We start from the raw sequence: 144179 nt of genomic DNA, 5'->3' as shown, positions 1-144179 counted from the left end.
ATTCTTAAGTTCAACAGCAGCTGAAGATGCCAATTCTTTTGCATATGCAGCTTCCTCACTTAATTTATGGTTCTGACTGATCAAGTCACAATGTTCCTCAGTAATTTTCAGATGCTCGAATTTCAGCTTTTCGATTTCAGCTTCCTGCCAAAGTACATCAGCAAAGTTGGTTGACTTAAATGTCAACAAGGCAAGCATAAAACACAAATAGTTGCTTATAGCCATCTAAAGAACATGCATACTATTTCTATCAACTAGAAATTCACAAAGGATGTAGCAGAAACCATTAATATTCTATGTTGCAGAGTATGACAAATTGTACAGGTAGGTATACTGCACAAGGGTCTCGAATACACAAAGTGAAAGAACAGGATTAGTAAAAGAACCTTGGACTGAAGTTTAGATTTCAAATCAATAGCCTCCTGCTGTGCACAATCAGTCTCCTGCTCAGGGGATATATCCACTTTTGCTGAGAGTTGTTGCTCAAGACGAAAAACTTTTTCTTGTAAATCATTTATTTCCGCATTCTGCAATTAGTACAACTTTTTGGATCAAACTTTTGTCATCTTGAAGAATTTAAATTGAAAATAGAAGTGGGGAGAGAGAGGACCTTCTGCTGTAGCTGCTCCTGGAGAACACGATTATCAGCTGACTTTAACTGTCCCAAAAAAGCACAAACAATTGTTAAAACACCATTTCCAGGTATTTGAGTTTGATGGAATCACAGTAGAAGTTCAAGAAGATTACCTCTAACTCAAAAGCCTTCTCACCGCACTGAGCAGTTAGTTTTGTAATAGTCTGTTTTCACAAAACCAAACGCGTTAGTATTGAAGAGAAAAATTGCAGGAACCACTAAGAGGGGCATCCATATGCTGGACATATCACCTGCTGCATATCCACCATGGATGCATTAGCAACTGATGCCTCACCACTTTCCATGATTTGTTTTTCCAGGGCTCGCATATGTCTTCTCTTTTGCTGGATTTCACGCTCTAAATTCTCTATCTGTTATAAGGGCAGCTCCAACAGTGTTAAAACAACTAGCTCATAGAATTTTTTTATTCATTAAAAAGAGAGAGAATGATAAGGTAGCTCTTCAAGAAGAGCTAAGCTCACACACTTTTCTATGATTCATGTGTCCATGCTCACACGTTTTTCTATACTAGCATGTCAGGTTACTCCATTTTTATCTTTTTTTAAGTTCATATGAGCTAGCAAGTTGGCTCTATTACTGAAGGTGTCCTAAGAACATATGCGAATATTATGAGCAACAGTTCAACACATGTTAAAATGGAGTGCAGAACCCAGTTATGTTGAATGTTATATTTTGCCTGCCATGAAATTGAACACAAAAGGCTTATTCTCATGCATGTCAGGAATGCATATAGCACTGTTAATCACTGGTTCCTCTTCAAATGGAATGAGATTGATACTGAGCAGAAGGTACATGAAAAAAAATACTGAAGTGTAAGGGGAATACTTGGTCCTTTGTCCCTTCAGGATCATCTATGGACTGTTCGATTAGTCTTTTCAGCGAACTGGTACCAAATGCGACCTCCCCAGCGAGCATCTTAATTTGCTCAATCAGTAGATCCATATGATCTGATGCCGTGAATCCCGCCTGATATTCCAAGCAAAACAAGTTTTAACAAATAATAATTTATGAATTAGCATGCTCCCTGTATAATAAGATCCACTTTTTAACATGCATTGTTCTGTCCATTAATTGTCTTTCATAAAACCATATTCAGTAGGAAGTCACAACAAAATTTTAGAGGCTACTGAGTATAGCACTACAACAATAGAGAACACCTTACAAAAGGAAACAAATATTGCAAATTTAGCAGAATGGGCAGGTTATATACCTGCATTGAATCTGCTGCAGAACCAGTTACTGAAGAATGTTCACCACTGCCAGATCTTAATTGATTGATCTCATCTAAGGAGTCTGGTAAGGGGTTTTTTGTGGTGCCCTCATTTTGGACAAGTGTAGAACTATCTTGTGAAGTGCTTAACTTCTGAAAATACAGATAATTCATATTTCCAAATGAAACAGAAGCATGAAGGAAGAATATATACAAATGTGTAATGGTAGGGCAATTGATACTTACATCTTGCTCGCTGACAGAATTGTGCCGCTGATGACCATCTGTCAAGGCAGGAATATTGTTTTTGGTGGAAACAAGTATCAACTTGGTCAAGCGTTGTATCCTGCTCATTAGAGCAGCTTTCGCTTCCTCTTCCTCCTCCAGACGAGACTGCATCTTGACCTGACCCTCCTCCAACTATAAAGATAAAAGAAAGAAAAGTACTTTTCAAGCAGTTATCAACTTACCAACGCAAAAAATAATCTACAGTCAATTTTCAAGGAGCACATAACAACCTAATTACAGCTTTATTCTGCAGTTATAACAAACAAACAGAACATACCTGCTGACGTAAACTCATAATTTCTTCGTGGCTGGCACCACCAATCATTCCTCTCCTTAGCTGATCGAGTTCTTGCTTTAGAGAGGATATTTCTTTCTGATACTTCTTGATCAATGATTTCTCATCAATTATCTGGGCAGTCAAGATCATTATGTCTTTAATTTCATTTTCTAGAATAGTGGTACAGGAAATCAGTTTTCTATGCCTAACTATTTACCCGATTGCGAGAGGCGTAAATTTCAACACGTTTTGCTCTGCTTGCAAATTTCAATGTATTATGGGTTTCTTCCATGTTACTTGATGCTGGGGTAATTGTGCAAATTAGCTGCATAAGAAAAAGTAATTGTATCAGCTGACTACTTCGGAAGGTTTCAGTGCTTCACTTCAATGCCCGAACAGAACAACGGAATGAGTTCCAAAAGGAATGACTCCCAGAGAAGCAGTTGTAAAAGTTAATACTTACTGAGACATGACCATGGCCACTTAATGATGATTGTAGCAGACGGGTCAACTTAGAATCACGATAGGGTATATGTGTTGCCCTCCCTTCGCTGAGCTTGCCAATGACCTTTGAACCAAAAGAAATGAAGCTGCAAATGAGCACTTGTGTCCGACAATAGAATCAAGCTAATCTCACCACATATTATACCAGCTATTTTCCATCCTAAGCTCAGCTTCAATTTTGATACAAGTAATAATTAATTATACAATGGCCAATGTCTTCAAAGCTGCTGATAATAACTGGGAAACCAGCCATTGTCACAGGTGATTGTCAATGAGAACTTACTGTTCCAAGAGTTAAAAGGCTCTTGTTAATGTATGATCCTTCCCTTCTTCTTAACCCTGTAGTCTCTGTCTTCGAGCTCTCAGAGCCAGCTAGATCAATCAAATTCTAGAAAATGAAAAATGTGTAAAAATGATATTAGAAATCCAGGGGAAACTGGAAAGCGGAAACAGAATGTTTCTTAGGACCAGAACAACGTACGAGCTGTGAATACATGACCCCATCATACTCATCACCACCGGCGCTGCTTTCAATCATCTAAAGAAGAACACAGATATGCTATGGGTCAGATAAAGAAATACAGCATATCACAGATGTGGGGTTTTTTTTTCTCAAACACGCAGGAGAGCGACATATCTTTGTATTAAGAAAAAGGGTGAGAGAAATATATCACAAATGTGGTAAATAAATATGACACGGTGAATCCTGGAACTCAGGAGTATTTGTGGCATAAGAAAAAAAAACAAATGCGAAACATTTGCAGAACTTCAGTAATCACTAAATGCTGAAATAAATTATGAACTCACCAATGTGAAAATAGTATGACTTCGGCTGCTAAATAAGTTGAAGTTGTTAGAGCCAACATGCCGATGTTCTGTCATGTAACATAGTATTAGTTATGGTGTAAAAAACGAGGTCATGCCACTTTGTTGTACAACTGAAATTATGTCCAATGTTTCAGGAAAAGAAAACAGCATTCCAATAGTTAACATCAATGAAGCTCTGGATACTAAAATAACTAGGTAACCAAATGAATAACAGCATGGAAAAGGATAAGTCATGGATGGTCAATTTAGTATAGTGGTACTTGAGAACCTTAGAAATCATAGTATAAATAGGTATTATTTCAGTATATACTTCCACAAAATCAATAAGATTTTAGGTTTTCAAAGTACAATAATTCTTTTTTTTTCCAAGAAGTTTCACATTGTGTTTGAGAATAGTGGGAGTACTAGACATAGTTGAGAATATTCAGACAAAGAGTCTATTAGCATATCAGTAAAGGATACTGTGCATTTGCATGAGTAGCTAGAACTTCGATTGGTAACATGGTATTTAAACAAAACCTAAGATTGTAAGGCAAGGACAAAGAACTTATAAGAGAAGAAAATCATATGGTTCACAACCAGACTAAAAATTTAGAGAAAGCAGAATAACCTAAAAGTGTGTATCTCACTGAAACATGTTTCTGGAGTCTAACCAAACCAATTAGTTGACAGGTTGATAGAAATGTTGAAGAAGCCGTAAATAAAGATGATACAGGAACTAAAAAACTATTTTATGAGATACTAATACACTGTACTTACTGTCACCTCTAACAGCCACAGCAAGAAAAAAAACTCGACCTGCGGAGGGTAAGACAGCCCCAGGGCATTGGATTAAGAAGAAGACCTCACGCAGGTCAAGAAAACCTCTAAACCCCTGGCCCACTCATACACAGCGGCACCATAGCCCATGTGAGTATGTGACAACGACAGCGTGGGACAAACACAACGACCACGACCGGGGCTAGACCTTAGACCTGTGCTTTGGCGTAGGACAAATGAGGGGATTTTTTTAATCCTAACCTTAAAATTCGCTCCCACAGGGAGTCGAACCCAGGACCTGAGGAGCACTACTCAAGCTACCTAACCAACTCCCCTGAAATCATTCGCTAGTAACATACTAGAAACTGAGAAAGATAATGCAATCACCTTCACCCGCTGCAATAAAAGAAAGAGCGTGTCCTGGAGACAGAACTACTTCTTCTTTTATTCCTTCTACATAGGTTCCCTAGAGAGAGAAAAAGGAAGCAATCAGATAAGCTCATAAACAAAATCGTAACTACAATTGATAAAGCTATGAGCTTTCTTTGCATACACTAAAGGGAGCAATGTAAATCAACAAAAAAACAACATAGGAAGGTTACATATGAAAGACATTTTATGATATAATTCAGAAAAATAATATAATATCAAGCTAATCACTCTCAGAACCAAATAGCACTCAACTATAAACAATATCCATTTTGACTTCACAGATCACAAATTTGTACCAATGGAAGGTAACAAACTGCATCAGATAATAATTCTGATTAAAACACTAAGATTATTTTATCTAAGAACAACTCGGATCAGTTTTGATATTTTGCAAGTTTGCAACTAAAACACTCAGTTAAAACTATTTGACAATTCACTATATCAGTATATCATGAGAATGCAACAAAAGATTCTAGAGATTAACCTGTGCATCCTCCCGCACACGCAAATTTTGGCCAGTAGGATCAAGTAGATCATTTATCACCTGCATTTAGATATCCAGATTGAATCTATCCATATGGTACAAGCTGAAAGGGCATAAGATTACAGGTACCCTTGCAATAGAATATGGCATCAATATTTTGCTTAGTCCTCAGAGACTCAGTTGTAACTAATATGACCATAAAACAAATGCTTGGCCAGTATTTGTACAGCACAACCGCAGAACAAATATAAATTGCGCATAGCTCCCTTCGCAACAAAAAATTGCGCATAGCTCAAAATTTTGTAACCAACCAAACAAAAGGGATATATGACTAAGTGGAAGTGTATTCTGGATAGAACTATCAAAAAAGGACCCTTTTGTCAAGAACCAGGCCAATCGAGATTTCAAGATAAGAACAGATATGGTGAGTTGAACAAAAGGTCGTTGACTAATCAAATAAAGTAAGACCAAAGGTATGCCTTGCAAGAAATTTATGAAAATGATTTTTTTTTCTTTCAAACTGGCACAAGTAGAAGTAGCATACCTCATTATAGATTTCAAGGTACGACACACGGAGCAAAAATTCTCTTCCAGGACTCTGTTTATCAAGATAGTAAAAACAAAGGTTGCAGTCAAGTAATAGCCAGAGTAGATGATGTGATACAGGGTAGAATTGAGCACATGGTACATTTCAGAAAACATTAAGATTTACAAGAAAATAGGATTTTTAAGAACGTATGTTATTGAGTCTGCTCATATGAAACTTTGTAACCACAACTTTCTGGGATACATCAATCTTCCTACTCAGCCTGTCACAACCCTTAACCAAATAAATTAGGAGTTTTCCCGCCTCTTGTTGAATAAAAACTAACCAGAGATCATCTCTTGTATAAAGCCAACTAGAAGTTCCCATGCAGCTAATCTGAAGAAAGGACCAGCACTCAAGTAAACAGGACAAGACATAAAGCTCTAGTTTCTTGGGCAATAAAGAAACACTTCCAAGTTGCATAAACACACTACACGCCTTGCTTGGGTTATACACAGTGTTCTAGCTTCTAAATGATACCATTCAGTATTATGGATATACACACAGGAATACACAAGCAATGAAGAAGACACCAGTGCAGATTTTGGAGGTATTCTTGTGTCAAAGTGTCCGTCCATTTAAACATTTACAGGAAACATGCTCATTTGAAATAAAGGCATTATGACTTCTGAGTTAGGAAAATAATCATAAAGGATTACTAAGTATTATTCAACTAAAGTATTTACTGCCATACATCTTGGATCATGCCGAAGACATCCTTGATGGCTAGTGGGATTATTCCAGGACAATTCTGGTCACCCTGAAAAAAGATTAGGAAAACAAAGGGATCAGAAAAATAATGCTGCCTTCAAAAATCAGACAACTATATATTTACCAACATTATTCATGAAAATGAATATGTCAAAGTCGCATTCAGAAACCATATTTGCTATTGCTTGCAGTAGCAATTGTAGAAAATATCTTGAAAGTTGCAATGTGCTATAGAGAGGATTCAGGAGTCTGGATCCCAGCAGGAAACATGGACATACAAACTACATGCTCGTATAGTTATGGCTTTCTGCTTTCCTATGAAACTAGCATGGTAATTCTTTCAACAGATTTTGAATATGAGAACTTACATGCATTGTGTGGGTCTTCCCACTACTTGTTACGCCATAGGCAAAAACTGTCCCTACAAGTTGGTACAAAGTTGCATTTAGAAATGGCGCAGATGCATTGATAAGTTAACAACTCATTATACAAGGTAAACATTAATTCATAACAAATGCTGGTAAGAGTAAAATGAATAGTTAGGAAGAAAATGTGCACCATTAGTTCATAATGATAAGAGTAAAATTACATGTTTACATGTGAACATAGAATTCCCACAATATATGATACAGTATGGTATAAGTAAACGAAAAATCACGATAAGAAGTGCTTTCAGATTAATAAGGCATGGCAGCATACCATAAACTTAAGATGATCTAAATAAGACAAAATTAGCATACCATTTATGCCCTCCATAGCACCTTTTACAACAGGCCGGGCTGCAACATCATAGACAGCCTCAGTGGTTGTCGAAGGCCCAAAAACTCTATCTGAAAAAATAAGTAAATAGTTAAGTAGGCATTAATTACCAAGCGTCACCAAGTTGATATAGCAGATGAACACAACACGGACTATATGACAATTAATATGCATGTCGAAGTTAAATACTGGATTCAGTCAGATTAATTGACTGCGATTAGGAACATAAATTATAATGGGCTAAAAAACATCAGTGCAAATGTTTAGTAACAGCTATAGGGCATAACCATTGGCTTATCAAAAATAAATGCTGCTACCATTTTTTTTCTCCTCTGTTCAGCTCATGCATCAACTTTCCATCTGTGACGATTGCACTTGAGCCTCAGCTCACTCAGCACCTCATACCTATCCATCGTCTCCTGTTCATGTTACGGGATAATCAAAAGGGCCATAGAAGGACCGCATAAAGCCTTGTTGATTCTACCAAGTTTTACTGCATCTTGCCATCAGATCACAGTTTTTTTTGCAAATGGCACATCTGTAGCACCTTCGGACTCAGTGTTCAATGCTTATAATGCCCAGCAGGTGATCATACCTAAAGACTATTGCAAATATCTCTGTATACTTCCTCAGAGAAATATTTCCATACTTGCAAACTCAGTGGTAACTTGAAAGTCTGAACAGAAACCGTGATGCAGCAAGCCAGCAATCAGTGTCTCGGAATTTCGATAAACTACAGAAATCTGATGTACCCACTTTGGCACAGCCACATCTCGGGGTCATGGGCTCATGCCCACACACTCCAGTAATGGCATCCACTGGAAGGATCTGACCAACCCTATGCTGAGCTATGTGTAACAGTGAATAATGGCATCCACTGGATGCATTGTCTGGTTGTCGCACTGACTCATTTCATGCTGACCTGACATTGGACAAAGTCCTAGTAGACCATGATAACAACTTGCATGCATCTCATCTGTGAACACAACTTTCAAACATTTAAGAATCCAAAACAAATTGGGCTGGCCGCAGCTGAACCAATACTGCCAACATGAAGTTTGCTTGATCATCTCAGGCAGTCAGAATAACAAAACTCATGGGATGCTGTATAACTAACCAATGAAAAACCGGCAGAAAGCACACCTCTACAATATGCTTGAAAGGACATGGAATGGTGCAAACCTCATAACAGTGACTGTTTTATTAACTACAGACTTCCACAGTACAGGCGCTGTTTATTAACTACAGACTTCCACAGAAACGGGTGCTTTCCAAAATTGCAGACCAGGACCTAAATTTTGGTTTCATCGTGAAGCCCAATCAAAGGCCACGTGTACTAATTTCAGCTGTGCATTAATTGTTCGAATCCATAATAATTAATTTCGGAAACCCCAAATCAAAAAATGCTCAAGGATGAAATTCCAATGGCTAAATTATCCAAATCCCCAATCCCGCCACCTGCATTACCCAATTGCACGAAGGCGGAACTGAATGAAGGCTACTCACCATAAGCATAAGCCGTTGCCGGGTTGTACTCGCACCGCACAAGCCGATCCCCATCTGGATACCACGAGATCTCGTCGCCGCGCTGGAACTCGCGCTCGCTGCAGCCACACCAAATCCAGCTCAAAACCAGTTCAAGCACTCCCACAACCCTACTCACAGCCCCTCGCGAGCAGATCCGCGCATTCCTTCCGAGATCCCCACCTGAGCGGTCGGAAGCGGATGGTGACGGAGATGCTGTCGCCGGATCGGGAGGTGTCCTCGATGACGAGCTCGTCCGCGCTCGGGAACGGCACTGGCGCGAGCGCGGGCGCGGGCGCTACAGATGAGCTGCGCCGGCCGGGGGTGGTGGACCTCGTGCTGCCCCCGCCCCCGCCGCCGTAGAAGCTGGAGCTGACGGAGGACGGGGACGAGCGCGGAATGAGGCGGCCGGAGCTGAAGTACGAGCTCGAGGAGGAGGAGGACGCGGTGGGCGGGCGGCGGTGCCCCGCGGAGAACGGCGAGCTGCTCCGCCGCGAGGACGACGTCGACGGCCGCGACGACATCGCGCACGGATCTCGCCGAAGCTTCGCGCCCCCGTGAGGCGAGCGCCGCGCTGTCCTCTGCTGCTGCTGCACTGCAGGAAGGGGAAGGTATCGGGAGGTCAGAGGCTTCACATGGCCTGCTCCAAAAGAGGCGAGCGGACACGGCGTCGCGGGATTTTAAAGCGAGACCGAGACGACAGGAGGTGGGAGGCGACACTGCGCCTGCGCTATAGCCTCTGCTCCTTCTGCTGCCGTAGTGCCGTAGGCAGAAGGGGGTTGCGCGGAGCCGGGGACCGCCACGTCCACGTGGCGGCCTCAGTCACACTGACGTCTGAGCCCCGCTCCGTTGTGGGAGGGCCGGTGGGCTCGATAATTTGAACTGGAGGGACGGGTGGGGAAGTGCGCGTGGTGGGCGGGAATAACTGCGGCGTCAACTTGCAGGCGGGCTGCTTGCCGTAAAGTTTATTAGCGGACCTGTGGCTTGCCATAAAACTACGGATATTGCGGACAAGTGTTCTGCGAACACAACAAATTTATATGCAAAATTCGCAAGACGTATAGTACAGTGCCTCATGCAATCTTAATGAGAACAATGTCGATATCAAGCCACTGCCGTATGAGAACATAAATTCAACTGGAACCAAATTAATGCTTGAGCGCTGATTTCCTTCACCTTCAGTTGGTCTTTTCTTTGTCGTTTTGTAGAAAGCTAGAGCTTCCAAAGCTAAATTGTTCCATATGGAACTTAATTACTTAAAGATTGACCCAATCAGAAAGATCAACAATAGCACACCATTTGATTGTCATTTTCAGTAATCTAATATTTGCAGGATGTATTGCTTATAGAGGGCCAGCGGCATATACAAATATAGAGATGATTAGCTGAAAACAACATCTCGGTCAATAGCTCACACATCAGAAATCAAGAGCCCTATAGCACACCTGGACGAAGCATGACACTAGGTTTATAATAACAGAAACTGAAGTACGATAACAATCGAAATTATCCTTACCATTGTATCATCTTCTCGATAGTGATTGCTCTACCCAATTGGGAAAATATAAGGCATGGAAGCAGAAGGGAAAACACAAGCTGCAGCAAACAGTGAAAATGTTATATCTATAATTTGATAAAGTGAGAAAACATATGAGCACAATGAGATCCCCAACTACTCCACATATTCCTACTTTGAACAAATCCAGCTACACTTGTCCATTACACAACCTTCCATTAGCTAGCTTTGATTACAAGAGAAGAGACAAAGCTCACCCCATTGAGAAGCTTGCGGCCGTTGGGCTGGAGAATGTTGACGTGCTTGGAGGCCATGAGGAACCCCATGAAGCAGACAGTGAACACCTTGGCGATGGGCGGTACGGCATACTTGAGCATGCTCAGCACCGACGTCCCCTCAGTCCCTTCTTGCGCCGCCGTGGCCAGCACCTCCAGCTGTGACCTCTCCATCATGGCTTGACCCAGACCTGACTACTGAAGCCTTCTTTTCCTTGCCTCAGGATCCAGTGACCCACGCAACCAGGACTCTGCCATTATTTAAGCATGACTTAGAAGGCAAAACATATAGAGGCAACATCAGGAAAACTCTGGAACTGCTTTTGGCGCTGGTTGTTCAGGGCCACCCAACTGGAAGAGAGGAACGCGCAGAGCCCAACTCACTGGATTCGCGTAACACAATACGGCAGGCAGCTTCCCCCGAAGCGGGAAGCTTAGCAATAACAAACTTCTTGTTCGACAAAAACAGACGCATCGACAAACCAATCAATTCGGGAAGAGAAATTATGACTAACTAGATTCCAAACAATAGGCGAGCGCGGCCAGTGCGGTGGCTTGAGCGAACAAACTTCTAGTTCGGCATTTCCATCTGCGCAAGGGCCAGGACGAGCCGGAAGGGAGAGCTGAGGACAGCAGGCGAGCGCGGCCAGCGCGGTGGCTCGAGCGAGTGCGGGCGAGCGTGGACAGCGGGCAAGCGCGGCCAGCGAGCGAGCACGGCGGCACGGCCAAGCGTAGCCAGCTCAGCCAGCAGGCGAGCACGGCCGCACGCCTGAGCGCAGCCTGCCGGTGGCACAGCCGGGGCGGAGGCACGGCGACGGCGCGGGCGCGCGACCTGCATGAACGGTGAGCGCAGCCTGCGGCGGTGCGGCCAGCGCGTACGGCGAGCGTGGCCGGCGCGGCTTGAACAGGAGGGCCGGTAGGTTCAGAACGAGCTGGCAGAGAGAGCAGAGGAGGGTGTTGCGGGTCTTGCGGGTTGCTGCGAGGCCTCTCGCTCGCCTAACAGGCTTGGAGGGTTGGAAGTGTTGGCCCACGAAAAAATTGCAGCCGGTCCACAACAGCCACGAAGCCTAGTTTTGCGGGGCAAACGGGCGGGTTACGTTAACAACCCGCCCCGCCTGCAACTTGACTGCGACGTGTCTGGTTTCTTGCGGAAAATTTTAAATTTGCGTTGGCTTTAGTTAGGGCTTATCAGTTAGTTAATAGTGTTTTTCTTTCATAATAAATCTGCATCAGTCAGGCTTATCAGCCTAGAAATCAACCAGCGAACAGGCGGAAGGAAACGTGGGGTCCATTGGGCAGAGAAGCAGCTGGGGCGGCGGTTAAAAAAAAGAAAAGGTGGAGAGGGGTGAACACGAGCGTTGGCAAGTGTGGCAACGACAGTCTGGCACGGCACCCTACGCCTTTTCAGGAGACGCAAGCGATCAGCGATCTGCCGCTACGGTGACATGGTGTGGTTGTGGCACCACTAGCCACTAGGCACCAGCCGTGGCCGCTCCCGGCGCTGTGGTGTGGCTAGGGAGCGATATCAAGCTGGCTTCGCTCGGAAAGCTTGGCTCATTTTTCAGCTGGAGCCGGCTCAAGTAGCTCGTGAGCTCAAATTAGACAGCAAGCGAATGTACCAAACAAATTTCTAGGACTCAAGATTACATAGAGATTGAACAATAATCAAGCACGAATCAAACAGTAATAGGCTATGAATCTCCAAATCTAATCGTAATTGAACAAACAATTGAATCCAACTGTCCAAGTATACCATAAATCAATAGCGTCACACAAACATATCACAAATCAAATCAGCAAAAAATCAAATCACGCACAGCGAGGTTAGACCGCTAGGCCCTCTTGCGCGTTGAGGTACAGAGGTAGTGCTGACGCGGCCTCTTCATCAACTCTCACCTCGATGCTTGGCATCTCCAATGGTGGCGCACGCGGTGAAAGGATCAAGATGCCCAAGAGAGGGGCGAATTGGGCTAATTTTAAATTTTTCTTGTAATAATCAAATCCTACGAATAGTCCAATTAACCCCTTGTGCCTAGAAAAGTGTTTCTGTCAAACTAACGTACAAAGGACTTGCAACCTATGTTCCAAACTTACTCTAGCATGGCAATTTTATGAATGTAAAGACAAGTATTGAATTGCTCAAAGTAAATGCTCAAAGTAAAGAGAGAGAAGAACGCGGCGATATTTTGCCGAGGTATCGGAGAGTCGCCACTCCCCACTAGTCCTCGTTGGAGCACCCGCGCAAGGGTGTAGCTCCCCTTTGATCCGTGCAAGGATCAAGTGCTCTCTACAGGTTGATTCTTCGACACTCCGTCGCGGCGAATCATCCAAAGCCGCTCACAACTTGAGTTAGATCACCCACAAGCTCCGCCGAGTGATCATCAAGCTCCCAATCACCACCAAGCCATCTAGGTGATGGCGATCACCAAGAGTAACAAACACGAACTCTCACTTGACCACGTAAAGCCTAATGAGAAGATGGATGGACACTTGACTACTCTTGATTCACTAATAAAGCTACTCTCTTGGATTCTCAAATCTCAATCACCTCACTAGGACCTTGCTCTTCTTGGCACTCACAAACGTGTTTCTCAGCTGTTGGAATGAGCAAAAGTAACTCCACACATGAGTGGAGCTTCTATTTATAAGGCAGCCTGAAAAACGAACCGTTATGAGCTTCTGCAGGGTGACCGGACGCTTCGGTCGTGTTGACCGGATGCTCTGGTCAGTTCAACCTGTGAACCAGTGAAAAAGTGTTGACTGGACGCTGGCAGGGTCCGGTCACCACTGACTAGACGCATCTGATCGCATTAAACCCTTACTGGAACCTTACTGGACTCGACCGGACGCTGAACCTCCAGGGTCCGGTCAGTACTGACCGGACACGTCCGGTCACAGATTCCCTTCTCTGGAACCTTACTAGAGTCGACCGGACACTGGACTTCAGCGTCCGGTCAGATGACCTCTCTAGCGTCCGGTTGCACCGAACGCCATCTATTGATCAAATGAACTGACCGGACCCTACGGCCAGCGTCCGGTAAGTATTTGACCCTCCATTCACTTCTAACTCTCGATCATATGTGAATGAAGTTTGCTCCAATAGATTTTAGGCATTTGTAGGCGCTACCTAGAGCTAGTTTTAACAAGTGTGCACCACACCTAACTCACTAGACTCAACTAGGTCAAGCTACCCGTCCATACCCCCCTTAATAGTACAGCCAAAGGAAAAACAAAGTCCTAAACTACTCTAAGTGTCTCTCCAACTCTAATCGACACTTAGAACTAGTCATCCTTAACCTTGTCGTCCATCCTTTGAAAACCAAAACGATTTCCATCGTAGGGGCATGACAACTTTGATTGCCCAATCGATCTCCATTACCATGACCTAACTTAATTGCATCTGCAAAACACACGTTAGTCATAGTAATCTTGTATTGTCATTAATCACCGAAACCCAACTAGGGGCCTAGATGCTTTCAATCTCCCCCTTTTTGGTGATTGATGACAATACCACCTCGAGTATGTGAAAGAGTGAGGTTTATGACGGGCTTGGTTCATATAAGCTTTTGTCGATAAGAACAAAAGTGTTAGTCAAGCTTATATGACCCAAGCCAACACAATGTACTCAAAGGATATGAATTAATACATGAGTACAAGTAACAAAGCTCATTTGCATCGGAGTATAAACGTGGAAGCAAAGGCAAATGAGCATAACACAAGTGATATGACATATAAATAATGTAAAGTAGCGAGCACACATGTCATATATCACAATCACGTAGATAGCACTATCACATAGATATAATAGTATGCATGAAAGTAACACACGAATGCATAATAGTAATAGTGTATCACACAGATAAAACTCCAAATATATATAATCAGCTAATACTAGATAACTAGCTTAGCGAGCACACATGTCATATATCACAATCACATAGATAGCACTATCACATAGATATAATAGTATGCATGAAAGTAACACACGAATGCATAATAGTAATAGTGTATCACACAGATAAAACTCCAAATGTATATAATCAGCTAATACTAGATAACTAGCTCCCCCTAAAACTCGCTCCCCCTGAGTCTACATACTCGAACCCTCTCCCCCTTTGGCGTCAAACACCAAAACATAAGGGTCGGTCGGCGGGGCTACAGCGGATGAGTCGGGCGCTGAAGTACGTGGAGCAAGCTGGAACTGGGCACCATCATCATCTGACCCTGAACTCTGAACAGACTGACCCTCTATAGCAGAAAGTGTCGCTGAAGCGGTCTGGGTCTGAGCTGGGCAGGTGCTGCCTATGAAGCTGCTAGTACATCTGTCGTAGGATCTGAAGAGGCAACAGACGAGGGGAGCCTATGAGTAGTCACTGCGACTGGGGCTGCTGTAGAAGGACCGGCGGTATGCATATGAGGCGGTGTAGGCATGCCGGTCAACTCGCTAAAGGATGCTCCAAGACTCCTGGAGACTGACATGTCAGGCATAAATAGCGAGGGTGACTGCTCCGGTGAGAAGCCCGTGTGATATGGAGTGAACTGCGGGGCAACCACCGGTGAGGATGACCACTGGGACACCTGAACTATGGGTGAAGCAAATGGAGCTAGAGGCAGTCCCTGACTCTGAAGCCCACTGGGCTGTACAGCTAGAGTCGTCATGGTGGAGGTAGGCTGAGCAAGCTGGGGCGAAGGCTGTGGTAGTGGGGCCCTAAGTGCTGTCACTACATGCTGCATAAAGCCCATAAGCTGCTGCTGCATGAGTATCTGCTGCTGATGCATCTGTTGCTACTGCTACTGGAGGAGCTGCTGCTGCCTCTGGAACTTATCCTAACGAGCCTGGAACTGTGCAAAGTTGGCAGCAGTCTCCTATGCCTGTCGTGCCTGATCCTGCTGCATCCTCTCAAGAATGGCAATCAATGTGGGGTCCGTCTGTGGTGCTGGTGGAGCTGAGCTAGAACTATCGGCCTCTACATCATGTCTGCGTGGAGGCATCTGAGGAATCGATAGATAGTCATCATCCGAACTATCACTGGACTCGGTCATCCCCTGTTGTGCCTCAAGCTCCTCCTCCTCTATAGCGGCTATGCCTCTAATGATCTCATCCTGCTGATCTGCTGACTCTGGAACATCTGGACAATGACTGGGCTGAGCGGGTGCCTGTGGAGTGCTGTGCTTGATCCTCTGTGCCATGTTATATGCGGGAAACTCTATGGTGGCACCCTTGTACTCTGCAACCATCTCAGGAGTCCTGACCTACACACACTTGAGCATCAAGAATGTGACCCAATGTGCATAAGGAATCTGTCTGTGACCCTTGAAGCCCTCAGCAATAGTATCCTCCATCTCTGATAGAAGGAGGTCCCAAATGTCAAACACGATCTGCTGCATCAGGGCATTAAGGAGCCAGAGCTGTAGGCGAGTCAGACCCTCTCGGTATCCCAACCTGGGAAGTAGTGTCCTCCTGATAATGGCCTCTAGCACACGAGCTGTAGGAGTCAGGTCACTAGGGTTCCTGCTCAACCCCTCACCAAAGGGCTCCTTGAAGAAATGTCGCACCAGATCTGTAGGGGGCACCAACCCTCCATGAGGACGCCTGGGAGGCTCCTGCTGTCCATAACATACCTCATGCAATTTGATAGGCTGGTCCTGTAGTCTTAGTATCTCTCGAGCCCTAAAACTCATCACCCTGTAATCTCTGCCGTTGAATACAAAGTGAATGAAGTTGTGATGCGGATCAACGTAGAGTGAAGCATAAAACTGCCGAACCCAAGATGGTACATATACTCCTGTCCGGCCAATCAGATCTATGAGCCCCAGTAAATATGACAAGTAGGGGTGGATGTGCTCTCCAGCTGCTGCCATAATAGACTCTAAATTGCAGACTCTCTGAGATCGGAACACTGCCCCACTATTGAGATAAGCATTATAGAAATCCTCCTGGAGCGGCATGTAGAACCCCTCTGCTGCTCTCTCATCCCTCCTCGGAGGAAATCACACATCGAACTCAACAAACCTTAGCTAGTGAACCTGTCTGGTTGTGGTGGCCCTCAAGTCGAGGTGTACCACTGGAGGAGGACCCTGTGGTCTGGGTGGTGGGCGTGAACCCCTGCGCTGTGTAGCTGACCTTGGGTGAACTGTAGCACTGGTACGACTAGAGCGACATAGCTAGGGTGCCGGCTTGGTCTCCTCGGCCTGCTGACTGTGGGGGTATTAACCCCTATACCCTTACGGCTAAGATTGGGCCGGCCCGGATCAGTGGGTCCGGTCCACCAAAAGACGACGCATGGCTCGGCCAGCCTGTTCGGAGTCCCACTCAAGGAGTCAAGACAGATTTGGCGATCAAGTAAGATCTTGGTCGGTTAGAATATGAATCCTTATCCGGTCACCTATGGCAATTGTAACTGACTAGGATTAGTTTCCAGATCTGTAACCCTGCCCCCGGACTATATAAGGCAGGTAAGGGACCCCTCTAAAAAACATCTCTCTCATTAACATACAGCAATACAATCAGACGCAGGACGTAGGTATTACGCCTTCTCGGCGGCCGAACCTGGATAAAACCTTATGTCTGTCTTGCGTCACCGTTTTGTTTGTGGCTTGCGCATCTGTCTGCCGACAATCTACTACCTTGGGCATATCCCTAGGTAGACTGCCGACCATATTTCGTCGACAGTGGCGCACCAGGTAGGGGGTGTGCGTACTGCTCTCTAAGCAAACAAGATGGTCATCATCTCCGGCTCCATGGCTACACCGAACGGGCTCACGTTCACCATCGGCCAGATCACCTGGACCACCGGCTCCGACAACTTCATCGCCATGACCACGGAGGAAGCGCAGATTCAATCTGCGTCGACCACTGCTCCACCTGCATCGGCTATGGCTTTGACCACAGTGGATACAGCTCCGACCACAGTGGATACGGCTCCGACCACGGTGGATACAGCTCCAACCACAATGTATCTAGCTCCGACCACGGTACATCTGGCTCCGACCATGCCTGCATCATTTTCAGCCACGCCGACAACCCATCGTCTACTTCCCCACTACAAAGGGAAGCAGATCGACAACACCGACCTGCTCGACTCCATCGATCGGGTCGGCACCAAACTCGCTGAAACCCTAGCTCTGGTAAGTACAATTCAAAGTCAACCTAATGAGCAGGTAACCGCTCCCCACAATAGATCTACCCGACTAGTTCGGGCCAGTCATCCTGCACGACTTGGTACAGATCTCATGGTCATATCTACTCCTGAAGGGTGCTCCACTCGTCGCCGGCCAGCCTCCGCGATGGGTCTCCGGCTCTCCGAGTACGAAGCCTCGATGAAGAACTACTAGGCCCAGCCCTACGGCCTACGAAACGCTACCTCCAACTACGCGTATAACATACAACGCTGCTTGGATCTATGTTTTGTACATCAGCCTCGGCCGAGGCCAAGCAACTTCGTCAACATGATCTGGATTGAGGATTATCAAGAAGGATCCGTCCACATGGTCCAAGAGGGTGACTCCAGCTCCTCGTCTGGCATCGCATCTAATGCCTCCATCCACACCGAGCTCCAGCATCACGATGATGAAGGCGTCGAATATGATCTGGATATCCCAGACCATGCCCCAGGGTTCCCACAATTCCCGTCTTTCCCGCCAAGGCATGGGGATTTGATCAATGTTGTCAGCAATGACGAACCGCCAGCAGTTGGCGAAACAGAACAAGAAAGGATTGCATGCGAGGCACGCAATATTGACCGGTTTAATCACTGACAAATCAAAGCTAAAGCAGAAGAGGAGGCACAACGCATAAGGGTCTAGCCACGTGACCTCAACAATGCTTTCGACAGGGTGGAGGACAAACAGGTCTTCAAGACTCCAAGCGCCAATGTAGCCGTCGCCATGGCGATAATGCAATGGCTACCCAACACCCCTGAAACCCAGGCAGTTCACGATGATATACAAGCTTATCTGACGGCTGCTATGGCTCAGACCGCAGAAATGGTGAATCAAGCCCGGGCTCCATCCATTTCAGTCGAATCAAGCCACAGCCGCCAATACTCAAGTCGCTCACAGCCACCCAACCAACGTGACTCGCGCAACAACGACCCATCAGACAACCGTTAAGGCTGAAACGGTGGTCATGATGGTGGTCGGGACGACAACCACCGTTGGGAGGACAACCGCCGTGACGTTCGGGATGACAACCGCCGAGATAACCGCGATAATCACCGCAGTCACCATGGTCGCAGGGTTAATTAGGATGGCAACCGGGATCGCCGTGATGGCAATAACGATCTCCGTCGCTACCTCGGGGAACGCGATCTACGCGATCGCATCAACCAGAGAGCCAATGATCGAGCATCCCACGAAAGTTATTGCCGTATGGAATATGACACTGCCCATGGCCCGCCGGGTTTGAAGCAGTTTACTCCGCACCTTCGCCAAGTCATATGGCCCAAGAACTTCAAGCTCAAGAAACTTCAGAAGTACGACGACAAGGAGAACCCCGAATTGTGGGTCATGCTCTACGAAACTGCGTGCAGATCAGCCATGGCTGACGAGCACATTATGTCTAACTACTTCCCAGTCGCTGTTGGCCATGCAGGTCACCAATGGCTGGTCAACTTGTCGGTGAACTACTTTGATTCTTGGCAAGAGCTCAAGCAAGCCTTCATCGACAACTTCATTGCTACTTGCGAACAACCCGGCAACAAATATGATCTGCAATGGATTCGAGATCGAAAAGATGAGCCACTACACGAGTATGTCTGGTGTTTCTCGGAGATGCGCATCAAGGTCCCATCAATCTCCGACAACGAGGCAATTGAGGCTTTCATCACTGGCCTTCGCTTCCATGATGCCCTAAGGGACAAGCTCCTCTGCAAGAGACCTGAATCGGTCACAGCACTCCTGGCCACCGCTAAGAAATATGCAGACACCGACAACGCTAAAAAGATAATTATTGAAGAAGCAGCAAGGGTTCCACGCTCTGACCACCCCCACACTATGATGACTACCACGGCAACCATGGTCGGAACGACAATTTTGACCGCCGCAACCAGTGCAATGACTCCCACGACCACCATGACCAACGTAATCAGCGGCGTAACCGCCATGACGATTATAGGGGCAAGCGTGCTCGGGAAGACGACGGTGAGGTCAACACCGTTAAAAAAGGTGGCGGACGTCGTAACTACAAAGACGACTACGCCAAAGCATTGAAAGGGCCTTGCTAGCTCCATCCTAAGTCAAACCATACCATGGAGAATTGCCGCATTCTCAAGTCTATCTACACGCGTCAATAGGCTCTGGATACATCTGACAAGCCTAACGACGTAGGGGAAAAGCGCAACGAGGATAACGACGATGAAGACGCAGATCCTCGTCACAAGTACGTCAAGCCAACTGATTGTGTGCACACCATCATCGGAGGCAAAGTGTCCATCAAGACCAAACGAGAACACAAGTTGCTCGCCCACGCTTGCTTGAACGTGGACAACACCGACAACCTCCTCACCGATCTATGGCTCCCTCCGTGGTCTCACCACAAAATCTCCTTCAGCAGAAAGGACCAATGGGCCGCAATACCTGAGCCAGGACATTTTTCCCTAGTCCTCGATCCTTGTATCAACAAGGTTCAGTTCGATAGAGTACTGGTCGACGGCGGCAGCTCCATCAATATACTGTTCAAGAACAGTCTGCCCTCCCTAAAGATAGCCTAGGCGGACCTCAAGCCGTACGAGGCACAGTTCTGGGGCGTTCTCCCTAGACAGAGCTCTACACCTCTCGGGCAGATCACGCTACCTATGCAATTTGGGACCCCGGACCACTTCTGCACTGACTACGTCAACTTCGTGGTCGCTGACTTTGACGGCACCTACCATGCTATTCTTGGTCGACCGTCGCTCACCAAGTTCATGGCCATACCTCATTACAGGTATCTGGTGCTCAAGATGCCTACCGAGAAAGGAGTTCTAACCCTCCGAGGCAACATGTATGCAGCTTATACCTGCGAGGACGACAATTTCAAAATAGTAGAGGCTCACGACCTCTCTATTCGCATGGCCGAGACCATGCTTGATGCCAAGAAGACCTCGGCCGACCACCTGGAGATCCCAGAGCTCGAGGCTCCACGCAAGAACATCAAGTCCAAGGAGCACAAGGTGATCCAGCTGGTCGACGGTGATCCTAGCAAAACAGCCCTTATCGGGGCCAACCTGGATCCCAAATAGGAAGACGCGCTCATCAGGTTCTTGAGGAGCAACGTGGATGTGTTCGCATGGAAACCTGCTGACATGCCCGGTGTACCTCGGAACTTGATCGAGCACTCCTTGAATGTCAACGGCAAGGCCAAACCTATCAAGCAGAAGCTACGATGGTTCACTCGCAACAAAAAGGAGGCGATCAGGGTAGAAGTTACGTGGCTTTTGGCAGCCGGATTTATTAAAGAAGTGTATCATCTGGAGTGGTTAGCCAACCCGGTTCTTGTACGCAAAAAGAATAATGAATGGAGAATGTGCGTTGATTACACTGATCTCAACAAACACTGCCCTAAGGACCCCTTCGGCTTACCTCACATAGACGAGGTCATAGATTCAACCACCGGTTGCGAGCTGCTTTCCTTTCTCGATTGCTACTCTGGTTATCACCAGATCGCTCTCAAAAAGGACGACCAGATCAAGACATCTTTTATCACGCCTTTCGGCGCCTACTGCTACATGACCATGTCGTTCGGGCTCAAGAACGTCGGGGCTACCTACCAACACGCTATACAGGCCTGCCTCAAAGACGAGATAAGAGACGACCTCGTCGAGGCTTATGTTGATGATATAGTTGTCAAAACCAAGGAAGCACATACCCTTGTTGACAACCTGGAACGCACCTTTGCAGCCCTTAACACATTCCAATGGAAATTAAACCCAAAAAAGTGCATCTTTGGTGTTCCTTCTAGCATACTACTTGGCAATGTCGTCAGTCACGATGGCATATGCCCTAACCCAGAGAAAGTTAAAGCTGTCTTGGACATGAAGCCGCCCAAAAAGGTGAAGGATGTTCAGAAACTTACTGAATGCATGGCCGCCCTCAGCCGTTTCATATCAAGATTAGGCGAAAAAGGATTACCGTTCTTTAAACTGCTCAAAGCATCTAAAAAGTTTGAGTGGTCGAAGGAAGCAGACGCTGCCTTCACACAGCTGAAACAATACCTTACGTCGCCTTCGGACCTCACTGCTCCCAGAGAAGACAAAACACTCCTGCTTTACATTGCGGCTACTAATCGAGTGGTCTCCATGGCCATGGTGGTCGAGCGCGATGAGCCCGGTCATGTCTACAAGGTACAGCGACCAATCTATTTCATCAGTGAAGTACTCAATGTGTCCAAGACTAGGTACCCATAGATTCAAAAGTTGATCTACGCCATACTGATAACATCCCGAAAGTTGAAACATTACTTCGACGGATATCATGTGGTGGTCATGACTGAGTACCCTCTGCGAGACATCATTAGCAACAAGGATGCGAACGGGCGCATCGTTAAATGGGCAATGGAGCTATGCCCCTTCTCCTTCGAATTTGCAAGCCGCACTACAATCAAGTCTCAGGCACTCGTCGATTTCATCGTTGAGTGGACAGACTTAAGCACGCCTGCCTCCCCGGGGTCTGACGAGTATTGGACGATGTACTTCGATGGCTCTCTCAACATTGACGGTGCGGGAGCAGGAGTCCTTTTCGTGTCACCATCCAAGGAGCAGCTCCGGTACGTCCTTAGGATTTATTTGAAGCATGCCTACATGGTTTGCGCATTGCGGTCGAGCTCAGTGTTAAATGTCTCTATGTCTATGGAGACTCGGCTCTGGTCATCAACCAACTCAACAAGGACTGGGACACGACCAGCGAAAAGATAGATGCATACTGTAAATCGATCAGAAAGCTGGAAGGCAGGTTCTATGGCATCGAGTACATACACGTGGTCCGGGACAAAATTCAAGCAGCGGATGCGCTGTCAAAATTAGGATCATCCTGAGCCAAAGTCCCACATGGCGTATTCATCCAAGACCTGCTCATGCCTTCCATCGAAGAGGAAGATTCCATGGTCGACAAGCCTCCGAACCAGCAATTGGTGGCTACGGTTCCGGCGTCGAGCACCACCGAGCCGCCACCGACCACTCTAATGTGTCACTTCAAATTTTACGGTTATTCTAACTTAGCCAGTAAAAGTCGACCACCATTCCTTCTATAGTTTTCGGAGCAGGCCCTATCTCCGATTCCTCCCAACGCGTGCATGGGATCCGCTCTCTACGCTATGGGTGATCGGCAGGTCCCCCCTAGTTTGACTTGTCCACGTCTACGTGTGCACAGGTCATGCACCTCACACTCCGACCACATGGCAAACTAGGGCCACACAAACTTTTTGGGATGACGTGTCGAGTAAAATGGTATAACTAAACAGAACGTTAACATGTTCTCACTTAGTTACACCAAAATGAGTTTCAAGCTTAAATACGTTTTATACAACGCAAACAAGCTTATGATGACATACAGTTATGTTATTACAAGCTTGCCTAAAGAGGCCCAAGTTTACAATAACACAACTACGTCCTTCTTCTATAGCTCTAGCCTATTCTATTGGCTGGTCGGGACACGCGGCACCCGCTGCTCGCTGCTTCCGATATCCTACTCGAGTCTCGAGGACTCTTGTACTGGTCGAGCTGAAGGGGATGGCCCCGCCAATGCCTGGCTAGTTGAGACCACAGGTTTTGTCGGTTGGCTCGCAACTGATGGCGTTTCTAGCTGACTTGTCGATGGCGTACCCTGTACAGGTGCTGTCCTACCTCCACACAGGTTAATGTCGCCAATTGTCTTTGACGACAGGTCTAGCTGGGTCATCCGAACCTCCTCAGCCTTGTCTAGGTCTACCTCCTTTGGGTACCCAGCCTCCAAGCGCTTGAGATCGATCAAGGGGTAGTGGGCACGCACCATGCTTAGCACATGTGCACCTATGTACTCACCCGCCTCCTTCACGAACTCTTTGAACCATCCCCATGCCTTTCGGCATCTCTCGACCAGTCTGAGCTGCGGCGTCCTTGGCACTTCCTCTATAAGCGCTGGGTCGATAAGGTCGAGGATGGGCAAAATGCTAGTTGCCACCTCCTAGCACCGGTTCTTCCATGTGTCCCGATCCTCAGTGATCTCTAGGCATCGCGCCTTCTAGCCGTCACGATCTTTCATCATGGCTTCCAGATGCTTCTTGGCATTGACTTTTAAAACTATAACACGCACAAGACATTAAAATGTTACGCCACGATAGGATAAGGCCGGCAACAGAGTGAGCAAGGTGGTCTGGAACACTTACTTTTCAGTTCCTCCTTCATCTTGGTTGTGCGGTCCTAGAGTTGCAACTGGTCGTGCGCCAGTTTCTTGTTGTCTTCCTTCCGGTGACCATACTCTACGGCCACAAGGCTATTCTCCTCTTGGAGATGAACTACTTCAGCTTCTAAGCCTACACTACAGTCGTTACTACCAACTATGCAACAACACGTGTCATGCATTTGTTGTGATAAAATGACAACTTACTTGTTTTTTCCTACTCTTTGTTACTGAGCTGGACGACCAGGTTCTGGTTCTGTGCCTCTTGCTCCGTCCTCTCCTGGTCTTTCAAGTTGGTGGCGCAAGCGTTCCACCTTGGCCGCCAGTTCTCTATTGCTTGCTGTGATTCCCTCGATCTGGTCGAAGCGCTTTTTCTGGTACCTTGCGGTCTTCATCAAGTCCTGCATGCAAAAAAAGCTAAGTTAGACAATTCGACTGGATAGCAGGATCAAGTGGTTAAGCCAAACATACCTGGACTTCTGTTACCAGATGTTTTGCTGCTCATTCACCTTTCATGGTCTCTTTGACCTCTGGGATTTCCTCATGCATAACCCACTGGTCGTTCCGCCAGCGTGACACATATACATGTTGTCGCTTGTCTTGGGGATGACCCAGGACCTTTTCTACTTCGTCCTCTTCGGCCTCTTGTTCAGGTAGCGGCGCTTGTCTGGAGTTGGTAGTCTCTGCGACCACTATGGCTTTCCCACGAGCTGTAGCATCAGCAAGCATGCTCTAGGCCACCTCCGACTGCTGCTCCTCAGCTTGGTCTGATTCCCTTGGCGCCGAAGTATCCCCCTCAGCAGGGTTAGTGCTTGGAGCACTTGTGCTTGGCTCGGCTCTCTTCTCAACCAGCTGCTCGGGGACTGTCGTCTGGCCGCTCATCTACTGAGGCATCGATGGATTTTCTTCTACAGGTTCTACCATAGCCGGCTGCTGGGCAGTTCTCTCCGCCATTGCTAGCGAAGCCATGCCGCACCCGGCTAGCTGATCGGGATTTTCGGTGGATGCCGACCTAATATATCAGAGATAAGTTCAAAAGACAATAGTATCCAATACAAATTGTAAGCTTACATCAAGGTTGCAAGTACTTACAGCTTGGAAGCACGGAATGACGTGGCGAAGGAGCGTCTCTTCGACCGTGCTTGCTCCACGTGCTCGGCAGGTGCCATCGGGTCTTTTTCCATGACCAGTACCGGCGTCGGGGCTTGGTGCTCGACCCCTTTGCCGCTTGTCCTCTGCATTGCAGTGGTCGATGATGCTATCCCCGCTGGCATGGAGGAGCCACCCTGCTCCGTCGACTCCAGTTGTCTCCTCCTCTTTCAAGGGACGAGTCGGAAGATGTCTGCATCCTCTGTTTCATCATCTGACAGTGGGAAGATGGCCTAACGATGTTTGCTGGCCATCGGCCGTTTGCCAGTAGCCCTGGCCATTGCCTCCTCCCCAACCCCAAGTATGGCCTAGTCGACATCTTTGGCCCTGGCACTGGTCTAGGCGGTTGGGCCAGCAACTTGTAGCCAATCCACACCAGGGGGTGGAGACACGAACACTGCTGCCCTATCATGACCATTACTCTAGGAAACATAAAGGCGACAACACAGTCAATTTTCGTTACAACATAACTCTACAGGTACAAGGCAGCATAATTTACCTTTGGGGGAGGTCAGGCCAGCTTGAAGGCGTGCTCGATGTCGCTTAACCTAACATAATTCAGATCAGCTAAGTTGAATAGCTCTCCAATCCTGGCTTTGATTTCTATCTTGTCAAGCGCCTCTTTCCTGGTCCTCATTGGATCTACGCTACCCTGGTATTCGTAGCCTGGATGTACCCTCCTCTGGTAGGGCTAGATCCTTCAGCTAATGAAGTTCCCGACCATGCTTGGACCATCCAATTTCCCCCACGGGATCATCCCAAGCAGTTCTGCGATCTGTTCCAAGTGCTCGGGCTTCTCCGACCAGCTGTTCTTCTTCTCCGGAATGAACCCCACGTCACACAGGGTGATCGTGTTTGGCTCTTCGTGGATGTAGAACCACTTCTTATACTAGTCATCCAGCGACGTGTTCCAAGGGCAGTGCAAGTACTGGGCCTTCATTCCGTCACGTAGATTGAGGTATATGCCTCCGGCTATCTTCGAGCCGCCACTTCCTTTCTTCCACAGACAAAACAGATGGCGAAAGAGGTCGAAATGGGGCTAGAAGCCACCATATGCTTCACAAAGATGGACGAAGGTGGAGACAAGAAGAATTGAGTTGGGATGCAGATTGCAAATCCCAATCTCGTAATACAAACAGAGCCCTTGAAGGAAAGGGTGCACTGGAACCCAAAACCCCGCTTGAAGAAATCCTCGAAAACCACAATCTCACCTGGTTGTGGATCGGGGTAGCTTTCTCCTTCCGACGCGTGGCATCCTGCGAGTGCCTTGTTGTGGAGCACTCCCATGGTGACGAGGTCTTCGATCGTCTGTTCATTGCTCCTTGACTTCCACCACTCCTTCGCCATTACTCCGGCTTTCTTCTGGGCGTCTCTCTTCGCCATTAATCTGTCCTTGCTAAAGGGGTGGATACGGTGGAGGGGTGATTGGTGATGATTTCGGAGGTGTAGGGTTTGGCAAGAGGAAGAAGAAGGCTATGGCGGTGAATGATAATGGGGATTGGTAAAAAGTAACTTACCAGTTCTATATTATAAATAACCAAGAGTTCCATCGTTTCGTCCGCCCAAGATTCTTGAGAGACGTGCGCATGTGCCGCAGACGGTTGTTTTCATAACCTCGAGATCTACGCTAATAAACGCGCCCCTTCCTTATCAGTGTACGCGCCTCTTCATTGCTAGTGTGAGAGGGCCCACACTGATGCACCTCTTTACAGGTGCCAAGCGACTATTTGCTAGAAAGGGCAAGAAGACAGTATGACATGCTATACATGTCTACTTTTTTGACCATACATGTACGATTGGACTTGACAGAATAAGAAGATAAATAAATACACCAAATAATAGTACAAGCGGCGTTCGTTTTTTCGCTGCATGTCTTATGCTCAAGGATGGTCCAGACCACTGCCATGCTCGGGGACTACCCAGACCACTGCCGTGCTCGGGGACTGCCCAGACCACTGCCGTGCTCGGGGACTGCTACGACCACTGCCGTGCTCGGGGACTGCCCAGACCACTGCCGTGCTCGGGGACTGCTACGACCACTACCGTGCTCGGGGATTGCTCCGACCACTAATGTGCTCGGGGACTGTCTCGACCACTACTCGGAGACCGCTCTCCTCAGCTACATGTGATTTGTACTCACATATAGTTGAGAGACATTTATTTAGACCTTGCTACAAGGCTCATACTTCGCCTTCCAGTAAGCTCAGGGACTACATCGGTACGATGCACCTGCCGGTGCATCTCGTATCGCCTGTACGACGATTGGATTCTTAACTCTAGTGGAAATTCTTTTTAGACCCTAGCACCACGTGCCTACGTCACCTACTACCAGGCTCGAAGACTAAGTGGGCACACTTCACCTTGCGGTGAATGTGTTTATTTAATCGACCCTAATGCTTTGACTGATTAAACGGATTACTATCGTGCTCGGGAACTGTCCCAACCACTGCTCAGAGATCGTTCTCCTCGGCTACATGTGATTTGTACTTATATACAGTTGAGTGACATTTATTTAGACCTTGCTACAAGGCTCATACTTCGCCTTTCAGCAAGCCTAGGGACTACATCGGTACGATGCACCTGCCGGTGCATCTTGTATCGCCTGTACGATGATTGGGTTCTCAACTTAACTGGGAATTCTTTTTAGACCCTGGCACCACATGCCTACGTCACCTACTACCAGGCTTGGGGACTAAGTGGGCACACTTCACCTTGCGGTGAATGTGTTTGTTTTTCAACCCCTACGCCTCTGATGATCAAGGATGCTACGCTTCAAGATTCACTTACATTTCTTTTCAGAAATACAAGTGGGCACCATACATTCTTTGGACAACCTACTTCTTCGGCGACAACGGTGGTCAGAAATGTCAAGGACTCAAGCTTTACTATTCAGAGAAGGTTAAAATGGCATGTCGCAGCATAATACATGGTGCTCAGGGACTAGCTGTGGGGGTATTAACCCCTATACCCTTACGGCTAAGATTGGGCCGGCCCGGATCAGTGGGTCCGGTCCACCAAAAGATGACGCGTGGCCCGGCCAACCTGTTCGGAGTCTCACGCAAGGAGTCAAGATAGATTTGGTGATCAAGCAAGATCTTGGTCGGTTAGAATAGGAATCCTTATCCGGTCACCTATGGTAATTGTAACTGACTAGGATTAGTTTCCAGATCTGTAACCCTGCCCCTGGACTATATAAGGCAGGCAGGGGACCCCTCTAAAAAACATCTCTCTCATTGACATACAGCAATACAATCAGACGTAGGATGTAGGTATTACGCCTTCTTAGCGGCCGAATCTGGATAAAACCTCATGTTTGTCTTGCGTCATTGTCTTGTTTGTGGCTTGCGTATCAGTCTACCGACAATCTACTACCTTGGGCATACCCCTAGGTAGACTGCTGACCATATTTCGTCGACACTAACCCTCCTAAGTCTTCTGAGCTGGCTGAGGCTCTACTGGTGGGGGCTGCTATTGTGGCTCCTGCTGAGACTCCCCCTGACGCTGAGGCTCCTCAATAGCTAGACGACGACCTACCATCATGACAGTCCCAGGTGGACTACCATGAAGTCGCTTAATCTCCCTCAGTCTGCCCTGAGCATCGGGTGTCAGCTGATCTACTATGACAACTCCACTACAGGCACCACCTCTCTCAGCACGCTCTGCGGCCTCAGTGACTGCAGCTACTCTCGCTGTCTCTACATCGGGGTACTTGCACTTCTTGGATGTCACTTGCTTTGTTGCTTTGCCTTTCGGTCCTGCAGGCTTGTGAGGTGGGGGCCTCTGGTCATCATCACCTAGGCCACCACCAACGTTCTTAGTGCGAGCCATCTGATCTGACAAGAGGATGAACTGCCGCTGATGAAGATCAACTGTCAAACTAACACTCCCGAGGCTTGGCCTCGATCCTTACTCGCGAGCTTGGCTCTGAGTTGACTGCCAACTGCCACAAGAACCTCAATGGCACCGACTCGCTGCATGATAGAATAGATGGATATACAAATAAATACAATATATCTAATAGATACGAAAGACCTAGGAAGCAAGCAATGTAGGTGCGAGATTGAGATGACGGGCATGCTACCTGACGAACCGGCGATCCAGAAAAGGAAAAGATGTCACGCGGGGGAAACCTCGGACCCGGCTGGATCTAGGGTTGCAAAGAACGGTGAATGGATTGACTACCCTGGATGATTTGAAATTAGTGCATAGCCATGGATCTAGGTCACAAGCAAGGTAAATTCAACATAGGGATTAGGCCTTACCAAGCAATTTGAGGAGGCAAGAGCTAGGGCACTGGAAACAGCCTTGATGGCGCTTGGTGCCTAGGGAGCCGACAGTGGCGCTGGCACGGAGGGTGTGCGGCGGCTTGGATGCGCGGAGAGGCTCGGTGGCTGACGGAGCCGGGCGCATAGTCGCGGGAGGTGGGAGGCGCGCGGCTGCGGTTGCGGGAGGCCTGCGGATGTGTTGGCGCGAGGAGCTCGGCACGGGGCTGCGGCGGTGCGGCGAGCTAGACGACGGCGTTGGCACGAGAGGCACGTGACAAGCTGGCAGCGGCTCGGGCTAGGGCAAGGTGACTATGGTGATTAGGGTTAGGCGCTGCTGGCTGAGATCGAAGATACGGATGGTTAAAAGGAGATCCCACGTGTAACGAAGAAGGAAACAGGGAAAGAGTTCGGAAACCGCACGTTCTCCATTGACCGGACGCTCCGGTGGTAGCGACCGGACGCTACCACCCAGCGTCCGGTCGATTCTAGAGAGGTCCAATTCCTCTGGAATCACGACCGGACGTGTCCGGTGGTCCATGACCGGACGTAGGCAGGGTCTAGTCAGCTCAGCCTGATTTTCCTTCAAACGACCGGACGCTGGATCCCTTCCTGACTGGATGCACAAACGCAGCATCCGGTCACTCCTTCAGCAGCAGTTCACCTCCTATGAACTGACTGGACGCTGGACAGCAACGTCTGGTGCACCTTTTCTAGTAAATCTTCAAAGTTCCTTCGCGCTGCCTGTTCCCAATCGAGTCCCAACTTGAATAAGATCCAAATAAACACCAATTGGGACTGATGTGAGTGACCTCTCTCAAACCCTCATATTTTTCAAAATATTTTGCCTTAGGCTATAATTCTTTTTAAGAAAATAGGCAATAAGAGGGCAAATGGAACAAAACGACAAAACAACATCCATGAATATACAATACTATGTAAGTAAATCTAGTTGCTTGTCAAGTTTGATCCAAGGTTAAGCTTCTTCACACGCTTTTCGGCGGTCATCTTAACCATGTTAGACAAGCCCTATATGCATTGCCAAAAAATTAGACATGTTGAATATTACAATGAATGCAAGGGACAACACAAGCTCAATTTTTAGTGAAGTTACTAAAATCAAGCACATTGAGCTCATTCCGCAATCTACAAAATGTAGACTCATCTAGCGGTTTAGTGAAGATATCCGCTAATTGATCTTCGGTTCTTACACCTTCTAGTGATATATCATTTTTAGCAACATGATCTCTTAGAAAGTGATGATGGATATCTATGTGCTTGGTGTGAGAGTGTTGAACCGGATTATTTGCAAGTTTTACCGCACTTTCATTGTCGCACAAAAGAGGTACCTTTTCTAGAACTACACCATAGTCTAGCAAAGTTTGTTTCATGTATAATATTTATGCACAACAAGCACCCGTGGCAATGTATTCTGCTTCGGCGGTGGACAAAGCCACACTATTTTGTTTCTTGGAGGACCAAGACACAAGTGATCTACCAAGCAAATGGCACCCTTCGGATGTGCTTTTTCTATCAACTTTGCAACCGGCATAATCCGAATCGGAATAGCCAACTAACTCAAATATAGCTCCTTTGGAATACCAAAAACCAATGCTTGGTGTGTGCTTAAGATACCTAAGGATTCTTTTTACAGCAATTAGATGTGTTTCCTTAGGACTAGCTTGAAATCTAGCACACATACACACACTAAACATGATGTCGGGCCTAGATGCGGTTAAATATAACAAGCTACCAATCATAGAACGGTAGAGAGTTTGATCAACCGGGTTACCTCCCTCATCTAGGTTGAGATGTCCATTGGTAGGCATTGGTGTCTTGATTAGCTTACATTCATCCATCTTGAATCTCTTGAGAAGATCTTTTGTGTATTTCTCTTGAGAGATGAAGATGCCTTCTTTCATTTGCTTGACTTGAAAACCAAGAAAGAATGTAAGCTCACCAATCATGGACATCTCGAACTCCTTCGACATCAATTCACCAAATTCTTTGCATGAGTCTTCATTTGATGATCCAAAGATGATATCATCAACATATACTTGACAAATGAAGATATGCCCATCAAGCTTCTTGGTGAATAGTGTGGTGTCGACCTTCCCAATGATGAAGCCCTTCTCAATGAGGAAGTCCCAAAGGCGCTCATACCAAGCTCTTGGGGCTTGCTTAAGCCCATATAGTGCCTTGGACAACCTATAAACATGATTAGGATATCTAGGGTCTTCAAACCCGGGAGGTTGATCAACATAGACTAATTCATTAATAAAGCCATTTAAAAATACACTTTTCACATCCATTTGATATAGTTTCATTTCATGAAGTGATGCATATGCTAAAAGGATACGGATGGCTTCTAATCTTGCAACCGGTGCAAGGGTCTCTCCAAAATCCAAACATTCAACTTGAGAGAACCCCTTTGCAACTAGTCTTGCCTTGTTCCTCACAACAACACCTTGATCATCTTGCTTGTTGCGGAACATCCACTTTGTTCCAATGACTCTTGCACCTTTTGGTTGCTCTTCAAGAGTCCAAACTTCATTGCGAGTGAAGTTATTCAACTCTTCATGCATGGCATTGATCCAATCTAGATCTTTAAGAGCTTCTTCTACCTTGGTAGGCTCATAGCAAGAGACAAAAGAGTGATGAGCAATAAATGAAGTAAGTTTTTGTGATCGAGTCATTACACCCTTTGATGGACTCCCTATGATAAGATCTTGTGGATGATCTTGTAGGAGAGGTGTATTTCTTCTATTGACCACTTGGGGAGGAGGTTGTGGAGCATCAACATCTTATGCTTGAACCACCATTTGCTCATGGGAGATATGAGTATCTTCATTTTCTACTCTCCCATCTTTTTCACCATCTTGTGGTACACTTGATGAAGAAGGTTGATCAATGATTTATACATCATCTTCATCATCTTTTGGCTTGATGTCTCTCACCGGAATATTCTTCATAATCTTCCTCAATGGTTCATCACCTACATCATCAAGATTCTCATGTGCTCCTTGGGAGCCATTAGATTCATCAAATTCCATATCATATGTTTCTTCAACCAAGCCGGTGGCATGATTAAATACTCTATATGCTTTGGACTTCGATGAGTAACCAACAAGAAAACCAATATCACAACATCTTTGGAACTTCCCTAGGTGTTGCCGCTTCTTATAGATGTAGCATTTGCAACCAAATACCCTAAAGAAGGAGACGTCCGGCTTCTTCCCATTGAGCAACTCATAAGGTGTCTTGCCAAGGAACTTTTGAAGGAATAGGCGGTTGGATGCATAGCATGCGGTGTTGATTGCTTCCGCCCATAGAGCTTCGGGGGTGTTGTACTCATCTAGCATTGTCCTTGCAAGAGTGATCAAAGTCTGGTTCTTCCTCTCAACTACACCATTTTGTTGAGGAGTATAAGTTGTGGAGACTTCATGCTTGATCCCAACTTCATCACAATAGGCTTCAATATTTGTGTTGTCAAATTCTTTCCCATTGTCACTTCTAATCTTTTTGAGCTTCACTTCAAATTCATTTTGAGCTCTCTTGGCAAACTTCTTGAAGCAAGATGCAACTTTAGATTTGTCATGAAGGAAGAATACCCATGTATACCTTGAATAGTCATCTGCAATTACAAGACAATAGAGATCCCCTCCCAAACTCTTGTATGTTGTTGGTCCAAATAAATCCATGTGTAGGAGTTCTAGCACTCTTGTGGTTGACATGAAAGCTTTGGTTGGATGAGTATTTGCAACTTGCTTGCCGGCTTGACATGCACTACAAAGCTTGTCCTTCTCAAACTTCACATCCTTCAACCCTCTCACCAAATCATTCTTCATGAGCTTCTTGAGTGAGCTCATCCCAATATGAGCAAGTCTTCTATGCCATAGCCACCTAAGTGTTGTTTTGGTGAATAGGCAAGTCTTCAAATTTGCATCTTCGGAGGTGAAGTCCACTAGATATAAGTTGTTGTATCTAAATCCATTGATTATCACTTGATTGTCATCTACCTTGGATACAACAACCTCCTTCTCGGTGAACAAGCATTGGAAGCCAAGATCACACAATTGTCCAACGGATAGCAAGTTGAAGCTCAATGAAGCAACATATAGCACATTAGAGATGGAATGGTCATTTGATATTGCCACTTTGCCCAATCCTTTAACCTTGCCCTTTGAATTATCTCCAAATGTTATTTTCTCATGTCCATCTACCTCTTCATCTAGTGAGGTGAACATACGAGGATCACCGGTCATATGTTGAGTGCAACCACTATCAATAACCCAATGACTTTCACCGGTCTTGTAGTTCACCTACACACATGAGATTCAAACTTTAGGAATCCAAACTTGTTGAGGGCCCTTCACCTTCTCAACAAGTGACTTAGCCACCCAAATCTTCTTAGGCCTATTCTTGTTAGGGGGACCTAAGAACATGACTTTCATCTTTCCACTAGAATCTTTTCTAAGCATGTAGTGAGCATTGAAAGCAAAGGGTCTAGCATGCTTGGACAAGGGTTGTGGTGGTGGAGTTTGACACTTATGAGCAAAGTGGCCTTCTTGTCCACACTCAAAACATCTCTTTGACTTTGGCTTTGGCTTTGATTGTTATTGTTGAGCTTGAGCCTTCTTCTCTACACTTGCTACATATCCAATGCCACTTCTATCCATCTTCATGACAGTGTTCATAAGTAGCTCACTTTGGAGGTGCTTGCCTCTAGCAAACTTGCTCAACCCAATCTTGAGATGCTCTTTCTCCAACTTGAGCTTCTTATTTTCTTCCTTTAGAGCATCATCTTTCTTCTCTTCCTTGAGCTTCTTATTTTCTTCTTTGAGCTTCTCATTCTCAAGGATCAACTCTTTGTCATGATCAAGAGTTTCTAGCACAATGATGTTGTGGCTTTTCATCTCTTCAAGATCTTTCATGAGCTTCTCATTATCACTCTTGAGCTTGACATACTCATCAAAGTCATTGCACTCAACCACTTGCTTGCATTTGCTACTAGATCCATGCTCAATGCTCTCAACAATTAAATCATCACATGAAGTAGCTATATCAATCTTGACAACATGGTTAGTAGCATCATGTGGCTCATTTGGTAAAAATTCTTGAGCAATGACAAGAGTATCATGATTAATCTTAAGAGTAGTGTATTCATCTTTTAGCTTGTTGTGACTAGTGATGAGCTCATTGTGCACCCACTCAAGTTTATCATGTTTATCCTTAAGCTCTTTCTTAGAAGATTTGAGCTCCTTGAGTTTGGATGATATAGCATCATTAGTTTCTCTAAGCTCATCATTAGCCTTTTCCAATGTATCACACTTAGCTAAGAGTGAATCATTTTTAGCATCAAGTTTTTTATTTGTAGCTCTACTCTTTCTAATGATCTTAGTGTATTTTCTTAGTATTTTGACAAGATCATCATATGTAGGTGAATCATCATCATCGCTATCGCTATCATCATCACTAGCTTGCTCATCATCACTACTATCATCACTCTTAGTTACCTTGTGTTCACCCTTGGCCATAAGGCATAGGTGTGTAGAGGATGATGGCGATGGTGGTGGTGAAGATGCAAGATCAATAGCAATGGCGGCCACCTTCTCATTGTCACTATCATCATCGGATGATCCACTTGATGAATCAATGTCCGTGAGCCAATCACCGACAATGTAGGCCTTTCCACTCTTCTTCTTCTTGTGGAAGTCCCTCTTCTTGCCATCTCTCTTCTTGTATGGTTTGTTCTTTTTCTTCTCATCTTCATCTTCATTGCTTGAGTCATCTTTCTTGCCCTTGTTCTTATTCTTGAACTTGTCTTTCTTGGGCTTCGTGCATTGATGAGCTAGATGGCCAAGTTTGCCACAATTGTAGCAATCCATCTCGGAGATTGGCTTTCTTCTTGAGCTAGTGAAGAACTTCTTCTTCTTGCCGTCAAACTTGATGCCACTCTTGTTTAGCTTCTTTAGCATCTTGGCGGTCTTCTTCACCATGAGAGCAAGACTTTCTTCATCACTTGAGCTCTCATACTCAAGTCTTGCTTTGCCCTTATCTTGGCTAGCTTTGAATGCTAAGTCCTTCTCTTTCTTCTTTGTAGAGGATGAGCCATCTTGCGGCATGATGTGCATGTACATCTCATGAGCATTGATCTTTCCCAAGATTTGTATCAGTGTAGCGGCAGAAAGATCACCTTGATGTAGCATGGTCACAATGTGCCCATATTTGTCAATAGGAAGGACACTCAAGATCTTTCTCACAACATCAGATGGTGACATTTGAGTAAGTCCAAGCCCATTGACTTCCTCTACAAGAACATTTAAACGAGAATACATCTCATTAGCACTTTCTTTGGGAAGCATCTCAAAAGAATTTAGCTTTTTAATCACAAGATGATAGCGTTCCTCACGCTCACTCTTGGTTCCCTCATGGAGCGCACAAACGTCCAACCATAGTGCATGGGCGTCTTTGTGGTTCCTTACACGGTTAAACACATCTTTGCAAAGGCCTCTAAAGATGGTGTTTCGAGCCTTTGCATTCCATTTTTCATAGTTAACCTCATCGCCTTGTAGGTTAGTAGCATCCCAAGGTTTTGGGAAGCCTTGAGAGGCGACTCTAAGAATACCAACGTCTAGAGCTTCTAAGTACGCCTCCATGCGGATTTTCCAATATGGAAAGTCATCTCCCTCAAAGATAGGAGGAGGTCCATCCCTGTGAGACATCTTGCTCTAAACGGTTAAGCTTAAAAACATGAGCATGAGGCTCTGATACCAATTGAAAGGATCAAGATGCCTAAGAGGGGGGTGAATTGGGCTAATTTTAAATTTTCTTGCAATAATCAAATCCTACGAATAGCCCAATTAACCCCTTGTGCCTAGAAAAGTGTTTCTATCAAACTAACGCACAAAGGACTTGCAACCTATGTTCCAAACTTACTCTAGCATGGCAATTCAATGAATGTAAAGACAAGTATTGAATTGCTCAAAGTAAATACTCAAAGTAAATGCTCAAAATAAAGAGAGAGAAGAACACGGCGATGTTTTGCCGAGGTATCGGAGAGTCGCCACTCCCCACTAGTCCTCGTTGGAGCACCCGCGTAAGGGTGTAGCTCCCCCTTGATCCATGCAAGGATCAAGTGCTCTCTACGGGTTGATTCTTCGACACTCCATCGCGGCGAATCACCCAAAGCCGCTCACAACTTGAGTTGGATCACCCACAAGCTCTGCCGGGTGATCACCAAGCTCCCAATCACCACTAAGCTGTCTAGGTGATGGCGATCACCAAGAGTAATAAGCACGAACTCTCACTTGACCACGCGAAGCCTAATGAGAAGATGGATGCACACTTGACTACTCTTGATTCACTAATGAGGCTACTCTCTTGGATTCTCAAATCTCAATCACCTCACTAGGACCTTGCTCTTCTTGGCACTCACAAATGTGTTTCTCAGCTATTGGAATGAGCAAAAGTAACTCCACATATGAGTGGAGCTTCTATTTATAAGGCAGCCTGAAAAACGAACCGTTATGAGCTTCTGCGGGGTGACCGGACGCTCCGGTCGTGTTGATTGGATGCTCCGGTCAGTTCAACCCGTGAACCAGTGAAAAAGTGTTGACTGGACGCTGGCAGGGTCCGGTCACCACTGACCGGACGCGTCCGGTCGCATTAAATCCTTACTGGAACCTTACTAGACTCGACCGGACGCTGAACCCCCAGGGTCCGGTCAATACTGACCGGACGTGTCCGGTCACAGATTCCCTTCTCTGGAACCTTACTAGAGTCGACCGGATACTGGACTTCAGCGTCCGGTCAGATGACCTCTCCAGCGTCCGGTTGCACCGAACGCCATCTGTTGATCAAATGAACTGACCGGACCCTACGGCCAGCGTCCGGTCGCACCGGAGCCAGCGTCCGATCAGTATTTGACCCTCCATTCACTTCCAACTCTCGATCATATATGAATGAAGTTTGCTCCAATGGATCTTAGGCATTCATAGGAGCTACCTAGAGCTAGTTTTAACAAGTGTGCACCACACCTAACTCACTAGACTCAACTAGGTCAAGCTACCCGTCCATACCCCCCTTAATAGTACGGCCAAAGGAAAAACAAAGTCCTAAACTACTCTAAGTGTCTCTCCAACTCCAATCAATACTTAAAACTAGTCATCCTTAACCTTGTCGTCTATCCTTTGAAAACCGAAACGATTTCCATCGTAGGGGCATGACAACTTTGATTGCCCAATCGATCTCCATTACCATGACCTAACTTAATTGCATCTGCAAAACACACGTTAGTCATAGTAATCTTGTATTGTCATTAATCACCGAAACCCAACTAGGGGCCTAGATGCTTTCACGCGGTAAGGCCATGGAAGGCACATGGGAGGGAAAGCTACGCCATGGATCTACATATGGTGTTGGAAGGTAGTCAAGCTAGCATACTAGTGTGTCATGCACACGATAAAAAGGGGTTGTTGTGATGTTGGGAGGTAGCGGATAGGGATGGTCTATTCGATCTTTTAGAACTGTCATGTAATGAATGCAATCGTGTGTGATGAACATTCCATTTGTGTGAGGATGTTACTGTTAGTGTGATATGCATGTTTTCTTGGTGCAATGTTTACCTTTCATTTGTTGAGTGAATATCATGTCATATTGCATCGTGTATTATTTGCTGACACACACTTGCACCCCACAGATGCAAGGATATTTTGGGGAGGCTTTCATGTTTTAATATGTGCAAGTGGCATTTGAGGCCATTTCATGAATTTCATTCATATGCACATATTAAGGGGGGCCTCACATATATCATTGAACCCAAAATCTAAATTTTAGATATCATTTGTAAGCTTTAATCGGGGTTGTCATCAATTGCCTAAAAGGGGGAGATTGACAGTGTATCTAGACCCTAAGTGGGTTTTGGTGGATTGAATGACAACACGATTAGGGACTAATGTATTTCATGAGATTTGCAGGTATTTAGTCTCAGGTGTGATTAGGCTCATATCGAGAAAGCAAATTATATAACTAATAAATGGGTCTAATATTATTATTGATAAAAATGCATGAATTGGCAAGCGTGTGTCAAGCATAAACGAGACACATGAGAACTGCAGATGGAATGGTCTCGCTCTTTGAAGCTTGTTTGTTCTATTCAAGATGAAGAATGGTTGTCATATTGATGAAGACAACAATTCAAATGGAATGGTATTCAATGTGTGCTTAAGGTTGATTCAAAGCAAGATATGACTTGATGACTTGATTGGGTAAAGATAGCAAGGAAATGGTTTCCAGGTACTAAGCAAGGGTGAAGGGCAAGCGACGGCTTGATGGCCGAAGAACCAAGTTAAGGTGAAAAAGAGAGTACTTGCATTGAGTCGATGTACTAATCGAGCTATGCATAGTCATGTTGATGTGGAGGAAAGAGGTCACTTTGGATTTAGTAAGGTTGTGCTCGACCTTTCCTCTGAAAAAGAGAAAATATCATCTTACTGGAGTGAAGAAAGAGGTCACTTTGGACCGGCTAGAGTAGACCTTGGTTGGGTCACTCATGATTTCCACAACCAGAGACGTACAGCTTATTTAGAGGCCCGAACTTTGGTCCAACAACCCCCTGCGTCTCTTTTGTTTGGTTTGCCTTAATCTCATATCTACATTGCATATGTTTCACGTTTACAGTGAGCTTCTTCTTGTGGCTACATAGTTATGCTTGTTTGTGGGTGTTCAATTGAGCAGGTTACTGAACTCCCAAAAGCACCACCACGCACCTTGGGTTTGAGAGGGGAAGGGTAGAAAGCCAAAGAGGCAGCTAACTATATTTGTTGCAGTTTCACTGAGAAACTGGCTAAGCCGGTTTTGCAGTGTACTTAGTAGTAATGTCGAGAAACCGGCTAAGCTGTTTTTGCAGCAATGTCCATTTTGATCTATGTTTTGTAGGATAATTTTTATAAAAGCCTATTCATCCCCCCTCTAGACATCATTCGTGCCCTTTTAAATATGTATACATGACTATATGATAATTGTGAATATGTACTATGCTTTAGTGGCGTGGTTTGCCTGTTGTTGTGGGCATGGACGACCCATTGGGTACCCATGACCCGAACAGGCATGGGTCTACACACATAAATAAGCCGGTGGTGGGTCATGTGTGTTTTTTAGCAACCAGATTTTATGTTCAGGAGCATAAATTTGGATTGGCAAAACTCAACAAGTTTGTGCGCATTGTCATCTCTTGGTGTGGCACTACCAGCTTTTGCTTTGTTTAAATTTAATATATTAGTATGACTTTGTTTTATTTGGATTCGTGTGTTGACGTGTACTAGTAGGAGATTTGAAAGGTGGATTTCAATCTTGGGATAATAGGACAATGGGACAATGAAAGGAGCCTGTGCTTTGTGACCTGCGCTAGCTTTTAAGCCGGTGATGAAGATATCAGCAGCCTGTTCGTTTCGGCCGAAACGACCGTGAATTATAAGCTAGAAGTACTGCTGGCTGGTTTGGTGTGAGAGAAAAATACTGTTCTGACTTATAATCCACGATCGTTTACGACCAAACGAAGTTTTGCTAACGTGCACTTGAACCAGGATGTTTTGCGTTTTTTCCTAGTTCCTAGTTTGTTCTATATTCTCTTGAAATTAGCACCACTAACCTATCTTGGAGCTCACTTAGAACCATTGCTTTTGAGTGACACGTTGTAGATTTATTTAAGTGACCGATGTCATTAGTACTTAAAAACTATAATCTACGAACTAAAAATCTTATTTAATAAAATATAAAAGGAGAGTTAATAAACAAGATAGTACAATAAGCATAAGAGTTACAACTAACTTAAAAATTAAAAGTTTGCAGGAACTAATAAGATATAAAATTAAAAATCAAAATCTAGATTCATGAAGTCTCGACTCTCGAAACATGTGTTGCAGAAATACTCACCACAACTGTTAAAGTTTTTTTTGCGAATTACACTGTACAACACAGACACTCACAACGCATGCACAGTCACCCATATGAACGCACGTACGCAAACCCTACCCCTATGAGCATCTTTGAAGACTGGGCCGGCATTGAAGGTATACATAGGTGCCATGCAAAAAGGAAAAAAAAACTATGAATATGATGAAAAACACATATCGCCCTGTTTGCTTTACTTATAAGCCGTACTTTTTCAGCCGACGAACAGTAGTTTTCTCTTACAATAAATCAGCCAACAATACTTTCAGCCATGGCTTATCAGCCAAGCGAACATGACATATATCAATGAGACAATGATTGATAAGTTCGTCGTAACTAGATAGAGGTTAGAGAGTATTTCTATAATTTCTTTATTACTTGTAGCTATTTAAATATGATCATCTTGTGCTTATATCTTCAACCCGTGTGGGAGCACGGGTTAATGGACTGGTTCCCATTAAATCAAGGTCCAGTTTAGTTCCAGAAAATTTTGCTAAATTTTTCAAGATTCCCCGTCACATCGAATCTTTGGACGCATGCATGAAGCATTAAATATAAATAAAAAATAAAACTAATTACACAGTTTAGACGAAATTCACGAGACGAATCTTTTAAGCCTAATTAGACTATGATTGGACACTAATTGCTAAATAACAACGAAAAGTGCTACAGTGTATTTTGCAAAAAAAATTGCCATCTAAACAGGCCCCAACTGTAAAATTAAATCTTGAGTGAATTCCAGTGCAAGCATATACACGGAACGGGATGAAACAGGCATTAGAACTCGACACACAACGTGGTGGTTGGCGAGTCGTCCTAATGCCAAGACTCAAGCTCTGTCTTTAGTCATAATAATGCTCAGAACCCGACATGGCCATATATCTGACATGTGGGCTACACGCGATGATGCCATTGTGCCAATCAGACGTGTGGACGTGTGGCCATTTCCTCACAGCCTCCTGCTAGCTGTTATCACCTCACCTCACATTCTCACCCAACAAAAACTGTAAGGGTCACGTGTGCCCCCAGAATTCACTGTAAACAACTGAATAGGACAATGTGCAGACATGGAGCTGAATTATGATAGTAGCGTAATTCTTGGCGCTATGATTTCCACACTAGCGATGAAAAATTGGGGAAAGAATAATGGATCTTGGGCACACGGTGCCAACCACTGGTTGGTCAAACTCTGCAATCCTCTACCGCTGAAAAAAAAAAAACTGCTGCAGCCTCTGATGGAGAGTTCCTTCCATATAATCCACCTGCGTCACCCCATTTAAGTAACCTCCAGTAGCACACTAATTTAACCTGGTAGGTAAGGACCTACGCAATATTGAATTAAGCAGTAGACCAGCACAACTGCATATCACCAAATCATATGGGGCTGCTGATGAGCTCGCTGCCAACTAGGCCAACAGTAGCATCCAAATTTTTTTCAAACTGACACTGGAACAAAACCAGCAGAGTAATGACATACTAATCAGCAAGTTTTGTTTAACCACCCTGCAAGGGCGGAAGCATGCGGCAGTTTTGTCTCTGCACCCACTGAAAATTCCCGTCCACTGATAGAGGCATGTTTGTAGGGCGTCTGTAGCTAGACTTGCAAGCCACATGTGCCCATCATGCCATAAAATATATGCTGCTGCAGATTAGGAGAATCAGCCAATGTGTCATCTTCTCTTCTTCTGTAAAAATTCAAAATGGACTGGACAGAGGCAACCGTCAAAAGGGATTAAACAAAGGAAAGGCATGGGTTGCTGTAAATAAAACTAGATTATCTCAAGAACACTGTTCCATGTAGGAATGAGATTCTTCGCTAGCGTTTGTTTGGCACTGGGCTTGGGTATCCATCACTTTCAGAGAGGCTAGGAGAAGAACATGGGGAAAAAATAATTGAGTGCAGCGCAAGACACGTGGTGGGCCTTTGAGACCTTGGCTTGGAACCAGGTAGCGAGCGACGTGCTCTGGCCTCTATTGCATGGGGCAGGGCCCACGGGCCCTGGGGCCCAGTTGAGACCAGTGGAACAGAGATGAGCTGAAGAAAAACCATGCCTTTACCGCGTGCAAGCAAGTACAACGTTAATAGGTGCAAAGGGCCTGTTTGGCAGATATTCCGGGAAAAGTGAATCTAAGATCTAGGATTCACCTTAGATGTATATATACGTGAAATACACATACATGGCTGCTATATGGCTGGATCTAGTGGCTGGGCTTGTGCCTGGTGGGCCCGATGAAGTGATAAATTAGTGATCAATCATCTATGTAATCTTTATTTAGTAAGGTATTTTAAGTGAAATGCTTTATTTTTTTATTTCCATTTCATTTGCTGATCACAAAGTAATTAATATATATCTTTATAATTTTCTAGTGAGCTCATGCATAGTTACACTATACATGTTTAACTAATTGATCTTTATGATTCCGCCACACCTAAAAATTACTCATGTGTCCGCCACTATCTGAGATCCACCGTGGATCTACACAAAACTGTTTGACTAATGCAGCAGCTTCAGATCCACGCAAATGCATTTTAGTTGGAATTGACTGTTTTGCCCTTGGGATAGGGCTCATCTGTCAATGTCTAAAGATGCTTCTTCCCAGACCCACCCATCAGCTCTTTCTTCTCCTTCCTACAGTTCAAAGCAGAGCAGAGCACACTGCCATGGTGTGGATGGGGGCAGCGGGCGGGGGAGTTGCACGCATGGCTGGGGGCTCGCCGGATCCTGATGGATGGCAGCTGGCGAAGGGGCGCACAGGACACGGAGAGGCTGGAGAGGACACAGAGCTCGCCATGAACGCAGGCCTCGAGGGGCATGCTGAGCGGCCAGCCTCGTAGGCGCGCGGCCGGCCAGGGAGCTCGCCCGGCACGGCGAGGGGCGCGCGCAACCATCGGCATCGGTGGCGCGGTCGGCCTCGCGGCCATGGGGGCGGGGCGTGACTGGCCGGGGGAGGTGCGTGGCCGGCCGGGGCGACGGGGCTGACGGGGAGGCGCGCGGGGGAGGTGCTCCTCGGCCATGGCCGGCCGGTGGAGAGAGAGGCTGAGGGCGGGGAAGAAGAGAAGCGTCGGAGGAGGGTTGCTACAGTACCTCCAAATAACCGTGAGTCATTTATTTAATTAGATTGGATGGTTGCGATTACATATTACATCTTAGGAGGTAATATTTAAAATATATTTATTTATTTTATAAAACAGACTAAACAAGGAAATTTTTGGATTACAAAATCTTTTTTTACATCTAATTGATACATACACGATTCGTTAGGTATGGCAAATCTTTTTATTTGGAAACTTTAATTTAGGCATGACATATTCGAGGCTTGCATGTAACATGTATTCATGTACCGTAAATGTGATTAACGTGACATGTTTGTACAGTTTGACCACTTTGTAGGTACGTTAACATAACACATATGCATGTGATGTTAACATATGCACTTATATATAGCTTTGACACCTGATACAACGACGTTGTTTAATTTTTTTATCCAAATCTCATGAACGCGTACAAATCTAAGTCCTATGTATACATGAACTCATGATAAAATATTGATGGAGGATATACTTGTACATGTACATGTACGCGTACATAAATCCATAATACGATGTTGGCAGCCAAAGAACATACGTGCATGTACGAATGTGGCTGAACGTAAATGTTTTTGAGATACCCCGCAAAAAAAAAGTAAAATTTTTTGAGATGGATGAAAGTTCTTCAACGTGAGGACAACCAAAAAAAAAAGGAAAGCGATGAAACAAAAATGGAATCAGGCTTCCGTGCCTCCTGGTGTGCGTGAATAAAGGAGGGTTGCTTCCGTTTCTCAAGGGACTATGGATTTGGAGGGATGTTTTCTTCTTTTCCTAAGTTACTTATTTATTTAACTTATTCATAAAATCCAATTAAATCAATGGCTCAGATTGATTTGAGATATTACCTCCTTATAGGTAAAGTTTGTACCGTAGCATTACCCATCGGAGGAAGAAAGAAGGACGGAAAAAAATAGATTAAACCGGTATTGTGTAACCAGTGGTATAGGTGGATAATTTTCTCTAACTTCACTAAACTTGATTTGGTAGAGCACCCATGAGGAACTCCACCATTTTGGTGGATCCGATCTGTTTCGCAATTTTTTAGTGGAGTGGAGTGGAGCTGAAAATGGTGTACCTTGCTGCGGTCATAATGCGTGCTTACATGATTGGTAACTTATTCTTCTGTGCCTGTGACTGTACGTAGGTACTCGTGTTGTTTTATATTGCAGTAAAATTATGTCGAGACTTGCCCATCGAGTATCAATGATCTGTTCAGTGGGCACACACATTTTATTGCACTTTGTAACTGCCTCGCTCTCTTGGTCCCGCCGTTAACTGTCTTGTACTCTCTGCTGGAGTCAGTGCTAACCTGCTTCACCGCCCTCTTTGCCGCTCGTCGCTCACGCTCGCGGTGTCAGCGTTGCCTTATTGCGGCGGCGCCATGACCGCCGACAGCCCTGAGAACGCTAGCTAACTAGTGGAATGCGCGCGCCCCCACGCGCGAGAGCAAAGGGGTCTAGTTGGGTTTTTTCATGGACCTATGGCCCCGTTCGTTTGGAGGAATTTTGGAAAAATCTAGAGAAATCTGGATGGATCTAGAGAAATTTATGAAAGGAAAACACTGTTCTGAATGAAAAAGAAGCGGATCAAACCAGGTTTAAAGGCACGCGAACGGGCCTGACTATGCTAGAGTGACACAGGGAACTTTAGAATAGAACCGCAAATGTCTATGTATGGCCTACTGGTCTAGAGTACTACATAATATGAATTGAGCACAGTCTAAAACTATCAATCTGTAAATATTTGTCATATACAGTCTGTGAACTGGAATTGGAAAATAGCAGCAAACAAAGGGAGGTATATGATACATGGCCTGCTTAATATTGCTACGTGGACCCAAGAGCAATGGACGGTAAAATAGAATAAAATAGGACGAGAAATGTAGCTGAAAGAGTACTTCCTATAGATTTATCTTAGGCATGTTTTATCTAAAAAGAATGCATTGTTTTCACCGGTCCAGACAAATTTTAGTAAATACAATAGCTTAACATATAGAAAAAATTACATGTGCTTTTGGATTGGCAATGCTTGATAGAATCTTTTTTCCTCGATCAACAGGCAGGGTATCCTACATAGAGGAAAACAACAACAGACCAGCATATATGAGAGGAAGCACATAAATCGATCAGCAACAGACCACCAAATGGACATATGTAGCGGCAGCTGGTGCGAGCTTCTAAAGCAGCAGAAGGTTATAGATAACCTTTTTTGTTTTGAGCTAAGGGTTGTAAGTAAAATTGATTAAAGACGTGGCTTTGGCTTACCTGTTGGGCAATAGCTTTGACCTTCGAATAATTTCATGCATGGTGCATCTGTATGTTGCCCTGATGATATTTAGCTAGAGCTAAAAATCTGAGATGAGCTAAATGGGAGGGCGCCGCGGTCGCCGCGCACATCGACTGTAACTGACTGCTGGTTAGCGCACCAAAACATTAGTTCGAGCAATTTTCACTTATAATTCAGCATAGGAATCTAGAAGAAAATAGCTATATGAATGCATGTGTAAATAAAATAAGACATATATGAAGGTTTCAGGAGGTACATTAGATCAAAATAAAAAGATTATACAGAGGGCTATGCGACATCTATCTGTGTTAGCATTATGGGTGTTTTGTGTGAATGGCCAAATGGTTTATTTAATCTGTGAAGCAAACAATAAAGACTGGACAATCATATGTCTTTCTTCAATCATGGGTATTCTGGTAAATAGTTATAGAAGAACGAAAAGAGTAACACATTTCATATCTTGGCCGAAGTCACAAATTCGTAAGCAAGTCATGAAAATGCAGAGAATTATATGGTAATTCATAAACATTTGAAGTCCCAACGGTTAATCATGGGTATATACTTAAGAGAAACGAAACAATCTGACCACAAGATGCAAAACATTGCATTCAAAATATTCTGATTTTTATTGGCAGGTTAACCAGTGGCTCACTATTTTGGCAAACCTGTTGCATAAGACAGTACTTGTTCGACGTCTTCATTGTTTATGAATGATGTCTACGTTGTACATTATTCTTTCTAACATTACCAGCCGGAGATATTAGTGCCTGCAGTATTAGGCTCTCAGTTAATAATATGGTGCTCGAGGATTTTGTGGCTTGCCAAAAGTGCTCTATAAATATTAAGAATGATTTAGAAGCATTAAAATATGTCCATATATTTTGAAGCTGATCTTGTAAGACCCAAGGAAATATAGGACTATTTCACAGTTATGAAGCTCTTAACCTATCAGAAAGCCTTGTCTGCGTCACAAGACATGTATAATATGAGAGCATTATCTTATATATATTGACTGAAATAAGAAAGAAGCACTATGTTTTTAAATTTTGCAAAAAAACTGGAATGAAGAAACATTGTTGGCTTCGTACGTTTTCTACATCATCACTAATCCACAAGCAGATCATATATGGCAAGATGCAACACCTGATTACTCGATGAGGTGTCTACTGGGCAGTGCATCCACGTATACATTTCATCAAAAATCTTGAAGGCACTCGCCCAAATATTCAGGGTAGAGAAGGCACTGCTAATGAATTAACACAGTAATGGACGCACTCAACATGTGCTTTGATTAGGTTTGAATCATAAACTATATGTGACCTTTATTGAAATGAACAAAGTATGAATTGAAAAGCACAGAGAAGAAAAACCATCTTACAAAATACATGCTCTCCCTATACATAAAACAAGAATACATAGTTATTCTAAGAGTAAGCTAACAATGGCACCATGTCGGGTAAAAACAAAAAATGAGTAGGTAATCTAAGAGGAAACTAACAATGGCACAGACAATAGTATTAAACATATATTTCAGGAGATATGAAGTCACTAACCAATCCTAGGAGCCCCTGGGGCGCGAAGCATCCACAGAAATTCAGATCGAGATAATCAAATTGAGACCTATAAAAACCAACAACTATAAGCAATCTGATGCCAGACACACATAAGCAGATACCACATAGAAAATCTAAAAGAATAAGAACATAGAGCAATCGAAAGAAAGGACCAAGTCACCTCGGATTTTGCTAGGCTGCACGAACAAATTTCTAGAAAGAACCCTTGTCTTCCTTGATCACCTTGCATAATATAAGCATCAGCAACCAGCAAAGGAAAATAGGAAACCTGCAAATTCTCATGAACATAGAAACTAAGAGAAGCACTGAAGCACAGACAACAGGTTCTGGAGACGAACGACGCAACACAGATGCGAGGGCCGGTCGAAGCTTATATCAATCTCTGAAAGATAAACTTTTTCACAGCATACGGTAAAATGTTAAAAGCAACAAGGTTCATGGTTTTGGATGTAGCTGTAGCCTACTAAACAAATATCAAGCATTAGAGTAATTACCGAAGGTATGCCATATATGATATGTCCAGCAGCAATGCCAAAAACTAGGAGACCTCTCAATGAGAGAGACGAAGGCAAATGAAAAATTATCGAAACAAAGATAGAACTATAAGGGAATCTTCGATAGCTTTCTGATTAGCATAAAATCTCAGCCATAACCAGTTCAGTGCAAAGATCAAATCTAGATGATCGACAGACACCGGTGCCAAGGGCTGTAAAAACAGAAGGGTAATAAAATGAAAAAAAAACAATAATGAATAGGGTAACAAGAGGCCTCTAAATAGGACAAATTCAGTGCAAAGATCGAAGTGGAGCTGATCACATGTATGGAGCATTTTTAAATTCACCGCAATGGCAATAATATATGTACTGAAAAATCACTATCATAAGCAAGTGGATTTGCAAGCAAGTGTATGTACTAAAAAATCAGAAGCATAACCAATTCAGTACAAAGATCGAATGCAGCTGATCGACAGGACCTTAGGTCCAGATGTTCCAAACCTGCAAGAAAGAGGATTTGCAAGAAAGTGAATAGAGATGGATAGGAATAAATACATCATTGGCACTGAGGTGTGGTCAGTAATAGAACAACGAACAAATTATGTGAAGTAAAGACATCACTGACAATGGACTTATGGTCAGCAATGAGTGCACAAAATGTAGCAATTAATGAAAACGAAATAACACATGCAAAAGCAAATTGCTAAGATACAATGACATAATCATCACAGAACTAATGAAAATAGTAAGAATCATGGAAGAATGAAAGAACTAACCATCATTGCACAATTCCATTGTCTCAGTCTAAAAAAGTTCATCATCCCACAACCCTACAATCTCAGTAAATAAAATACAGAATGAAACAACTAATCATCATTGTACAATGAAGGATATCAGTTCTGCACATGATTCGCGTATTTAAAGACAAGAGAAGCGCAGGAGCAAACGACCTCCTAAGGGAGGGTGGCCAAGATCCACGCAGTGAGGAGAGGGAGCTGAGGGAAGGGAAGGGGGAGAAGGGGAGAGAGCGCCCCTCCACCATGCGCAACAAGGGGCAGATGTGCCAGTGTGGGGCTCTATTAGGTCGAGATGGCAGACTAGAGGGGGGGTGAATAGTCCTTTCTAAATTTAATCGCGTCGGCTGCTAAAGTACGAGGAGCAAGCTGGAACTAGGCGCCATCATCATTTGACCTTGAGCTCTGTGCTGACTGACCCTCTATGGCTAGGAGCGTCACTAAAGCGGTCTGGGTCTGAGCTGGGGCAGGTGCTACCTGTGATGCTACTGGTATGTCTATCGTTGGATCTAAAGATGCGACAGAAGAAGGGAGCCTCCGAGTAGTCACGGCGACAGGGAGCTGCTGTAGAAGGACCTAGGGCATGCATATGTGGCGGTGTAGGCATCCCTGTCAACTCACTAAAAGATGCTCCAAGACTCCTGGAGACTGACGTGTCAGGCACAAATAGCGAGGATGACTGATTCTGGTGTGAAGCCCGTCTGAAATGGTGTGAACTGCGGGGCTACCACTGGCGAGGATAACCACTGGGACACCTATACTATGGGAGAAGCAAACTGAGCTAGAGGCTGTCCCTGACTCTAAAGCCCACTAGGCTATACTGCTGGAGTCATCATAGTGGTAGCAGGCTGACCAATCTGGAGCGAAGGCTGTGGCTGTGGGGCCCCAATAGGCTAGTCACTACATGCTGCATGAATCCCAAAAGTTGCTGCTGCATGAGTAACTGCTACTGATGCATCTACTGCTGCTGCTGCTATAGGACCTGCTACTAGTCGCTAGAACTCATCCTAACGAGCCTGAAACTGTGCAAAGTTGGCAGCGGTCTCCTGAGCCTGTCTAGCCTGATCCTACTACATCCGCTCAAGAATAGCAATCAAAGCGGGGTCGGTCTATGGTGCAGGTGGAGCGGAGCTAGAACTACCAGCCTCTACATCATGTCTGCATGGAGGCATATGAGGAATAGGCAGGTAGTCGTCATCCGAACTGTCACTAGACTCGCTCCTCTCCTACTGAGCCTCAAGCTGCTCCTCCTCAGTAGCTGCTATGCCTCTAATGATCTCATCCTGCTGAGCTACAGACTCTGGTATATTAGGACGATGGCGAGGCTGACTAGGTGCCTATGGCGTGCTATGCCTGATCCTCTATGCTATGTTATAGGCTAGAAACTCTGTGGTGGCACCTCTGTACTCTGCAACCATCTCTGGTGTCCTAACTTGCACAGCCTTGAGAATGAGGAATGTGATCCAATGTGCTTATGGAAGCTGCCTGCAACCCTTGAAGCCCTTAGCTATAGTATCCTCCATCTCTGATAGAAGGAGGTCCCAAATATCAAACAATGTCTGTTGCATCAGGGCGTTGAGGAGCCAAAGTGGGAGGCAAGTCAAACCCTCTCTGTATCCCAACCTAGGAAGTAGTGTTCTCCTTATGATAGCCTCTAGCACTCTAGCTGTAAGAGTAAGGTCACTAGGGTTCCTCCTCAACCCCTCACCAAAGGGTTCCTTGAAGCAATGGCACACAAGATCTGTAGGGGGCACCAAACCTCCATGAGGATGCCTGCGAGGCTCTTGCTGTCCATAACATACCTCATGTAACTTGATAGGCTGCTCCTATAGCCTTAGTATCTCCCTAGCCCTATGACTCATCATCCTGTAGTCTCTGCCTCTGAAAGCAAAGTGTATAAAGTTATGATGCGGGTTAATGTAGAGCGAAGCATAGAACTGTTGAACCCAAGATGGTACATACAATCCTGTCCTGGCCAATCAGATCTGTCAGCCCCTGGTAGATATGCAAGGTAGGGACAAATGTGCTCTCCATCTGCTGCGACTATAGCCTCTATGCTGCAGACTCTCCGAGATCTAAAGACTGCCCCACTATTCAGAAATGCATTATAGAAATCTTCCTAGAGCGGTGTGTAGAAACCCTCAGATGCTCTCTCATCCCTCCTCGAAGGAAACTACACCTCAAACTCTACAAACCTCAGCTGCCAGACCTGCTTGGCCGTGGTGACCCTCAAGTCAAGATGGGTCACTAGAGGCGGACCCTGTGGTCTAGGCGGTGGATGTGATCCCCTCCGCTATGTCAGTGGCCTCGATGAGACTAGAACACGGGTACGACTAGAGCGGCGTAGCTAGGGATATGGTGCCTGCTTTGTCTCCTCGGCTTCCTCGGCCTGCTCACCCTCCTGAGTCTGCTCTGCTGGCTGGAGCTGCTGCTGTGAAGCCCCCTGAGGCTGACCCTTATCAATAGTGTAATGTTGTCCTGCAACAGTGACAGTCCTAGGTGGAGTACCAAGAAGGCACTCAACTCGCTCTATCCTAGCCCTCGATGAAAGCTGGCGGATCTGCAATCACAACCCCACTGCGAGCACCTCCTCTCTCGGCATGCTCTGCGGCCTCTACAACTACTGCTGCTCGAGCTGTCTCTACATCTGGGTACTTCCTCTTCTTGGATGCAATCTTCTTTGTCGCCTTGCCTTTTGGATCTATAGGCAGGTGAGGCGGGGGCCTCCGATCATCATCTCCAGGACCACCCCCAACATTCTTGGTGCGAGCCATCTGATCTAACAAGAGAAACTGCCGCTGACAAGATCAACTTATCCACTGACACTTTTGAGGCTTGGCCTCGATCCGTACTCGCGAGCTTGGCTCTAAGTTGATTGACAACTACCACACGATCTCAACGGCACCGACTTGCTGCACGATGGAATAGATAGATATACAATAAATACAATGTACCTAATAGATGCAAAATCCTATGAGAGCAAGCAATTTAGGTACGAAATGGAGACGACTGGCTTACTACCTGACGAAATGGCGATCCGATGAAAAGAGAAGTGACACGCGGGGAACCACCGAATCTAGGGTTAGGGTTGGCGGTGAGCAGTGAATCGACGGCCCTGTGAAATTGGTGCAGTGATGAATAGCTAGGTCACTGGGCGAGTTGCAAGGAGGATGCACGAGCATGAGCAGGGCCTTACCAGCGCTGGACGGCAGAAGGTTGGCTTTGGACCATGGCGGCGTAGGCCACAGCTCGGGAGAAGCACAGCACAGGTTAGGGCGAGACCACGATGGCGCTAGAATGGAGGCGCATGGGTGGAGCTTGTGCTGGCGCGGGGACTAGGGCACGCGCGGCGGTGCGGGGAGCGCAGCGCGGGCTGAGGCGTGCAGGGCTCGATGGCAGTGGGAAGTCACTGGAGGCGCGTGGGTGGCGAATGCGGCGAGCGTGATGCGGTGGCACGGGACGATGGGGGCACGGCGATGTCGGCGGTGGATTAGGTCAAAAGAAATCACCGGTGCTTTGATTAAATAGGGTGGGCCCCATGAGTCAGAAAAGGAAAACAGGAAAGAGTCTTGATGCCGCACGATATCTACTGACCGGACGCTCCGGTGGTAGCGACCGGACGCTACCACCCAGCGTCCGGTCGATTCCAGAGAGGTCCAATTCCTCTGGAATCACGACCAGGACGCGTCCGGTGGACACCAACTAGACGCAGCCAGAGTCGGTCAACTCAGCCTGATTCTTCTCTAAATGACCGCACGCTGAGACGTCTTCTGACCGGACGCCGAAAGGCAGAGTCAGGTCACTCCTTCGCAGCAAGTTCACCTCCTGTGAACTGACCGGACGCTGGACATCAGAGTCTGGTGCAGCGTCCGGTCACTCTTTTCCAGCAAATCTTCAATGATCCTTCACGCTGCCTGTTCCCAATCAAGTCCCAACTTGAATAAGATCCAAATAAACACCAATTGGGACTAATGTGAGTGACCTCTCTCAAATCCCTCAAGTTTTTCAAAATATTTTACCTTAGGCTATAATTCTTTTTATGAAAATATGCAATAAAAGGGCAAATGGAACAAAACGACATTCATGCATATGCAATACTTGTAAGTAAATCTAGTTGCTTATCAAGTTTGATCTAAGGTTAAGCTTCTTCACACGCTTTTCGGCGGTTATCTTAACCATGTTAGACAAGCCCTATATGCATTACCAAAAATTAAACATGTTGTATATTACAATGAATGCAAGGAACAACACAAGCTCATCTTTTAGTGAAGTTACTAAAATCAAGTATATTGAGCTCATTCCGCAATCTATAAAATGTAGCCTCATCTAGCGGTTTAGTGAAGATATCCACTAATTAATCTTCGGTCCTTACACCTTCTAGTGATATATCATTTTAGCAACATGATCTCTAAGAAAGTGATGGCGGATATCTATGTGCTTGGTGCGAGAGTGTTGAACCGGATTATTTGCAAGTTTTACCGCACTTTCATTGTCGCACAAAAGAGGTACTTTCTCTAGAACTACACCATAGTCTAGCAAAGTTTGTTTCATGTAAAGTATTTGTGCACAACAGGCACCCGCGGCAATGTATTCCTGCTTCGGCGGTGGACAAAGCCACACTATTTTGTTTCTTGGAGGACCAAGACATAAGTGATCTACCAAGCAAATGGCACCCTCCGGATGTGTTTTTTCTATCAACTTTGCATCCGGCATAATCCGAATCGGAATAGCCAATTAATTCAAATATAGCTCCTTTGGGATACCAAAGGCCAATGCTTGGTGTGTGCTTAAGATACCTAAGGATTCTTTTTATGGCAATTAAATGAGTTTCCTTAGGATTAGCTTGAAATCTAGCACACATACACACACTAAACATGATGTCGGGCCTAGATGCGGTTAAATACAACAAGCTACCAATCATAGAACGGTAGAGAGTTTGATCAACCTTGTTACCTCCCTCATCTAGGTCGAGATGTCCATTGGTTGGCATTGGTGTCTTGATTAGTTTACATTCATCCATCTTGAATCTCTTGAGAAGATCTTTTGTATATTTCTCTTGAGAGATGAAGGATCCCTTCTTTCATTTGCTTGACTTGAAAACCAAGTAAGAATATAAGCTCACCAATCATAGGACATCTCGAACTCCTTCGACATCAATTCACCAAATTCTTTGCAAGAGTCTTCATTTGATGATCCAAAGATGATATCATCAACATATGCTTGACAAATTAAGATATGCCCATCAAGCTTCTTGGTGAATAGTGTGGTGTCGACTTTCCCAATGGTGAAGCCCTTCTCAATGAGGAAGTCCCGAAGGCGCTCATACCAAGCTCTTGGGGCTTGCTTAAGCCCATATAATGCCTTGGACAACCTATAAACATGATTAGGATATCTAGGGTCTTCAAACCCTAGGAAGGTTGATCAACATAGACTAGTTCATTAATAAAGCCATTTAAAAATGCACTTTTCACTATCCATTTGATATAATTTCATTTCATGATGCGATGCATATGCAAGGAGGATACGAATGGCTTCTAGCCTTAGCAACCGATGCAAAGGTCACTCCAAAATCCAAACCTTCAACTTGAGAGAACCCCTTTGCAACTAGTCTTGCCTTGTTCCTCACAACAACACCTTGATCATCTTGCTTGTTTTGGAACACCCACTTTGTTCCAATGACTCTTGCACCTTTAGGTCGCTCTTCAAGAGTCCAAACTTCATTGCTAGGTGAAGTTGTTCAACTCTTCATGCATGGCATTGATCCAATCCTGGATCTTGAAGAGCTTCTTCTACCTTGGTAGGCTCGTAGCAAGAGACAAAAGAGTGATGAGCAATAAATGAAGCAAGTTTTTGAGATCTAGTCATTACTCCTTTTGATGGACTCCCTGTGATGAGATCTTGTGGATGATCTTGTAGTAGAGGTGTATTTCTTCTATTGACCACTTGAGGAGGAGGTTGTGGAGCATCAACATCTTGTGCTTGTACCACCATTTGAATCATAGGGAGACATGAGTGTCTTCATTTTCTACTCTCCCATCTTTATCACCGTCTTATGGCACATTCGATGAAGAGGGTGGATCAATCACTTGTACATCATCTTCATCATCTTTTGGCTTGATGTCTCCAACCAGAATGTTCTTCATAGCCTCCCTCAATGGTTCATCACCTACATCATCAAGATTCTCATGTGCTCCTTGGGAGCCGTTAGATTCATCAAATTCTACATCATATGTTTCTTCAACCAAGCCGGTGGCATGATTAAATACTCTATATGCTTTGGACTTTGATGAGTAACCAACAAGAAAACCAATATCACAACGCCTTTGGAACTTCCCTAGGTGTTGTCTCTTTTTGTAGATGTAGCATTTGCAACCAAACACCCAAAAGAAGGAGACGTTCGGCTTCTTCCCTATTGAGCAACTCATAAGGTGTCTTGCCTAAGGAACTTTTGAAAGAATAGGCGGTTGGATGCATAGCATGCGGCGTTGATTGCTTCCGCCCATAGAGCTTTCGGGGGTGTTGTATTCATCAAGCATTGTTCTTGCAAGAGTGATCAATGTCTGATTCTTCCTCTCAACTACACCATTTTGTTGGGGAGTGTATGTTGCGGAGACCTCATGTTTGATTCCAACTTCATCACAATAGGCTTCTATATTTGTGTTGTTAAATTCTTCCCCATTGTCACTTCTAATCTTTTTGAGCTTCACTTCAAATTCATTTTGAGCTCTCTTGGCAAACTTCTTGAAGCAAGATGCAACTTCGGATTTGTCATGAAGAAAGAATACCCATGTATACCTTGAATAGTCATCAACAATCACTAAGACAATAAAGATTTTCTTCCCAAACTCTTGTATGTTGTTGGTCTGAATAAATCCATGTGAAGGAGTTCTAGCACTCTTGTGGTTGACATAAAAGCTTTGGTTGGATGAGTATTTGCAACTTACTTGCCTGGCTTGACATGCACTACAAAGCTTGTCCTTTTCAAACTTCACACCCTTCAACCCTCTCACCAAATCATTCTTCATAAGCTTCTTGAGTGAGCTCATCCCTAACATGAGCAAGTCTTCTATGCCATAGCCACCCAAGTGTTGTTTTGATGAATAGGCAAGTCTTCAAATTTGCATCTTCAGAGGTGAAGTCCACTAGATATAAGTTGTTGTATCTAAATACATTGAATAGCACTTGATTATCATCTACCTTGGATACAACAACCTCCTTCTCGGTGAATAAGCATTGGAAGCCAAGATCACACAATTGACCAACGGAATAGCAAGTTGAAGCTCAATGAAGCAACATAAAGCACATTAGAGATGGAATGATCATTTGATATTGCCTACTTTGCCCAATCCTTTAACCTTGCCCTTTGAGTTATCTCCAAATGTTATTCTCTCTTTTCCATCTACCTCTTCATCTAGTGAGGTGAACATACGAGGATCACCTGGTCATATGTTGAGTGCAACCACTATCAATAACCCAATGACTTCCACCGGTCTTGTAGTTCACCTACACATAAGAGATTCAAGCTTTAGGAACCCAAACTTGTTGAGGGCCCTTCACCTTCTCAACAAGTGACTTAGCCACCCAAATCTTCTTAGGCCTATTCTTGTTAGGGGGTCCTAAGAACATGACTTTCATCTTTCCACTAGAATCCTTTCTAAGCATGTAGTGAGCATTGAAGGCAAAGGGTCTAGCATGCTTGGGCAAGGGTTGTGGCGGTGGAGTTTGGCACTCATGAGCAAAGTGGCCTTCTTGTCCACACTCAAAACATCTCTTTGGCTTTGATTGTTGTTGTTGAACTTGAGCCTTCTTCTTCTCTACACTTGCCACATATCCAATGCCTACTTCTATCCATCTTCATGACGGTGTTCATGAGTAGCTCACTTTGGAGATGCTTGCCTCTTGCAAACTTGCTCAATCCCATCTTGAGATGCTCTTTCTCCATCTTGAGCTTCTTGTTCTCTTCCTTGAGAGCATCATTGTTCTTCTCTTCCTTGAGCTTCTTGTTCTCTTCTTTGAGCTTCTCATTCTCAAGGATCAACTCTTCATCATGATCAAGATTTTCTAGCACAATGGTGTTGTGGCTTTTCATCTCTTCAAGATCTTTCATGAGCTTTTCATTTGCATTCTTGAGCTTGACATATTCATCATAGTCATTGCACTCAACCACTTTCTTGCCTTTGCCACTAGATCCTTGCTCAATGCTCTCATCAATTAAATCATCACATGATGTAGCTATATCAATCTTAACAACATGGTTAGTAGCATCATGTGGCTCATTTGGTAAAAATTCTTGAGCAATAACAAGAGTATCATAATTGATCTTTAGAGTTGTATGTTCATCTTTTAGCTTGTTGTGGCTAGTGATGAGCTCATTGTGCACCCACTCAAGTTTATCATGTTTATCTTTAAGCTCTTTCTTAGAAGATTTGAGCTCCTTGAGTTTGGATGATATAGCACCATTTGTTTCTTTAAGCTCAACATTAGCCTTTTCCAATGTATCGCATTTTGCTAAGAGTGAATCATTTTTAGCATCAAGCTTTTCATTTTTAGCTCTACTCTTTCTAATGATTTTAGTGTATTGTCTTAGTATTTTGACAAGATCATCATATGAAGGTGAATCATCATCATCGCTATCGCTATCATCATCACTAGCTTGCTCATCGTCACTACTATCATCATTATTAGTTACCTTGCGTTCACCCTTGGCCATAAGGCATAGGTGTGTAGAGGATGATGGCGATGGTGGCGGTGAAGATGAAAGATCAATAGCAATGGCGGCCACCTTCTCATTTTCACTATCATCATCGAATGATCCACTAGATGAATCAATGTCCGTGAGCCAATCACCGACGATGTAGGACCTTTCCACTCTTCTTCTTCTTGTGGAAGTCCCTCTTTTTGCCATCTCTCTTCTTGTATGGACTTGTTCTTCTTTTTCTCATCTTCATCTTCGTTACTTGAGTCATCTTTCTTGCCCTTGTTCTTGTTCTTGAACTTGTCTTTCTTGGGCCTTGGTGTATTGATGTGCTAGATGACCAAGTTCACCACAATTGAAGCAATCCATTTTGGAGATTGGACTTTCTTCTAGAGCTTCTGAAGAACTTCTTCTTCTTGCCGTCAAACTTGATGCCACTCTTGTTTAGCTTCTTTAGCATTTTGGCTGGCTTTCTTCACCATGAGAGCAAGATCTTCATCTTCATCTTCTTCATCACTTGAGCTCTCATACTCAAGTCTTGCTTTGCCCTTATCTTGGCTAGCCTTGAATGCTAAGTCCTTCTCTTTCTTCTTGGTAGAGGATGAGCCATCTTGTAGGCGTGATGTGCATGTACATCTCATGAGCATTGATCTTTCCCAAGATTTGTGTCGGTGTAGCAGTGGAAAGATCACCTTGGTGTAGCACAGTCATAATATGCCCATATTTGTCAATGGGGAGGACACTCAAGATCTTTCTCACAACGTCGGATGGTGACATTTGAGTAAGTCCAAGCCCATTGACTTCCTCTACAAGAATATTCAAACGTGAATACATCTCATTAGCACATTCTTTGGGAAGCATCTCAAATGAATTTAGCTTTTTAATTACAAGATGATAGCGTTCATCACACTCACTCTTGGTTCCCTCATAGGAGCGCACAAACGTCCGACCATAGTGCATGGGCGTCTTTGTGGTTCCTTACGCTGGTTGAACACATCTTTGCAAAGGCCTCTAAAGATGGTGTTTCGAGCCTTTGCATTCCACTTTTCATAATTAACCTCATCGCCTTGTAAGTGTGTAGCATCCTTGAGGTTTTGGGAAGCCTTGTGAGGCGGCTCTAAGTATACCAACGTCTAGAGCTTCTAAGTACGCCTCCATGTGGATTTTCCAATATGGAAAGTCATCTCCCTCAAAGATAGGAGGAGGTCCATCCCCGTGAGACATCTTGCTCTAAGCGATTAAGCTTAAGAACGTGAGCACAAGGCTCCGATACCAATTGAAAGGATCAAGATGCCCAAGAGGGGGGGGTGAATTGGGCTAATTCTAAATTTTCTTGCAATAATTAAATCCTACGGTTAGTCCCAATTAACCCCTTGTGCCTAGAAAAGTATTTCTATTAATCTAACGCACAAAGGACTTGCAACCTATGTTCCAAACTTACTTCTAGCATGGCAATTCTATGAATGTAAAAATAAGTATTGAATTGCTCAAAGTAAATGCTCAAAGTAAATGGAGAGAGAGGAACGCGGCGATGTTTTGCCGAGGTATCAGAGAGTCGCCACTCCCCACTAGTCCTTGTTGGAGCACCTGCGCAAGGGTGTAGCTCCCCCTTGATCCGTGCAAGGATCAAGTGCTCTCTACGGGTTGATTCTTCGACACTCCGTCGCGGTGAATCATCCACAACCACTCATAATGTGAGTTGGGTCATCCATAAGCTCTCCAGATGATCACCAAGCTCTCCAATCACCACCAAGCTGTCTAGGTGATGACGATCACTAAGAGTAACAAGCACGAACTCTCACTTGACCACGACAAGCCTAGGGAGAAGGGTGGATGCACACTTTACTACTCTTGATCTCACTAATGAGGCTTCTCTCTTGGATTCTTAAATCTCAATCACCTCACTAGGACCTTTGCTCTTCTTGGCACTCACAAACGTGTTTCTCAACTATTGGAATGAGCAAAAGTACCCCACACATGAGTGGAGGTTCTATTTATAAGGCAGCTTGAAAAACGAACCGTTAAGTGTCCTCTGCGGGGTGACCGGACGCTCTGGTCATGTTGACCGGATGCTCCGGTCAGTTCAACCCGCACACCAGTGTTTAAGTGTTGACCAGACGCTGGTAGGGTCCGGTCACCACTGACCGGACAGTGTCCGGTCCTATTTTTCCCTCACTGAATGCTTACTGTACTCGACCGGACGCTGGATCCTCAGGGTCCGGTCAATATTGACCGGACGCGTCCGGTCGCAGATTCACTATTCAGGAACCTTACTAGGAGTCCGGTCACTTAACCTCTCAGGCAGTTCAGGTCACACCAGACGCAATCTCCTCGGTCAAATGAACTGACCGGACCCTACAGCCAGTGTCCGGTCGCACCTAGAGCTAGCGTTCGGTCAGTATTTGACCCTCCATTCACTTCCAACTTTTGATCATACATGAATGAAGTTTGCTCCATAGGATCTAAGGGCTTTGTTGGAGCTACCTAGTGCTAGACTTAGCAAGTGTGCACCAAACCTAACTCACTAGACTCACCTAGGTCAAGCTACCCGTCCATACCCCCCTTAATAGTATGGCCAAAGGAAAAACAAAGTCCTAAACTACTCTAAGTGTCTCTCCTAACTCCAATCGACACTTAGAACTAGTCATCCTTAACCTTGCTGTCCATCCTTTGAAAACCAAAATGATTTCCATCAGTAGGGGCATGACATCCATGATCGCCCAATCGATCTCCATTACCATGACCTAACTTAATTGCCTCTAGCAAAACACATGTTAGTCATAGTAGTCTTGTATTGTCATTAATCACCAAAACCCAACTAGGGGCCTAGATGCTTTCAAAGGCAACCAATGCCAAATTAGAGAGCGCAAATACTTAGCTACACAAACTAAGCAATGTGACTAGCAACAGTTACACAAACTAAATTAGCCATGCAAGAGAGCTACTTCTATGCTACATGTAACACCCCTGGTGTTACAATCTTGTTTAGCACCTTGATTAAGGCCTAAAAGAAATTAATTAACCAAGCTCTCGTGTTTTAAAGTTTTTAAACTCACATAAAACGATAAAACAAATTATCCATTATTTTTGTATAGCTTGAAGGTTCACGACGAGTACCTTGGCTTGGTGCAGTTCATAGGTTGGTTTGACGTGCGGGGTTACCCCAGAAATATCCTGAAGTTCTTTCAAAATGCGCTATAACCCACGTTCTAGGACTTAGTTCATGAACTGGTGCCCATGTGACTGAACCTAGGTTGGTGTGCTGGTATCTTCTTCTCGTGTGGCCCATGTATTGTGTGGTTTGCTCCATGGGATAGCTGATGAGAACAACTTTAGCTGCCGCGAACATTAGTGGGCCTCAATCACGATCATTACCAGTTTTGCAGTTGCTTTAGATTTAGAGCTCGTCATTGTTCGTTGTTGGTTGACCTGAGCCAAAATTACCGCGCATGCATGTTACTGTCGGTCCTGGCCATGGTCGCGCCTATGGCCGGTCTTGCTCGCTGCTGATCGGACCATGTGTGGGCCTTGCCAAAGCTGTAGCAGCTGCCTCCGTTGTCCCATTGAACTTATGGCCTTGTCGTGATGCCGCCGTTTTCCCCGTGTGCCTTCTACGTTGGTTTTGCGTGGTGGGCTCTGCACAAGGCCGCTGTTCCGCTGTCGTCGTCCGCACGTAGCCAAAGCCAATCTGTCCCGTCACGGTACGTCGCGGCACGTCTTCTTTAAGCCGTATAGCGTGAACACCATAGGCCTTCAATGCATCTGCGACCAATGATGGCCGAGACATGTAAATGTCGTCGCCCAGCTAGTCCAGCACTCGCTCGTGTCGTGTCCTGGTCCTGCACCGCTGCAACGCTGTCTGCCTCTGTACTGAGCCGAGCCACTAAGGTGTCTGTGCCTGCACGTTTGCCACTATCATGCAGTCGTCGCAACAAAACAAGTCAGGCCAGGTCACCATAGCTACGCGGCGCACCACCGTCGTGCCCCTTGCCTGCTCACCCTTCTCACCCATGCTGTGTCTCCGTCATCAACCACTACTGCGGAGGCGCACCCATGCCCCGCCGTCGTGGCATCCTGTGCGTCGGTGCCCCACCGCTTCCCTTCCCGTGGCCCACGCTGGACCACTCCACCTCCGCCTCGCCCTCTTTGCAACACCCGTTGGGAGCCACGCCGTGCCGATGTTGTGCCTATCCGGTGCCATGGGGCTCGTCCTAGCCTACCGCCGCCGCCGTCCCACGACCGTTTGTGTGCGCGCGTGGCGGGTGCGCCATAGGTCCCGCCCAGGCCGCATGGTTGCCATCCTTGGGTGTGGCCAGAGATGCCGATGCCCCCACGTGCCGCCCCGTGACTGGTACCGCCGCCGGCGAGCCCTCTTGTGGCCGGCAGATTGCTGCCCCCGCTGGTGCTCTGCTTTGGAGGATGAAGAAGGGTATGAATCCAAGCCAAAGTTTTGTACATGGTGCTTACTGCAAAATACATGACTCATTTGAACAGTACTATGGACCTAGGGTTGAATAGAGAAAAGCGTAGGGGTCGTTTCACAAATATACCATCGCCACCGTGCCCAAACTGTGTTGGGCTGGCTGGCTAGGCCGGCCTGTCGCTGACTGCGTGCCTGGACCGCCGCGTTGGGCCGCGCGTGCCGTTGCCGCGCACCTTGCTGGGTCGGGTTGGTCCACCTATGCCTGGGCCGTTGGCCTGCGCCTGGGCCGTTGTCCTGCGCCTGGGCCGTTGTCCTACGCCTGGGTCGTTGCCTGTGCTTGGCCCACGCCTAGTTGGTGGGCCATGCCACGCCTCGCTGGGTCGACCGAGTGCCGCCTGGGCCACGCGCGTGTCTGTGGGCCAAAGCACCGGTCACGGGCCACGCTGTGGCCGCGCATTCACTGGGCCAATTTTGATGGCCGCTGGCTCTATTTTGTTTCTAAAGTATTTGTTAATTTAGTTTGGAAATAAACTTGTAAAATTCATAGTAAATCATAGAAAAATCATAAAAATGCCAAACCCTACTTTCTGTAGTTTAAATTATGCAATGGGCTTTCTAATAAGATGATGGTGGAATGGTATTCTCTCCTAGGAGATGATGCAATGGGCTTTCTATTAAGATGATGGTGAATGAAAGCCACTTGCATATATATCTTTATCCTATGAGTCTTACTAGTATGACAGGATCATGTAGAATGCTATGCTACAGGACTCCGGTAGAAGTCGAGTGATGGATGTCACTCGTGAGAGATAGGAAATATATTATGGGATTATTATCACTTGGAATATATAAATGGTGGAAAGGAAAATGGTGACTGGGCAGGGATATGGTTTGGGTATTGGTGGGTGTAAGAGGTTGTGTCGCCGTGGACGCGGGGCATAGCTTGGTTACACTGCTTTCCCTGTCTGTGTTGGTTAAGGGCCGATCGTTGCATAAGCCATCGAGGCAAGTCACAGACTTATTATCCCAAGCACATACTTGGGTATGGGTGCTTAGGAAAACTTGTTGCTCTTTTGTCATGGGTTCCGGCTCTTTCTAGACCGACTATTAGGGTTTTGTTTTGGTGGAGGAGGTCCTTGCACCGCACTAAGTTCGAGACTCAAGGGCGGGGGCTTGGAGTCCTAGTTTGGATAGGGACCTTGGACCCTAGGACAGGAGGGTGACGGGTTGGTCCTGCTTGTGCCTTGGGTTCAAGCGGGGCATGTGTTTTTGGGGTACCCAGCTGGGGGCATTGATTCGCGAATCACCGGGCGATCCGGTACGGCTTGTCTTATGCCTAGCACCGTAGTAAGAACTGAAGATGAAAGATGGAAAAAGGAAATCTGATTGCTTACCACCTGCTTGAAAGTAGCACAGGTGCTTACATAGAATGGTTAGTTAATGAACCAATGCGGCTATTAATAAAAACCGAATATAAGGACGCACGCTTAGTAATGCTTCCCGTAAATGCAATAAACCCAGAAGCCAGATAGCCTTGCACATCCTTGGAGTCTTTTTTTTCCTCCTATTGGGTAAGTCTTGCTGAGTACAATTGAGTACTTAGGGTTTTATTCCCCCCCTGTTACAGGTGATAGGTGGATGCTTGAGCTGACCCTTGTGTGTGGATACCTCCTGGTGGGCTCAGCGATGAATCCTTTATGCTACAATCATAGTTTTTATTTACAACTCTCACCAAATGCTTTTATAAATAAAAGTTTCATAATCTGTTGTCGTAGTTTATATATCAATACTTCATCATGTCATGTTAGATATTTATTTCCGCTGTAATTCGGATCACTTGTTTATATTCCGCTGTTCAATTAAATTGTTTATAACTCGGATAATATGTTCATATTCCACTATTATAAATGATAAATATTGTACTCTGATGTTTCATGCAAAGTGATGTAAGAAATGGTTAAGAATGATGTAAGCTTTATTCTCTCATTTGTGATCCTGATGGCAAAAATGTGGATTTTTGGGTTCTCCCCTAGGGTGTGCCCGATGAAACCGAGTAATTTAGTGTTCTCCTTTGGGTGCTTAGTGTCTAATAGAAGACAAGCGCTCCTAGGAGGCATTAGATTAGGCGGTTCTGCCACAGGTGGTATCAGAGCGCAAATGAGGAAATAAGGCTTCGAAAACCTTTTCTAAACTAAAATTTGACAACCTATTTTTGCAAAAAGTTAGAGCGTTCAACTATGAAGTTATATAAGTAGCCCTATTACTATGGTTATGTATCCAGGATAGATGGCACTCTGCTGGCTTAGGTAGACTTAATCAATTTTTCTATAGGTACACTGACTCGAGCATAGTCCGATAGTATCGACTAGCTATAGGGAGAGAACGTTGTGCCAAAAACCTGAGACGGTTGCCCTATATGTTGGCAACAGTGAAAGGACGTATAGGATGTGCATTCATGCATATCCTATTTGTGCATTATAGTGCCCGTATTGCTTACAGATACGCCCTCCATAGGTGTCACGCATGTCGTATTGTGCATGACCGACATGTTCCTGTTCCAAAGTTAGGTCTGCATTATGGCTTCGTGCTCCGCGTTCGCCATGGTTCACACCTGTCATGACCCACGTCTCCTCGTACCCCTTTTCTACGCTCTTATCAGACCCTTGTCCTACAGTTGTACTAGTTAGTAATGGCATCGCACATTGCTCGCCTTGAATGCGTGGAATTTGGTCGATTCATCATAGTAATCCCGCGTGAGAACCCTGGTGAACCACGCTAGGACCACTGAATGCTCTGCCTTTATAAGCAGAGTCTGGCTTAGCCATTGGTATCACCACTCGGCGCACTTTAGCTCGCTTAGCTTTTCCTTTGAGCCAGCCTTTCTTTTCACTCAGTCTTCCTTGCAACCACTGTTAGAGATGGTAGGAGCCTGGGTTAGTAGTTACTGCCTGAACATTGAGGGTTTTCCTAGAATCCTGCATGCCACCCTGCAAAAGCTCAGAGTCAAAGATCATCCTGAGTATGAGGGTCGTGAGTATGAGGAGCATGGCACCGAGCGGTGTGAGGTTACCATCTACATCAGGAAGAGTGAAGAGTTCCCCGACCTCACTGAAGCCTGGAGTGTGACCACAACCGGGTTTAGCTTCATCGACACCTACCAGGTTGTGGCCCGCAAAGCCTTGTGGCACCTCTACCAGATCTATGAGAAGCCCATTGCCCATACCCCCATGAGGTTCTTTCCCCCTTGGACAAGAATCGACGGGCATGGAGGGCTCGTATGGAGGCTTTGCAAGGGCAGGATGCGCAAGAAGATAGTCCTACCATGGTGCATTTGACCACGTACCTGCTTGCTCTGGATGAGCAGTATGACTAGCAAGCCTTGGAACTGAGGATCTATCTACGTCGAGCCGAGGAAGCCGAGATCTTCATCCGGATGCTCGAGGTGTAGATCACTGAAGCGCATGTCAGTGCTTGCAGCTGCTGAGAGCCAAGAGACTGTCATGTCAGAAGCTCTGAAGGAGGCTGAAGATCAGCATGTCCATTAGCTACGTGAGGCCTATCTTGTCACCAGGGCCAAGCGAAGGACGCTGGCTGCTGAAAGGTAGGATGCCCCGATCTTGGAAGGGATCTCTATCTACCCACCAGAAAGAAGGAGAACCGGTGATGTAGAACCACCAGCACCTCCACCTTCGGAAGTGTCAAAAGAAGAGCCCTTGATTTCTCTCACTCAGCCATTGCCATGAGAAGATGTAGATTAGTTGCCTTGGGATGTTGTACCCATAGTGGTAGTGTTTTTCGTTGCTGTCCTTTGGTATTGTACTCTTGCCGTTGATTTCATCCATAGTTGTTGAGATCATCCGACTATAGGTGAATGCCGCATCGTGAATGGGAGTCTGAATGCTTATACGTTGTACCCATATAAGACCATTCGGAATATGCATTTTATTTATTTCGCTGTGTTTATTGCGTTCATCTACCCTAAGTTTCTTAGATGTGCTTAAAGTTTTCAAGGATGATATTAAGGGGGTTACAAGAGGAGTTGCCATCTAGATACCAGTAGACCGGTCATGGTTGGAGAACATTGGACACTGTATTGGCTAATTGTGGATGTCCCAATAGAACACTTGAATCTCTTTAAAACAAACCCGCCATTGGATTTAAATTCCTTATCCCTTATTATGAAGGGAAACCTTTGTTGTTTGAATTTTTCCCTTGCAATACTCCCCTTACTCTATGGTCTATGACCCCACCGTCTTCATGGCATATAAGTTGGTAATAGTTGCCTGGTTAAAAGCTTATGGTGCCGTGACGAAACCGAGGGCTCCCTGTGGAACAGCTGCCACATGTGATGTTGCTCGGCACACGCTGGTATCGAGGTTATTAACCAAGTACCTTTACCAAGTTACACCACCATACCATTGTTGCTACAAATAATTTCCTTGGAAATGTTCAGGTGTTTAAACGGGAAATCCACAACAGATTGATGACATGGTGTTCTCTCAAGGTAAGCAAGAGGAGGTGGTTTTGGAGGAAGAAAGTATGACTGGTCTCAGTCTACATGAAAGACGGATGTGGTCGAGTAAAGGAAAGAAAAAGAAGAGTAGTAAGGAAAGTTAGCCTCAGGTAGTCAGGAGTGATTGTGAAAGTCAGAGTGGATGTCATGTCCCAATCCCTGTGTTTAGTTGACCATGCTGGGTCATTTCGCTGTGTGCCCTATGAACATTGTCTGTATCAGGTCCTTAGCTCCCCGTTCTCGTGTGGCCGCGGCATCGTGCCGCACTCGCCGTCTTTGTGCACTGTGCATTTCTCCTTTTCTCAGCATCCGGTCGGCTCTCACTCTCATCCCCATCCCCATACCGGACCCCCCCTTTCCCTCTCTTCTTTCTCCTTTTGAGGACACGACCATCCTCACGCCTCCCTTGTCGAGCGCACCCTCTTATCTCCTCTCCTTTATTTCCCATCCGCTCGCTTGTGCAGGGAGCACGCCATGGTTGTGTTCATCCCCACAGCATGAACCATCTGTGTATCCCATTCACGTTGCCTCCACTTCTAGTGTGTTGTGCCCCACCTCCGTTCACCTCTATAAGTTACCCTTGGTCCTTGCTCTTTTTCTTCATCCCATTCCCTCACATTCAGAGCAGAGCTACGAGATCTAGTCGTCCCTCATGGAATTAGGTTCGTCAGTCTGAGGTGATGGTGTAATCTAAGGAGAAGAAAGGATCTGGTTCGTCGAAGAAGTTCAAGTTCCCTTTGGGGTGGTCAAGCTTAGGGTTCATGATGTTTTACTTCTCAGTCAACTGTTTTTGGATCTGTTGGACCTATGCCATGTTTTGGATCCTCATTATCCTGTTCTTTCTCCATTGCCCTCGTCTATCTCGACTTCTAGACTAAGTCTCAGTTGTACCAGGTTGCTCTTAACCATGTACCCCTAGATCCACGTGTGGTTGAGTATTCGAAGTCATGTAATCTTTCGTGTAATCCCTGATCTATGAAATATAATCGCATTTCCGCTCTTTTGGTTCTTGCTTCAAATCTCGGGACGAGATTCTTTTTAAGGGGGGTTGGTTGTAACACCCCTGGTGTTACGATCTTGTTTAGAACCTTGATTAAGGCCTAAAAGAAATTAATTAACCAAGCTCTCGTGTTTTAAAGTTTTTAAACTCACATAAAATGATAAAACAAATTATCCATTGTCTTTGTATAGCTTGAAGGTTCACGGCGAGTACCTTGGCTTGGTGTAGTTCGTAGGTTGGTTTGACGTGCGGGGTTACCCCAGAAATATCCCAAAGTTCTTTCGAAATGCGCTGTAACCCACATTCCAGGACTCAGATCGTGAACTGGTGCCCAGGTGACGAACCCAGGTTGGTGTGCTGGTATCTTCTTCTTGTGTGGCCCGTGTATTGTGTGGTTTGCTCTGTGGGATAGCTGATGAGAACAACTTTAGCGCCACGAAATTAGTGGGCCTCAATCACGATCATTAGCAGTTTCGTGTTGCTTTAGATTTAGAGCTCGTCATTGTTCATTGTTGGTTGGCCTAAGCCAAAATTACCTCACGTGCACGTTACTGTCGGTCCTAGCCATGGTCACGCCTGTGGCCGATCTTGCTCGCTGTCGGTCGGGCCGTGCATGGGCCTTGCCGAAGCTATAGCCACTGCCACTGTTGTCCCATCGAACTTATGGCCTTGTCATGATGCTGCTGTTTTCCCCGCATGCCTTTTACGTTGGTTTTGTGTGGCGGGCTTTGCATAAGGCCGTTGTTCCGCTATCGTCATCCACACGTAGCCAAAGCTGATCTGTCCCATCACGGTACGTCGTGGCATGTCTTCTTTAAGCCATATAGCACGAACAGCATAGGCCTTCAATGCATCCGTGACCAATGATGGCCGAGACGTGTAAATGTCGTCGCCCAACTAGTCCAGCACTCGCTCGCGTCGTGTCCAGGTCCTGCACCGCTGCAACACTGTCTGCCTCTGTGCTGAGCCGTGCCACTGAGGTGTCTGTGCCTGCACGTTTGCCACTGTCGTGCAGTCGTCGCGACAAAACAAGTCAGGTCGGATCACCTCCGTGTCGCTGCTGCTGCTCCCGCTCCATAGAGTTGCCATTCTTTTTCTTCCCTGCATGGCATGCCATGTCTGCAGCATTGTCCATCGCATCTTCCTTTTCCCCCTTCGCTCGGTGCCCTGCACGCCCGCACCTCGCTATGGCCAGGCGCGCGTGCTCCTCGGTCCCTGCCGCTGCCCCACCATCTTAGCTCCACTGTGGCTACTCCTGTTTCCCCGGTGCACCGTGGAGCCGTCCGGCACGCTGCCTCATTCGCTCGTAGCTCCTCGTGCTATCGTCCCGTGAGCATGCCGCGGCCTCGCGCTGGCCGCATCCCTCAGTCCCGCTGCTACCCGTAGCTACGCGTTGCACCACCATCGCGCCCCTTGCCTGCTCGCCCTTCTCACTCACGCCACGTCTCCGTCATCAACCACTGTCGCGGAGGCGCGCCCGTGCCCCGCCGTCGTGGTGTCCCACGCATCGGCGCCCCGCTGCTTCCCTTCCCATGGCCCGTGCTGGACCACTCCACCTCTAGCTCGCCCTCTCCGCAGCGCCTGTCGGGAGCCACGCCGTGCCAGCACCATGCCAGTCTGGTGCCATGGGGCCCGTCCTAGCCTACCGCCGTCGTCGTCCCACGACCGTTCATGTGCGCGCGTGGTGGGTGCGCCATAGGTCCCGCTCGGCCACGTGGTTGCCATCCTCGGGTGTGGCCAGCGACGTCGATGCCCCCACGCGCCGCCCTGCGATGGTACCGTGGCCGACGAGCCCTTTTGTGGCCGGCGGATTGCTGCCCCGGTCGGTGCTCTGCTTTGGAGGATGAAGAAGGGTATGAATCCAAGCCGAAGTTTTGTACATGGTGCTTACTGCAAATTACATGACTCATTTGAACAGTACTATGGACCTAGGGTTGAATAGAGAAAAGCGTAGGGGTCGTTTCGCAAATATACCATCGCCACCGTGCCCAAACCGTGTTGGGCCGGCTGGCTAGGCCGACCTGTCACTGACTGCGTGCCTAGAACACCGCGCTGGGCCGCGTGCGCCATTGCCACGTGTTTTCTTTCCCTGCGTGGCATGCCATGTCTGCAGCATTGTCCATCGCCTCTTCCTTTTCCCCCTCCGCTCGGTGCCCTACACGCCCGCACCTCGCTGTGGCCAGGCGCGCGTGCTCCTCAGTCCCTGCCGCTGCCCCACCATCTTAGCTCCACTGTGGCTACTCCTGTTTCCCCGGTGCACCGTGGAGCCGTCCGGCATGTCGCCTCATTCGCTCGTAGCTCCTCGTGCTATCGTCCTGTGAGCATGCCGCGGCCTCGCGCTGGCCGCATCCCTCAGTCCCGCTGCTACCCGTAGCTACGCGTCGCACCACCATCGCGCCCCTTGCCTGCTCGCCCTTCTCACCTATGCCACGTCTCCGTCATCAACCACTGTCGCAGAGGCGCGCCCGTGCCCCACCGTCGTGGTTGTCCCGCGCATCGGCGCCCCGCTGCTTCCCTTCCCATGGCCCGTGCTGGACCACTCCACCTCTAGCTCACCCTCTCCGCAGCGCCCGTCGGGAGCCACGCCATGCCAGCGCCGTGCCAGTCTGGTGCCATGGGGCCCGTCCTAGCCTACCGCCATCGTCGTCCCACGACCGTTCATGTGCGCGCGTGGTGGGTGCGCCATAGGTCCCGCTCGGCCACGTGGTTGCCATCCTCGGGTGTGGCCAGCGACATCGATGCCCCCCACGCGCCGCCCCGCGATGGTACCGTGGCCGACGAGCCCTTTTGTGGCCGGCGGATTGCTGCCCCGGTCGGTGCTCTGCTTTGGAGGAGAAGAAGGGTATGAATCCAAGCCGAAGTTTTGTACATGGTGCTTACTGCAAATTACATGACTCATTTGAACAGTACTATGGACCTAGGGTTGAATAGAGAAAAGCGTAGGGGTCGTTTCGCAAATATACCGTCGCCACCGTGCCCAAACCGTGTTGGGCCGGCTGGCTAGGCTGACCTATCACTGACTACGCGCCTAGACCGCCGTGCTGGGCCGTGTGCGCCATTGCCACGTGCCTCGCTGGGCCGGCTTGGTCCGCCTGTGCCTGGGCCGTTGGCCTGCTGAAAGGTCCTAGTATGGCTAGAGGGGGGTGAATAGCCTATTTAAAAATCTATAAATCAACTAGAGCAATTTGATTAGTATGACAAATAGCGTAATGCAAACTTGCTCTAGCTCTACAAGGGTTGCAAGCCACCTATCCAACAATTCTAGTTGCAATGATTACTTAAGCACACAAACTTGCTACTCTCAAGAGCTCAACTAGATGAATGTAAACAACAAAGCAAGCTCTCAATTCTAATTACTCTAAAGAGCTTGTATCAACTAGTTTGCAAGAATGTAATCAAGTAAGTAGGATGATTATACCGCCGTGTAGGGGATGAACCAATCACAAGATGAAGATCAAACCAATCACCGGGAGAATGCAAATGACAAGAGACAATCGATTTTTCTCCCGAGGTTCACGTGTTTGCCAACACGCTAGTCCCCGTTGTGTCGACCAACACTTGGTGGTTCGGCGGCTAAGAGGTGTTTCACAAACCTCGTCCACACGATAGGACACCGCAAGAACCGACCCACAAGTGAGGTAACTCAATGACACGAGCAATTTACTAGAGTTACCTTTCGGCACTCCGCCGGGGAAGGTACAACTCCCCTCACAATCACCGAAGGTGGCCACGAACAATCACCAACTCGTGCCGATCCTTCACCGCTGCTCCAACCGTCTAGGTGGTGGCAACCACCAAGAGAAACAAGCGAAATCCACAGCGCAACACGAATACCAAGTGCCTCTAGATGCAATCACTCAAGCAATGCACTTGGATTCTCTCCCAATCTCACAATGATGATGGATCAATGATGGAGATGAGTGGGAGGGCTTTGGCTAAGCTCACAAGGTTGTTATGTCAATGAAAATGTGCAAGAGAGCTCCCTTGAGCCGGCTATGGGGCTATATATAGAGCCCCCATCAAATAGAGCCGTTATACCCCTTCACTGGGCAAAACGCGCTCTGACCGGACGCTCCGGTCATACTGACCGGACGCTGGCCCTCAGCGTCCGGTCGTCCGATGGACGCCACGCGTCACCAGCTTCAAACGCTGTTCGTCAGATTTCAACGGCTACGAAGCTGACCGGACGCTCCGGTCAAAACTGACCGGACGCTGAAGCCCCAGCGTCCGGTCGTTTCCAGTAAGCTCCCCGAGGCATATTTTTTCTACCGGACGCGTCCGGTCCACCTTGACCGGACGCAACCAGCGTCCGGTGCTCAACCCTTAGCCACTGTGCAGACATGTCAGTTTGACCGGACGCAGAAACCAGCGTCCGGTGCATCTCAGGTCCAGCGTCCGGTGCAACACCGAAACTAGCGACCTCTCTGCCAGCTCGACCGGACGCAGCCTTTCAGCGTCCGGTCGCTGAGTGACCCAGCGTCCGGTCAGTAGACCGACGCCAGCATCATTTCGACCAACTCCATTTCAACTCTAACTTCTTCACCCTTGCTCAAGTGTGCCAACCACCAAGAATTTTGCATGTGGCGCAATAGAAAATAGACATTTCATTTTCCCGAAAGCGCCGAATCAAGGGTGTTAGCACTCCACTAGATCCTAAATGCATATGCAATGAGTTAGAGCATCTAGTAGCACTTTGATAACCGCATTCCGATACGAGTTTCACTCCTCTTAATAGTACGGCTATCTATCCTAAATGTGATCACACTCACTAAGTGTCTTGATCACTAGAACAAAATGGCTCCTACATTTTATACCTTTGCCTTGAGCCTTTTGTTTTTCTCTTTCTTCTTTTCCAAGTTCAAGCATTTGATCATCACCATGCTATCACCATTGTCATGATCTTCGTCATTGCTTCATCACTTGGAGTAGTGCTACCTATCTCATAATCACTTTGATAAACCAGGTTAGCACTTAGGGTTTCATCAATTAACCAAAACCAAACTAGAGCTTTCACCTGCGCCTGGGCCGCTACCTGTGTTTGGCCCATGCCTGGTTGGTGGGCCGTGCCGCGCCTCGCCCCGTGTCTAACCCCGCGCCTCACATAAACACAATTAGTCCACCTAGGTTGTCACTCAATTACCAAAACCACACAAGGACCTTTTAGGCTCCTCTAGTGATGAAGGTTGACGAGCTAGATCCACACACGTACCTAGCCCCGGCACTGGCAAAGAGAGCACGCACCGGAGAAATTGGTTACTCCCTGAGCACATGAGAAGTATACAGATCGTGGGCACATCCACAACATAAAGAAATTGCTTGTAAGGCCTGCCAAGCCGCTGCACACCGCAGGCACAACTTAGTGCAATTCATAAATTTAATTGTTCCTGTTAGAACAAATAATAGAGAGTCAATGTGCTATTATTGTAACAAGGGATAAGAAGGCCTTTCAAAGAAAGAAGTGTCGACGAACTAGGAAAATAACCTCACATCTAAATGATCGCTACAAATGCTATATAGTAACTCATGTATCGAATTGACGTCATAGCGGACACAACTACTATCACCCTATAGGCTTTTTCCATATTGATTTTATGCATTTTCCATTTCCATGTCAAAGGTGTGGTAACCACTGCAATATACCATCAATCAGTTTGTTGGCAAAGGCGAGGAAGGTAACGAAAAAGGAAAAAACAATGTACTCACCCAGAGGCAATGGCTTGTAGAAGGACCATTTATTGGTTGTATCACTACTAAACACCAACTGGGCATGGCACATGGAGGTGGAAAGCAATCAGTGTTTTTAGCTTGGAATGCGACACTACCAAACCAAAAGAACTTTGCTGATTCAGGACATATCAGGATGGCTATGATCTTTGATGTATGAAAGTAGAGGAACATCAGATCATTTGTAATGAGCAAAATAAAATTGCCACAAATAGAACTAAGTGACAAGAATGTATGAGTGGGAAGCAAAGCATTAAAAAGAAGCTCTAGCCCAAACATATTGGTTGTAATGAGTGGACAGCAAATGCTCTGGGTACATACATTTCTCTCAGCGGATAATACTTTGTATGATAGATTACAGGCCTTCAGATCTCAAAATTGTATATATACTGTCATTTGATCCATTTCTAATGTCAGCGTAGCTTATGTCAGTTATCTATTAATGCTTTTGCTCATATTTCCATGATTTCATATATTAGAATGTGCAAGGTGTTGACATTGAGCTAGAAACCCGATGTACAGAAAGCGCAATAAAAAATGGATAAGAACAAAAGCTGAAAGATATATACAGAGTATGCATACTTGGTAGCACCTTTTCAATTACTCTACAATCCTAATTAAGTAAAAGAAGAAACAACATCAAAATGCAATTAGTGCAAAGAAGCACACAAGCTTCATTTCAAGATTTTCACTTTGCTAGTGAGAAACCTTCCACCATGGCCCTGTTTTTAAAAGCTGGACCTTGCTTTGCTTTAGCCCCAAACTACAAAAGGTAGTCATAGAGCAATCAATCAAGGACATCAAGTAATTGTTTTTTCATTTAGAATGAGAGGTTATTTTATATCCAACACATTCTACCGTGAAGCGTCATCACAGTCTATTCTTATCAATGCACAAGGGACAAAGCACCTTCCACAATCTATTATTGAGCTAATTAAGTATTCTAACCAAGAGGCAGAAGACAAACTTACCAATGCAATAAATGGTGAGAACTGGTCACCTTTCATTTAGGATTTTTACTCCACTGGGAAAACCTCCACTATCATCTTGGTTTTCAAAAGACAAATCCTGAATTTGCTTTAGTCTCCAAATGAGCCATCTCTAAACATATTATATCTGTTCATCTTTGTTTTCTCCAATCTTTTGGTGTTTTTTTCGTACCGTGAACTGCATGTATAATTGATCCCTAGGCAGTACTGTGAATTGCATGCATATTGATCCCTAGGCAATAGCACACATAACAATTGAACTCAGACAACACTTAGATTAGCAGGCACACAGGAAGGGAAGAGAAAGGGCACAGCACGAAAGGAAGAGAAAGGGTGGGCGTACCTAGAGGAGTAAACGCAGATTGACGCGGCCAGGCAGCCGCGCCGAGCTGCGCCCACAGGGGCCGCCGCCAGGGGATCCCGTGCCGGCATTGCAGGCGCCGGGGCTGTCGTCGCCAAGGGCCGTGGCCCCGGGGGGCGCCCGTGCCGGGGCTGCCGCACTGTGCTGCGTGGTCGCTGCCGCCGAGGGTAGCTCGCGACGCAGGCAGAGCCGTCAAGCACAGGTAGCTAGGGTTTCGTGTAGCGCACGTGGACCAGCGGGAGAAGGCGCCGGGGTGAAGCCGCGCTGGCGGCGACTGCCGGGGCCTGGTCGCCAGGTGCGCCTGGGTGGGGGGGAGGAGTAGGGCGGCCACAATGGCGCCTCGGTCGCACCGGTGGCTGTCGCCCTTGCCTGCATCGTGAGGGAGGGAGAGAGAGAGAGAGCGGAGAGGAGAGAGGAGGGGAAGGAGAAGCTGGGGAAGGGGAGGAAGAAGCTGGGGAAGCCAAAGGTAAACAGTGGAGAAGCCGTAGAAGCTAGAGAAAATGACGAGAAGCCGTTGTCTGTAGAATTCACTCCAAACACTCAGAACCACACGATTGGAGATCCTACGGCAACAGGATTTTGGGATGACGTAAAGTGATGTTCTGTGGAGGAGCCTTACGGGTATTTAGGGGTTAATAACATCGTCAGCCGTCAAGCAAAAGCAGCCACATCCCCAGCGTACGGGAATCCTGAAGCAAGGAGGTGCCATAGGCCAAAGCAGAATAAATGAATAACAGACAGGGACGAAGAAATAAAGACGAGGAGGCCCAACGAGTCGATCCACTGCTTCTCTGACCGGAAGCATATGAAGCCATGAAGGCGTGGTCACGGGCTGTTGGATCGACGGCGGCACGGACGGCATTTCTCCTACGTGCAGTGCCCCGTCACTTTCCCGAGCCACTGCCGGACGTGGAAGAGAACAGCCGGAGCCTTTGGAAGGCAACAAAACCCGTCCTTCTCAAGCACTCCGGCTGAAGAGGTCGGTCATAGATTCCCTTCCGTGCATAGCATTTGCCCGTTGCATTGTATACATGCTCCGTTCAGGCCGTGCTTAATTAATCTGTCAAATGTGAGTGGTTGCACCGCCAAGGCGCCAACACACACTTAGCTCACGTCGTCAAACAAGAGCCTTCCGGTACGGCGGTGTCTGTCTTATCAGCCCAATCACCAGTTTCCATGGCATGTAGTAGATGGGCTTCTTTCATGCTACCGGAGCGGACCGGCCCGCAAAAACTGTATTTTCCGTGCAACGAAGGCCAGATCTTCCGTGCATTGTAGATTCAGGCCCATTGATTAAAACTTGATTCTAGCTTCCGAGGGGAATGGCGAATGGATAGCGGATTAGCGGTGCAGCAGACGCTTGTTCACCGTCAAATCTGCTCAGTACTGCTGCACGGCCGCACGCGCACGGGGCAGCCAACATGCTGGTGATGGACTGCGAAAGAGCCAGAACAGCTGCATTCTTGAATTGAATTCATTCTAATAATTATAATTTAGACATAGATTAATTAAGCTAATATAGTTATATATGAAATATATTTATATATTATTGTTAGTCATGTAAGGTACATACTTGCATGTCGTATTTCTATTGTAGGAGAGTGAGTTGAAGAGTGTACTATAAGTTGGAGAGTAGAAATATAGCATGGTGATCTACAGAACTCATTTCCATTTCCCACCCTATGACTTTAGATAGGCTTCTTTGTGAGCTTGGTAAAGTTGTGGAATGTCAAATTCCATGTCAAATAGCATAATCCATTAAGTAGATTCCAATTCTTCCAAAAAAAATCCAAACTGTCCCATAAGAGTTTTTATACACCAAGTCATCTAAGCATATGCATAATTTTACTTGGCCATACACACGAATATACATACATCTGGTTATGTATACACATGCTTTTTAACTATATATACATATACATTATTAGGGTTTATTTTTTAAAGAAAATGTTTCAATGTTAAGGCCGTGTTTGGTTTAGCTTCTGAAAAAAGTGCTTTCACTGCAAAAAAACATAATATAAACCAAATGGGTAGAACTAGAAGTTGTTTCTATAGAAACAATTGCTTTTGCGTAGTACAATTTTCATAGCACCTCAGACCCTACTTTTGGTTTTCTTGTTTTCTAAATGGGTGAAAATAATAGAGGGAGGTTTTGCAGGTATTTCAAGGGAAGTACAAAAAGAGAATAAGTTTTATAGCTGTTTTAATCAAACATCTTACAGTTTTTCACATCTCATAGCTCACAACAACGTTTCCTCAAAGCTTATAGCAGTTTTTTCACAGCTCACAGCTCAACCAAACAAACCCTAAACCAATCCAAAGCTCTATAAGAAGCAATCACTTAGAGTTTTTATATTACATGCAAGGTACGACCTAGGGTTTAGTTCACAATTAAATTAGATATAAGTTATGAGATTAGCCTTAATAACCTCAGGCACCTACATGGCACATCACCATACATGTTCCTTTTAGAAAGAAAATGAAAAGATCAGATTTTTAGATGTAGGGTTTTGGATGGGTTGTTACAGCTATGGGATCATCACTACCCTAGCTCGTTCACCCCTGGCTTTTTCGTTGCACCTTAGATTCGAAGTCCTAGTTCTCGTGATGGGTTTCTTCCTATTGCAGGTAATCTGAGTCGGAAGTTGGCTAAGCTCACTTTTCCTCAATTTATTGATGATGATAAATGATAATGTTAAGCCGTGGTTGTCTAGATGTGACAGTTTTTTTTTCTCGACTACGCAAAAGTTTTGCACGTTATTGTATTAAGTAGAGAGAATATTTGATAACACGTCTTAGCGGCGCCGTGTGTGTGGGGTGGGGGTGGGTGGGGGACAAAGGTTTTACATGTGCGCGTTGCCCCTCCCTATTGAACTGTCTAGATGTGATAGCTATTTTGAAATATGGAACTACGATAAATAACTTATAAAATTATGAATCTAAATAAAATCATCTTTTTTGAAGTTAATGAATCTAACTGAAAAGTCTGTAAATGAACAAACACTCGGTGCGTTTAACTCGAGGAAAAACTACCGGGAAGCGAGAGGGCGCCAAGCACAGGAGTGACGCGGAAAGCAATGCAAAGTTGATGGTTTCTGTGGCTGATAAGTCGAAGCTGATTTGTTGTGAGAAAAAATACTATACCATAAGTCAAATCACACATCGAGCTGATGCCCGTCATCCGGCGCATCGGCGTGGCTTTTATTCGGACACGATGATGGATCGCATCAGACCCGACACCCAAAAGACTTGTTCAAAACACACGACTCTTGCCGACCCAGAATTAATAATCCACGACACAAACCACACAGAGCACTGGACGCCGCCGGCCGTTCTGGACGAAGCAAAACGGGGCTTATTGCTACACACAGACACAGTACCTGTACCGACACGATACACTTGATACGGTACGACACGGACCACGGACGCGGGACGCGGCGTGGCCGTGCGTTACGTACGCGGAGGAGGACGCGAGGGCGTGACATGGCCGGACAATATCTCGCCCGCGCGGGTCAGCGGCGGAAGCTGCGCTGCGTGCGCGGCGTCTCGCCGTTCTCGTCCCTGAGCTTCACCGCCGTGTACACGCCGGCCCCCGCCAACGCGCCCAGCGTCGGGGCCAGCAGGTAGATCCACAGCTGCCGGTAGTTCCCCGCCGCCACCGCCGGACCCAGCGTCCTCACCGGGTTCATGGACCCGCCCGTCGTCGGCCTGCCCAGAGACACACGCGCGCGCGCGCCGTGGCGCGCTCATCAGGTCAGCTCAGCTCAGCCATGCAAGCATGTTGATCATGACATCACGTGCTACTACTGCTGCATATAAGCAAGCGGACTTACCCGGCGACGAGGATGTTCAGCGTTACAGCCGCTCCGACCGCGATCCCGGCGAGTTCACCCACCTGCATGCAAGAACAGATACAGGGCAGAACAATTCAGAGCTGAATCGATGTCACGGCACTGAGGGTGCAGCGTTTGACTGCGTGCACGCGTACGTACGGCGCGTGTGTCGGTGGCGACGGCGGTGACGACGAAGAGGAGGTTGAAGGAGATGATGAACTCGGTGAAGAAAGCCTGGGCGGTGGAGATGGTGACGTCGGGCACGGTGACGCCGCCGGAGAGGAACGGGTGGAAGACGCCCTTGAGCGCGAAGCTGGCGCAGATGGAGCCCAGCACCTGGACGGCCACGTACGCGGGCACCTGCAGCCAGGGGAAGTGGCGCAGCGCCGCGAACGCGATGGTGAGCGACGGGTTGAGGTGCGCCCCGGAGATGTGACCCGTCGACAGGATGACTGATGGTCACCGCCAGCCCCGCGCACGCCGCGTTCCCGAAGGGACTGATCGCGCCGCCGTATTTCTGGTTCACGATCGGCGCCGCCGTCGCGAAGAAGATGAGGATGAACGTGCCCACGAACTCGGCGCCGAGCTGCATGCGGCCACCACACGCGACATGCATGCATGCCCATCAGATACAGTAGGAACTACACTGTTTCCAAATTCCAAACGACATGAATCTAGCTAGAATTGACCAAAACAACATCCAATTGAACAGGACGATCCCCCCCCCCCCCCCCCCAAAAAAAAAATCCAACTGAACAGACATTATTATTTTTTATTTATTCAGCCGCAACTTTTCAGAAACTGCACCGATATTTAGCCGGGGGCCAATAATTCAGCGATCTTGTCAACCCATGGACAGATTGAGATTGGGATCGATGGACGTGACCGGCGCGCGAGAGAGCCAAAACAACGCATGCAACCACTCCGGTCACGGACGCCTGGATCCATCGCCGCGTCAACTTGAGTTTGGGACGTGTCACGTCCAAGAACCGTAGCTTATCACGAAATAATTGGAGTTGGGGGTACCATTTTCTTTGTTCCGAAAACACTGTACGTAGCTTCTTATCGACAATATAATTAGGCCCGTGTATTTTCAATTCAAAGCTGAGGAACGTGACAGGCTACCCGATTTAGTACACATGTGCAGTTCTTCCTCATGAGCTCTAATTCAGAAGTACATGGAGTAGACGCAGTTTTATTGTCACGTTTCAGAACGTCACTTTTTGACAGCACACTCTATTTATTGCCTAAAGAGTTAATTAAATGCATTGTTGGTCCATTAACTTTTACTCATGTTTCATTTAGGTCCATCAACTACGAAATTGGTTTTTCAGGTCCATAAACTTTTGAAGTGATGCATCTATAGTCCATACCTCTTCGTTTATCTTTTTAATCTGATGTGGTAGTCCACGGTGTCGTTGATCTGCCTTCTGGAGTTAGTCCACGGTCAGCACGGGCGGCGGTGCCGTGTCCAGCTGCTCCACGGGGGCAGGGTTCATGACCACGAACTGCTTCACGTAGCGGAGGACGAGGCAGACGGACATGAACGTCGGCCGCTGAGCGCTTCTGCTGAATGCTGAAGTGGACACATGGCTGCTGAAGTGGACAGGAGGTCACGTCTGGGCGTTGCGGCAGCGCGTGGGGCTGCGGCGAGCGGAACGGCAGCGTAGGTTAGCGGCGAGGGGTGCACGGGCAAGGCGCGGAGATGGTGCGCGAGGACACGGGGAGGCGACGCGATGACACGGGGAGACGACGCGCTCGGTGGCAGCACGTGACGTGGGCAGCGCGAGCGCAACGTGCGTTGCATCGGGGAAGCAGCGGACAGAGGTCTCGGGCTTGCGTGCGCATAAGCTTCACCGGGAGAAGACGGTGAGAGCCAAAGGAGACAGTCGGGGCGGCGGCGATTCTGGCCGGATCCGGCCAAGAAACTGTGCAAGGAGGGGCGGAGGGGGAAGAGGAAGTGCTGCGCTGCTCAGTCTGGCTCGGGAACGGGCGCAGCGGCGGTGGATTTGCGTCGGTGGCGCGTTTCGGTCTGGAGCAGAGCACGCTCGGTAAAAGAGGCAGTCGTCGGCTGACGCGGGATCCACCGGCCGGCGCGGTGGTAGCGAGGGGGCCGCGGCCGCAGGGCGAGGCGGGTCGGCGACAGGTGGTGAGCGCCGAGCAAAGCCTGCAATGGATTGTGGCGCAGCGCATGCAGCGACGAGCGGGGGCCTCGTCGTGCACCGACACGCCAGGAGAGCACCGGAGCCCGAGCTCTCGCCAGTTGCTTCTTTCGGAAGCCTCGTGCTTCAACGCCACTGCCTCGTGCCCTAGGCCATGCGGATATCACGCGCGGCGTTGTAGGCGAGCGCAGCGACCTCGGAGAAGGGGAAGGTGCCGAGGCAGACGCAGACGCCCTTGATGGGGTCATGGATCTTTGCCGGCCTACTTGCCCTTGCCCCACGGGTGGCTTTGGACGGCCCTGCGCCTGCGCGGGCATCTGGCACCGGCTTGGCACGGCCTGTTGCTGCTCCTTGCGCGCCCGGGGCGTCGTCTCCGTCGCCGAGGACGAGGCGTGAAAGACGAAGGCAGGCGTGCTGTCCACCTCCTCCTCCCCTGCCTCCGTCATCTCCACGTCCTCCTCGGAGACTCCCAGAACGTGGCCTCAAAGTCGTCGGCCTTCCACCGCTTGCCATTGTCGGCGGGCCACGCGGCGCCGCCGCCACCGTGGCGCACCGGCGGGCTCGAGATAACCTAGGCTAGCGACTGCTGGGCCATAGACGGCCATAACCCAGTCCAACCGAAGCCCACGCACGGTCGCCCTATCTGCTGCGCTCCTTGCTGGCTCGCTGCGTGAGCGCAGGGCGTCCGCCGTCTTCACCACCGCGTACGGCGTGGGCCAGGCCGAACCCGGCGACCTTGACATTGAGGTGCACGTCGGCGTGCCGTGTCCTGACAAGCACGTTGGACGGGTTCTGGTACGCCGCCAAGGTGAGTAGCGCGGCGTCGGCGCCCACGGCGTCGGCGTTGGCGCCAACGAGGTGCTTCACCGCGGCGGCCAGGTATCGCCGCCGCCCCTGTGGAGCAGCCGGACGCGGCGCCACTGCCTGTGCTGATCGTGGACTACCTCTAGAAGGCAGATCAGCGACACCGTGGACTGCCACATCAGATTAAAATGATAAACGAAGGGGTATGGATTAGAGATGTATCACTTCAAAAGTTTATGGACCTGAAAAACCACTTTCGTAGTTGATGGACCTAAGTGAAACATGGATAAAAGTTAATGGACCAACGATGCATTTAACTCTTGCTTTAAAAACAAGTAGTAGTACTCAATTGTGGTGTTGCAACAATGATCGAAAGTCTAATGCACCCCTAGATACCAAAGTAGTTTATAGGCCAAAACCATTTCCATTATTGAAATAAATGTTTTTGGGGATAAGACCTCAGCTGTACGTACCTATCCATTAAGCAGGGAGGAATTAAGTATGAAAGCAACATAGCGAAATACAGAAAAAAATATTTATTTGTACGTATGGGGTCACTGATTTTTGACCAAGTAACTGATTTGTTCTTTGGACTTCTCCTCGGGGGTCAATCAAGGAACCCAAATCCAGCAATTTGAAATTCATCAACCCAATACAAAATTCAAACAAGCTTATCATTTCCCGGGAGTGGTTATACCTGGAGTCTCGCACAGGGTGGGCGCCGCCTAGCCAAGCCAAAAATTCCAGCCACTTGGGTGTACTTGCAGGCGCACAACAGCACGCGTGATGCAGGCTGTAGGCCAGCATACTGGTGCAGCCTGTTCGGTTGGCTGGTTCGTATTGTGGCTGGTTCGTGAATAAGTACTGCTGACTGGTTTGTGTAAGAGAAAAATACTGTTTCGGCTGAAAATTTACGATCGTTTACGACAAGCCATAGCCATAGCCATAGCCAAACGAGTAGGCCAGCATACTGGTGCAGCCTGTTCGGTTGGCTGGTTCGTATTGTGGCTGGTTCGTGAATAAGTACTGCTGACTGGTTTGTGTAAGAGAAAAATACTGTTTCGGCTGAAAATTTACGATCGTTTACGACAAGCCATAGCCAAACGAATAGGCTCGTGATCCGCAAAATTTGCTCGTACTAGAGTTGATAAATTAAAAGAGGAAAAGAACAATTACAACTCTCTATTTACACCCAGGGTTTTCAATTTCGGTATTGCAAAAATTTCGGCCACCACCGAAACTACCGAATTTCGCGAAATTTGGCCGAAATTTCGACGAAATTTTTTTAGAGATTAACACATGAAGTATGCTTTTTTCTAAAAAAAACATTTAAATCTAAACAAATATTAGTATGATTTATGACTACACATCTATTGAATACAAAAATATGCAATATAAACAATAAAAAATTGAGTCTAAAGTTATATAACACATGTATTAGTGTATTACAAAATTTTGGATTTTTTTTAGGCCACCACCGAAATTACCGAATTTCGCGAAATTTCGCCGAAATTTTAAACCCTGTTTACACCGGCTAGAGTTGATAATGCTAAATGGTTTTCTTTTAGATTCATGCGTGCTTGTCGACGAAAGATTCCTATCTACTAGATGCCTGAACAAGGCGTTCTTCCTGACCGCCTGCATCAGATCCAATGTCCTCGCCTCGTCGGTTTCTCGCCGCCGCTAATCCCAAAGCAAATTATTCTGGCTTGCAAAGGTACTGTACTACCACTAGCAATTGGTACTGTAGATAAGACTCTTTCGCCAAAATACAAGTTAGCCCTTGTTTAGTTCCACCTCAACTTTCAAAAAGTTGCTACAGTACCTGTCACATCGAATGTTTGCGGCCCGTGCATGGAGCATTAAATGTAAACGAAAAGAAAAACTAATTGCACAGTTTGGTGGGAAATTGCGAGACGAATGTTTTGAGCCTAATTAGTCCACGTTTGAACACTATTTACCAAATAAAAACGAACGTGCTACAGTAGCCCCAAAATCCAAATTCCTGAAACTAAACGATGGCTTATTCTGGCTTGCAAAGCTACTGTACTACCACTCCCAAAGCAAATTATACAGTAGCTAATACTAGTAAGTTCATAGTCAATTGGTACACCCGCTATTTTAAATTGTAAATCGTCCCAGCTTTCCTATATGCATAGTTTTGTATCTACATATAATACCTATCTAGTGCACATATAAAACTATGCATCTAGAAGAAAAAAAAGGTAGAACAGTTTATAATTTGAAACGGAGGGAGAAGTCGACCGTCATTCAGCACTGCTTCCAGACGAAACTGCTGAAACCATGCATGTTAGTGTGATCGTGCTCTTTTGTCTCATACAGTTAGCCTGGCCACTTGTAGTCCTTAGTTTACAGGGCGCCAAATAAAGAACTAGCTTGTGCATGCCTAGAAAGAATCTGAATTGATTTGTCCTATGGAGCACAATCACAACTGCTTCAAGTTCGAAGTGTCTCTCATCAGCATGCAAAATCGAGAGATTTCAAGAACGATGTAAAGAGCCAAATTGAGCAATATATATAAGATCACAGAAATGATCAGTGATTACCTCCTGTAAGGGATCAATTTTCAACAGTCAACAACTTATGACATCGATCACGCCGACATTTTCTTTATTTTTCTAAAAAAAAGTACAGTACTGTCAGGGCTGTGTCATTACAGCCTTTCCAGACACATGACTGTTGTAACGTTAAGGGGTGTTTGGATCAGCTACTAAAATTTAGTAGGTGTGTCGGGAGAATGTTGCATAGGATGTTCGAATACTAATAAAAAAATAAATTATATAATCTGTCAGTACTTCACGAGACGGAATTTTAAGCTTAATTAATCCGCCATTAGCATATGTTTACTGTAGCAAAACATTGTCAAATCATGAACTAATTAGGTTTAAAAGATTCATCTCGCAAATTAGTCGCAAACTATATAATTAGTTTCGTAATTAATCTATATTTAATACTTCGTGCATGTGTCAAACATCTGATGGGATAACGACTAAAATTTAGAAGGGACAACCAAACACCCCTTTAGTTTTGACCTACACAGTATAAAATATGAGGATGCATGTCTGTACCCTCAAGTAATAATAGCAGAATATACAAACACAAAAACAATTCCAAAAGATCAGACGTATGGATATAAGAAAAATAAACCGCGCACTTTAGAAAAAAAATCACGGAGAGAACGAAATATGGCCCATGGCCCTCTCAAGAACGAGAAGAAGAAAGAAGAAATGCGAGATGAAGAACGTGCATGTGCACGAGCATGTGGAAGGTGGCGTACCTTGCGGGTGAGCGAGACGTCCGGCGCGGGGATCTCGACGACGCAGGTGTGCGTCGCAATGCCCCACCCCTCCACCGCCGGCAGGCACTTGCACCGCGGCATCGACTTGCGCTCGTACGACAGCGAGTCCACCCGCGGCTCGCCGGAGAACAGCGGCGCCGGCGTACCAGGCGTCGCCGGCGCGGACCCGTTCGGGGGCGTCGACCCCGGCTCCGCCATTAGTGCTAGCTGTGCTTTCTCACTCTCAAAGGCAATCTTTTTTTTTTTTTTGGGGACTGCCGGCAGTGCAGCAGAAATAGGACACGGGAGTATTAACTACATGATTTGATGGTTTTTGCTGAGGTGATGCTACGATAATGGCCGGATGGGCTCCAGCAGGCCGATCGCTAGACTACGACTGATGTATGGCTACTACTAGCGATGCATGCTGCTGGATGGTCTTGCTTTTTTTTTGTTTTTTTTTCAGCTGGGCGGCGAGCAAAGATGATGGCGAAATTTACATGATCCGGAGGCTTTTGTTGAGTTTGTGCTAAGGAATTAGTGGGGACGTATCCAGCCTACCAACTTACGCCTCGCTTCGCAACGCCGATGCTTTTGGAGATCTTGGAACTGGCTTTTTTTGTGATTTTTTTGGGGCTTGGGTTTGGATTTTTGACAGGGACTGGACTTACATGCTCCACAGGTTTTTCTCCAGGTTTGGCTACGGCGTAATGGGTGGGGAGATGGTGTCCAGCTCTCTCACAAGAACAGTCTCTTTGGCTTACTAGGATTGGGAGAATGGAGAGAGACGCATGCGGACGAGCTAGATAGCAGCAAGAACTGCGAGCAACAGATGCAACAATGGAGAATGCAAGAACGGTGGCGAGGTGACGAGAGGAGGAAGAAGCAAATGAGAGGAGGAAGAAGCAAATGGAAATGGGCAGGTGGGTGATGATGGGTTTGAAGGGCGAGATGGTGACATGGTGTATTGGTGTGGGTGCGTGGGGCTGTGTATATAGGCTGCGAACGCACATGAGGGGAATGGATCGAGGTCAATGGCATCCCTCCACTTGAGGCAGCATCTCCCAACTGCTCTCGATAATGCCCCGTTCATTTGGCTGATAAGTCATGGCTGAAAATACTGTTGGTTAATTTGTTGTAAGAGAAAAATAATATTCATTAGTTGAAAAAGTACGGCTTATAAGTCAAACGAACAGGACGAATAATGTAAACTAAAAATAGCAGTGGAAATGGAACAGCGTCATCTCAGTTGAGGAGTGCTTCGAAGTAGCTTGTTTAAGCAAAGCTTGTGACAAAATAAACGGCGGATAAGCTAGCTGTCCGGAATATTTACAGTAGCACGCTCTGTGTGCGGGGTCATTTTTTTTTTCATGAGGTAAGAATAATTTGAATAAGAATTCCGAATGAACTAATACTGAGCCCTGCGAAATTCTTCGCACCGATAAGGTGCGAAATTTTAATAGCATTGACAAGGTTTGCCACCTCATCAGATATTGTTCTCTTCTTGGAAAAATAAATTGTCTCAAAAACAAGACAAAATATCTGAATGCTCTTAGTGTAAATTATTGATAGTGGGCTAGCTTCAGAGTTTTTTCCCCCCCTGAAGCCTGCTTTCCCCTCTTTTGCGTCATTCTGTAAAATATCTGAAGTGTGCAATAATGGAAGAAGATGCATGGGATATATTTTTCTGGGAGAAATAATAGAAGATGTTCTCATGGCATGGAAAGTCGGAACTAGGGACAAGCCCATCCGAAGATTCCGAACATCGGGTGGCGTGTTCTATGTAGCGAGAACGTAATACTATAAAATTTCGTTTGTCAGGCTGTCGATCAGCATACACCTGGCCGAGTAACAAACCAGAGCTGCATGTATGTATAGAAACAATAATACTGGACTCTCATGGCATCATAGGGCCCACGTGTCGGTGACCGATTGTTCGCAAGATCTTCGGAGGAATCGGACCCTCGTTGTGAGCTTGCTGCTCATGCCTGTGAAGCCAGGACTCTGATGTTCCTCTCTCTGGCCTCTGCAATGAATCAGAGCGCTACTACTGTCATTTTGGTCCGTGCCGTTACGTCCACTGCCACTACTAGTGGCCTGTAGATTCTGAGCCCTACTTCCACTTGATCCTGACCTCTTTTTCCCCCCTCTATCAAGTGTGGTGTGGTGGTCTTGCAGGTGTACTGTACCTGTACCTGCACTGACCGATCCATGCTACGCCCCGTTCGGCCGGTAAAATTTTGGCTAAAAACACTATTCTGACTGAATTGTTGTGAGAGAAAAGCACTGTTTTGGCTGAAAAAGAAGCCAAATAACTCGAATATGGGGTAAGCCGAACGGAGCCTACGTAGCCAGGAGTACTTGCTTTGCAATCTTGTGGTTCTGAACTCTCTTTGGTCGGGTTAGACCAGCTGTGTTCTCGCACAGTCCGGCTCCAAGTCTCTCTCGATCCAAGCTTCCGAGCTGAGCACACCGATAAGGGCCTCACCACTATAACTTTATAAATATTAATTGCACTATCACTTAAATGTTTTACTGATGTGCCAATGTAGTTATTGATGAGAGAAAAAAAACATAAAAATCGGGTGTAAGTTAGAAACCATGTCTACACGAGAACCAAGACATGAATGGATGTGATTGGTAGAGAATGAAGAGAGAATGCATGTGATTGGATAAAAAAATATTCTGCAGAAACTATCCATTTGAACTATTGTTTCTATATGAGAAATTAACAGGGCCTCGTTCACTTTGCAAAAAAAGTGAACCCGATAAATAGTACCACTTTCGTCTTATTTGGCAAATATTGTCCAATCGTGGACCAACTAGGCTCAAAAGATTCATCTCGTGATTTTCAACTAAACTGTGTAATTAGTTATTTTTTTTACCTACATTTAATATTCCATGCAAGCGGCTAAAAATTGATGTGATGGAGAGAAAGTGAAAAAACTTGAAATTTGGATGGCATCTAAACAAGGCCCGGTTATAGAAACTGGACTGCCCTAAGGTCGTGAATAGCTAGGGCCCACCGATGGAAACCTGCATTCATGGCTGATGAGCGCCGGTGCTAGTAACGGGAGATGCATGCTCAGCTTCTGGCTTGGCAAGCCGCTCGACACACGAATGGCGCAGACGCATCCCTCTCTGTCTCGGTCTGAATTCTGAATGCAGAGAGCGTCCAGTTTGATCAGCAGTAGCTTGTAGCTACGCTCCTATCCCAAAGCAAAGCAAACGCCACGTCTGGTCTGATGTCTCCTTGCCAGAACAAATCATTCATTCATCCCGTGGTTACTCGCAAAGCAAACTAAAAGCCTCTCGATTATTAAACCAAACCCTGCCAGAAAAAGATCGCTACGGCAGGAGAATCATCGATGCGTCGTAGTAGTTGCAGCCGGCTTATTAGAATCTATAGTATTTTTCTCTTACAATAAAACAACCTTAATCGATTTACTAGTCGGCTTTAATACCAGCCGAACAGACCTGATTCGCCACAGCTTGTCCTCGAGCCAGGCGTCATCAGCACAACTGCTAACACTGCGATTGAAAAGATCATGCTCACAACGTGGCACAACAGTTTGCCCCACTGATGCGTCCGTGCTTTACACTTGAGCCGAGGAACCAAACGCCACCGCAAAGTTCAGTGAACCCCTTAACGAAATACACGTGAAGTCGTGTTCCAGGAAAAAAAAGAAGTTCAGTGAACCTAGCCGAGGCATCTTGGCCGTGTGGCGTCTGCGCCAGGGAAACAAAAAATGGGGGCAAAAAAGTGCTTTTCCCCGGCTCCCCTAGACGCCGCTAAACTGCCGCATCATATGCGGAGAGATCATGAAATGCGATACTAGGTAGTACCTAGTACGTATAATTTTGTTCCGTCCAATCAAAGATCTTGATCCTCTATCATGGCCGTGCCACTTAATCGTTCTTCTTCTTCGTTCTTCCTGGTCCCTTCTATTTCACAACGGCGAGGCCGAGAGGATGCAGAGGCCTGCACCTGCTGCTAGTGTGAAGAGACAATGGTGCCGGTGGCACTTTGGGTCGCTGATGCCTTGCCTTCATTGAGCAGCCTGCATGAGAGGCTTGAATCTGAGACGTTATGCAGCAACAGGATCGCCCACGTTGCAAGTGACCCTAACTGACACACAGGTGTCACTGGTTACTGAAGAAGATGGGTACACAGATCAGATTCTTTGCCTCATGCGAGCTCTGACGACGTGTTTGCCGTGACGGTGAACAAAGTTCAGCTACTACTCTACCTTACGAGCGTTCGTCTACAACTCAATACTACACAGCTTTACAACTTTTGACACCTGCACTCGGGACTGTAGCTCTGTAGCACGGGGTGGACGGATTAAAGAAGAGCCTTGCATCATGCGTACATGCCACTAAACCTGTTCGGATGGCCGGTGGATCCAGTAAACGATTCTAAATTTTCAGCCGAAACAGTATTTTTCTCTCACACCAAACTAGCCAGCAATAATAATCCACGATCTAGCCACGATCCTCCAGCCCAGCCGAACAGGCCCAAAAAGTTTAAACGTATTTTGATGCCATTACACTTTACTTTTCTCCCAAAACCATTCCGTCCACTTTTGCGAGGTGAAAAAAGTCCAAAAATACCCTCGTGTCCGATCGCCGTGTTCCTCAGCTACCGCCACTCCAGCGGTGGGCTCGCTCGCGGTGGCGACGGTGAGGCCTGACGGGGAGCTCTGGAAGCAGCAGGACTGCGCGTCCTCCACCTCGCCGCCTCCATTACCGCCTCACCGGCGTTGAGCCGCGCCACCCCGTCCCGAGCCGCCGGCGGACCGCGCGCCGCAACCCGGAGTTCCGCGCCTGCGCTGCGAGCGCTCTCCGCAGCCGCGGCCGTCTCCACCGTGGCCGTGCTGCGCTCGCGGGCTCGGGCTCCAACGAACGCCCGCGGGCTCGGGCAGCGCGCCGTGCGGCGCTCGGCGGAGGCCGGAGGGCACGACGGCTCTCCCAGCCTAGATCCCGGCGGGCGGCAGGTGGCTTCCCCAGGCGCTGCAGTGCTCGCCGGCCACAGGAGAGAGAAGGGAGAGAGAGATAGGGGCATTTTAGACGTTTTTTTTTACCGGACCCACCCGTTAGGGCTGTTATTAAACGGTAAAAACCAGACAAGAGACCGACGGAATGGGTTGGGAGAAAAAAAAGAGAGTAAAGTGTCAATCTCTCCTGACTGCACACAGGAGAAGGCTCGTTAAAGAAGCCACTCTTCTTCTGTCCAATCTGTTCCTGCAGCAGCAGCTGACGCTGGCCCAGCAGGCCTTTCGTTGTCGGCCATCAGTCCCACGCCGGAAAGGAGCGGAGAACCTCGAGGCTCCTCCGCTTTACCCCGTCGGTACGGTAGGTTTTATTTCACCGTTCAGCACTCCTGTGGCCACTCACTCGTGACAAATTCCTTCATGCCTGATCGCCTCATGCAACCGATCGATCACCAACTCACCCAGAGTCAACACACGTTGGAAAGCAATCGCTGCCTCTGCCTCCCCTGGGGAACGAACGACCAACCGATCGAACCGTCCGTCCGTCAGCAATTCCCCGAGGCAGCGCAGCGTGTCCCCGGCGCGAAGTGTGTGGCGGGAGGCGCGCGTTTCTTTGAGGCCGTCCGTTGAGTTGTGCCCGCATCCGCATGCATGCATGGAGGCCGCTGGCGCTGGCCGCAGGGGAATGAGTGAAATGATGCGTCATCGGACATCGATCAGCACTCCAGATGCCAAGCGAACAATCGAGCACGGAAGCATTGGGGCCTGCTGCTCCTGTGTTCTGAGCAGTGAAAAGGCGCGGCCTTTTTCCCGGTTGGCATTTGGGATTTGGCAGCGCGAGGGGATCGGCGGCCATGGAAACGGACACGGCTACCTAAGCGTAGCTTCTCTTTAGTCGTGGCGATCATAGACTCGGCGAGATGCGACTATGCGACACTGTGAAATCTTTGTTTTCAGGCCATGAAGCAAGGCCTAATTGTTCAATCTGTCGCGCCATCTTGTCTGCTTCGTTCGGCAGTTCAGGAGGACGCATCAGTATCAGGACAATAATTGACATGTGTTGCGGCCATTCTTCTTCTTCACTTCTTCATTGTACTAACAGCAAGCATGTAAATAAGAACCGAGGCAATTATGAAAAGAGCTGAGCTTGCTTTGGCCTTTATTATCACTCGTCAAATGTCCGATGGCGACGGATCTAGCAGGCCGGCTGACGAAAGCGAGAGCGGGCCGGCGACGACGAAATAGCCGATGCCAGCCACCCGAAAGTCGCCGATAAAGGGGAATAACAAGAGGGTCTCGCAAATTTTCATCTGCAATCAATCTTCTTCCGCGGGCCAATGATGGCCGTGGGGGAAAAAAAAGGGAAAAGGACGCGTGAATTTGTGCTCGTCGTGGGCGCCAGGGCCTGGGCAGGGGTAGGGGCCAGATGCCCAGATGCTTGCTCGCTGCGGCGGTCAGGCACAGGCAGGACTGCAGGAAATGTTTTTGTACTCCTTGTGTTCCACTCCACCAGGAGGCGCATGGAATGTGGTGCAGAGCTGGAATGATCATTACTGACGGTGCTGCAACATGATTGCTTGGTTTTAACACACTCATGTTGCGATTAGGCGCTAACTGATGATCCGGTTAAGGAGAAGGGGTTGCATTGGTGAGTGTCCAGTCATTGTGATCTGATCCACACGCGGACGCGTTTGGATTTGCTGACGAGGAGATTCATTGAACAGGACAGCACGGCGTACCGCACCGCCTGTAGCTTTTCTCACGGGAAAGCGTAGTCAGGCGACGGGGCGACACGCGACAGGCGACGAGAGGTGGTGCGCGCGGCCACTGTGCGCGGAGAGCTGAAGCGGGAGAGGCTAAAACGCACGCACGGCGGCATTTTCCGAAGCCCGAAATAGTAATGCACCAGCTAGCTGTACATGGTGCCTGTGCGTGCAATCGTGGGCCATGAAGAGTCGATCGAAAGAGATGTAAAGAGGCATGGATGATGGATCATCATCCAGCGGATCGAGCAGCACAAAGCATCTGTTCTCGGCAGCTCGATCGGTTCCATCAGGCACATGTGCACGCACTGTCGCTCGCAGGCACGTCAGTTTGACACCGAAACGAAGCATGAGTACGCGACAGCGCAAAGCGGAAAACTTGAGGCCGGGGAAGGCGGTGGCATCGCTTGGAGGTGAAAAAAAGCTAGCTAGCGAGCTAGCTAGGGCCGGGGTTTGGCGCGAGCGACGCTGGCCTCTGGATTTCCCTTTTGCTCGCCGGGTGCCGGGGCTTTTACTCTCTCCTTGGCGTGCATGCGGTCGGCATGCGGCGGATATCTGATATGATCGTCGGGCGGTGGTAGTGGGAGACAAGGGGGGCGAGGAGAGTACTGCACGGCTCCAGCAACAAGACTGCTGCTGTGTGCACTAACGGCGTTGTCAGCGTGGAATTGAAAACCAATCGAGTGAATCGGCCATGGCATGCATGCCCGTCGTGTTGGCAACTCGGCATGGAGACTTGGGGGCGTGTTTGCGCACCTGGACCAGCATGGCCTAGCCAGTCCAAACGGACCAGGTGTGGGCAGGCCTGCCCCAACTGCTGCAACGCAGCTTGTTTGCGCACCTGTACCGATTCAGCCCGGTCCAGACGAGCTGGTGTTTGTGACACAATACTCAGCTGGGCTCAAACGCCAACCGCCACCAACTGCCGAGCACAGATTGTGTTTGCCAGCTGCTGTGCTCGGCCTGGCCCAAAGAGAAGGAAGAACAGCATGATCAAATAGAGAAGCAAACACTTTGAATGAAAATGTACAAAAGACATAGGCCTCAGACTAATTCCATTTAATCAACACATACATTACCGGCTACATTGCATAATCAAAGAAGCAAATTAAGAACAGTAGCAAAATTAAGTAGTTTGGCAAGCCGAGAAGGGCAACAAGTTAACAGAAAAGAGAGTACATGAATCAAAGTGACATGTAGCCAGCTAATGCAGTCATCCTATTGTGTCATCATCGGCCTAATTAAAACAACAGCTGTGGCACATGAACAGCTTGAGTGACAGACCAACTACAACCATAAATAAGATCAAGATGACAGCATTTTTACAACAGCCTTGCAGCCCAGGTGAATGAGGATAGATTTCAGAACCTTGAGCTGTCACCAGTTCATGGGATGCTGATGCATCCCCATGAGGGGCATCAATTGGTAACAGCAAGGGTTCTTGAGGTACCCTTGCATTAAAATCTCTAAGAGCGTCATCATAGTTGTTGTACTTCTGATAGATAGCCCCTTCTTCCCTAAGCACTTGCTTAGCACACTCATACCATGTAAAATAAATCTTAGGTTTCTTCCCTTTAAAGACCACATAGCAAGGAGGCATTCTCTGAAACCAACCAAATGTAGAACATGTAAGTGGTCTGAATGACATGCCTCAGTCGACCATTCAGTTTGAATGATGGTGAACATCATCGGCTACTTGATAAAAAAATTAGCCTCAGCTTAGTAGTTTGGTGGTTTTTTTCCTTGTTTAGTCATTGGTGGCTACCACGAATTGTAAGAACCAAATAAAGAGGCAAATAAACAACAGTTGCACTCACTGCCATACAGACCTTTTGATCAGTTGCACTCACTGCCATCAGTCATCATAAGAGGATGTTGCTGCTATGGAGTACAACTGAGCATAAGTTAGAATGGAAGGATAGGCAAATAAAGAACAAAGCAAAACAACAAAACCATCAAAACAAGAATAAGGTAGCCACCTCATATTTGTTTTATGCATCATAGGCCTTTAAATCCCACAGTTACCACCAGGGCATAAACAACACAAATAGGCAACTAGTTATCAAATAAAAAGTAGCCAACAGAGGCTACAAATAAGTTTCTTACAATACCAAGTTCAGCCCAACAGCCAAGGGCTCAAATGTTCCCAAATCCTTGCCTATTGTTAGCCACCCTCCTAGGCAAACTACACCATCAAGGTCAGGTGTCAAAAGAACAAGCGGACTGCACAAAAGCTCATGTTGTCAAAAGAAGAGAGAGTGGGTGAGGGAGGGTGGAGGAACTATACATCTCTACAGTCAACCCCCTCCTGGCCTTCTAGTCCTTCATGTGTAGTGGAACTACACATAATAGTTTTTGGCCAGGAAGGTCCTAAGCCAAAGGGCCCTGTGGGCATCACTCATGTTCACAAAGCCCCTGCCTTGGGCCTTGTTGTCCAGGAGGAAGGTGTAGGCAACAATGAGTACCTCCTCACTGAAGCCAGGCATCTCCATCACAGCAAGGTACAGATTGGCATCAACATGGGCAGGTCCAGTCTCTCTAAGAGCATTGGCCACATTGTTCACAGCATCTGACATGTTAGTCAACATGAGCATCTCCTCCTCAGAGAAGTTCCCTCTCTTCCTCTTTGGGCCAGCAGTTGAGGAGGTAGGAAGCAGTTCAGTGGCCTTGCTATCCCCTCCCTGTTCACTGGGAACTGTGGTGTGGGTCAAAGGAGGACCATCAGCCTTGGCACCAACACTGTCAGCCTGGTTCTGCCCTAAGGCTTCACCAGACCCAAGTGCAAACTTGCCTGTGGCCATGGCATTAGCAAAGATAGCCTCTATCTCAGTGTAGAACCTAATAGGGCAGTTAAGAAACTCTGCATCTTTAGGATGGTCCTGCAGAGTTGGGCAAATGTAGTTTAAGAAAGGTAAATATAGGTAGTCAAGGCAAAGATGAGATCAAACTGCTACCTTGCAGTGGCCAAGGTAGTGCTCTTGCTCAAGCATGATAGCATGAGCCTGGTCATCCCAAAGAGCACCACTAAGGTCCTTCAACTTGCTCACCCTAGCCCATTTCTGCCTCCACTTCCTCAAGTGGTTGTACACTTGAGTTGGGCTAACAACCTCCTCACAGAACAGCTTGAGGGCTTTGGCCACAGAATTCACATCTTTGTCCTTGAAAACCTTGTTAGGCCTGCTACCATCACTAACAAGGGCAGCCATCCTCCTTAGCACAAAGCCAAAGGTGGTGTTGGTCCATCTCATTGCCCTCACAGCCCCATTCCCAGCCACAGAAGCAGCAACATCAACAGGGTTTGCTGCACCTGGAGCAGCACCAGCACCAACACCAGCTGCAACAGGGGCAGCAGCACTAGCACCAGCACCAGCTACAACAGGGGCAGAACCACCATTGATGAGCTGCTCCATCTACAAGCATGTAAAAATGTAACATGATTTCAGCTTAATGTACCCTGCTAGGCATCAACATGAATGTGAAATGAATGCATATGAACAAAAGCACGGCTGCATCTTGTATGTGATGCCTCCCAGTGCTAAATTTGGACAACATCATCGATCAATGATGGAACAAAAAACTCAGAGCAATAGTAATCAGAAACAGATCAACATTCCTAACAGATCAAGAACACCAAGGTACAAGTAACACTAACAACTGCATCAAACAGTTATGAACAACAAGGTACAATACTAATCTGAAACAGATCAACAACCCTAACAGATCACGATCCCAACAGATCAAGAACAGCAAGGTACAAGTAACCCTAATAGGAGCATGAAGCGGTTATAACAAGTATGAAACCCTAACAGATCATGAACAGCAACGAACAAGAAACCCTAAGAACTTCAAGAAGCACCACAAAAAAGAAGATTGGGGGTCGATTTCACCTTGGCTCGGGGTCCAAACAACGGAGAGGAGGCAGATCTGGAAGTAGAGGATGCAGATCGGGAAGAAGACGAAGCAGATGCGGACGGAGAAGAAGAGGAACACCGCCGCCACGGAGTCCCAGCAGCAGCCGGAGCGGGGACGCGGCGAAGAACCTCGGCGCCGGTGACCGAACCCACAACCAGCCGGAGGTCGCCGCCGCCGCCACGCACCACCACTCACCGCCGGTCTCTCACGAGGGAGGTGGAAGAGCAAGCACCGAGTGAAAGAAGGAGAGAGTGGAGAGTGGGAACCCGTATATAAAGGCCGGCGAAATCGCCGCCATTTCGCTTCACACGCGGCGGCCAGAGCGGAGAGCGGGGACACGCGCGAAGAAGTTTCCCCTTCCCGCCAGAGCCCGCGCGAGCCACCCCGCCGCCGCCCAAAATCGCCTGCGTGCGCCGCCACGAGCTCGGCTCCAAAGAAACGAGGGTTTTGGTCGTTTCCAGAGAGCCAGGCGGAGAGGTCGTTTTTGGCTCTGGGAAGCCAGGCTCGCTTGCGGGCCACGACCACAAATATGGCAAGTTGCAGCCCACGGGCGCAGCCGGGCCTCCGGGCCAGGGTCGCAAACGCGCCCTTGGAGTCTAGCACTCTCCTCAATTGAAGACTCCAACACGACGGCCATGCATTGCCTCGAACTCGCGCCATTGCGTCTCTCGCGACCTGCCCGCTGCAGGCGCCCTTGCCAAAGCCTCCGATCCGGTCGGGTTCGGGCCCCGGACCGCTCCGGCCGGCGCTAGCTAGGTCGGAGTGGGCCAGTGAGGGGAAGAGAGGCTGGCCATGGCCGGGCGTCGTCCCAAACCTCGGCGATCGCCTCTTGGTGCGCGAATGCACGGCGAGCGAGGATGCGGGTGTAGTGCGTCGTCTGCTTTGGTCAGGTTGGGAGTTGGGACGTTGGACGATCGAACGGGGCCAACGGGATCATCACCATCGTCATCATGCAGGTTTGAAAGCCAGTGAGTGCGGACGCGTGCACAACTCTCACTCTGCAGCGCCGGATTGCCGGCGATCAATTGGAATGTGATAGTCGGACTTTGTGGTGGTCAAGTTGTCTCAAGTTCAGTGGCCACGCCAGCCACAAAAGGAGCGGATATAGGCTGATTGTGAAATCGAATTCTTCACTTTGTACACCTGGCAACCAACACATGAGATCGGAACTTTTTTTCTTTTTTGAATAAGGTCTGCAGATATATATATATATATATATATATATATATATATATATATATATATATATATATATATATATATATATATATATATATAATGATGAACCAAACCAAACAAATGCGTCGTATAAGTGTATAACGCCGTAGGTACTACACTACTTTTACTGTGCCGAATCTGATTTCTATATACGGTGGGCTGGACTCCGTAGCTAGATTTTCACGGGCCCGGCTACCTATCTGCGCGTGGACCAACTATTGAAAGAAAAACTTTAGCCCAATCCAAATGTAATCAGCGACCCAACGCCAGTACGACAGCGAGAAACGCGAAGTGGGCCTGAGCTAATCTTAAACTCGGGTGCCCAACGGGCCAAACCCAAACGGTCCTGTATTATAAGGGAAATCCTGTGCTGCTGACAAATGCAAAAAGGATCATCATCCATCACGAGTACGGAGATTCCAAGCTATAGCCACAGTCTGCGTTATATACTCTTGTAAGGAAGCATTTTTTTTAATAAAGGTCGGCAGGAGATCCGTGGAACATTTTTTTTAAAAGTGTGGAACATGTATATTGACGAGGCTTTTACATGCATACCATTAAAAAAGTTTGTAATTACACACAAGCTATTAAAAAAATTGACCGCACACGAGTGCTATCGTTCTGAACTTCTTTGTTCTCCAAGCCATTCCGTCGGTGTTCTGTTCGTTTTTCACCGTTTGGGAGTCATGACAAGCAGGTCCGGTCAGTCAAAACGTCCATAATACCCCTCTCATACCTATCCTCTCTCTCTCTCAAACTCTCTCTCTCAAACTCGATCTCTCTTCTCGTGCGTGCGGCCGAGGCGAAGCTCGCCAGCGCCCGCGGCGGCTGGCCGGGGCCGAGCTCGCTCGCGCTCGCCCGCACTCGCGACGGTCGGGGCTAGGCTGGGCAGCCGCGCGGAGCAGCGGCGCCGAGGCGGTCACCTTGAGGATGGCCGCGGCCAGAGCGGCCACCATCAGCAGCACCGCCATCTCCTTCTTCTTGGTCGCGGCGGCGCGGGAGGCGCGCCTGCCCTCGCTTGGGCGCGGAGCGCGCGGCGGCACAGCGCGGCGGGCACGCCCACGGCCGCGAGCACGAGCGCTGACGGAGGGGATGGCGGCCGCGAGCTCGAGCGCGAGCTCCGCCGAGCGGGGCTCTACCGGCTGCAAGCGCGAGGGGAAGCCGGGCGTGGACGAGGACGCCGCTGACGGAGGGGATGGCGGCCGCGAGCGCGAGCACGAGGCCGGGCTGGACGCCGCTGCCGCTGCCGCTGCCGGAGGGGATAGGCGGCCACGAGCGTGAGCGCGAGGCCGGGCGTGGACGCCGCCGCCGCTGACGGAGGGGATGGCGGCCGCGAGCTCCGCTGGCCGCGGACGCGAGCGCGGGGCTCTGCCGGCCGCGAGCTCGAGCGCGAGCTCCGCCGAGCGGGGGCTCTGCCGGCTACGAGCGCAAGCGCGAGCTCCGCCAGGCGCGGACACGAGCGGAGGAGGAGATGCCAGACGACGAGGAGCAGGCGGTATCGGGGCAGGGGCGCCGTGCGAGGCGTGCAGGACGTTGTGGCGCAGGTGCGTGCCGGGCAGCGTCTTCGCGCCCTACTTCACGGCGGACGACTTCGCAGCCATGCACGGTGTCTTCGACGCCAGCAACGTGTCCAAGATGCTGGAGCGCATCGAGCTCCCTGAGTCGCAGCGGGTGGCCGCGTTGACGCTCGTTGTGGAGGCCAAGGCGCAGCAGCGGAACCCCACCTTCGGCCGCGTCTCCTACATCCGCATACTCCAGGAGGTGAATGACAAGGCCAGGGAGCAAGTGGACGCGGTGCGGGAGGAGATCGCCAAGGAGTTCGGCGCCCTGGCCGCGGCCGAGCCCCTTCCCGTTCCCGGCGTGCGAGCGCGAGCGGGAGCTCTGCCGGGCACGGGTGCGAGCTCCGCCGGCGTCGGACGTGAGCACGAGCGGTGTAGACTAAAGAAGTAAGAGGATAGGACGAGAGAAGGGTATTTTGGACCTTTATACTGACCGAACCCACATGTAACGGTGAAAAACGAACAGAACACCGACGGAATAGCCTGGAGAGCAAAGAAGTTCAGAACGATGACACTCGTGTGCGGTCAATTTTTTTAATGGCTTGTGTATAATTACAAACTTTTTTAATGGCATAGATGTAAAAGCCTCTATATTGAGACACTAGGTAAACGCCCGTGCGTTGCAACGAAAAAAATACCATTATCTTTTTTGCTGTCTTAGGGGAAAAAACCATTTTTTTGGTTGTCTCCGTGTGATCAACGATTCTTATTTCCTTTGGGCTTCAATTTATTATGTTCTATCCATAAATCATCTGTCAACAAGAGGTTTGATCATGAAAACCAAATTTCAGTACAAGAACGCTCAACTCGTCAAGAATTCTCTATTGTGAAATAAGGCCAACAACGCTCCAATCTTAAGTTGCACAAAATCTCGCAAAATAAGCATTTTAACACAAAGCTTCATAGAGTCCTTATGTATTTATCCCATGCGAAGCTTCAGAGTCTATATGTACTTTGTTGATCAGTTCATTACTATAGGTGCCAGAAGGCAGCAAGCAATACTAGGCTATCACACTTTCGAGTCACATGCACTGCATGATAAAATAAGTTACCAAAAAAACAGATGGTACAAGCATCCTACCATTGCAGGCCTTATACTAGGACAAAACACATGCTCCTGTCTCATCTCATACAAATGCTTCACATGGAGTGATGGGAGTAGAGCGCACAAGGGAAAAGCTAGTAAGGGCGATATCGCCAACTGTGCCCTTCGCCACCTCTGCCACTATCTCTTCGGTCGACACATGTTGCGGCTGCGCAGGGGGTAAGAATGGGAGGCTGCTGGCCGTTGCTTGAACCCTCGGTGGCGAACAGGCGGCGCCGTGGCCGGCGCCTCGACTCTGAGCAACAAGGAGGGGACGATGAACAGTGCTATGGCTGGGCACCCAAGGGAGACGGTGAGTCTCAATCCCAAGTTGTTCTCTTCATTAATCAAATGGTCTGCCTTATAGGCGGATTACAAGCATGCCACTAATTTAGGGATAACAAACTAAACATGCATAACAAACTAAGCATGCAGCTAACAGACTTGCAACAAACTCCATGCAAAGCTCATGTGATCTAACCGACTGAAGCTGATCCAACTCAGCGGAAGCCGCCCCCTAGCCACTGTTGGCGCGTTGCCTCCTCTGGTACACTTGGCCCACCATAAAATCTCTCCCCCCGTCGGCAAACAGCTCGTCCTCGAGCTGGAACGAGGGGTAGGCTGCCCGGAACGCCTCGACAGATTCCCATGTTGCCTCGGATGCTGGCATGTTGGCCCACTAGACAAGGACCTGCCACTCGCCGCGCCGAAGGCTGGCACGTAGGACCCGTTCCGGCTGTTGTAGTTGCCTGCCATGTTGGAGAGGAGGTAGAGCCGGGAGAGTAGCCGGCGGAGCGCCGCGGAACGGCTTGAGGACGCCGACATGGAAGACGTCGTGTATCCTAGCGTCGTCCGGGAGACTTAGTCGATAGGCCACCGGACCGATGCGTTCTAGCACCTGGTAGGGCCCCGCGTACTTGGGGGCCAATTTGCCGTGGTGGCCGGGGACCAGGGATTTGGTGGGCCGGTGCAGCAGGCGAAGGAGCACCCAATCCCCCACCGCGAACTCCAATTGTCGATGATGGGCATCGTAGTGGCGACGAGCATACTCCTGTGCCTGGAGGAGGCGAGCGCGCACCTCCTGCAGGAACTCGTCACGGCTAGAGAGCAGAGCGTCGACGGTGTCCGTATGAGCCGAGGCCGGCGCATAGGGCAGCAGTTCCGGGGGGTCCCGGCCATAGACGACTTTGAACTGCGTCGTGTGGAGCGCCGAATGGAAGGAAGTGTTGTAGCAGTACTCTGCCCATGGGAGCCAGTCAAGCCAGTCCCGCGGATGATCGCCGGTGATGCACCGGAGGTACATGGCGATGGTCTTATTGACAGCCTCCGATTGTCCGTCCATTTGGGGGTGGAAGGCGGTGCTCAGCCGCAACTGGACGCCAGCGCGGCGGAACAGGTCACGCCAAACGTGACCGGTGAACACCGGATCGCGGTCACTGACTATGGAGTCAGGAAACCCATGTAGCCGGACGATCTTGTGGAAGAATGCTCGAGCCACTGGCGTTGCCGTGTACGGGTGCCCCAATGGAATGAAGTGGGCGAACTTGGAGAATCTGTCTACCACCGTAAGAAGAACGCTCTTGCCATGCACCTTGGGCAATGCCTCAATGAAGTCCATCGCGATGTCCGCCCATACGCGGGACGGCACCGGCAACGGCTGGAGAAGCCCCGCAGGGTGTAGTGCCTCCATCTTGTTCCGCTGGCAAGTGCAGCAGGCGCGGACGAAGTCGCTGACGGTGCGGCGGTCATGGTCGAGGTAGAAGGTGGAGCGGAGGTGTTGCAGCGTTTTCTGGACGCCCTCGTGGCCCGCGGTGTGGGCGAGCTGCAAGATGTCAGGAAGTACAGCCGACGCGGGAGGCACGAAGACGCGACCATCGTAGATGATGAGGCCGTCACGGACACTCCAGTCCCCGCCGTGATTGCCTGCCGCGACGGCATCCCGGCGTGCCCGCAACTCCGCGTCCTGGGCGAGCTCCTGGCGCAAGTCGTCGTAGAGGGCGAACGTGGGCATAGACATAGTTGCCAGGAGAGAGGTGTCACAGTCACAGGTCATGGACAGGGCCATTAGAAGGGGCGTGTCGCCGTCGCGGCGCGACAGCGCGTCGGCAACCGTGTTCTGTCGCCCAGGATGGTACTCGACCCTGAAATCAAAACCAAACAGTTTGCTAATCCATTAGTGTTGTGAAATGGTTGACAAACGCTGATCCAGCATATATTTGAGGGCGTAGTGGTCGGTGCGGACGGCGAACGCGCGTCCCCACAGATAGGGGCGCCAATGCTGCACCGCTCGAACTAGGCCGATGAGCTCGCGCTCATATGCGGCCACCTTGAGGTGCCGGGCCGCGAACGGTCGACTGAAGAAGGCGAGTGGCCCCGCGCCCTGGTGAAGGACTACACCGAAGCCCGACCCGGATGCATCACAGTCCACCATGAACTCTTGCTGAAGTCTGGAAGATGCAGGACAGGAGCACCGGACAGGGCGGCCTTCAAAGCCGCGAACGCCTCCTCTGCGGTCGCGGACCACTGGAACGCGTCCCGCTTGAGCAGCTGTGTGAGTGGACCCACGATGGTGCCGTAGTTCTGAATAAAACGTCGATAGTATCCGGCCAAGCCTAGGAACCCGCGCAAGCCTCGGACAGAGCGCGGCTGTGGCCAGGCCTGGACGGCGTCCACCTTGGAGCGGTCCATCGCGACGCCCTCGGCCGAGATCACGTGGCCAAGGTACTGGACCGACGACGAGGCAAATGCGCACTTGGATCATTTAAGGTGCAGTTGATGTTCGCGCAGGACGTCGAAGACAACGCGGAGGTGTTGCAGGTGCTCGGTCCAAGACGTGATGTAGATGAGGATGTCGTCGAAGAAGACAAGCACGCAGCGGCGCAGGAAGGGCTTGAGGACGAAGTTCATCAGGGCCTAGAACGTCGATGGCGCATTTGAGAGGTCGAATGGCATGACCAAGAATTCGAAGTGGCCATGGTGTGTGCGGAACGCCGTCTTGGCCACGTCCTCTGGATGGACACGGACTTGGTGATACCCGGAGCGAAGGCCGAGCTTCGTGAAGAAGCGTGCGCCATGAAGTTCGTCCAGAAGTTCCTCGACCACGGGGATGGGGAACTTGTCCTTCACTGTGGCAGCGTTGAGAGCCCTGTAGTCGACACAGAATCGCCAGGTCTTGTCTTGTTTCTTAACCAGAAGGACAGGCGCCAAAAATGGGGAAGTACTAGACCGGATGATGCCCTTCTGCAGCATAGCCTCACACTGCGCCTCCAACTCATCCTTTTGTAGCTGGGGGTACCTGCAAGGGCGTACGGCTACCGGATCAGTAGCCGGCTTGAGATGGATGCGGTGGTCACACGGACGTGCTGGCGGTAGGACGGATGGGGGTTGAAGATGTCGGTGTAGGCGTCCAGGAGCCGCTCCAGGAGCTGCGACTCCGTGCCGCGGGCAGCGTGGACGCGGGCAGCGTGGAGACAGCCCGTCGGTGGGATGTCCGTGCGGGTCGACCCGATGCCCTTCCACAGAACGCGTGCGGCCACGGTGGTTGAATGCCATGCAGAGGTCATCGAAATCCCACAAGATGGGGCCCAGGGTGCGCAGCCATGTGACACCGAGGACCATGTCGTAGCAGTCGAGGGGAATGGAGTAGTAGTTCACCGTGAAATGTTCCTCTCCGATCCGCAGAGCGACGTTGTGGGCAAGACCCCGACAAGCCACGCGGTCGCCGTTGGCCACGACGACGTGGGCGCCGCGGCTGTCCTGGAACTAGAGCCCGGTGCGCCGAGCTGCCGAGGCACTGATGAAGTTGTGGGTGGAGCCAGAGTCGAGCAACGCCGTCAGCTCGTGTGCGCTGATCTGGACGCGAAGTTGCATGGTGTCCTCTGCGCGGATCCCCGTGATAGCGGAGAGGGATATGAGCGGCTCGTTGGGGTCGAACGGAGCGGCCGAGACGGTCGAGGCCGCCGGCCCGGTGTCCTCCTCTTCGGGCTCCTGTACGATGTAGTCTGCTGCCTCGAGGAAGAAGAGGCGTGCGCACTTGTGGCCGCGGACGTAAGGTCCGTCGCAATTGTAGCAGAGCCCCTGCTTACGGCGTTCGGCCATCTCATCCGGGGACAACCTCTTGTAGACGCGCGGTGGTGGAGTTGTGGCCGAGGGCGACGAAGCCACGGACGCGGCCTGAGAGCCCACAGGAGCCAGAAGGGCCGCGGGCGCGCCCCCGGAGCGCCGGTGTGGCCGTGCAGGAGCCGGTAGCGCGGGGAGGATCGGTGCATTGCGCCGCTCATACGCGCGTGCCAGCCGCATGGCGTGTTGGAGGGTCTGCGTCTCATGGAGTTCAACATCTACACGGATGTGGTCCGGAAGACCGCCGATGAAGAGCTGTGCTTTCTGCAGGGGAGTGAGAGTACCCGCGTGCGCCGCGCGCGCTTGGAACGCCTCCATGTACTTGTCGACGGTGGATGTGAAGGGCAGCCTGGCCAGATCGGCCAGGTGGTTGGTGCTGAGGGGCGGACCGAACCGTTGTTGGCATAGAGTCCGGAGCTCCGGCCAAAGGGGACGGCCGATCTCACTCTCGAGGACGAGATACCATTGCTGCGCCGCACCAGTGAGATGGTACGACGCCAGCCAGACTTGATCGGTCGGTCGTGTTTGTTGGCCGCGGAAGAACTGTTCGCACTTGTTCAGCTAGCCAAGCGGATCATCCCGGCCGTCGAACGACGGGAACGACAGCTTGTGGTACTTGGGGACCATCAGGTGATCGATGTCCGGCTGAAAGTGCGGGATCGACGGCGACGTTGTCATGGGTGCGAACGGCATGGGCATGCTCATCTGCATGATGGACGAGAGGGACCGCACTGGCGACGGTGAGTGGGGGAACGAAATTTGAGTGATGGGAACCCCCTGAGTCGGCTGCGGTGGTGGCGGCAGCGTGAACGCCGCGACCGATGCCGAGACCAGCGACGTCGAGACGGGAGCGGGGGTAGCGGCGGGTGTGATGCCATGACCGGCTATGCGGTGAACAGCTCAAAGATGACCGGCCCCGTGGAGGCCGACAAGGCCGGAATGCCCCCATAGCCGGGAAGGCCATATTGCGGGAGCATCGGGGCGAAGAGGGATGGCCGACCCTTGATCGCCGCCAATCTGGTGGCCATCGTGCCCATTTGCAGGCGCATGTCGCCCATATGGGTCTGCAGGCCCTGGATGGCGGCGGTGAAGGCGTTGAGTGCCTCGAGGGGAATGGCGGCCATATTAGGCTGGTGTGGATGAGCAGATGGTATGACGGCGGCAGAGATATTGGTGATGGGAGCGGGTGGGGAGCGCGATGGCGACAACGTCTGTGGTGGTGGTGGTGGTGATGGTGGCAGCAACGGCGGCGGTGGGCGTAATGGTGGCGGCGGACAGTCCCGAGGAAGGCATGAAGTCTGATACCAGATTGTTGCAGCTACGCAGGGGGTAAGAATGGGAGGTTACTAGCCGTTGCTTGAACCCTCGGTGGCGAACAGGCGGCGCCGTGGCCGGCGCCTGGACTCTGAGCGACAAGGAGGGGACGGTGAACAGTGCTATGGCTGGGCACCCAAGGGAGACGGTGAGTCTCAATCCCAGGTTTTTCTCTTCATTAATCAAATGGTCTGTCTTATAGGCGGATTACAAGCATGCCACTAATTTAGGGATAACAAACTAAACATGCATAACAAACTAAGCATGCAGCTAACAGACTTGCAACAAACTCCATGCAAAGCTCCTGTGATCTAACCGACTGAAGTTGATCCAACTCAACTGAAGCCGCCCCTTAGCCACTGTTGGCGCGTTGCCTCCTCTGGTACACTTGGCCCACCATAACAACACCCCTCCACAGTGGAGCAGAGGTGGCATTCCGCCAGGCTGTTGCCTGTCAACAGCAAACCATGCTGTCACAAAGTGCAGATATGTGCTCAACATACATTGAGCTCCGATGATATTGTAGAGAAATGGTCTTACAGGGCATAGTCAAGGCGACCATCGTGAAGCACCATTGGCATCATCCTCATTCTTGCCGGTGCTGGTCATCTGCCATATATCATTGGCTGCCAAAAAAGATTACACTAATAAAGAAAAATAATGCATTGCAGTCACAGATAAGTGATTTGTGATTGTCTGAAAGCTTAGGTTGGATCACCTGGTTGTAAGCAGGACTGCTGCCAGCCTGCCACCGTATATAAGCACCATATGGATCTCCCATGTAGCCACCACCATAGGTTGGAAGAGGACATAGTTATGTTAATAAATGACCCTCAGGATCTAAAATAATAAACTCAAGTCACAATTGTATGTGCAAAGCTGAGAGGTGGCCAAGTAATCAGTATAGGTACCAATAGAAACTGAGGTGATTTTAAAGTGATTCAACTACAAATAATATCTGATTATTTTGGTCAAAAACAAATTCTGATTGTGCACCTGCTACGACTCTAAATTTGACAAGATACTGGATGATAACAGGGAGGGAAAGCTACCATCAAATTTTTTTTTTTTTTGCTTCCTTTTACTGCCTTCAGTGCGCTTGATCTTTGAGCGAAGTGAAAAGCCAAAATCCCTCTTATGCCCAGCATTTTTGGGCCAAACTCAGACTGATTGGGCATGTAATCACTGGGGGTTCTCATGCTGCAACAATAAACAAGGTTTATGGTGATCACACATTTGGAAGAAGCTCACACATTCAAGGGGGGAGAGTAAAGGAAATAAGATTATTCAGTATCAGCTTGAACCTATTTAAGTTGAAGGCAATCACCCCAGATACTCATGGTGCAAATTACCCCGAAATGACATGGACAAAAAAATAAGTTACCATATCATTCATGCTGCACCAGGCTAAGTGCAGTAGTAACTACACAACCAGCTGAAAGCATATCTCATGTGGTTAGATGAAACTGTCAATTATATTTAAAATGCTTAGGTGCAAATTACTCTGTAAATTTGTATGGACTCCACAAAATTACTCTGGCAGTCAAATGATCTCAAGGAAACTCTGACTGCATTACAGAATAACATCACTTGCACTGGATCTTGTATGAGGACTACAATGAACCCTTCATAATTTCATATCTTGAAATTTTTTGTTTGTTAATAATATAGCACATTTAAATTAGAATTATCATGGTATTACTTTTTGACATGACAGAATCCTCAAGTAATAATAAATTTCGAAGGTTATTTCAGACCTAGTTAACTGACGACAAAAAAGAATACATCTTATAGACAGAGCATGTAACTGCTGAGAACCAAACAAATATGATTACCAGCATGTGCATGTCAAGGAAAATTGTGTGGGATAATCTGATAGAGATGGAAAATCAGTATATCTTTCAAAATGGTCACTCGTCTGAGAAAGTAATGCAGGTTTCACCCAGACGTATATCAATATACCAATTTGATATTGGGCGCAGTTTGGAAGACATGTATCCTTTCATTCCTATTTTCCTAACTTGAAATTCATAGCGGATAATTAATATATGGTCAGTAAAACTACCCATTGACAAGATCTAAATTAAAAGCCATAATAGTCACTATTACCAGATTGTCAATCAAAGCAAAATAGCATGAAAAAATGTAAATGGCAAAGATATCATAATTAGTAGCCTGCACATACTTTATGATTTTGCATTGATGTAAAAGAAAAAAAGTGTTGATGTTTTTTGTTTCGCACTTCCATATTCCGTTTCTAAAACAACCTACCAGGGTACAGACATGCTTTGTTTATTAGCAGCAGCGACACTGTTTTTGAGAAGAAAAAAAATCATATCTTCCAATCCATACAACCAAAAACAGAGTTAAAATACTCAACAGGAAGATCATACAAAGTATTATAAAACCTCCATAGCACACTGGACCAATTCAGCCTCGACGAACTCCTAAATTGACACCCAAAACTGATGGTTGAAATTGAATATGTACTCTGAGAGAAACTGGCAGTAATATTCAGAACGCGATATCTCCCATAGTACTCAACGAAAAAATGCGTTTAAATACTCGTTGGAAAGGAAATGGAAAGTTCTAGAGCTTTAGTTACTATGGGAGATTCCAATTCGACAGCTATCCAGGAGACTTCGATCTGCTACTCAGATTGTCAATCAAAGCAAAATAGCTCTCGATGAAATTACTTACTTCACTCATGAGTTACAATCACCTTTTTGGCGTATTCTTTTTAGTAAAATCAGAGTGCTAATAAAACCTCTTAAAAACATCTATTTTTTAGTATGGACCAGACCTCAAAATTGGAATTCAAGAAAGATTAGTGTTAGAACCCACTCCGGTGGGGAATCAGCTTAGTACTCCATTTGACAATATTTGTCCGCACCACCTAATATACAAAAATATGTAGGTTGGAGACTGAATGCTACAGATTTTGCCTTAAAGGCATAATACAGTTCTTAATTTTGATTTGAAAGAATCATGACCCACTGAATTGAACAAGTTAATTATCTAGTAATATACAACAGAGTAGCAAGGTAAGCTTACCAAAACTTTTTTAGGCCCGTTAATTTAGCAGCAGCAGGGCCTGCAAATACAAATAGCAGAATATACACAATCAGCTAAGTAAATCTAGCTAGCTATATCTGAAACTCATGTTGGAGATACCTATGACTGAATAGAACGGGGAAAATTTATATGTGCTCAATCATAAATTAGTAGCACCATTGGTAAGATTACTTAGTTTCAACAAGAGGACAGTGAACAATTGCTTCCTCGCCGGAGTGTTCCGCTTGTGCTTCTCTGAAAATACTCCCAAACCACAACAGTACTGGAGCATTATGAAAATTCATTTGGTAGCTGAATAATCATAAAAACTATCCAATCGTCCTGATTCTCAACCCTAATCCCTTAATTCTAGCAACTGAAAAGGCATAAATAATAGCCTAATCCATTATCGACGCCTATTAACATAGCTGTGAACCATTCTATGTCGTATCAAAGAAACAGCAGCCGTAGCACCAGCTCAACATTCAATCGATCGATTCCACCACGCAATCGGACCAATCAATCCCCAAAGCAACGATCCAGCGGCATCCCCATCCGCTGAGTGAGGTCAGGGGCGGGGGCGGTTTTACCTTGCACTGGCGCGCGTTGCTATGGTCGTTCCACTAGAGGAGGCAGTCCTGGTGCACGAACTTGTTGCTGCCACTGCAGGCGCACAGGTACCGTAGTAGGTGGTCCTCGTCGCCGCGGTTGCGACAGATCCGGCGAGGAGGGCGGCGGCCGGAGGGAGGTGCCCCGGGCGGTGCGGAGTGCGGCGGCCAGAGGGAGGCGCCCGGGCGGCGCGTAGGGAGTCACGATAGGGGAGGGCGGCACGGAGGAAGTCGCAAGAGCCGGCGGTTCCGCCCGCCGTTTCTTTCGTCCGCGAGGAGCCATGTCACCGGCGCGGTAGGCGACGGCCGGAGGGAGGTGCCCGGGCGGCGCGGAGGGCGACGGCCGATGGCACGTAGGGAGTAGCGATGGGTGAGGGCGGCGCGGAGGAAGTCGAAGGAGGCAGAGGTTCCGGGCGTTTGTATTCCACTGGCGGGAGGTTTTCTCGAGGGAGGATGGGTCTGCGGTGGGAAACTTTTTCACGGAGAAGGGGATGGGTCTGCCGGGGGAACGATTCTTTTGAGTCTGTGTTTTATGCATTTTCAATATTTTTTTTTACTCTATACAACCATGTGTTTTATATAGTTTTAACACATAATTTTTTTTACATCATAGGATTAAGATCCAACAGTCTCCACCCTTCTTTTACCTCCAGCCTCCACAGATTATAGATCACATATCACAATTTTTTTTCTATATAAGGATAAATCACAGATCTACCACCGCCGCCGCCGCCAAATAACAGATTGTCCGCAAATTGCAGTGGGATCCATCAGTTGCTGCATGCGCTCGTGAGGCCTACGGGCGGCGGGGACCGCCTGCATGTGCTGCTGCTGCCGCGTGCCTACGCTGGGCGAGGTGCAGGGGGCGCCGCTCCCTCTGACCGCATGAGAGAGAGGTAGGGCCCGCGCCCTGGCTGATAAAAGACAATGGACAAGAGAAGCTGCATGCGCCCGCGTCCTGTCCGCCTGAACCAACCGATCCCGATCGGAAGGCTCAAAAACCGGTTGAAAAAATCCATGCGTGTTTTTTTTTTTTGCTAAAACACATTTTTGTTGTTTTTAACATTTTTTAGGAGTAGAGATGGCTACCAGGGAGAGTAGCTTCTCAAGAAGGGGCACCTTTTTCTTTGGTGCTCTCCTTCGCAAAAGATTGTTGGAATATTTGAAGTTTGCAGATAATCTACAACACTTCCCCATGCTAAATCACTTGCTGCATGTTTGGTGTCTGGTTTGTGGCGCGAAGCGATCTGGAATCGATCGTCCGATCTAAAACCGAAGGTGAGAATGTTGTTTGGTTCGTGACGTGGAGTCATACTGTCCGTCATTAGATGGCTCTACTTCGGGATTCCCCAACAGAGGCATACATATAAGCAGTGGTGTCAACAAAAAACACCACACCACTTATGCACATAGAAGTTGAGGTCGTTAATCTCACACCGTAGGCAATAGTTGTCACTTTTCTCCGGACATATCCACTACTACAAAATGTTTATCCGCGGCGGCCGTTTTTGGTTTCCCGCGGCGGGCAAATCGGTCCGCCGCTGTCGGGAAGTCACGGTAAATCATGGCCTTCTTGCGGCGGGCTGCTTTGCCTGCCGCGTTTAATCGATTTACCGCGGCGGGCACCTAAGGAAGCCCGCCACGGTAAATCATTTGGAAAAAACAAAAAAAGAAGAAGAAAAGCCCACACGGGCTTGGATCTGGGCCGCACTGGACCTAGATCTCGTCATCGACGTCGATCTGCCGCAGCTCCAGCTCGGTCGCGCCACCGTCAGATCCGCCGTCGGCGCCTCCGCCCGGACCGCCCCCGCCTGGATCCGCCCAATGTAGAAGAGGAAGGAGGCGCTCGCGGCAGATCAGGCCTCCCAGGCCACGCCACCGCCGGGGCCTCCACTGGGGCCGCCCCTGCCTGGATCTGCCCGCCGGCACCTGGATCTGCCCGGTGGAGAAGGGGAAGGAGGAGCTTGCGGCGGATCCGGCCTCCCCAGCCGCGCCACCGCTGGAGCCGCCGCCGAGACCTCCAGCAGGGCCGCCGTCGCCTGGATCTGCCCAGCGGAGAAGGGGAAGGAGGGGCTCGCGGCGGATCCGGCCTCCCCGGCCGCGCCACCGCCGGATCCGCCGCCGGGGCCTCCACCAGGGCCGCGCGTCGCCTGGATCTGCCTGGTGGAGAAGGGGAAGGAGGGGCTCACGGCAGATCCGGCCTCCCCGGCCACGCCACCGCCGGACCCGCGGCCGTCCACGCCTGGATCCGTGGCCGGCGCCCTCGATCCACGCCTGGATCCGCGGCCGCGCCACCGCGTGCCTCGAGCCGCCGTCCACCGCCTGTTGAGGGAGGAGGAGAGGGAGGAGGAGGGCCGCCGGTTGAGGGAGGACGAGGAGGAGAGGAAGGGAGGAAGAGGGACGCCGTGCCTCGTGCGAGAGGACCGAGAGGAGTGGTGGCTACCGCCGGTTGAGGGAGGAGAGGATCGGAGGAGAGGGAGAGAGTGGCTGCCGGTTGAGGGAGGAGTGGTGGAGAGAGAGAGAGAGGTGGAGTGAAAACCCTAAAACCCCCGTATATATAAGCCCGATAAATCAGAATTGGATACGGGCCTCGCTGGTGTGCCTATTGGGCCATGGCCTTTTCCGTGGCGGGCCTTATAATGTGTCCGCCACGGAAAATCGATTTACCGTGGCGGGCACCTTAAGACGGCCGCCACGGTTAATCGGGTATTTTCTGTGGCGGGCATCTTAATATGCCCGCCACGGTAAATCGTTTTATCGTGGCGGGCAAAAATGCCCGCTACGAAAAATAAAAAGTGCCCGCCGCGGTAAATCGTGGGATTTACCGCGACGGACAAAAATAGGAGCCCGCCACGGAGACCTTCGGGACGACGCTGCGCAAATTGAATTTTGTAGTAGTGATCGGTATATCTTGCTTTTGAAACATCAGTTAGCTTTGTGTTAGATGGAAATTATGAGGGCAGTTGTTCTCTTGGCTACAACATGTCTAGGATGAGAGCCCCAGCCTTTGTGTCACATGAAGCGCTGGTTCTTCTGCACGATACCATGCACCTCTGCGAAACCACTACCCATGCTGATTTGGACGCTCGACAACTGCGTGGACATTGAGACTCCCAGCCACGGTGTAGCGTTGGTGAAGATCTCAGCGTTAATTAAAGGCGACCGTGGGAACCAGGTCATTCCACAAAAAGGTACCGGATGAGCCCATTCCAAAGCGAATCATGCTTGATGGGATCAACCTCCAATCGAAACATGCTGTTCGTTATCGCTGATTTTTTTTCTTCAAAAAATCTAATTCCGACGAGTTGGAGCTTTTAGAATGAGAAAATTGTATATTTGGGAATCTAATCGTCGCGCTTCGCAGTTTTAGGACTCCAATAGTTGACTTCGCAAAAATTACCCTGGACTCTTGATTTTTATGACATTATGTATATTTTCTCCCTTTTTGTTGTATTTCTCCGTGTATTTGTCACCAAAATGGACTTTTTGCCCTTTTGTTGTTTTGCCGTGCCGTCGTACGTACGTGACTTTGCCGCTCATGCGTACGTGACCGTGCCGCTCGTACGTCGACTGTGCTCGTTCGTGCCGCTCGGTACTTGTTGGTTGCTGTTACGTACGTGCAGGCAGGCGAGCAGGCGGTATACGTACGTGCTCATACGTACGCCTGGACGCTCGCCGCCTTGGCAGGCAGGCAAGCAGGCCGCCGCGCGCCGCCCCTGGGCGGGCTGGCTGGCCGGGCGCCGCCGCCTTGAAAATAGTGGGCATGGCGTCGGGCTCGGCCATGCCACAGCCCGAAGCGACCTGGCCGTCCATGTCCGGCGCGGCCAGGCTCTCGGCGACCTGCTCGGCCAGGACTTGGGCGGCCGCGGTCGGGCCGTCGGCGGTCACGGCCAGGTCGGGCGGCTTCCACGAAGGCCGGTGCGTCTAGGGCAAGCGTGGCGGCACGAACCGTCGGGCGGAAACAAAACGTCGGTCTCGGTGTTTTCGTATCCATGCACACAGGGAAAGGCAGAAGGGCAAAAGAGTTCATTGAGGTGCCAAATAGGTATACATAATAGAAAAGATATAAAATACACATAATGTCATGAAAATCAAGAGTCCAATGTTTTGAGGGTCATTTTTATGAAGTCGACGATTAGAGTCCTAAAACTGCGATGCGCTACGATTGAAGTCCCAAATATGTAATTTTCTCGGAACGAGAATACTCGCAATGGTTCCACATTCAAAAAGAAAAAAAAGAAAGAAAGATTACAATCGAGGTTCACAAAGTTACTTTGAAGAATGTTTTAAATTTCATGTTATAGTATTTAGTGAAGAGTTACACTTAACCACTATAGCGTCGTTATACCCTCACCGCCATAGTCCGCCATTGTCTGGCAGAGATGAGGACAGTGTCAACGAAGGTTTTATGGCCTAGTTTCTTACGCACTAATATTTTGAAAACAATACATAATAGTTTCATCCATATGAAATTCTCTGTACTCCCACGAAACTCTCATCATCTCTCTCTTCATCGATACAGTGTCATGTCAGCATATTTAATGTCCATAAAATTTTAATGAAATTCCATTGAGATTGGCCTCGTAGTAGCATGGGAAGAAACGTACGTGCGCAAGAAAAAAGAACAGTGTTTAAAAGAAAACAAGGCTTCAAAATCAAGGTACACAAATGCCAGTCTCTCTTTAAATTCAGACAATCTCGGGGCACGAATGTATCAGCCGAGAAACTAAGCGGGGACACGTCACCAAATCACGGCAAGAAAATGACTTGCCACTGCGCAAAACACCATAAACAGTGGGCCTAAACACGCCGACCAAACGGTAACCAGCCGTCCAGCTGCCGCCCAACCCGGATCCTGGTGGCCCCGCGGCGGAAAAGATCGAAGCCCAACGGGTCGCTACCATCGGGGCCCAACCCAACCCAACCCAACCCAGCAATATCTCCTCCCAACGGCCGTCTGGAACTTTCCAGCGTTCACATTAGCTTTCCCCTTTTCCTCTCCCTACCTTCACCAGCCTGCCCTCTCGCAACGCAAGTCGCACCCTCACCGAAAGGCGAAGGCTTCAAGCGGACACAGGCACACAGCCACGCAAACCCCCTCTTCATCAACCTCGAATCGAGCCCGCGCGCGTCCCCGAATCGAGGTATGGGGATCCCTTTACTGATGCTGTAGTTTTAACTCCCGATCTGATGCTTGCTGGGATCTTGGGGGAATGGGAGTCGGTTTCGCCCAAATTTTGGAGGGGTAAGCGGAGGCCTCGAGGGAAATCTGTGGGCAGTATGTTCGCAGTAGCTTCTAATTTGTTCGATTGCTGCGCCTATGTCAATGGATTCTGCGGTTCTGATGCTGTCTATCGTCATGTGTTGTAGCGGCGTTTCTGGATATTCCCCAATTTTTTGCTAGTCTAGTGCGTTTAGGGTATGAGCGCGGACGCGGTGCATCAGAAACGCTGTAGCCAACTTCCAGGAGTACCGCGCTTGATGATGTAGTGCGGTCCAGTGTGCTGGGAGTATCACTATGTTATTGTAGCTTTTGGGTGAAGGCTTGTCCCTGAGTTGAATCGAGAAATATTCTTCCAGAAAAGATACGAAGCGTGCGCAGTTTTCTCTCTGCGGAGCGGAGTGCTATTAGCCTATTACCATCACGTGTAGTGTCTATTATCAATACCATATATAGCAACTCGTGTTATTTCCTACTGTAAGGATTTCCTTATGTCTGGTTGTGTTTGTGACGTGAATTCCTAATCTGTGGCCTTGCTTTGATTATAGAGGAGATGAGTCACGCGCACGATGGCCATAGGTCCTTCTTTCCCGTGGGGAATCCATTCAGGATGATTTTCCCAAGAGGAGCCCACCTGTCGCCGAAGCTCACCTGAGCTCCTCGCTTCGTACGAGGATGGCCTGGCCTCGAGCTTGAGGAAGCTCAAGCCAGAGGACACCTCAGAGGTGCTCACACTATCATGGATGAAGCTCGCAGTGGACTGCTTATCGGAGCTGCACACCAATATAGCCACCCTGATTACTGAGCTTGAGCTGCCCTTATCTGACTGGGACGAGAAGTGGGTGGACATTTACCTGAACAGCAGTGTGAAGCTGCTGGACATCTGCATTGCGCTGAGCTCAGAGCTCTCTCGGTTGGATCAAGGGCAGCTGCTTGTGCGATATCTCCTGAATGTGCTTGGACTCTGGGAGCGACAGTGCCATCCCAGGAGCAGCTCAAGAAAGCTGAGGTATCGCTTAAGGAATGGATTGAGCGAGGCAAGTGAAAGGTCATCTGAGGCTTGATAGCTGCTTGGCAGCGCTACAGGAGCTTTCTGGGAACCTTTGCCTGATGAAGGTTAAGCATTCTGCTAAGGGGAAAGTGCTCATGCGGGCATTGTATGGAATCGAGGCCGTTACAGTCTTAATCTGCAGCTGTCCTTAGTAGCCGTTACTGTCAGGGTAGATTCAAGCCACTGGTGGAGTTTGATGTCCCTGAGAAATTTGGTTGGTCTACGGCCTTCATTGATCTTCATAAGGCCATAAGTGGGGAACTTAGCAGTCAGCTATCCAGAGGTAGTGTTACAGCTGTAAAAGAGCTGGAGGATGTTGAGGTATGTGCTAGACAGCTGCATACATTGACTTGTGCTGCTCAGCTTGAAGAGGAGAATGCCAGCCTGGCTCATGCTGTTAGTCCATTCAAAGGAAGTGGTCCTGCCAGATACTACAGCCCAGGAAGGAGGCCGATGTGGATAATCTTAAGATGGCTGAGGACTACTAGCTGTCAGCATGAAGTGATCACACTGCAAAGTATTACTACAGAAGGAGGACTGGATACAGCTGACATCAAGGAGGATGCCAAGACTTGCGTCCATACAAAAGAAGTGATGGTGCATGAGAAAACAAGTGACAGAGGACACCAAGATGATAACACAAAGCAGGCCACTGGTGTTGGCACTGAGATTAATTGCTTGGAAAGGAGAGAGGAGCTGCTGAACTGCATCTCCAGCATGTCGAAAAGCGCTGAAAGGCTCTGGTTGGGGTTGGACTCGCTGTCAAAGCGGGTGGGTGACTTCTTCCAGATCGTGCTTACAGGGCGTGATGCACTACTTTGCAATCTCAGGATTTCAGACGGGGGCAAGGTTGCTGCAGAGGTCAGGTCTTAATATGCTATCTCATGTTTGTGCCATGTAATGCGTGTATAGACAGCTCAGCAGCCCATCCTTATGCGTGGTGCTTCTGACTTCTGGCCCCTGCTCAGCCCCACCAACACTAAGCCGGGCCCAGGTCTCAGAAGCATTGTGCATAATCATGTGCCCCTAGCTGTGCTGTGCAAAAGCTTATATAGCTTCCCTTTTTGGTAAGTAGGAACTAGAGTGTTGTTGAGTAAATAGTGTTGTTAAGTTGGTGTCGGTGGAAGTGGAATGTACAACATCTAGAGTAGAGCAACTGTATGTATGCTCATGTGTGCTGGTAATCGAGATGAAAATGAGTTGCAAAATGCTGATCCTTGTCTGTTTGTTGGATAACCTAAACTGCTATGTACAACTTTCTATGTACTTGTACATCATGTTGCCGTCTTGTTCGACCTAGAGTGTTGTTGGTAAGTAGGAACTAGCCTTTTTTGTTAAGTAGGAACTAGAGTGTTGTTGAGTTGGTGGTGTTGGAATGTACAACATCTGGAGTAGAGCAACTGTATGTATGCTCGTGTGTGCTCGTAATGGAGATGAAAATGAGTTGCAATTGTTGATCCTTGTCTGTCTGTTGGATAACCTAAACTGGTATGTACAACTTTCTATGTACTTGCACATCATGCTGCCGTCTTGTTTGACCTACTCTTACTTCCACGAATATGATGTGCTGGCTTTGTTCCTGTGGGAGGAGTTTGATTGCCCAGTTTCTCTCGCTCATGCTCTTCCTCTGTATGATATTCAACCAAACCCCGGACTGAACCGAGCTGTGCACCCTGTAAATTTTGGTGTGATCTGAACCTTGGACTGAGCCGTGCTGCACGCACCCTGTAAATTTTGGCGAGATCTGTAGCTGTGTGCGTTGTTTTGTGCAAATTTTGGTGACTAGTGACTTCAATGTTGAGTCATAAGTGTGTTGTGGTCCTGTGGAGTTTGGTATTGTTGGTGGAATGTACAAGGGCGAGTACAGTAAACTGTGTGTTGTATGCTCATATCTCATGACTCCCTGGCTCCCTGCCTTATACTGATATGCTCAGCTTGCTTTGTACTTGTAGATCATCTTACCGTCTTAGTTCCACCAAAATGACGTGTTGGATTTTTTCTTATGGGCTAGGAATTCTTGTTCCTGAACCAGGATAGTTTGCCCCGTTCTTGCAAATCTGCATTCAGAGTTTCAGACATGGAACCGAAAGTCTTCCACAATTGCTAGTGCCGTCCACGTGAAGACAACTTCTCCATAATCTTGCCCTGGGCTAGTCTTCAAAGACTACTATTGGCTGGGCAAAAAAATTAATGTGCTAGGAGAATCATTTTCAGTACACTATTTTTAATCTGAATCTGAAGTATCGAGGGAGTGATCGTCGCTATCTTTCCTTTTCATTGTAGCCACTGTTTGCTTTTTGAAACAAGGAGGAATGCATACGACTTTTGCAGGAATCAAACTGCGTGCGTGTTTGGTTGCCCCTCCTAAATTTTAGTCGCTATCTCATCGAGGGTTTGGACATATGCATGGAGTATTAAATATAGACTAATTACGAAACTAATTGCATAGTTTACGACTAATTTACGAGACGAATCTTTTAAGCCTAATTAGTTCATGATTTGACGATGTGGTACTACAGTAAACATGTGCTAATGACGGATTAATTATGCTTAAAAAAATTACCCCGTAGAGTACTAACGGATTATGTAATTTATTTTTTTATTAGTATTCGAACACCTCATGCAACATTCTCCCGACACACCTCCTACATTTTAGTCATCGGATTCGAACACACCTTAGTAGCCCCTTGCACTTGAGGTTGCTGCGAAATGTGATTAGCATGCTCTATACCTGTTGACTGGTGAAAGTTTAGAGATCTCAGCTCTGTCAAAGTTCCCTTCATCTCCGCCCAAAATACTAGTAGTAAATTATTCCTGTGAGAGATTCTCCGGTGGGTACACGTACACGACGATCTGATCCATGTTCTTGTATGCATCGGACTGTTTTCTTTTTTCTTATTTTGAAATGAGGACTGCTCATTGTTCACACCATTTTAAGTAAACAACGCTATCTTGTTTTGGTGCAGATTTCCGACCGTTGTCGTCTCCTCTACTCGTTCAAGAAAAAGATGCCAAAAGAATCAATTTCCAACGCTATCTTGTTTTGGTGCAGACTCCATATGCCGGTGTCGTCTCCTCTACTCGTTCAAGAAAAAGATGCCAAAAGAATCAATTTTCCATCAGCCATGACGTCGATAGGCACTGTGAGGTTTCCCTTCCTCTCCAACTCGGTGTGGACGGACGAGACAAAGCAGAGTAAGAAGACCTGGCCATGGCCACACAGCTCCTAGTTCTTGCCGCCCTCCTCCTCCTGACCCTCGTCTTCGTCCTGCTTGGAAAGCAGCACGGGCCCCGTAAGGGCAAGAACGGCGCCCGGCTCCCGCCGGGCCCACCGGGTCTGCCGTTCATCGGCAACCTGCTGTTGCTGAGGCGCCACTCGTCCGACGTGGAGGCGCTGCTCCGACGCCTCGTCGCGCGCTACGGCCCCGTCGTATCTCTGCGGGCAGGGTCGAACCTGACGATCTTCGTCACTGACCGCCGCATCGCGCACGCGGCGCTGGTCGAGAGCGGGGCCGCGCTCGCCGACCGCCCCGCGGTCACGCGCGCGCTCCTGGGGGAGACAGGCAACACCATCTCGCGATCCAGCTACGGGCCCGTGTGGCGCCTCCTGCGCCGCAACCTCGTCGCCGAGACGCTGCACCCGTCGCGGGTGAAGCTGTTCAGCGCCGGCGCGCGCGTGGGTGCGCCGCGTGCTCGCGGAGAAGCTCGGGCGGGAGGCCGAGGAGGCTCAGGCGAAAGAACAGGCGCCGTCCCCCCGTGATGGAGGCGTTCCGGTACGCCATGTTCTGCCTCCTGGTGCTCATGTGCTTCGGCGAGCGGCTGGACGAGCCCGCGGTGCGCGCCATCGCGTCCGCACAGTACGGCTGGCTCATGTTCGTGGCTAAGAACACGAGCGTGTTCGCGTTCTGGCCGGCACTGACTAGGATCCTCTTCCGCGGCCGCCTCCAGGAGGGGCTTGCCTGCTCGACAGCGGCAGAAGGAGCTCTTCGTGCCACTGATCGACGCGCGCCGAGTGCGCAAGCAGCAGCAGGTCAAGAACCAAGGTGGTGCCGCGGTGGCGCCAGAAGAGGAGGCGACCACGTTCGAGCACTCGTATGTGGACACGCTGCTCGACATCAGGCTCCCCGAAGAGGGGGACCGCGAGCTCACTGACGACGAGATGTCCAACCTCTGCTCCGAGTTCCTCACCGCCGGCACCGACACGACGTCCACCGCGCTGCAGTGGATCATGGCCGAGCTGGTCAAGAACCCGGACGCACAGGAGAAGCTCTACAGCGAGATCAAGGCGACGTGCGGCGACGAGCAAGGGGAGGTCACCGAGGAGGACACGCACAAGATGCCGTACCTCAAGGCCGCCGTCCTCGAGGGACTGCGCCGGCACCCACCTGCACACTTCGTGCTGTCGCACAAGGCGGCGGAGGACATGGAGGTCGGCGGGTACCTGATCCCCAAGGGCGCGACGGTGAACTTCACGGTGGCAGAGATGGGATGGGACGAGCGGGAGTGGGACAGGCCCATGGAGTTCGTGCCGGAGCGGTTCCTGGCAGGCGGACGACGGTGAGGGCGTGGACGTGACTGGCAGCAGGGAGATCAAGATGATGCCCTTCGGCGCTGGGCGCCGAATTTGCGCCGGGCTCGGAATTGTGAGTTGATCTCCACCAACGGCCTATTGTGGCCTTATCTTTGCTCCCTGATCGGGGGAGCCCAACCCTAATCTGGTTGATGGGCCCCTGTCGCACAGCACACATAAAAGGAAGGTGGGGGTGAGGGCTCGGATAATGAGGTTCAACGGAGCCGCCACCCACCTACAGAGAAACCCTAATCCGATCCTAAAGAGTGCTGCCAGCGACGGGATGAGCCCGCCACCACCGCCGTCGTTCCCCTGCAGGCCTACACTGGACCGCCGTCTCGCCACCGAGCCGGAGCTGCCCCTACACCGGCATCTACCCTCTGAGGTGCAGCTACCGGGAAGACGAGGATGCTTACTCGATCCTACGGTTACACAGAAAGGTACACACACATCGATTCTAACAATGGCATCGGAGCCAGGTTGCCTCTGTGTATCCCTAACCCTAATCGGGTAAAAGAAGAAAGAAAAACCACCGCCACCGCGCGGGGGGAAAAGATGATAGCACCGCTGTTCTACACCGGCGCACGGAAAGAACAGAACAAGATCCATTCGGATCAGGGAAGAAGAAGAAAAGAACAAGATCCATTCGGGTCAGAGAAGGGGTTCACTAACCCTAACCCGCGCAGAAAGCTCGGGAAAGAAGAAGAGTGGGTTCGGATTTGGCCGAACCCTAAGACCTAACCCTAACTCGCATGGAGAAAGGGAAAAGGAGAAAGCCATTCGGATGAACTCCAAAAGAGAAAAGTAATCAAAGAAAAGAAAAATCCAAAGAAAAGAACAAAGAAAAGGGGTAGGTCGTTTTCCGAACCCTAACCCAAGATCTAAACCCTATTCCCATCCACTGGTTCGGAAAAGAGAAGAACACAGTCCAAATCGAAAGAAGAAGGGGATGGGAAAGGAGAAAGGGAGAAGAGGAAAGGAACCGATTCGGATGGGAAGGGAACCCATTCGGATGAACAAAAAGAAAAGAAATCAAAGAACAGAAAACCGAATCGGTAAAATCGAATCGGAAAGCGAAACCCTAACCCTAATTTTGACCCCATCCCCACCACGGGTTAATCCCAGAAGAGAGAAGGGACGGGGAAGAAGGGAAAAGGGGGATGGACCCACCTTCGCCGGCGCGGGAGAAGAAGAACCGAGCCAGCCCTTCGCCGGCGCGGGAGAAGAAGACGAACCGGGGAGCTGGCTCTCCGGGCTCGGCAAGGGGGCGCCGCGGCCAGACCGCTTGACGGCGGCGTGTTCACCCGTTGGGGAGCACGCGCGCCGGCGAGGGGGCCGGCGACGGCGCCATGGTCGCTGCTCGCTCTCGCTCGGTATCCTCTCGGTGGCTGCGGGTGCGCTGAGAGAAGAGAGCGGCGTAGACGGAGAGAGAAAGGAAAGAACCAAATGAACGCTAGGGTTTTGCTGACCGCGGCCGGAGGAGGTTTTTATTCGGCCGAGATGAACGGATGGCCGTCGGATGAGATCTGACGGCGATGGAAGCACGGGCCGGCTTTCAGCCCAGGCGGGCGCGAGCGGCAGGCCGCTTTGCCGGCCCAGCCCAGGTTGCGGCCTGGGTCAGCGCGGCGCATGCGCGCGAGAGTGAAAGGCAATGGTGGGCCGGGCCACTGTGGCAGTTCCAGCTCAATCAAAGAACAGTGAGAAAGAATCAATCAGTTTTTTGTTTTTTTTATTTTCCAGTAAAGTTTTTATTTCCTGGAAAATGAATTAATGGCTCAAAAGAAAAATAGAAAAAAGGTATTTTACCTATGGGTAAAATTCAAGAAATTGAGTTATAGTTTTTCCGCTGCTAAAGAAAAAGTATATTCTCCAGTGATTTTGAACCGACATGATATTTAACTGGAGAAAACAAAAGTTTTTCCAGTAAATGTTTATTTTGCTGGAAATTGATTAATGGATTAAAGGAAATAGAAAATACAATTTTCCCTATGGGTAAAATTCAAGAAAAGGAGAAATTTTTCCACAGCTAAAGAAATTATTGATTCTCCAGTTATTTTGAACCAATGTGGTATTTAATTGGAGAAAAAAAGTTTTGATATGATTATGATGTTGTTATTTTCTGACCAACGTTGTTAATAACAATATCATAATTATAATGATTTATGCATTAATTCTACTTCTGCCCAACGGTGATGTAGAATTAGTGTATAAGAAAAGTTGATAATTTTAATGATTTATGCATTAATTCTACTTCTGCCCAACGGTGATGTAGAATTAGTGTATGAGAACAGTTATAAAAGTTAATGATTTATGCATTAATTCTATTTCTGCCCAACGGTGATGTAGAATTAGTGTGTAAGAACAGTTGTGAAAGTTAAAGATTTATGCATTAATTCTATTTCTACCCAACGGTGATGTAGAATTAGTGTATAAGAATAATTGTATGTTTTGATTTTGACCAACGTTGAAATCAAGGCATGCAAATGGTGTTATTTTTATGTTAACAAAAGTTTTGACCTGGATTTCATCTTGTCTAAGGTGGACTGGGTAGTCACCTCACCGTGTTCCACTGAGTTTGTGGCACCGGTGAGGGAGACAAAAGAGAATGATGCCACTTAGGCAACTAAAGAGAGGGATTTTGAATCCCAAAAGATATCCTATGACTCCTTGGGCAAAGGAAATGAATCACTACCAACACGAAAAAGTTTGGCTATGATAAAGAACATGATTGAACCTGCAATTGTGGGCTCAATCCCAGAATGTGACACGGTTACCGAGTACCTCGATAGAATAAAGAGTCAGTTCACTGGCTCTTCAAAGACATATGCCACTTAGCTGATAAAGCAGCTGGTCACAGAGTGTTAATCTAAAAAAGGTGGCATAAGAGAGCTCACGATGCGTTGTCGAAATTATGGCACTGTCGTTTAGGCCATATTTCGAGGGGGAGAATAGAAAGACAAGTTAAGAATGATATTCTTCCTCCATTAGAGCTCTCAGATTAAGTTCAATGCAGGGAATGCATAAAAGAAAAGTATGTAAAGAAGATTAAGAAAGATGACAAACGAAGCGTAGGAATTTTACAAATTATTCACACAGACATCTATGATCAGCTTTCCTGTAAAGAGTGTGGATGGTTATGATTTATTCATAACATTCACATATGAGTACTCCCATTATGACTATATTTATCCAATCAAAGAAAGAAAAGATATACTAGATAAATTTAAGATATTAAAGATTAAGATAGTCAGGTCTGACCATGGGAGAGTACTGCGGTCGGTATACCCTAAAAGAATGGCATAGTAGCCCAGTATTCTATACCGGGTGAACCTCAGCAGAATAGAGTAGCTAAAAGAATCAATCGCACCCTGATGGATATGGTGGGCAGTATGATAAGTTACTCCACCTTACAGTTGAGCCTGTGGATGGAGGCGTTGAAAACGGCCATTCATATTCTCAATAAAGTATCAAGAAAGTCGGTGCCCAAAACACCGTATGAGTTGTGGACAGAAAGAGTACCCTCACTAAACACTTGAGTGTGTGGGGGAGCCCTACTGAGGCTAAAGTATTTAACCCAAACATTGGGAAACTGGATCCCAAAATAGTAAGTTGCCATTTCATTGGCTACAAAGAAAAGTCAAAAGGTTTTCGTTTCTACTATCCAGAGTGACATACAAAGTTTGTGGAAACGAGACACGCTGTTTTCCTAGAGGATGAAAAGATGAGGGGGAGCATGGTAGCTCGAGAAATTGACCTTGAAGTGAAGCGGATGTATGCGTCCACTCCAATGATTCATGAGCTAATTTTCTCACTATCTGCTGTCGCTGCACCGACAGTGCTAAGTACTATGGTACCAGCACCTGTTGTTATCCCACCTGTGGCAACAATGAATGACGATGAGGAACCTGTTCTTCAGGATTCTATAGAACCTATTGCCACACATGAGGGGGGAGCAACAACAGCCTCAAATAAAATATGTGCCAAATGTAAAGGCCCCTAGTAGGTCTCAAAGAGTTAGAAAATCAGCTATTTCTGCTGATTATGAAGTGTATAACACTAAGAAATTTCAAATAGAGGATGATCCCACCTTATTTGAAGAAGTCATGAGAAGTGATCATTCATCAAAGTGGCTTGATGCATGGAAGATGAAATGAAATCGATGAATGTCAATAAAGTTTGGGATTTAGAAATAATTCCTAAATGAGTCAAAATAGTAGGCTGTAAATGGGTCTACAAGACTAAATATGACTCTCAAGGGAATATAGAGACATAAAGTGTGACTTGTGGCAAAAGGATTTACGCAAAGAGAAGGGATTGATTACAATGAGACCTTTTCTCCAGTCTCATGTAAAGTTTCCTTTAGAATCATAATGGCCTTAGTGGCACATTACAATTAAGAATTACATCATATGGATGCAAAGACGGTATTTCTCAATAGAGACTTGGAGGAAAATGTTTACATGGCACAACCGAAAGGTTTTGTCATGGAAGGAAAAGAACGAATGGGATGGCGTCTAAAGAAATCCATTCATGGATTAAAACAAGCTTCAAGACAGTGGTACTTGAAGTTTGATCAGACAATAAAGAATTTTGGGTTTAAAGAGAATGTAGAGGACAATTGTGTCAATAGAAAGTTTAAGAATGGGAAGTTTATCTTCTTTGTCCTGTATATAGATGATATCTTACTTGCTAGTTGTGATGTCAGTCTACTACTGGAGACAAAGACATTTGATATGAAAGATCTTGGCGAAGCCTCGTTCGTTCTAGGGATCGAGATTCACCGAGATAGAAGAAAAAGGGTATAAGGACTGTCACAAAAGGCATACATGAAAAAGATCTTAAAAAGAAATTTAGTATGCACAAATGTAGTCCCTCACCTGCTCCTATAGTCAAGGGCGACAGATATGGGGATTTTCAATGCCCTAGGAACCAATATGAGCTCAATCGATAAATTGAAAGTGGTTCCATATGCTTCAGCTGTCGGAAGCTCGCAACATGCTCAAGTATGTACGCGCCCTGAATTGGCATTTGTTATCGGGTTTTACTTGGCAGATTCCAGAGCAATTCTAGAATAGAACACTGAAATTAGTAAAGAAAGTCTTGCATTATTTGCAAGGAACGAAAGGCCTCATGATGACATATAGAATATCTGATTCACTCCACATGGTGGGATATTCAGATTCTGATTATGCGAGAGTGAATGCATATCCAGACGTGGATTTTCTATCATCTCGCAAAGGGGAGCTATTTCATGGAAAAGCTCAAAGCAAACTGTCACTACATCGTCCACAATGTATGACAGTTTGTAGCGTGTTATGAGGCAACGGGCAGGTGAACTAACTAACGAAGTTCATACCCGGTTTGAAGGTGGTTGACGACATCTATAGACCACTAAAGTAATACTGTGATTATAATCTGGCAGTACAAGATGCTCACAACATAAGTCAAGTGGCACTGCCAAACACATTGACATAGAGTATTATGTTGTGAAAGATAAAGTCCGGGATCAAGTCATAAGTCTTGAGCATATAAGTACAGAAAGAATGCTCGCGGATCCACTTACAAAAGGCTTACCACCCAACATGTTCAGAGGACATGGTGTTCAGAGAACATGTAGCTAGCATGGGTTTAAGGGAAAGCCTATAAAATTCCTAGACAAAAGAAGGCCCAAAGATAAGTATCTATTTCAGAACAGAGTAGTGAGTTGTAGCTGTTAAGTCTATCGGCAATGGACCGTGATAATGAGACATGCTCTATGAGCTAATCTGTAATGGAATGAACAAAAGTAAATGATATGAAAGTGAAAGATGGAATGAGATCAAGGGGGAGAATGTTAGTTGATCTCCACCAATAGGCCCAACGGCCTATTGGGCCCTTATCTCTGCTCCTTGATCGGGGGAGCCCAACCCTAATCCGGTTGGTGGGCCCCTGTCGCACAGCACACATAAAAGGAAGGTGGGGGTGAGGGCTCGGATAATGAGGTTCAACGGAGCTGCCACCCACCTACAGAGAAACCCTAATCCGATCCTAAAGAGTGCTGCCAGCGATGGGATGAGCCCGCCACCACCGCTGTCGTTCCCCTGCAGGCCTACACTGGACCGCCGTCTCGCCACCGAGCCGGAGCTGCCCCTACACCGGCGTCTACCCTCTAAGGTGCAGCTACCGGGAAGATGAGGATGCTTACTTGATCCTACGGTTACACAGAAAGGTACACGCACATCGATTCTAACAGGAATCACCATGCTTCACTTGGAGTACTTCGTGGCCAACTTGGTCAGGGAATTCGAATGGAAAGAGGTGCAAGGTGACCAGGTGGATTTGGCTGAGACGCGCGAGTTCACCACCGTCATGAAGAAACCGCTCCGCGCGCAGCTGGTGCGCAGAACCACTTTTTGAATGGTGATTGATGGCCCATCACATTGAGGCATTTTCGTTTCATCCCTAGATCAGGGGATTGGATCCAGGAGGATTTTGCTTGCAGGGGATTTAATCCCTCCCAATCTTCTTAGACCCTATATGGATCTCCTCTTCTAAATTATAGAGTACTTTTTTCTTTATAATGCAAAAGGTTTGTGCGTCTTTGTATTAAAATAGAAATAGTTTGTTTACAATACGCTAATATGGCGTCTTGGTGGGTTGCTTGAGTTAACGAATGGACCCACCCGGAGAGAAAGATAAACTTTAGAGCACTTCAGCTCAGTTTTAAGCTCTAAAGATCTAACGTGAGATGGGCTAAAATTTGGAGCCAATTTTAAACCACCTATTTTAGAGACTCTAGCTCTAAAATTTAGAGGTTTAGAGGGGTAATTCCAAACAGACCCTTAGTTTTGAGACAAAATAAACGGGGCTAAAGGCTAAGAACCATCAACCATCCTGCTCGCTTTGGCTGTCATCCTAGTTGTACCTCTAGCCCAAATTCCAATATCACGATCGTTCACTACATTCTTGCTCAGCGAACGAATGAGTGACACCGTGCGTGCGGATCGGCCAGACTTAAATTAGTGGCGTGCATTTCTTTTTCTTTTTCCTTATTTTTCTTCTACCACTCGAGTCGAGCCATTCGGTGCCTATGGGTCCGGTTTGTTCCACGACATGTGAATACCGGACGGATGTTTCTTTATTTTTCCATTTTTCTCTCGTAATCCAAGTATTTTATTTATTTTTCTTTTTTTATTTCTTTTTAGTATTGTTGGCAAGTTGTATAGAATAACTTATGTACATAAGTTGTATAAAATAACTTAGGTACATAAGTTGTGTTTGATAACTTTTGTAAATAAGTTGTGTTTCATATTTTTTGTGTTTCCAAGTTTTAGTATAAGTTATAACTTAATCACGTTCCTTTGTGTTTTGTTTTATGTGTTGTCGGTGTTTGGAACAAACACCGGCTAGTGAATTTATAATTGTTGCATGTTAGGCCCGGATGATGTACTAAAGGACACAAGGTTTATACTGGTTCGGGCAGAATGTCCCTACGTCCAGTCCACTGCTGCTCGTGTTATTAGTACCGAAAAAGGTTCATAGTAGGAGGTATAAACAGTCGAGACAGGAATATATCCCAAGTCTCTGATGGAAAGGTCGAAAGGACGCCAAGAGCTCGGTTGCTGCTTGGCTATGTGTTGTGAGTTATCTGTCGAAAACGATCGATCAAAAGTCGTTCCCTTTAGTGGGGTGCCCTGCCCTCCCTTTTATAGACCAAGGGGGAGCAGAGGTTACAGATGGGAGAAAGAGGAAAAACCAAAGGTAGAGAAGGTCCTTCGGGGGAGCTGGGTCTTCCTTTTCCCGTGTGCCTACCCTGCTAACATGGTAGACCGTGTCAGGGATGGCGTGTTCACTGATCCTTATAGGGCCGTGCCCTAGCCTCTATCAGCAAGTGGGTGTGTCCCATCCTACGCTGGCGGATGGTGCGGCGTGTCAGAGGGCCAAGCTATGACCCTTTGGGTAGTAGACGGGGAAGTGACCCTACGTCCGTCACTGTAGGTGATGTGAATTCTATCTTGAATTGTAGTGGTTGTCGCATGCTTGTGTTAGTATCCGCGTCCGAGGGCTGATGGCGGCGCCTACAACACTGTGGGACAAAAGTCGACGCCTACAACACTGTTCGGACACTGTTAGGTCGGAACGGGCTTAAAGCGCCCGTCCCATCGTATCCTGACGGTGCCTTCCTGCAGGCATATAGGGCATGGGCCTTGATACTGCGGTTGACTCGAATGTCCTGTCATACCCTGTGCTCATCTTTATGAAGGATCAGGGTGCAGTCGTCGGGCGAGGCAGAGCCTGCCCTTTGATGTCGGGCGAGGCGGGGCTAGCCCTTAGCCGCCAAGCGAGGCGGAGCCCACCCTCGGGCATTGGGCGAGGCGGAGTCTAGCCCTTAGCCATCGAGCAAGGTGGAGCCCGCCCTTAGCTATCGGACAAGGCGAAGTCTAGCCCTCGGGAGTCGGGCGAGACGGAGCCTGCCCTCGGACGTCGGGCGAGGCGGAGCTAGCCCTTAGCCATCGGGCGAGGCGGAGTCTAGCCCTCGGGGGTCGGGCGAGGTGGGACCAATCTTCCGTCGTTCGGGCAAGAAGCGTAGTAGCGTTCTTGTCTGACCAGAAGTGTCAACGTTCGATGGTTATTAGTTCCACCTCATTGGGTACCCCGGTATTAGGTCCTCGACAGTAGCCCCCGAGCCCCCGGGTGATTCGGGCAGAATCACCCGAGGGTGTTTCGATTCGCCAGAGGGTGTAGCCCTCGTGCCCCCGGGTGATTTGGGCAGAATCGGCCGGGGGGTATTTCGATTCGCCAGAGGGTGCGCGTGAGCGCACCCGTCGGGTGTAGCCCCTGAGCCCCCGGGTGATTCGGGCAGAATCGGCTGGGGGGTAATTTCGAAGCCTTCGCGGGCAAGGTTGTGAGATTCGGTTTTTGTCAACTAGATAGTTTTAAGGGAACCCTGGTATCCCGTTCGTGGGGATTTCGTCTAGGCTGAGAGTGATGAGCATGATCTCCTACGCACCGCCATCGGGGTGGTTTTCGATGACCTGGGGGTGGCGTAGCCGGAGGAAACTAGCTCACTTGCGGCCCGTGCCGCTGGTATCATGGCGTGGGTGGGCCAGCTTGAGGAGAACGCCTTCCACGCTGGGATCACCTAAGCCTTTCCTGTTGCCCGGTCTCACTATGATCGCGAAGTTAACCTGGAGGTGATGAGCCTCGGCTTCGCGCCTGGTTATGAGAACTCCGAGCTAGATGAGATCAAGAAGGCGGTGACTCCTATCGCGCGGAACCTGGCGAACAGGCTAAAAGGCATAGTTCTCCCTCCGAGGAAGTAGTTAGCTGAATAAGTTTAGTAAACATTTATCTATAATATGTGGACAAGTGTCGGTGCTTTTTGTGTCTGAAAATAGTTTCATGATTTTGTTTCGTAATTTTGTTTCGTTCGTTCGATCTTACTTTCTTCCCTTTTGCAATTGAGAGAAGAGGGGGTTTACGCGATCTAACCCTTCCGTTCGTTAAGACCATGGGGCTCGAGGTGTGTAAGGAGGAAGTTTTGATTTATGCTAGTGAGCAAAGTTACTATAGCCGTCGGGGCATGGGCTTTTTGTAGTCTTACTAGGCGTACTTGTTTATCTGTTCCCACAAACCTTGCCGCTAAACTTACCGCGAGAAAAAGGTCTGATGCAACGATTGTTTCGAGAAAAAAGGAGGTATTTATACCTTTATCAGCCCCTGAGTGAGATCCAACCCTTGCAGTTGCTGGGACCGGATGTTACTAGAAACCAAAGCGAGGGTAGCGAACTTACTCTTGTACTCGTACGTACCCCTTACTTAGGATTTTAATGATCATTCTGTGATCGTGCGTTTGGTCCCATTGCTCACCTGGCCTTCCCCGAGCCCCCACGCGTGGCGGGGATTCGGTCAAGGGTCGGCTCATTTTGCGACTGTCGCCTTGTCCATAGTTTTTCGCAACTAGAGGGGTTAAGGCAGCATCACTTGCCTCGATGGCTCGGGTGATGTGCCTGATGAGCTCGCTAACGAGGATGTTCGGACGGAATCCGGTCCCATTGCTTTGCGATAGGGTCGGCAAAGCCCCCGGGTGGCGTTCCATTGCTCCTTGACCTACCTTCCAATAGATTCCCCCTCAATGGGGATTCTATGGGCTCGGCAAGAGGCTGGATTGAACTTAGAAGGTTGAGATAACCCTATTCGCCTCAATGTGGGTTGGGCAAAGGCCGTTGAGGCTTATCTATGTTTTCTCCCCTGGCTCTTGTTTGACGTGAGGTGGCCTCAGACCCTTCACGGGTCAACCTTCGAACCTTGGTCTCTCGATCTCAGATCGAGTAGCTCGAGCCCCCGAGCCCCTTAGGGTTTGATAGGGGTCGTTCGTGTTTTGCGCGTTACCCCATCCTCGGTTTTCACAACCGAAGGGGGCAAGTTAACGACACTTGCCTCGATGGCTCGAGTGTCATGCTCAATGAGCTCACTAACGGGTATGTTCGTGTGAAATCCGGGGTGCATTCCACTAGTTCTGAACCCTCCTCCCGGTAGATGTCTGAGCCGTTCGATGGGCTCAGGTGGCCCGTTGGCCTCTCCTCGATGGAGATTCTGTGGGTTTGGCTCGGGGTTAGAATCAAACGAGAAAGGTAGAGATGTCCCTACCCATTGAGCGGGGTCAAGCAAGGCCACTGGGGCTCATCATGGTTTTTCTCCCCTAGCTTTGTTTGACATGAGGCGACCTCTATCCCTTTACGGACCGGCCTTCGAACCTCAGTCAGTTGTCGCTCATATCAAATGAGGCGGGCACCGCTTTATGGCGCGACACGAAGTGTTGAGATGCAAAGATCGCATATGCAACATTTGGATGATGGGATTAATGTGTGATTTAATTGAAACGAAAGCGGGGGTCAGTAATGTTACCTCGGTGGTATGAGCAACAAGAAGCTCTTACCGGACATGTTCGTGCGGGTTTCGAGTCTGACGTTTGTGATGGAGCCAATGTGACCTACACGAGCATCGTGATTTTTGTCTCCGTCTCTCGATGGCAATTTGAGCCATTCAATTGACTTTAAGTAACCTGACAGCTTCTCCTTGAAGGAGATTCTACAGGTGGACCCCTCCAAACCCCTCTCGAGAAGGCGGATGCAGAAGCTCAGGGTACAGGGAACTGTGAATTCGATTATGCTGGTGAACAAAAACACCGTAGCCGCTAGGGCATAGGGTCTAGCGGTTCGTCCAGTTCTACTCAAAGTTCTACACCCGCACCCTGCGTCTCTGGTTTTTTAAACGTAAGGAGGGGTCAGGCAATGAGGATGTCTAAACAAGTAGACACCCTCGGCAGCCCCTGAGCAATGTCTGTGCCCCTACCATTGCTGGGGTCGGGCGCTCGATAATGAATTTAACATGCAAAGTAAGTAGTAGAGGTGCTTATCTTTCAGTGGTCGTTCATTCGTTGTTTTACCTGGGCCATCCGATCGACCCAGGAGGCCCGTTGGGCCCCCCTAGACGAGGGTTCTATCATTGGGTCATTCCATGGTCCTGCCTGGGGAAGCGAAAAGTCACATGCAAGCGGGTGTGCCCTGATTCTCATGCCCGACGCATGGTGGTGGTGGGCCATGCCCAGGCAACATCCTGTTTGACCAGGCGACATCTCATCGACTAGGGTGCTTCCTATCGGTCCAGGCGTGTCCCCTCGGATTCCTGTCGGCATTGATTTCCCATCTGTATTGAATAGGGGAAAGAAGAGAGTTTTTGTCCCAACCTTTCATCTTTCCTCAGCTGCTGCGCCTCTTCCTTAAATAGGGAGGGAGAGGGGAGTTCCCATCCCATTCCTTAGCCTACTTCTGAGCCGCTACCTCTTCTCCTTCCTTTCCACCGAATGCGTTTGTGCGTCACAGCGATTCCTAAGTGAGAGAGGGTAATGCCAGGGAGAGAAAAACTCAGATCCACTCGTGAATCCAGAGCGTGATGTTGAGATGGAGGTCATCCAACGTAGATGAGATGGTGTCTACCACCTTTGCCGAGAAGGGGCCGCTTCTGCCGAAGGAGGTGCACTAGAGGGTGCTGAGCGTCGTCGGTTTCGTCGTCGTTCGTGGCGGCCTTTCTTTGGTGGGGGATGTCCCCCACGTAGATGCTGTTGTTAGGGTTGCAGCTGATCATGATGGCATAGTCCCTAGATGCTCTGTCGAAGGTGCCGTTGTTAGGGTTGCGGCTGATCACGATGGCGCAGTCCCTGGACACCCCAGTGGAGGTGCCATTGTCAGGGTTACGGCTGACGATGATGGTGCAGTCCTTGGACGTCCTGACGGAGGTGCCGTAGTCACCGATGTGGTGCTCGACGTTGTAGATGACAGCGCCCTTGAGGATCCCGTGGAGCGGTAGGACGTTGCCGATGGAGACCATGGCGTGGCGATCGTAGTAATACTCATGGTAGAACTAGTCAGAAACTGTAATAGAATAAGTTTGTGGGGGAGCCCCCGAGTGAACAATTTTTGTATTTATGAATACATCAGTCCTTTTCGTGATGAAATTACTTTGTAAGTGATGAATTTGTGCGAAAAATGAATAAGTTTTCAACTTTTGTTATGGCAAACAACTTTTTGGCTTTTCTCCCTCTTTTTGTAAAAGAGGGTTGGTGCCTTCTGACCCTTCCCATTGTTAAGGTCGTGAAAACTCGGAGTGCAGGTGAGCCAATTTTGATCAGCTGGTGAGTAAGGAGGCCATAGCCGCTGGGGCATGGGTTTCCCGTAGTCCTACCAGTTATACTCAGATTTTGTTCCTGAAATCCTAGCCCTCAGGACTCGCTATGAGAAAAGAGGGAAAACTTAGAGAATGTTTGCAAAGATAGCATAGAGAGTGTTTGCATGGTAAACGTACTTATATCAGCCCCTGAGTGAGGTCTGACCCCTTGCTCTTTGCAGGGGTCAGAAGTCACTAAAGATTGGAGATTTTTGGAGACAAAACTGATAAGAAAGGGTATGTGTTTATTTAAGGGTAAAAGCGGCGTAGCTGCTCAATATTCCAGGCGTTGGTGAAGACCTCGCCGTCGATGGTTTTCAACTTGTAGGCGCCTGGCCGGAGTACTTCTGCGATGACATAGGGCCCCTCCTAGGGCGGGAAGAGGTTGTGACGGTCCTTGTTGCTCTGTACGAGATGGAGAACTAGGTCCCTGATGTTGAAGGCTCAGTTCCGCACCCGTCGGCTGTGGTACCGACGCAACGCCTATTGGTACTTGGCCGAACGGAGGAGGGCAATGTCACGGGCTTCGTCTAGCTGGTCCATGGCATCTTTGTGGGATGCCTCGGCTCCCTGTTCGTCATATGCTTTGATTCTTGGTGCTCCATAGTCGAGGTCCGTCGGGAGGACGGCCTCAGAACTGTAGACCATGAAGAAAGGTGTGTAGCCGGTGGCTCGGCTGGGAGTTGTATTTAGGCTCTAGAGCACCACAGGGAGCTCAGCGACCCAGCGTGCGTCGAACTTGTTCAACCGGTTGAGGATCCTGGGCTTGAGGCCCTATAGGAGCATGCTGTTTGTGCGCTCGACCTGCCCGTTCATTGGGGGGTGCACGACGGCAGGCCAATCGAGCCAGATGTGTTGTTCATCGTAGAATCGAATGAATTTCTTGTTGGTAAACTATGTGCCGTTGTCTGTGATGAAGGAGTTCGGTACTCTGAAGCGTTGGATGATGTCAAGGAAGAACAGCATAGCTTGCTCAGATTTGATGACGGAGATCGGCCGAGCTTTGATCCATTTTGTGAACTTGTCTACGGTGACAAGCAAGTGGGTGTAGCCCCCAGGCGTCTTTTTGAGAGGTGCAACCAGATCGAGCCCCCAGACCATGAAGGGCCACATGATGGGGATCATCTGGAGTGCCTAGGCCAGGAGGTGAGTTTGCCAAGCGTAGTACCGGCACCCTTCGCAGGTGCGTACGATTTGCTCGGCGTCGGCTACTGTAGTGGGCCAGTAGAAGCCCTGTTGAAATGCGTTCCCAACTAAGGTTCTAGGTGCAGTGTGGTGGCCACAGACCCCATCGTAGATGTCGCTCAATAGAAGCTTCCCCTATTCGATGGGGATACAGAGCTGCAAGATCCCGGTGTGGCTCCATTTGTAAAGTTCGCCTTTTACAAGAACGAAGGATTTGGCATGATGTGCGAGCCATCGAACCTCCGTCTTGTCCGTCGGCAGCGTGTCATGGAGGAGGTAGTTGAGGTAGAGTGTTCTCTAGTCATCCAGAGGGTTGGGCTCTGTTGCTGGTTCCTCTTCAAGCTCTATGACCTCAGGGCCGGAGGGAGCAGTCGGTTGGTCAGCCCCCGGGGCTGGATCATACAGGCCATTGTCGGCCCGTTCCACCCCTTCATAGCGTACTGAGGGCTTATGTTGGTCACTGGCGAAGATGCCCATTGGCACCAGCTCTCGACCAGACATCGCTTTTGCAAGTACGTCGGCCGCCTCGTTGAGGCGACTTGGGATGTGGTTGAGTTTGTGGCCATCGAATTTGTCCTCTAGCCGTCGGACCTCCTGGCAGTACATAGCCATCTTGGCGTCATGGTAGCTAGACTCCTTCATGACTTGGTTGATGACTAGCTATGAGTCACCTTGGATGTTGAGGCGTCAGATGCCCAACTCGATGGCGATGCGTAGACTATTGATGAGTGCTTCATATTCAGCCACGTTATTTGATGAGGGAAAATGGAGATGAACCATGTACCTCATGTAGACCTTGAGGGGTGACATGAAGACCAGCCCTGCACCGCCGCCCTTCTTCATCAGCGACCCATTGAAGTACATCGTCCAATACTCTTGATCGACAACCACCGGTGGTGTCTGGATCTCGGTCCATTCAACGATGAAGTTAGCTAACACCTAGGACTTGATCGCCGTTCAGGAGGCATATGTGATGCCTTGATCCATCAACTTGAGTGCCCACTTTGTAGTTCTTCCCATGGCGTCCTGGCTCTAGACGACCTCGCCGAGGGGGAACGACGTCACAACCGTTATGGGATGCGACTCAAAGTAGTGGTGCAGCTTCCTCTTGGTGATGAGGACGGTGTAAAGGAGCTTCTAGATTTGGGAGTAGCGGGTTTTGGAGTCGAATAGTACCTCACTGATGAAGTACACAGGGCGCTACACCTTGAGGGCATGCCCCTCTTCCTCCCACTCTACTACCAGGGCGGCGCTGACCACTTGCGTGGTGGCTGCTATGTATAGCAGGAGGGATTCTCTGTCGCTTGGAGGAACTAGGATCGGGGGCCTTGTCAGAAGTAGTTTGACCATGTCAAGCGCCTCCTGGGCCTCAGATGTCCACTTGAAGCGGTCAGCTTTCTTCAGGAGTCAATAAAGGGGGAGACCTCGTTCACCGAGGCACGAGATGAATCGGCTAAGGGCGGCGAGGCACCCTATGATTTGCTGAACCCCCTTTATGTTCTAAATTGGGCCCATCCTTGTGATGGCTGAGATTTTCTTTGGGTTGGCTTCGATGCCATGCTCAGAGACGATGAAGCCGAGCAGCATACCCCACGGGACCCCAAAAACACACTTCTCGGGGTTGAGTTTGATGCCATTCGCTCGGAGTTTTGTAAAGGTCTGCTTAAGATCGGCAACGAGGTGGTCAGCCCATTTGGATTTAACTACAATGTTGTCGACGTAGGCCTCAACGGTCCACCCGATGAGGTCCCCGAAGCATTTGAGCATACAGCGCTGGTACGTAGCCCCAGCATTCTTCAAACTGAATGACATTGAGACATAGCAGAACGATCCGAAGGGGGTGATGAAAGACACTGCGAGCTGGTCGGACTCTTTCATTGTGATTTGATAGTAGCTGGAGTAGGCATTAAGGAAGCAGAGGGTTTCGCACCTCGAGGTAGAATCAACTATTTGGTCTATGCGCGGCAAAGGAAACGGATCCTTTGGACACGCCTTGTTGAGGCCCGTATAGTCTACGCACATCCTCCATTTCCCGCTCTTCTTTCGCACGAGAACGGGATTATCTAACCACTCTGGGTGGTGTACTTCCCTGATGAATCCGGCGGCCAATAGTTTTGCTATCTCTTCCTCGATGGCCCTACGCTTTTCCTCATTGAAGCGACGCAGGTGTTGCTTCACCGGCTTGGAGCCTAGATGGATTTTTAAGGTATGCTTGGCGACCTCCCTCGGAATGCCTGGCATATCCGAGGGTTTCCACGCAAAGATGTCTTTGTTGTCACGGAGGAAGTCGACGAGCATGCTTTCCTATTCAGAGGAAAGCGTGGTACCAATGCGTATCATTTTACCCTCGGAGCCGCTAGGTTCTATGAGGACCCCCTTGGAGCCCTCGGCCGATTCGAATGACTCGGTCAATTTCTTCGCGTCGGGCGCTTCTTCGGCGACCTCCTCCTTGAGGGTGGTAAGTTCCCTAGAGGCGACGATTGCTATGGCGTGGCCGCAGCACTCGACCTTGCACTCGTAGGCCCATTGGAAGGAGGTGCCGATAGTGATGACCCCATGGGGGCCCGACATCTTCAGTTTGAGGTACGTATAGTTGGGGACGGCCATGAACTTTGCATATTATGGTCATCCTAGGATGGCGTGGAAGGTTCCAGGGAACCCAACCACCTCGAATGTGAGGGTCTCAGTCCTGTAATTGAACTAATCCCCAAAGGTAACAGGTAGATCGATCTGCCCGAGTGGCATGGCCTGCTTCCTAGGTACAATGCCATGGAAAGGCTCTCAGGTTGGGCGAAGGCGCATCCGGTCAACGCCCATCATGTCGAGCGTCTTGGCGTATATGATGTTGAGGCCACTACCTCCATCCATCAATACTTTGGTGAGTCACTTTGGGCCGACGATCGGGTCGACCACTAGTGGATATCTCCCTAGATGTGGGATGGTATCTGGATGGTCGGTCCGATCGAAGGTTATGGTGGATTTTGACCACCAGAGGAAGGGAGGTGTGGCTGGTTGGGCCATGTAGACTTCACGGTGTGCGACATTTTGACGGCGTTTGGAGTCATAGGCCGCCGAGCCTCCGAAGATCATAAGGCAGCCGTCTGGCATTGGAAAGCCATTGTCCTTCTCCTCGGCATCGTCCGTAGTGGGGACAGGTTCCTTCCCCTGCTCTCCTTTATTTGAGCTTCTGGGCAAGAACTTCCTCATGAGGCCACAGTCCTTGAGCAGATGCTTTACGGGAAAGGCGTGGTTCGGGCATAGCCCGTCGAGTAATTTTTTGAAGTGGTTCGGAGTGCCCTCTATGTGCTTCTAACCACCATTATAGTCAGCAGCGGCCATGAGTGAGTCCTCACGCTGTTGCTTCTTGTTCTTCCTTTTGGTAGAACGATTAGAGGTCACCGGTTCCCTTGTCTCGCCTTGCCTTGCCCTCGAGGTGATCAAAGATCATTCCAACCGCCTCTTTCCCTAAGGCATGACTAGTGGCGATGTCCAGAGTTCCTTGGTGGTTCATGGGCCCTTGCGTCCTAGCTTATGAACCAAGGACTCACAGGTCGTCCCAAAACAGGAAGGCTCCTATCACGTCGGCGTCAGCGACGTTAGGGAGCTCGTTGCACTGTCGGGAGAAGCACCGAATGTACCCATGGAGGGTCTCACTAGTCTTTTGATGGTAGTTCTTGAGGTCCCATGGGTTCTCAGGGCGCTTATACGTGCCCTGGAAGTTTCCCACAAAGATCTCCTTTAGATCCACCCAACTCTGGATTGCGTTGGACGGCAGGTGTTCCAACCACGCTCGTGCCGAATCGGCCAAGAACAGTGGAAGGTTGTGGATAATGAAGTCGTCATTATCCGCACCATCGACTTGGTAGGCAAGCTGATAGTCTTCAAGCCAAAGTCCGAGGTTTGTCTCCCCAGAGTATTTAGGGATATTGGTCGATGGTCGATACCTTGGCGGGAATGCAGCATTGAGGATATGCCGGCTAAAGGCCTAAGGCCCTAGGAGGCCAGGGCTCAGGCTCTAGTCCTCACCACCATCGTAGTGTCTACCGCGTTGAGGATGATAGCCGTGGCGGGCTCCTTCTCTTGGGTCGCTGTAGGTGCGCCTACGGGCATCGATGGTGCTGCGTGTGTCACGGTTGTGGAGAGATGCTGATGTATCTGGGCCGCAGCGCACTGCCTGTGGCCTTGTAGTGCTTGGTGGACTGATGCGTCCCTAGCGGGACGTACCAAGGGTGTATGCTGGCTGGTGTCGCGCTCACATTGCTAGGACAATGAGCTTTTCGCCTACTGCGTCGCCGCATGCTCGAGTAGCGGGCGTATTTCGTGGTGGGCCCAACGATCCTCGGGTGCCGTGGCCTCTGGAAGGCCATGAAGCAAGGCCGTTGTAGTGGTCATGTTCTGGCTTGCCCGAACGAAGTGAGGAAGGGTTCCATCGTCGGCGATGATCCTTCGGTTTATGTCATGGGCCACGGCGCGTGTGCGCCCACCATTTCCGCGGCGTTCGATCTCCTGATCGACCTCCACATACTCCCAAACAAGCTGTTGTCGGGCTTCGTCTATCTCCTACTTTCGGGATCTCAGCTGCTCCACCCCTACATGAGCGGGGCCATTGTCCCCCCTTCGGTTCCGCCGCCGAGGTTGCCTACCAGAGTAGTCTCCTCTGCGGAGATGCTTTCGACATGTCCCTCGGGGGTTTCCACCATGAAACATTCCTAGGAGGGGTGATGGCTCCCTCTACTAGAGTCAGAGCTAGAGTCTAACCCTAGCCCCTCCTTGTGGAGGTCGTGGCGGGATTCTGTGACACTTTTGATCATCCCCACGAACTCGCTGTTTGCGAAAGGTGAGATCACGCGCTGTGCCACAAGGTGGCTTGTGGTCACCACGGCGTTGCGGAGACCTAATGGAAATGCCATCGAGGCGCTCCATGTAGAGTGTTTTAGAGAGAGGGTAAGGCAGCATGGGTCCTCCGTGGATGACTAGGGTCCGGGGGAGACGCCGGGCTAGCGCTCAATCCTCTCGTAGCTAGAGCTGATGGAGGGAGGGACTGGATGGTGACATGAGCCAACACCAACTCTCCCCCCACTATGACGATGAAGTCCAGGTCACCAAAGCACATGTGTGCGCCTAGGACCTAGCTGATTGTGTGGTTAGCCATCCGAGGCCTGATTTGGAACGCTCAAAGGCCCCTACCTGGCACGCCAACTATTGGTGTTTCGAACAAACACCGGCTAGTGAATTTATAATTATTGCGTGTTAGGCTCGGATGGTGTACTAAAGGACACAAGATTTATACTAATTCGGGCAGAATGTCCCTACGTCCAGTCCGCTGCTGCTTGTGTTATTAGTACCAAAAAAGGTTCATAGTAGGGGATACAAACGGTCGAGAGAGGGATAGGTCCCAAGTCTCTGATAGAAAGGTCAAAAGAATGCTAAGAGCTCGATAGCTGCTTGACTGTGTGTTGTGTGTTATCTATCGAAAACGATCAATCAAAAGTCAGTCCCTTTAGTGGGGTGCCCTGCCCATCCTTTTATAGACCAAGGGGGAGCAGGGGTTACAGATGGGAGAAAGAGGAAAAAACCAAAGGTAGAGAAGGTCCTTCGGGGGAGCTAGATCTTCCTTTTCCTGTGTGCCTACCCTGCTAACATGGCAGACCATGTTAGGGATGGCGTGTTCACTGATCCTTATAGGGCCGTGCCCTAGCCTCTATCAGCAAGTGGGTGCGTCCCATCCTACACCGGCGGATGGTGCGGCGTGTCAGAGGGCCAAGCTATGACTCGTCGAGGAGTAGACGGGGAAGTGACCCTACATCCGTCACTGTAGGTGATGTGAATTCTATCTTGAATTGTAGTGGTTGTCGCATGCTTGTGTTAGTATCCGCGTCCGAGGGCTGATGGCGGCGTCTACAACACTATGGGATAAAAGTTGGCGCCTACAACACTGTTTGGGCACTGTTAGGTCAAAAGTGCTTAAAGCGCCCGTCCTATTGTATCCTGACGGTGCCTTCCTATAGGCATACAGGGCATGGCCCTCGATACTATGGTTGACTCGAATGTCCTGTCGTACCCAGTACTCGTCTTTATGAAGGATCAGGGTGCAGTCATCGGGCGTGGCGAAACCTGCCCTCGGACGTCGGGTGAGGCGGGGCTAGCCCTCAGCCATCGAGCGAGGTGGAGCCCGCCCTCGAGCGTTGGGCGAGGCGGAGTCTAGCCCTTAGCCATCGGGCGAGGTGGAGCCTGCCCTTAGCCATCGGGCGAGGCGGAGTCTAGCCCTCGGGAGTCGGACAAGGCGGAGCCCACCCTCGGACGTCGGGCGAGGTGGAGCCAGCCCTTAGCCATCGGGCGAGGCGGGACCAATCTTCCGTCATTCGGGCCAGAAGCATAGTAGCGTTCTTGTCTAACTGGAAGTGTCAACGTTCGATGGTTGTTAGTTCCACCTCACTGGGTACCCCGGTATTAGGTCCCCAACATGTGTGTTTTAGTATTATCTTTACCCTTCTTTTATATATTTTTTCTTTCTAATAACTTATTGGAGGCGCTGATAAGTTGTATAGAATAACTTATGTGCATAAGTGGTATAGAATAACTTTATGTACACAAGTTGTGTCGGTGTTTTGTAAACCAGACTAGTAAATTTATACGATTGCCACACTGCTTAGGAAGACGATGGTAGCATCCAAAAGACATGAGGATTTATACTGGTTTAGGCCGGAGCCCTACGTTCAGTCTCAGAGATGACCGAGTGCATGTTCCTCACTTGAATACTCTAAAGTTCTTACAATGAGGGGTGAAAGAATGGTGGAAGAGGAAGAAGAGCTAGATCTAGGAGATGGGCTGCCCGAAGGGAGGCTTCAGAAGCCCTTCTACGAAGGAGAATGAGTGAAATGGTAGAGGATCCGAATGTCTAGAGAGGCTGCCCTGGTTGCCGTTATATAGAGTTCGGGGCTAGGGCGTGTATAGAGAAGGAGGTTCTCCCGACCGAAGGGTCGTGAGCCTGAGGGAGGTCCTAGCTAACTTGGTTTGCAAGCTACGCTGTCTTGTGGTGCACGCCCGAGTGTTGTTGTCGTCACGGTCCTGTGGCCACGTCACGGCATGGTGTGACGTGGTGCTACTGTGCCTACCGTGGTGGCACTATAGGCACAGTGGAGGTTCGCCAGCCATCCTGTGCGACGTGGTCTCCGCCATGGTCTTTGTCATTGCCTCCTGGCTTTCTGGGGGTCATACAGGAGTTGGTAGCCGCCCCCAGGTCGTCGATCACCTTGCTGGCAGGAGGAGCTGAGGGCCACGATCTCGATTATTGGGGTCGTGGCTTCCACCGGTCTAGATGGCCTCTAAGTCAAGGTGTTCGTCGTGGATCCCATCCCGTAGTGTGTGGAATCGTACATGTGTCTTGTCATGCGATATTTGGCTTGTGGTTATCGTACGCGTCATCATCGCCTTGCGCAATGTTGTCTTGTCTGTGCAGCGTGGCACATGGATGGCATCTGACTAGATAGAGGTGACTGCTGTCCCCTCAGTCCTTGCGGGGTCAGTGCGGCATGTTTGTTCTTGTTAGAGCAGACACGCTTAGTCGGGCCCAACCTCTCCCCATTCCTCTCAAGGGTTTTGACGGGGAAGAGGTCGTGCCTTTAGAGTGTTGTGCTGCTAAGGCAGAAGGAAGGGGTCATGGCTAACCCTGGCCTTAGCGTCTGACCTAGTTCACTTGTCTTAGCTGGACCTCGATCGTTTGGGCCTTCGCTAGCTGATGTATTGTGGGCCGCGTGGCCTGCCAACTAATTGGTGCCTTGAGACACCACGGTGTTATGACCCCGACAAGTTGTGTTTAATAACTTTTGTACATAAGTTGTGTTTTATAACTTTTGTGTTTCCAAGTTTTGGTATAAGTTATAAGTTAATTCGTTCTTTTGTGTTTAATAACTTTTGTACATAAGTTGTGTATAATAACTTTTATACATAAGTTTTGGTATATAAGTTATTTGTTGTAAGTTAATACACATAAATTGCTTCTAGAAAAAGTTTCTTCAAAACATATGCAAGTGGGGTCTAGCTTTGTTCGCCTCGTCGCGTAAAACATAGCGGTGTAGACGGAATTAAAAATAGATACACTGTTCAAAAGCTATAACATTTTGAAAATAAATATTTCACTTTTATTGTACCCTGCATCACATTGACGTCACTGTTCGAGAAAGGGAGCGGAGGACTGTGAGGGAGGCGCTATTAACACTTCTTAGCGTAGCTATTAGGTTTGTATCCCTAGCAACTGCGACAGAAGTGCTTGTTGGTATTTCTTAGCATGATCACTAATAATTAGCAATGCCACTAAGTAATAGCCTTGATAGTTCCATAACAATTTTAGATATTTATCCGCAAGCGCACGAAGCTATCATTGTAGCATTTCACCTGAAAGTATTCATGATATCGTTATTTATATTTTCTTAAAGGAAGGCATTTGATTAAAAGTCTAGTATGGATATGAACTTGAATAATAATGCTTGCAAGAACACCAATGTTTATAGCAAGGGTAAAAACAATGATTTCAAGATAGTGGACACACACTTGGCATTCCTCAAAGGATAAAATAGACAAGAAAGAATAAAAGAATAATCCTAAAACAAGCAGACATTGGTCTAGTATAGTCATACAAAGATTAGTTAATGATCATATAAATTACAACATTAGTTTTAGGGCTAAGTGTGAAGCAGGTCGTGAGGCGACCGAGTACTGATCTGCCATCAACCTCATGTGACAATTTAGACTCCTACACCTAGTCGAACGTGGGGGATTATAAGGGACGGACAGGGCTGTCACTACCTGCCGCCTACCCCTCAACCATGGAAAGGGACAATGCATTCACCTGTCTCTCCATACCCAAGCACCACGCTCGCGTATACAGAAACTACCCAAATTCCCCCGGGTCCCTGACCCTATGTATCGACAGGTAAAAAACTTGGGCACACCTAACGGCACGATGAACCGCCACCTCAACTTTGCTCTAATCCCGATTATATAAGTTATATGAGTGTTTAAGCTTGAAGTTAAGTGTGCTACTCTCATGACACATAAACTATAGACTAGTTCATATATCAAGATTATAACATAATAACTATACTCTAGTTCATAAGTATGACTATAAATCTAAGATGAGAGCATGACTTTAGAAGAACTTATATTTCTATTCATACCCAAAGGTCTCTTCTTCTAAGGAGCCAAGCTCTCCAAGGTAGCTTTGCCTCGCTCTTATACAACTACTAAAAGGTAAAAGAGAATTAGAGAGAGTGAGGTATTGCTCAAGTGAAATGTGTTGAGAGAGGGGGTACCCCTCTATTTATACAGGGCTCAAGGCGGTGCTACGAGCTATATTTGGCGCGAAGCAGGAGCTGCACCGCCTCAGCATGGGAGCATGCTACCGCCTGAGCAAGGAGAGGCAGAGGAGCACCGGCAGGGGGTCGGGCGCCCCTAGGGGTCGGTCTCCCCTTGACCGTGCCACCTCGCCACCGCCTTCGCGTGATAGGCTCTGGGCTGGGCTTGGATCAGCCCTGGTGGTGCTTTGCCCCAGTTGAATTGATTTGATGGGCGTCTCCCTTGTTGCTTTGAGCAAATTAGCGTCGGAAAGCGCCTTTTGGTGAATTATTCCATGTATTTGTGTTTGTGACCTGCAAAATAATGTTCTCCAAATACATGTGGAACTTGGTTAATAGTAAATGCATATGTGTTTTAATTTTGCTCATTTCTCCTCTTTTTGTGTCTTAATTGGCGGTAGGATTTGATCAGTAAGGACCGCCAACAGGTGCACGCTCACCACCCTTAAAAACAAAGCGGGAATACTTATTTTCCTAAAATGGAAAGTCACAGTGATGTCAGAATTTTGATCGCTCGTCTGGAACCAGGGAGTGTTCGCGGAATAGGCTGGCCGGCCTCTAGCTCCTCTACCGGTAAACTGGCTTAAGATCGCCCTGCCCACTTTTGCTTGCAGATATAAGAATGGTTACTTTGATTCTTATATCGCCGGACTCTTTGATTTAGGGGGCTCAGAGCCATGTGCAACGGAGAGAACCGAGGGAAAGAAAAGCAGATAAGGAGTATGGGTTATCCGCATATATGTCAGCATGGATGCTTCTAAGTGCGGATAGATATCCGGAGTTAGGATAGGAAAGCTGAAAGTGTGATTTTCCCTATCATAAAAAAATTGTGAGTTGAATTTTCCCTATCATACAAAAAAAATTCTGAGTTGATTTATCAAACTGTTGGAGATGCTCACTTGCTCTTAGCAAGGCGTTCTATCTTGTAAACTGTCCTGTGTCCTGATACCCCACGTAGCACCCGATTTATATTCCCCTTCCATTTTTTTTGTAAATTTTAAAGTCAACCATCTATTTTGCCGTGCTAGCCACATAATAACATTCAACTTTTTTAAGGAATTTCTCAATTCCATTAATCAACCATGTCAGCTGAATTGCTTGACACTAAGTACATGATATAATCTGGGACAATGCCAAAACCAAAAAGAAACACTGAATGATCCCTCTAGTAGCAAAAGAACACACAAGACAAATAGGTCAGCTAGAACTCGGAGAAATCATACAAAAAAAACATCATAGGACAATCTGCAAGTCTAAAAAAATGAAAGCGCCGGACGAACACGCAACACAGAAAACCCTATTGTAAAAAATGAGCAAGAGCGACGGACAGTCCGATGGAGAAAAGACACATGCACCGGACAAACGTAGGACAGTCTGGTGCTAGTGTATTTCTCGCGCACCGGACAGAAGCCGATGTCCGGTGAGTTCAAAGTAACATGAGAAGCAGTCGTGACAAACACTTCACCGGACATCTGGTGCCCAGAAAATTGGAAGCATCGGACAATGGGTCTATGTGATATTTGTAAAAACCAAATCTCGTGCACCTGAAATCCCTCCTTAGGTTTTGAGGACCAAACCCAGCAAACCTGTTGTTGGCCCCTTATTTCAGAGAGTCATAGGTGTATCTGTATTTGTGCCAGGATCACACACAAGTATGCGCAAAATCAACATAATTGATACACAGCTAAAAAGAAAGGTTTCGAGCTTTATTAATATCTAATAAGAGTCTTACAACCGTAGCCTGAATGGCATAGTTGTAGGCTTACAGAGCTAACGAAAAACTATTGCCACGGGCGACACTTATTCATGGTGGTTTCTAATACGATGGTGCTCTACAGTGTAGCGATAACCTATTCCATAGGCAAGCTCGAGCGCGGCCGAAACCCTAGCTTCGATGTCATCTCCT

The 144179-nt window shown here is 48.2% G+C and overlaps 4 protein-coding genes, 1 long non-coding RNA gene and 2 pseudogenes across 9 annotated transcripts in view; 3 read left to right on the top strand and 4 right to left on the bottom strand.

The window, feature by feature from the left end:
- The window catches only part of LOC136524331 (kinesin-like protein KIN-7K, chloroplastic), an 11364-nt gene extending 1621 nt beyond the window's left edge, over positions 1–9743 (bottom strand). The window contains exons 1-22 of the mRNA XM_066517761.1: positions 9201–9743; positions 9000–9097; positions 7475–7564; positions 7103–7155; positions 6718–6783; positions 5982–6035; positions 5438–5497; positions 4909–4987; positions 3742–3809; positions 3416–3472; positions 3218–3322; positions 2894–2998; positions 2648–2755; positions 2431–2562; positions 2112–2285; positions 1866–2018; positions 1481–1621; positions 886–1005; positions 748–798; positions 611–658; positions 387–527; positions 1–144 (exon numbers count right to left, since the gene is read on the bottom strand). The exon at positions 1–144 is cut by the window's left edge and continues 537 nt beyond it. Coding sequence (XP_066373858.1) covers positions 1–144; positions 387–527; positions 611–658; positions 748–798; positions 886–1005; positions 1481–1621; positions 1866–2018; positions 2112–2285; positions 2431–2562; positions 2648–2755; positions 2894–2998; positions 3218–3322; positions 3416–3472; positions 3742–3809; positions 4909–4987; positions 5438–5497; positions 5982–6035; positions 6718–6783; positions 7103–7155; positions 7475–7564; positions 9000–9097; positions 9201–9541 — 2388 coding nt within the window. The 5' untranslated portion in view covers positions 9542–9743. The remainder of the gene's footprint in view (positions 145–386; positions 528–610; positions 659–747; positions 799–885; positions 1006–1480; positions 1622–1865; positions 2019–2111; positions 2286–2430; positions 2563–2647; positions 2756–2893; positions 2999–3217; positions 3323–3415; positions 3473–3741; positions 3810–4908; positions 4988–5437; positions 5498–5981; positions 6036–6717; positions 6784–7102; positions 7156–7474; positions 7565–8999; positions 9098–9200) is intronic.
- A 67842-nt stretch (positions 9744–77585) lies between these two features.
- LOC136484510 (aquaporin NIP3-1-like) lies at positions 77586–85511 on the bottom strand. Its single transcript, XM_066481626.1, is given in 5 exon segments — positions 77586–78174; positions 78300–78361; positions 78459–78752; positions 78754–78885; positions 84564–85511. Coding segments are annotated over 5 exon segments (903 nt in total). The 5' UTR covers positions 84783–85511; the 3' UTR covers positions 77586–77978.
- A 12262-nt stretch (positions 85512–97773) lies between these two features.
- Positions 97774–98400, top strand: LOC136457208 (LOB domain-containing protein 18-like). The gene has a single exon (XM_066457265.1). The coding sequence runs from the start codon at positions 97774–97776 to the stop codon at positions 98398–98400; it is 627 nt and encodes a 208-aa protein (XP_066313362.1).
- Positions 98401–104662: 6262 nt separating this feature from the next.
- Positions 104663–108657, bottom strand: LOC136484479 (uncharacterized). Of its 5 annotated transcripts, XR_010766027.1 has the most exons (6): positions 108171–108657; positions 107581–107620; positions 105579–105726; positions 105245–105366; positions 105067–105152; positions 104663–104977 (listed from the first exon to the last, which is right to left on the bottom strand). It is a non-coding gene; the product is annotated as an uncharacterized lncRNA (long non-coding RNA). The 5 variants fall into 5 exon arrangements; XR_010766009.1 differs by having other exon boundaries at positions 105067–105170; positions 105245–105726; XR_010766003.1 differs by having other exon boundaries at positions 105245–105726.
- Positions 108658–113962: 5305 nt separating this feature from the next.
- LOC136484463 (UPF0496 protein 4-like) lies at positions 113963–115910 on the top strand (annotated as a pseudogene).
- Positions 115911–117445: 1535 nt separating this feature from the next.
- On the top strand, positions 117446–125633 carry LOC136524245 (cytochrome P450 89A2-like; annotated as a pseudogene).
- A 7584-nt stretch (positions 125634–133217) lies between these two features.
- Positions 133218–133532, bottom strand: LOC136457194 (uncharacterized). Its single transcript, XM_066457242.1, has one exon. It carries the CDS (start codon positions 133530–133532, stop codon positions 133218–133220), a length of 315 nt encoding a protein of 104 aa, XP_066313339.1.
- Between the last annotated feature and the right edge of the window lie 10647 nt (positions 133533–144179).

This window comes from Miscanthus floridulus, chromosome 1, assembly GCF_019320115.1.
Source record: "Miscanthus floridulus cultivar M001 chromosome 1, ASM1932011v1, whole genome shotgun sequence".
Taxonomy (NCBI): domain Eukaryota; kingdom Viridiplantae; phylum Streptophyta; class Magnoliopsida; order Poales; family Poaceae; genus Miscanthus; species Miscanthus floridulus.
This window is presented reverse-complemented; position numbering and strand designations above follow the sequence as displayed.

Bases quoted from the DNA above. Each gene is read 5' to 3' on its own strand.
- LOC136457208 (XM_066457265.1), top strand. From the start codon at position 97,774: ATGGCGGCCGCGAGCTCCGCTGGCCGCGGACGCGAGCGCGGGGCTCTG.
- LOC136457194 (XM_066457242.1), bottom strand. From the start codon at position 133,532: ATGGCTATGTACTGCCAGGAGGTCCGACGGCTAGAGGACAAATTCGAT.